Source organism: Nesoenas mayeri (assembly GCF_963082525.1).
Source record: "Nesoenas mayeri genome assembly, chromosome: Z".
In the NCBI taxonomy this organism is placed as follows: domain Eukaryota; kingdom Metazoa; phylum Chordata; class Aves; order Columbiformes; family Columbidae; genus Nesoenas; species Nesoenas mayeri.
The window spans coordinates 17,389,619-17,509,158 of NC_137542.1; the positions used below are offsets into that span (position 1 = coordinate 17,389,619).

General features: G+C 39.7%; 1 protein-coding gene across 1 annotated transcript; it reads left to right on the plus strand.

The window, feature by feature from the left end:
• Positions 1–7,913: 7,913 nt before the first annotated feature.
• On the plus strand, positions 7,914–80,893 carry TTC39B (tetratricopeptide repeat domain 39B; the record flags this gene model as incomplete). The annotated part of the gene is made up of 19 exons (XM_080362638.1): positions 7,914–7,964; positions 34,092–34,126; positions 57,803–57,907; positions 60,325–60,456; positions 62,352–62,428; positions 63,581–63,648; positions 65,590–65,654; positions 65,823–65,928; positions 67,294–67,359; positions 69,007–69,115; positions 70,004–70,071; positions 70,159–70,218; positions 70,526–70,687; positions 71,765–71,856; positions 72,176–72,296; positions 74,455–74,566; positions 77,843–77,960; positions 79,775–79,891; positions 80,797–80,893. 19 exons carry the CDS (start codon positions 7,914–7,916, stop codon positions 80,891–80,893), a joined length of 1,761 nt encoding a protein of 586 aa, XP_080218764.1.
• Between the last annotated feature and the right edge of the window lie 38,647 nt (positions 80,894–119,540).

Sequence of the window (119,540 nt, forward strand, 5' to 3'; positions counted from 1 at the left end):
GGAATTCAGATCATGTTCGGACTTGATATATTTTTACAAGATATTATTAAAGAGCACACTCACATTTCAAGTAACAAACAGGAACGCACTTGTGGAACATGTAAACCACAGCTGTTGTTACCACTTTATGATCTCCAGGACAATAAAATCCTCATGTGCATATCTCTATTCATAAAATACATAGTGCCCGCATCTAACAAAGGTAAACTGGCTCAACATTGTAGGAAGTTCTGTGGCTGTTGCAAAGGTGAAGAAATCCCAGCATATCCTTGCATCATAGAATTGAAGGCTGCCTGCAGCTTCTGAAGCAATGCTGGGATTGTCCTGCCCTTCTAGTCACTGCATAACCACTCCCAGTGCCAGGGGGGCGAGAACATGAATTACTGCTGCCGTGGAAGGAGCCAGGGCATTTGGTGCCAAGGAGCCCGAATGTGTTAGTAACACAGCTCTATGACACGTGTCTGGAAATGCATGCTATGCATGGGGAGCACCACACTGGGCTGACTGCTGTCAGCCCACAATTTCCTTTTTTTTTATGGTGTTGTTTGTGACCTCCAGGCATTGACTGATCTGACTTGTGCGGTCCAGTATATGGGCAGCACTTGGAGTCTGTTGCCTACTTTGCTTCCTGTGTGACTTTCTTAAACCCATATATGTAACCGATTTGCTTGAGCCTTAATTAGTTTCTGTCTGCTAAAAGTGTGTTGAGACTAAAGCTTTATGAACCTAATGAAATATGAGAAATTCTTAGAACTTACCTGAACGGCTTGGTGAAATAAAGCAAATATGCCATAAATTTTGGGCAGATACAAGGGCACAGAAAAAGAAAGAGAGAAAAAGAGAGAGAAAGAAAGAGAGAAAGCGAAAAAGAGAGAGAGAAAGAGAGAGAGAGAAAGAGATAGGGAAAGAGGGAAAGAGAGAAAGAGGGAAAGAGAGAAAGAAAGAGAGAAGGAAAGAGAAGGAAAGAGAAGGAAGGAGAAGGAAAGAGAAGAAAGAAAGAAAGAAAGAAAGAAAGAAAGAAAGAAAGAAAGAAAGAGGAAGGGAAGAAGGAAGAAAAAGAAAAAGAAAAAGAAAGAAAGAAAGAAAGAAAGAAAGAAAGAAAGAAAGAAAGAAAGAAAGAAACAAAAGAAAGAAAGAAAGATGTAGATAAATAGACAGGATAGATAGAAGGACATATCAGACAGAGGAATGTAAGCAAATTATGGTGAAGAAATCTATGACAATTTACAACATTTTAGGTAACAATAACTTGTGCAATGGAGAATAAGTTCCTGATCCTACTGGCCTTCATAGAAAAAGTGCCTTGCAGTTTTCACAAGTGTGAGTACTCGGATGGCTAATCCTGGAGAGTAGCTAACTAGCTGTGCATCCACATCCCATGGTGACTTGCTCATGCACCCACATTCTCAGAATGGAATCTGTGCTTCAGGTGCTGGTGCTGGAAAAGCCTAATCTGGTTTAGTTCCGTGATGCTGAATCTCTGAGTGAGGATGCTGAAGACAATACTGATTTTTAAAAATCCCAAAGTAAAATCAGGACTTTTAAAGTAGGAAACAAGAATGGAATAGTTAATACAAAACCAGAAAATATTCTACACTTGGCCTTCTTAAAACTTTTGAGAGCATAAAGTGAAATAAAAAGTGAAATTGTTTCTTCTTAGTAATGATTGTTATTTTCTTCAGTAAAAAAAAAAGAATTTTAAAATAATTTTTAGCTAATCAATTCAGAAACTAGAAACAGGGAAAATATTTTCTTGTCTATTCACTTATTACATTTTGCTGCATCAAAGAAAAACAAATGTGATTTGTCCTCTCAGAAAATTTCTGTGTTCAATTAAAATTTTGTGTATTTGTATGGACACTGTAAATACTATGAAAATTCTGAGCTACTTGTTAAACAATATGAGCTAAAATTTTCTTAGAAAGGACCTGTTCACTGCACAACTGACAGGAATACCAAATCACCTTGTCCCACAAAGGATCTCATATCCTGGTATGGATTGGACAAGGACATAGTAATCAGGTTTTTTTTGTCAGAATACCTGTGTGCCCCAGGCCATCTGTTTCTCAGATGAAAGCTTCTCCTTGTATCTTTCTGTAAACCAAACTCAGAGCATTTAGAAGACATTTTCTTCATATCTTGTATGCAGTCTGGCAATCCCTGACTAGATGCTCTTCAATATTTTTGGTATTTTGCTTGTGCACAAATAGAAATATTCTTTTGGTTTTATGTGGTCAGTAAAGGAAATGATTACTCAGGAAATATCTACCCTTTATTTGATGTTTTGTCATCTCCTGGACTTGTGCCACGCAGTGCAAAGGATATTAATCAAGGCAGAATCACTTGGGAGAATTTATCTTATATGGGAACAGAAGCACCCATCTGAATTCTGTCCTCCAGGAGAATTTTTACTGGTTTTATGATTGGATCAAGTCAAGGCAAATGCACACCTTTAATACACCAATTTTCCCATCAGGGTCTGCCTGTGGCCTACAGTCAGAATAAGGCTTAAATAAGTATTTTTGCAAAGAGCATACCCATAGGAGAGCTTTCTACAGGATGTAGTTGCTTGTTTCTCAAGGAAGCCCAAAATTAGCTACAAAAAGACTGTGAAAGCGCCAGATGCTTTTCCTGCATAGTCGTCCACAAATCCACTCATCCTCAGATCTCTTTTTGAAGTAGTTATCTTTATTTCTCATTTCATTCAGATGGCCTGCCAAATCATTGGCCAGCGGAGCTGCCACAAAATACTACATGAAGAATTTGATATAGAATGCGTACTTTCAACTCTAATGGAGGAACATTTGAAAATTGCTGTACACCAGTCTGGCATGGAAGCATATTAGTTTTGGCACAGCATCATTTTAGCATGTCTACAAGGCTTTTGATTAAGAGCCAGATCAGCTACAACCAGTGTAAAGCATGGACAAGGCAAGCATGGACCAGGCAAGCTTGGGTGTATCTATAGCTGTCCATGCTCTAAATCTGTTCATTAAATTTTAACTGATAAAGTAAATAAAAACATTTTAAAGAAATTGGTTATCTAAGCCTTGCATTTTTAGGACTTCTTAAAGAACAGGTGGCTTGAATGAACTAATTAAATCATCAATACAGTTAAAATTCGAAGTCAACTCTAAAGATAGAGAGTATTTGAAACTTACAGTACTTGCACTTAAATTATTAATGAACACTTTTCATTATAATAAATCTTAGTAGGAGAGTACAACATCTCACATTATTCTTAATACATGTCATTCTCTCTGTTGGCTAATGTGGAATTTTGGAGCCAGAAGAGTTATACTCAAGCTCTTACTAATATACTGGCCAAATGCCGTGATGTACTGAACACAGTTTATGTCCCCATATGAGACACCTTAGTCTTTTCTCAGCTAAATGTACACATTTAGCTGCAAATCACAGAGACAGTCCCTACCCAACCTGCAATAAAATCAGTGAACAGAGGGACCCGTACCTGCTACTACAGTAAAAGCTTCTGAACATGGCAGCTACATGACAAGAGGAGGTATACACACAAGTCTGTTTTGTTGGTCTTCATTTTTTAGGAAAAGTACCTTTAATATGGATATTACATCAATCAACAGGAGTTAAAATACAAGTAAGTAAGTAAGTAAATAAATAAATAAATATTTTTTCCTACAATGTGAATGGAAGGCCTTTGGGTACAGTTTAGCAATTATAAATTGCTGTCCTATCATTAAGTTACAGGATCCTCGCTCAAAGATACAATTCCTATTTCTTGTGGGAACAAGAACATTGTTATGTATACATGACATTTCAGGTTTGGTTTTGAGTATTTCTTTTTGGTTGGGGTGAGGAAGGAATTGCCTTCAGGCATTGTCATTCCCTCACGACTTGGACACATAACAACCATCTGTTTAGATGGTTCAATCCAGAACATGTTGTTTTCAGAGCAATGAAAGGATAATAAAATGAATAGACAAAAGATAAAAGAGATATTTCCTGGAAAAAAAAAACCAAAAAAACCCAACCAACCAAAAAACCAAACAAACAAAAAAAACTTTGAAAACTTTTGTCAGTAAGGCAAAGATTTCTGTAATGTGAAGTTAGATCTTTTTCTGGTATAAATAGTACAATATGTGAAGAAAAAGCACATGGAAAGGATTCAACTACTTAAATAATATAATTTCAAAGGTGCCATTTGCTCTAGTTACTAGAGGGTTTACAGGTAAACTGCTCCATTTCTTGAAGCTAATGGAAGTACCACATGACAAAACACAGTTCAGACTGGTAATAGGACCAAAGGTTTCAAAGGGAAAAATGAGCTAATGAAAAATGAACACTATTAAAAGGCAGCAATTCACCAACGTCCTTAAGGGTTTATTTAACAAGACATCCTGCAAGAAGAGGTCATCAGTCATTCACAATATACCACGCAAACATCAGGAACCATGCTAGTATCAGAGGGAGTACTTCTGGAACTAGGTGGGACTTGGTTTCTGTTTTGTTCGCTTGCTCTGCCTCCATCAGGCAATCTGCTAATTGTTTAATGATTGTCACCTACAGTTCTTCTGTTTGGGTGAGTCTGAGACAGTCTAATGATACGGGAAAACTAGTGCAGGAGTTGGCACTGCTGGGCACCTCCTTCTACAGTGAGCCTGTTCTCAAGGACTATTTTCTAGTCCTTAAGAAAACTAGATCAGTATCAAGTGTCTATACTGAAGTTGATTTTATTCTTCTGTATTATCAGAGAACGAGGAGCAGAATAGGACTTTTCATCATTGTCTGATCTGTATTTGATTATAGAAGGTCAATAGTTTGTTGGGTTTTTTTCCTCATTGTCCCATTAATTCTTATAATGACCAAATTTCTGGTGAATAGCTATACCATAAAAGAAAACACTAGCAGAACTGTCAAACATCCAGTTAGTGTTAATACAGCAGCACACAGGTGGTGGCTCTGAAGATGGAGGAAAATGTAGGAAGGCTTTTCCTGCATGGGAGTTCTATGTGGGTATGTCAGCCAGAAGGCAATGGTCTCTCAAGGTCTTCCCTCCTCTGTCAGATCTCAGCAAAATCCTTTCAATGTGTCCACTGAAAAGCTCTCTGAAAGACTAGTAATCGGCTCATAATCTTCCTAATTTGCGCTGCACGGACACCTACATTCAGATGGATAGAAACTAGAGCTGGCTGGGAACTGCAGTAGGCTTCTCAGAGGATTAAGATCTATTAATTATTGTCCATATTCATTCAGAAGTTGTGGGTTTTGTGTTGCCTAGTTTTTTACAAATGGGAAACTGTAAGAGGGAGATGAATTTACATGGCTTTTGTTTAATGCTTGAATTTCAAGGGAGAAGAGGAAGAATGATTAAACTGCTTAAAGCCAGTTTGGGGGAGTGGATTTGAGATGCCCTTTTGACTATTATTACTGTGACTTAAATGGGAGTATGCCCTGTGCCAGCCTGTTGAAGACCAAGCAAACATCAGTAATGGCTCTGCCATTTACAGGGCCAGTACTCAAAGTTCAGTGCAATTTTCCTGCCTTAGCTACCTGGCTCAGGAATGATCTTTTGTAGTTATCTTTACCATTATTATTTTAGCACGCATCTTTGTTTTGCCCAGATAAAGTTCTTTGATAAGATACAGTCTTCAATCTCCCACCAAAAGTATAATTGAACTAAATGGCTTAGTGAGGAGGAAATAATATAACAATATAAATCGAATTTATCAAGAGCTTATCATGACAAAGTGGTGTTGAGCTAGACTTTGGTCTTGAACTTGCTGAGTATATTAACTGAACCTCTGACTCACACAGTTATATCTCCTATGCTTAGAGTAGCTACTTGTAACTAAAGGCTCCGCACATGGGTGTGATTTCAGCACTGATGCTGTAGTCCCTTAACAGTTTCTATAAGAATGTAAGGGATCAGGCTAAGTTTTTATTCTTTGTAACTAGAACTGGCAGTGTGTAACTGCCTAGGTGTGTGGCTCCTACAGAATGGTATAACTGCTTTCACCTTTAAGGACCATGTTTCTAGAGCTTGGCAACCTTATGTGTTAGTTATCCTTCTCATATACCCTGTGACCCCATTGTACTCTGTTACGGAATAATACTGGTTAAAAACTGGTTTTGTAATGGGAGGTAGTCTGCTGCTCTAAGCAAAAGTACATTTCAGTTGCCCTTGGAGCTGAAAAATAGAAAGGAAGTCATGTGTTCAGCTTCTATAATTCTCGTGAACAGTATCAAATTCTGATCTAATGGTAACATGAGTTTCAGGTGGAGCTGTGCAGGCAGACGTGACTGCTATGAGTCAAATACAAAGCATGTATGGGCAATATCTGCTGTATCTGCACTAGTGGTATGTTTTGCATGCTTCAGATCAGTCCTGCAGCAGTATATTAATATTCCTGGAGTATATTCCAACAATTTGCCAGTGAAGAAACAAACTCAATAGGAGTGTGGGAGAACGGTGTGTCTGTGGCACCTTAACTGAAAAGAGTACAATCCTGCAGGACAGATGAACATATTCAACTTAGGTTCCCCTCCGCCTTTCACTTAGCTTGGCTGAGTTAAAATAGCAAAGCAGATACAGCAGTACAGTCTATGTTAAGACTGGTGGGGACACTGCTAGCCTGCACTGAAAGCCTGTACTTCTGCCTCTTAGACTGAAGGACCTTGCTTATCTCTAGACTGTAATCCCAAATCTTGCAAAAACCTCTTAGACTGAATCTACCTCCTGGGTAGCTGAATCTTTTCAGTTCACTTTATCTCTTCATGTGTCTCTGATTCTAATCACAGCTAGAGTATCAAAACTATACATATTTTTAACAGGGGCTGTGGCAGAGAAGTAACATGTAGGAAGTGGAGATGAGTGTGACGCCATCTACTTTTTAGTAGAACGTGACCTCAGCTGGCAGAATACAGAAACGTGTAAGTTGGTAGATCTGTAGCAACAAGCATTACAATACTGTGGGTAACAACAGGATAAGGCTGAGTGGGGGAATCTAACAGTCCTTCCCAGATTGCTGGCTGCTTTGCAAACTTTATTCTCAAACGGTAGTCAGCACGGTGATGAAGCAGCGCTTGCACAGAGCCTGGCCACAGGGTGCTGAAGGACTGTAGGTGCAAGTTCCTCCTGGACTTCTGGTGTTGAATACCTGGAACAGACTGAGAACAACAGACTAATGGGGTTGGTTTGCTTGCGTGCACTGCTCAGACAAGGTCCAAAGCAGTCACAGCAGCACAGCCCATGCTTGCTTTCCTATACAACAGCTGGCTGGGCTCCCGAAGGTGGCTGGTAGTGCACCGCACAGGAACAGCAACCCGGCAGCTGCGGTTCAGGTGTGCTGGGCACCGTCCATGGAACTGGGCGGGCTGAAGGGACACTGAGGAACCGCAGGAACGACTGAACGAAGCTCCACCGCACGCCGGCCGGTGCCCCTGGCCGCAGTGCCGTGTGGCCGCAGGAAGGAGGGCGGCACCACGGCGGGAGAGCTCTCGGCATGACTTTGGGACGATGCTCTACTTGGCCCAAAGGCCGAGTCGGCCAACCTCATCCTTCGGCCGCTCCGAGGGGCCGGAACGGTGTCAGGGGCACCTCTCTGCCGCCCGGGGCGTGTTGGAGCCCCAGCGGCCACCCAGGGGCGCCGGGACCGGGCGCGAAGAGGCGAGGGTCCGCCGGGGCACCGTGCGAGCCACAGGCCGCGACGAGCGGGGGCGAGGCCTGCGATGCAAATGAGGGGGCGAGGCCTCCGGAGCCGTGGGGCGGCGGGGAGGTGGCGAGCGCGGCCCCGCACGGACGAGGCGGGAGGCGGCGCGGCCGGGCAGGGTCCTCCGGGAAGTGCGGGGGGCGGGGACCACCCCCGTGCGGTGGGGAGCGGGACGGGGCACGGCGGCCGCAGTCAGCCCGGCGCGGCGGGCAGCGGAGCGGGAACATGGCGAGCGTAGGAAACGGCACGGAGGAGAGCGGCGGTGGCGGCGAGGAGGTAACCGGAGGGAGGTGGTGAGAGGGCAGCGGGCTTGCGGGCAGCGGTCGGTGCTCCTCTGCGGGCGCAGCGGCGGGGAAGGGCGCGGGCGGGCCCCCGCTGCGCCGACATCCCGGTCGCTCACCTGCCCCGCGCCGCCTCCTGCCGCCGCGCTGGGGCCGGCGGGCGGCCAGCCGGGCAGCCGCCTCCTCCCGGGGCCGGCCCGGCCGCCGGGCGACGAGGTGCCGCCGGGAGTTGCGGGAAGTTGTCTCGGTGGCGAGGCCGCGGGCAGCCCCTTCCCGCACCACCCGCCGCCCGCTTTTATTTTCCTCTTTTTCTTCCTTTTTTTTTAAAAAAAAAAAAACCCAAACCAAAAAACAAACCAACTCCGCGTCAGAGCTGCGCTCCTCCGTTGCTTCGTGCGAGTTTGCTGCGCCCTTTCCCCAGTGCGCGGTTCTCCCGGCGGCGACCCCCGCGCAGCCCCGGCCGGGCGCCGCGGGCAGGTGTGCGGGCAGCGCCGCTGGCAGCTGCGCGGTGGAACGTCCGGCTGCGCCCCCGGCTGCGGGTGGGTGTGCGAGCGAGAGGGTGGCGGGGAAAGAAAGACTTGAGCGCCGGGTGGGCTGGGAGGGTGCGGTTTCTCCTTCGTAGGCACCGTGTGCCACAGGTCTTCCGCAGGTTCTGTGTCTGGGAAGTGAGATCAGGCAGAACTGTGGTTGGTGTAAGGAGTGTTATAAACTGGAGTTTGTCATTTTACTGTTGTTTTGGTTTAAGGTCCTTTAAACAGCCCGAACGCAAATCTCTGAAAACGATCACCCGAACTTTTAGACTTTCTTCAGATCTCTCAAGTCCAGAAAAGTGCAATAGCAGAATCATTGGTAACACTCCTCAGGAAGCTGGTGAGAGTAAGGGATCTCCTAGAGTAGCTTTTGAGAAGAGTGCTGCAAAACTGAGACGGTTGTAACTGGAGAGTGCTGTTGAACACTGTAGATCAGAGTCCCAGCAAGCACATCTTGGAATGTTGACTTGATTTCTGACTGTACAGTCTAAACCGAATAATTTCAAGCATTGCCTGCTTTCAGTGGCTTCTTCAAAAAGGTTTATACGGCATACCTCTGGCCAAACCTTGCTGAAGAAAACTTATGAGTCATTTGAGTACACAGTAGTTGTTTAGGGGTTTTTTTTTTGCTTTTTTTAGAACCTTGTTAGGATGAATTTTGCCAGCAGGCCTGTGACCAGTGCCTCATTTCTAAGGTGAGGCAGTGCTTCATACAGCAGGGCAACTGACAAATGTGTGTGTAGGACTTGGTATGCTGTGTCATTTGGATGAATCCTCATGCTTTGTATTTGGCAGTTGCAGAAGCCGTTCGTGGAAGAGATAATAAAAATCATCATCTTCCTTTTATTGGTTGGAAGGGGAGGATATTTACTAGACTATATGTCAGAGCATGCCATAAAAGTTGCTACTTCCCAAGGTTATAGTCTGGAAGCATAATGTGAAGAGGATGTGAAGTGCTTAAATCTCATTGTATACTGCAGTGAATCACTGCAAAATTGTGGAGTGATCTCTGTGAATCTGAGTTTCTGTTTCTAATAGGAGTAGTACCAGGGAGAACAAGTTATTAACCAACGCTTGCTGCTCTCAGTAAGCAAGTGGTTGGAATTCACAGTTGTCAAAACAGGTATTTAGTAACTTAGTTGTAGCCCAGCTGCCCTGTGTGAGCAATAGGGAAGAATATTTTTCACAGAGTTTGCTGTTAAGTGTGAATATTTTATTGGAGGGGAAAAAAGCTGCCATGCAAACAAATGGAAAGGTAGGCATAAAAGCACCTGGCAGAGGGCTGTTTGACCAATAGTCTGCAAAAAGTGCAAAGCTTTCTCCAGATGATCTTGAAAGACCTCATGGTCTTTGCAGAGGCTTATGCGTGATTCTCTGGAGTCTGAAAAAGACCAGAATTGGTAATGGAGTAAGTGCTTGGATTTTTCCTGGTGAGATCCCAGAGTTCAGGAAGAGAGGACAGACAGTGGCTTGATCTTGGGGAAAGTTGCTGTGTCTGTAACAGAAGTTGTCTAGGCCACTGTATGCTGCCTTTCCCTACATGATCTCATTACTAATAAGCTCAGTGTGGTTTCAGCACTTTAGGTATGAGATAGTTGTTTTTAACTGTCTTAGTGAGTTTTGTGTGTATTTTTTTTTTTTTAAGTGTTTGCAACAGTTATGTTAGGAGACTAAAGCTGGGGAATGTTACTATTGGCTTTGTTCTTAAGAGCCGCATGCATCTAAATAGTGTTGTTAACATGGAATGTGGCACATGGGAACTCTACTTCATCATTTGAGTGCACATGCTTAGTCCTATACAAACATAGCTTTTAGCACAGGATTTTGCTTTGCAGGGACTTGCGAATGCTTGCTCATCTCCCAGACTTTGAGGAAGAGTTTTTTACATTAAACCTTGAATTTGGTTCCTGCTTAACAGGACATTGACCACCAAAAACTTCGCTTCTGAAGTCCAAGCTTCAGGTAGCAGGTAGCTGCCCCTCTGCTGTAGTTCCTGATGCATTGAATTTGTAGTTTTCCTTATGCTTCTTGCAGCTCAAGGAAGTGCCAGAAACCATGTTTATCTGTCTCTTTTTTTTTTTAATTTATGCCTGGTTGTACTTCAGCTGTGGCTTTCCAGTGGACATGGTGAGGAAGTGATATGAATTGTAAATGAGTCTTTGGGTTTTTTTCCCCAGCTAATGCAAGTGTAGTAGTCCAGTGTTTCTCTTCTTTAAAAAACGAACAAACTCCAACAGGAACTGGAGACCTAAGCCTAAGAGGCTGTATTAATGACACAGTTCTATGGGTATGCTCATCTGGGAAAACAAATGGGTGTTAAACTTGGAATTTTCATGTGTAGCATTGCTTCCTGGGTGTTAGAGTGCATGTGGTCGTCCTTTGCTAGGAAGTGGTTCCCTGGATGCTACATGATCAAAGTGAAAGTGCCCACCTGTGGTAGGCCCAGCTGTGAACTCACAGGGTGATATGCCATTGGCACTTAAACCACTATGTGACACTGAATTCACCTACTCAAAGTACTTATGCAAGTATTCTTTTGGAACAGGTTGCAAATCTAGGATAGATATGCTTAACTTTAAGGGCAAAATAGCACTCCCAGCCACTGCAGAGTCTTCAGGCAAAACTTTAAGCCCTTTCCACCCCCCCGTCTAAAGATTACTTAAAATAGTGGGTCAGATCTGCTTCCCATTAAGTTCACTCTGTGCTGCCCTGGTTTTTCAAAGTCTTAAAGCCAGCTTAATTGGTTACTTGGGGATTCCCTATCCATTAAAAAAATAAACAACCAACAAACCCAACCTTGGTGTTTGTGCATGTGAGGGTCGTGGTCAGACAGAAAGGATCACGATCAAGAAGTATCTAGAAGCTAAAAAAAAATGCATTATGTGGCCACAGTCAGCCAGGCTAAGGATTATACACAGATCTGAAAGTGATTTGGTGCCCTTGCTGTGGTTAACTCCAAGGCTTGTGTTAAAGACAGCTTGGCCAATTCAGCTAATCTGTGCCTCAGCTCTAAACTAACCTACTAAGGAAAATTTAGGTAATGAAGGTCTGATGATGTACCCTGTACTCTCTTGAACTGCTGAAGCAGGGACAGACACAGTACAGGGTGGCTTTATCAGTCTGGACACTTTATCTTCAGAGCTCATTTCAAAATGAAACCAGCATTGTCTGTAAGTCAAAAGGTGTTTAGTACTGGTTGCTACTCTGTTTAAGAACTCAAGCTTTTCATCCACTGCTGCAGCAGCTGCTGCACTTATGATCAAAGAACTTACTATTGTTGTGCTTCTCTCCATCATTAGCTTAATATAATAATGTACTTCAGAATAAATTATAGAACCCTACATCACCAAGTGTTCTCTCTCTCATGTTTGTGCTGAGGACTCTTCACCACTTTTGTTTGGTAATTCCAGCCTGGAAGAGGAGTCTCGGTGGTGGGAAACAGTGGTAGCTGCACACCTCTAGAGGCTTTCTGAAGCTGGAACTAGCTAGTCTCTGTGGCACCTTTTTCACCTTAAAAAGTGAATAAGGTGTTGGGATTATGGAGTTGGAAAGGGGTAGCGAGGGCACTTTCATGAAGGATGATTGTGCTTAAGACATACTAATCTGATTTGTATGGTTTTGTCTCTGAGAAGTAGATCTTGTTCAACTGAAGAACATAAAATTTGAACTCCTTTTGTCAGCTTATTGCAAAGTGTCAGCTTTGGCACATAGCTTATCTGTTCTCTCTTCTGTTCTGGCCTCTCCTACTGTTAGAGCACATCTACATCTGAGAGGCAAGCTATTCCAGCAGCACAAACGAGAAAAGGACCACAGGAAAATTCAGCATGACCAGTACTTTTTTTTTTTTAAATAAAATTAGGTTGCTGTCTCTGCTTCCAAGCTTCCAAGGTTCTTCATTTCAAATAAAACTTCGTTTTATCTGTGGGGTTACCTGTTGAGAGGTATTATTTTTCCTTTTGACCACCTGTTCAAGGTAAGGAGGTGTACTGTGTACTCCAGTTTTATGTTACCCATAGTGTTATGAGATTTTTATTTTTCACATTTTTCTCTTCTTTTTGGGCTCCCTAGAATTTGCTTCATCCATCCATTTGAGCTCCTTGGTTGACTCTGACCGAATCTGAAAACTGGGTAGATAAAAAAAAGTGTGGCTTAAGTATTTATTGGTTTCCTAGAAGGCAAAAGGAAGCGTATGTAATGTGTTCCAGCTAAACATTCTTATCTAATATTCACTTTGGTTAATCAGCATGCTGTTCCTCCTCAGAGTGAGGGATAAAAGATCCAAGGGATATGGGAAAAGGTGGGGTCACTGTGGAAAGGGCCAGCTGCCTCGTAGGGAAACTAAGCTGACAGATAAATGTCTGTGAGAGCTGAGTACCTGTGAAGTGAATTTGTTTGTTACGGTTTTGGCTTTTCTTTGAATATTGAACTGCGATTCTGTTGTGGAAAGCAGTATCTAATATCTTTTAACAAAGCCTTTACTTTGAGCAGTGGAAGTTACTGTCCTTGCAGGTATAGCTGTCTTGGCAATTGCAGCCAAAAGTATGCCATTCACTGTATGGAAAGACAGTTCTACTTCATACATAAACTTAAAATGAAATAGGTTACTTCTTGTAGTTCCAGTAAATCTGTGTGAGAATATATTCTTCCTGTATGGACACTTCAGTGCCAGTATGCTTGGAAAATCCTCTGGGCCTGATGGACTTGTTGAAACTGCTAGAGGTCAATGACTTGGCTTGGATAAAGGCTCTTGATGGACCCATCTCTTGGCAAAGAGGTTGCGTGCTGAAAGAGAAGAGGAACTTAATTACTTCTCGGTAGTCTGTGTGTTATGTAGCAGCATGGACTAGGATTACTCAACTTATGAGTAGCTGATAAACATTTATGGTCCTATGTCTCCTGTCCTGTTAGGTAAGTCTGCTGCAGCTTACCTAACCAAAGGGACTTGTGGTAGCAAGGGAGTTTCAAATAAGTCATAGGTGTTTCTCTTCCTGTGTGGCACCAGCACAGAAGGTGGAGATAAGGTCCTAGTTGCTGGCAACAGGCTGGCAGGAATACAGCCTGACAAGCCACATCCATCTGGCAGGCAGTAATTTTCACATGTGCCATTTCTTCTGGGTTAATAAAAACAGTATTATACTTGAGGGGGCAGAAATGGTGGGTCACTGCTCTTGCAACCAAAGACGTGAAAATCAGCTTTTAGAGGTGGATCTCGGCTGCTGTGGATGTGTATTCTGGTTAAAGCCTGTACATGTCCAAGACCTTTGTGCCATAGGTGGTGAGGTGTCAGCTTAGATGGTCAGAAATGTGAGTGTGTGAGTGCTAAAAATTGCTGCTTCTGCTTCTCTAAGCCCCCTCATGTTCAAAAAACATTTCAGCTAAGTAAATATTAAGTAGATATAACAGACCTGTGGACTTATGCCCAAACACCAGGTGCTAAAAACAAGAGCTTCTTATCAAGCAAGCGAAGCCTTGCCTGTCATCTTATTCTGGAGTAAGGAAGCAATGCTGTTATCACATAGTAAGGCAAGATAATCTAATAACTCAGACCTTCATAGCAGTGATATTTTTTGTTATGATGTGGTGAATGTGTTGTGTTTTTATTCGACTTCTCTGGTGCCTTCACTGTGCAATAGAGTAGTAGATAAAATTTCCAAGCCAGTGTTTGGGTGTGCAGCACTGGTTCCATATCTTCTCATCCCCAGGAGCAAACATCATGCGCAGTCTTGCTCTCCAGAAATCCTCTTATTGGAGAATGTACAAGGACAGTCTGTCATCAAAACAGGGAGATTTGGAGGAAACTTGTTTCTGAAGACAGTAATTTCTGTGTCTGGCAGCTATTGGATTGGCAGTACTGGTTGTTCTAAGCGTAGTGTTTAGTGAGTAGTAATACTTGGCTGTAACTAGCAGTGGGTGGCCAGAAGAAAGAAGAAATATTCCTATTAACTTTAGTTTAGGAAAGTGTGATTTTAAAGGTAGAATAAGTCATAATGGCTTTAATTTTCATGGAGAAATAATGGCATAGGAAGAAGATGTTTTAACTGGGTTCTCTGCCTTCGAACTGTTGATACCCAATCCAGTGGGGCAACTAGCTGAACTTGCCCTCTGTGTCATGCTTTTTTTTCCTTTCTTTCCCGCCCCCCACCCCCCAACACTTTTCTGCAAACTTAGTAAGCTTCCAGGGCTGGAGCACATTACTTTTTTTCATTTAATATTTTCATTTAAAAAAAAAAGAAGTATGAGTATTAAATCATTGTTAAATGGCTATTCTGAGGTCATGTTGCAGAACCTGAGCTTGCTGCTGAAATACTGTGGAGATGTGGAATTACCAGTTGTGGCTTTGGTGAAGAGGCTTTTTAGGTGAGCTTACGCAGATCTTTAGGATTTGTGTAGTTCACCTAGTTAGAAGGTGCTGAAGAAAAATATCAAAAGCGTAAGTGTTCCATATTCTTTATAAAACTTTCCCACTTTAATTTGGGGAGACCATTTGTCGTGAAAACAGTTGCAAATGATGACTTTGAAAAGTGTCATAGTATGTGATGAGAAGCTTAAGTGCTTCTTGAATTCTTTTTTAATAAACTGTAGCATAACTCATACTTTATGAAGTACAGTTTGTTAGGGCCTTCATAGCAAGAAAAATATTTTGAAAAGTAATCCTATTAAACTATGTTGAGGGAAAATGGAGATGGTGGAGGTATTTGAGCTGTTTTTATCCAATTATTATGTTATTATATCCTTACATCTTTGTAAGAAGTTAATTATGTTAATTGTGATGTTCTCTGTCAAGGGAAGTATGAGCAGCATAAGAATTAAACGTTGGAGACAAAGCAGTTTATCTAAATTTAAGTGTTTGACTTGGACAAGAGGAAGAACTTTTAAGGTAAGAGTTAGTGGCTTAAACATAGTATTAAAGAATATCTAAATCTGTGCCTTGTCCAGATGGAGAATCTTAGCATGAAAAACATGTGCAACTCTGGAAAATCCTGTTAAACGTATCTGCCTGTGTACTGCTACTTGACACCACTGAAGTGGCTGGCTCTGTTAAGCTGCGTTCTACTGAGCTTAAGCAAAGTCCCTTTAAAACCTTGGGAAAGAGAGATTCAGCAGCAGCTCAGTGTCTGTGTCTTTTAATGTAATTTGGATTAAAGAGCTATATATGGCTATAGCTCCCTCTATCAGTGGAAAATACGGGGTAGCTCATGGCCAGGCACTTGTAGAAGATGGAATCACTAGTCTGACACTTTGCTGACATGCTGTGACTTCTGCTAAATGTGAACTATGTAAGTTCAAGTCATGATGGGTAGAAGGCATAGCACAAGTTGTGTAGTTAATTTTAAGAGTTAATGTATTTCTCAGTAAGGAATGTTAAGGTCCAAGTAAAAAAAGAAAAAAAAATATATGTATGTTATGATGAGCTCTTTGAAAGTTTATTTCACTTACTTGAATGGTGGGGTTTTTAATCTTCCATTTGATTTGGTTAAGTGACACGTTTGTAGTGGAAGTGCAAAGTATATGCAAGTTGTCCCAACATTGTATTTTTTTGTGAACTGGAAACTAGGGTATAGAGTATGTCAGTGTCACAAATCAGGTCCAGGCAGGAGGATGCTTCTGCAACTCATATTCTGTATTTATTCTCTTCTACAGTTCAGTGTTCCATGGTGGAAGACTCCTTTTGACTGCTTTCTGAATTAACACTGGTTGTGAGTTGTACCTTGGAGTAGTCAAGAAGTGAGCGTGCAGTTGTAAGCAGCGATGTGCCTGCATGGAGAGGAGAATGTTTGTGTCTCTGAGGGAAAGCAGGCAAGTGGTTACTGGGGAGACTGTACAGCTCTGTGTCCATGGTGCCCTGCTTTTGGGATTTTCTGCTGAGTCAACAGAGGCATTCAGCTTACAGGTGTGTCATCGAAGGTGACTGCGCTGGCACAACTGAAGGAGTAGTGAAAAAAGAGCACAAGGACTAGGACTAGACGTTGGGTAGTAGGAAGGGGCGCGTATGCTTCCTCTGAATAGTTTGAGTTGCAACCATGGGATGTAGCGTATGGTCAGGAGACAGGGCTTGTCTTCTCCGTTGCCCCTGAAGCATACTCCTCCTGTCCTTGGCTGCAGTAAACTACGAAGTTATGTGTTTGTTTCAGCTTTGGTCTGTTCTGTAGGAACAATAGACCATACAGTTTTAACTGGGAAGGTAACTTCATGTGAGTTTTGTGTTTTGTCTCTGTGTAAATCATAGCTTACAGTAGCAGTTGGTCTCTTTAGATTATGTAGGTGAGTTCTGGAAACTGCTGAACTTAGGTTTTAATAGTTGCAGATATTGGCCTAAATTGTATCTTTTTACTTCGAATTCTCAGCCTTTAGAAAGGAATAATAAAAGAGTCACATGAGATTTCAAAAAATTTTGCAACAGCCTTCACAAATTAGTAACAACTTTTTAGTTGTGTAATGACCATGGGCTATAGTGAAAAAGGATATGGATTCCAGCAACGAGCAGAGAGAGTTCATGACATAAATAGATCCTTGGCAGCCTGGAATAATTTTCCAGCTGATACTTCTCCTTCCATAGTTAAAAGACGTACTCTGCCTTTTGTTAATGGGTTCGGCTTTTCTGTTTCTGTGTCCGCGGGTGCTGGCAGGAGGCTGTGTTGTGCAGGGGTTCACTGCTTTAGATTGGACTGTGTGGTCATGTGGGATTTCCTTTTGCACGGTGCGAGGCGTGACCACCTGTTCAGTTCACCGGACAGTTGTGCGGCGGGGGCTCGGTGCAGAGGAATGGCAGTGCTCTGATCGCCTGTAAGTACGCAGTGCAATGCCCCGAAACGGGCCTGTAACCCTTTGCAATGCAAAGCCCCAAAAGAGGCCGGTAACCCTCTGGGGAGGAGGAGGAAGTATGTATACATGAGCAGTTGCCTAGAGGCGTTGACAGACTGCAACCTTGCATTTGTGGTAAGGTGACCCTTCAGGCAGAAGAAATGACGAATCTGGTAACAACTGTTTATTTACTCTTTCCTTGTTATTACACTGCAGCTAGAACCTCTAAAGGCTATAAATTCCTCATGACATCAGTAAGCTGTATGGCGAGTGCGCATGTGGCGGGGGGAGAAACTGCGCTTTCCTGACAAGCTTCAATGCATAAGTAAAAGATATGACTTCTGTATGGGGAAATGCACGCTGCGTTCAGCGCGCCTGTGTGGTCTATTTGGTGTCTCTTTCCTGGATCCTGCAGCTGTCCTGCTGTGCCTGAGAAGAGACTGTGCTCTGCTTGGGATAGACTGGGTGAAGAATTAAAGTAGGGGCAGTCTTGATGGAAGAAGGAAAGCCACAGGCACTTGTCACATTAACAAAACTGAGGGGGACATTAATAACTCTTACATTAATGAAATTTGAAGGTGTGTGTTACTTGTGATTTTTTTTTTGGTAAGAGCCTCATAACTTCAGAGGATAATGTGTTCTGTTTGTGTTTGCCTGTAAGTAGCCTAGGAAGAGCTAACACTTCAGCGTACTGCCTGGTTAGTTCAAGATCTGATTTTGCTCAGTGTAGTTTAATGTGACACTATATTTCTGTGTTAGGTGTTTGTCTGTCTCACGTTATTCTGGTGGGAATACAAAAAACTCTCTAGAACACATGTATAAATCTGCTAATATTATAATTAGTTTATGTTACACTAGTAACGAAGTTAAGTTGCTCTTTCCTTAAGAGGATGCTTTTCTATTAATGACAAAAATCTAATTGTTTCTAGGGGAGATGGAAAGTGGGCTGCACTGAGGAGACAAGATGTGCTCTGGATAAAAGTAATTGCTTCAATACTGTATTACAGACACTTCTAACTGTAGATAAGGTTGACTCCTGAAGCTCTGCTGTTTTGTTATTGCAGTTAGTGCTGCTGGTGGATTAGAATATATCTGCAGGGACTTTCAAGTTCTGTAATGCGAACAACATAATCGTAAATAAAGTTGTTGGAATTACTATTATTGCAGCAAAACCTTCTTTTAAAGGAGATGAACTAGTTAAGAAAAATCACTTAAATTGCTTTTCACTATAAAATAGAACTTCATGGTGCTAAATATGCAGCAATTGCTGTTGCAGTCTGTACAAATGAATAACCAGCTGTGTAGTCAAGAAGATATTTAACCTGAGGGACACAAGGAGAGGTTAATACCCAAGATGCTTGTATTAATGTCCATGTGGTTTTTTTTTTATTAGTTTTAGGCAAAGCTGGCACTGAATCTTCTTTAATGAGGTAAACATGTTTGTTCCCCAGCTTGGGGTCATCTCTGAAAGGTATTAATATCTGCAGTTCCAAGGTGGTGCCTCTCTAATGAGACTTATTTAGAGTTCTTGATTACATTGTAATTGGTAAGTGTTCTGGAACACTGTCAAAATATCCCTCCAGGGGAACTGTAATTTGTAAGAGGTGATGCTTTTGACTGGATAAGTGTGTAGCAAGGGCACCGTGAACCTGTTATATAACTAGGATTTTTCTTGGTAGCTTTAGAAATCCGTGGAAGCAGTGAGCCACCAGCCAGTGACAAACCTTTTATACCCAGAACTGACAGATCTGGATGCTAACTCTTATAATGATGAGAACATAATATTGGTAATTCTGATACAGTTTTAAAATTTTATCTAATGAGAAACTGATGGAGAACACTGGTACTCCTCTTACTTGCACTTTTATAGGTGACTGTCTTCACGGTACATGCACTGTTCGTGTTATACTTCAGAGACCTCATGTTCTGTTCAGATGTGCTGATGGTGTGTCATGACACTAAGATAAAACTGCAAGTTTATTATTGTTATTATTTGAAAATAAATTATTTGAATCTTGTTCTTTACAGCTTCCAGTCGTACCAAACACAAAGCAACGATAACAGAACCTGTCTCTGAAGTACATGAATGCTCTGGCAACAGCACTCCTTTGTGCTGATCACGCAGCCCTCTTTTACAGCAGATTGCAGTATAGCTATGACTGGAGCAGTTCTTATCTTCTTCCTGGTTGAATTAATCTGTGTGTGCTCTTTTTTTTCCCCTTTTATTTTAAACCCATAAAACACATTGTTCTGTGAATGAGATGAGAAAGTCTGGAATCACAACAACCAAAGTTGCATTTAAATGAGATCTTTAGAAAGTGTTCTTGCGTAAGCTATGAAATCCTTCATGGTAGATAAGACAGCAGTTGTCTTGAAAAAGTTTATATTAGAAGAGTTAAAATGCCTGCAGCCATGGCATCAAGTGTTATGCCATCGAAGTATAGCTGATACCCTTTCATCTAGTGAAAGTGAGGGCATTTGTTTCTCTTTGTGCTCTGGAATTGGGAGAAAATCAGTGATTGATTTCTTGTGACAGCTCAGTATTTTGAAAAGATGGTCCTCAGTTCAGGATGACTCTAAAATTGATTAATAGCTTTTACAAAACCAGAGAAAAGTTGTGTGGTTGTTGTTGCTGTTTTTTAAATATGCAATTTAGTCTTCAAGCTTGTTTACTGTGAGATTAAGCCTTACCTTTCAAGAAATATGCATGTTTCCACATTGCTTGAAGGGCAGAACTATTCTTACTTCTCTCTCCTACCATGTTTTGACAAGTGGCTTAAAACCTTTGAAATGGTCTTGATTTATAATCCGTTTCAGCACTAGATATATTTTTTTACTACCTTCACAATGCTTTTTGTTTTACCTCATAGTTCTTCAGCCCCTGTTCTTGAGTATTGGTTGGTTGTAGTTTCTTGCTGTCCCTAATGTTGATCAGCTGGGTTAACAGCTCCGTTCAGTTGCAGGTAAGGAAGGGCACTTCTACTAAAAAGTATGTATTTGGTAGAGGGAGGGATAATTTCTGTGTCTTTGTGTTGTGGTTTAACCTCGACTGGCAACTTAAAACCATGTGCTACTAACACCTCCTCAGCTCTGTTGTGATGGGGAGAAGAATACAGAAACAAAAGATAAAACTCATGCACCCAGGTCCTTGAGCAAAAGCAGCCCCACAGATGGGTTTGCCTTGGCCAAAGCAGAAGTAACCCACACTGTTTTCCCTAATGTATTCATGTGCACTACAGGGACTTTATCCCCTTCTACAGTATATAAAAGTTTTGATTGAGTGGGGCCAGCTCGACTGGTAGATCCCTGATGTTAACTAACCAGGTCGCTTTTGCTAAATGTGAATCCCAATTCCTGAAGGTTCCACCACTCATTGCTCTCAGTGTAGTCTTTAACAGTCCATTGTACCATTTGATTTTTGCTGGTGGCTGGTACATGGTGGGAAAGTGATATAGCCACTCAATGCCATGGTCTTTGGCCCAGGTGTCTATGAAGTTGTTTTGGAAATGAGTCCTGTTGTCTGACTCAGTTCTTTCTGGGCTGCCGTGTCACCACAGGACTTGCTTTTCGAGGCTCAGGATAGTTTTCCCGGTAGTGGCATGGGGCATAGTATATGTTTCCAGCCATCTGGTAGTCGCTTCCACCGTCGTAAGCGCATAGTGCTTGCCTTGGGGGAGGTTTGTGGGAGTGTAATACAGTAAATCTGTCAGGCCTCCCCATACTTATATTTTAGCCATCGCCCCCCAAACCGTACAGGTTTTAACTGTTTGCCTTGCTTGATTGCAGTGTGTGTCTCACATTCAGAAATAACCTGTGCAATAACATCCATAGTTAAGTCTACCCCTCAATCATGAGCCTGTGTATATGTTGCATCTCTTCCTTGGTGACCTGAGGTATCATGGGCCCACTGGATTAGAAATAATTTACCTTTGCCAGTCCAAATCTGCATGGCTGTCCTTTCTTTGCCTGGCTGGAGGCAGGGCCCCTCTAGTAGGCATCGACAAATGGATTTGTGTTATTCAGTTCTTTTAAGTATGAATTAGAAATTTCTACAAAAGGATCAGAAGCCCTTCTACCCCACCTGGGGGACAGCCCACTTGAAACTAGTATGTCATTTTCCTGGCAGAATCCTCTCTTTTGATTGTTTTTCCTTGCAGCTCACATACCCATGCCTTCAGGGTCAAGGTAGGTTTTCTGTCCCACTTCCTCAGGTCTTCTTCATGGTCCTGCAGGAAAAACTACAGGGTGCCCTATTTGATACACTTTCTGGTCTGTACTGGTGGACAGTACAAAATTATCCTTGAATAGCTAGAACTCTCTGGACAGTTTCTCAGCTAGCATGTCTGACGGTTTCTCCACATTTGAGATGCAGGGCTGTAGAGAAGAAGAGAGACTTCCTTCATGTTGCCAGAATTGGCCAGCCAATTAATTCACAGTTTGTCCCTCACCTTTTCTCCAGGACATTATTACCAATCAGTTGGCATATGATGGTGGTGCACTCTGCAGAAACTTCCAGCACATGGGTTGTCTACATTGGACTTACCTGGATCTGTGGGTAGCGGCTCACTAGTCAGATCACTATAAATCACCTCTAAAATCTTCCTTAAAGGAGTACCTTTCCATCACACTTGACAGAAGTTGTCTCCAGAGGCTGAGAGCTTGTGTCTTTTTCCCAATCAATTTGTCAATGGGTCCTTCCCTAGATAGGGATTCCAGCTGCTTGGCTTCCCTACCCTCTAATTCCAAGCTACTGACCTTGTTATCCCAGCATCAGAGCAGCTGGGCAACAATTGTGTTGCTGGGATGGCAGCTGAAATATTTTTGCATATCTCACACCTCACTTGGGGACTGGGATTGTCTCTGGTTCTACCTCTTCCTTCTATTCTTGTTACCACATCATCCTTCACTAAGCAAACTGATTTTTTTTTGGTGTATTTCTTCTTGCATATAGGGGTGACTAATACAGACATGGGTTATTTTTTTGGTTCAGCTGCAGTGCCTGATGGTCTCTTTTCCCTCTATTCCCCCTGGGGTGCTGCATAATGTTGAGCAGTTGTCGAAGTTTAACCCCAGCGAGCAATCAAAATCATGGTAGCTGGTTGTTCACTCCTCCCTCCCCTCCCAATAGAGAGAGAATCAGAAGGACGGGGAATAACTCATGGATTGAGAGAAAAAAGTTTAATAAAATAACAAAATAAAGCTAAGATACTACTACTACTAATATAAATGAAAGGGAAATAAAACATAAAAGATACTCAATGCAATTCCTCATGAGCTTAGTCTGTGCTGAGCAACTAGTCCCGGGAAGAGGGAGAGAGCACCCTGGTCCCGAACAGCTGATCGTGGGGTGAGAGAAAAGACCCAAAAAGCAGAAGAGCTCAGAGGCCAACTGCAAAACATTGGAGTAGCAAAAGGCCAAACTAAAGGAGCCCTTGAACAGAACTCAGCCTGAGCAGAGCTGAACTGAAATGGGTTTCCCCAGCTGGAAACCCCCACTCACATTAGATATGAAGCATGACACTAACGGTATGGAATATTCTCAGCCTGGGTGTCAGTCAAGGCCTGTCTCATCCATGCCCCCTTTGTAGCTGCCTCACACCTGCAGACAGAAAGCCCAGAAAGACCTCGGTCACCAGACAACAGCTAAGATAACAGTAAGTTCGTACATTTTGTTCATTCCAACTCAAAAAAACCTGAAAAGTTACTTGAAGAAAACTATTAATTCTGTCCTGAGGTGCTGTCTTAATTGTTCTCAAACTAAATCCAAACAGTGACCATGCTAACTATGAAAAAGAAGAGTTTCTAACTGCATGAAGAAAATTAACTCTGCTTTGGTCAAAGCAGCACAGCAGTGTTTGGTAGACACTGACCGGAGCCCAGCACAGTGTGTTAAGTTGTGCCTCTTTGGAATAGCTACGGCATTTGCCTTTGAAGTATTCTATCACTTCTTTGGATTCCTGCAGTTGTTCAGGGGTGAAGATTCAAACCATTGGAGGTGGGAAGCTCTCTAGATACCTGCCCATATTCTCTCACGTGCCATGCCACTTGTGACCATCCAGCCTTGCGGCAGATCTCTGGGTGATATTCTTAAAAGATGTTTTTGTAACCCTATGCATGACTTGAGACACATTGAGGAGATATAGCAATAAAAGCATGCTAGCTTGAACATCCCCAGGTGTTCAAAATTCTCAAAAACTGTTGCACCTGGCCTGAAGGAGAAAGGGGAGGTGAAAAAGCAGGGGTACGTTTTCCCCATAGATTGAGTGTGATTAGTAATAAATTCAGAGAGATGGTGTCCGAGGTGTGGACATGACAACAATGCAACGTATGAATACCAGCTTAGCTGTGTGGCCAGTGACTTTATCATATCATAAGTTGATACTACATAGGACAGCAATATGATGATCCTTGTCCTTCTCCTAGAGGTGATAAATGGCACAGCAGGGAAAACGTAGTGTGTGTAAGAATTTAGATAACATGGCCATGTGGGCAAACAAAGCAGCATTGTGACCAGTGATTATTTTATTGTAATAAATGTGTCTAACAAATGTGGTTTAACAAGCTCTTGCCTGATCTTTTGTTTTCGCCACCCTTCTTGCCCCATGTTGGGTGCCAAAAAGCACTGTCGTGGTTTAACCCTGGTCTGCAACGAGAACCATGTGTTGCTCACTCACCCCTCCCCTGCCCTGGTGGGGTGGGGAGGAGAAGTTAGAAAACAAAAGGCAAAACTCATTAATTGGGGTAAAAACAGTTTAGCAGAACAGCAAAAGGGAAAAGATAAACAATAACAATGAATGAATATACAAAGGCAGGGATACATGATGCGATCACTCACTGTGCAGCAACACACATGTGCAGCCCCCTCCTGAGTAGCGATCCCTGTAGCAGCAGTACAAGCACCGGCCCCATTACCACTGATCCCAGAAGAGCAAAAACCTGGACTGCACTTTACACACAAAACATGACTACACTGCCTGTCATGGAGAAAACAAAGAGCACCCCAGACAGCAGTGACTTCTCTCAGCAGCAAGAGTTCCTTCTCTGGCCAGCTCCCCAGTTCCATACTAATGATACCCTCAGATGTATTGAATATCCCTTTGGCTAGTTTGCATCAGCTGTCCCGTTGTGTCCCCTCCCAGCTCCCTGCGAAAATTAACCTTGTACCAGCTGACCCAGCACACGTTCATTCTGAATAAACATGTTCTTGACATCTAAGGATTTCACATTTTTGCAAAGTTGGTTTAATAGCAAATACTTACTAATGAACAAGTTTAGCAGGGCAAAATTAGAAGCTGTGAAATTCAAATAATGAATGAAACAGCAATGTAAAATATTTTTGTTTGCCATAAAATAACTGCTTTTGCAGACAGTTCAGTCAAATGTCATCTTGGCAACATATCTAATGTGGAAGTGGGATGAGGGTAAAATTAACCATATTCTTTTCTTTACAATCCAAGACCATTTGTATGGCACAAGTGATTTAAGGAATTTCTTACTTATTCACTTCTCACTGCTTTTCTGGTTTATGGAGAATAATTTTCAGTCAGCAAACTAAAATTTTTCAGCAGTGGATTAGACACCTTCCTACATTGGCTATTGTTGCTTCCAATTCTACAGTGCTTTTTAAAATTATTTTTTCAAGTGTCCCACTGTAACATAGTGCGTAAGGCAGCCTAGATGAAAACTAGGAGGTTTTGCCTCATCATCCACATCAGGAACACTGAAATATGGAATTGAAGGTGGGAAGGCTAGATGAGGCTACTGAACAGAACTGCTCTCATGAGAGGGAGAGAATTTTAATTCTCCAGCTCCAGAAAGAGCACAGATTTGCTGCAGTCTGGTGTTTGTCAGATGGATCTTCCAGTCCTGTTTTCTTTCCTCTTCATGGTAACTTTTATTTTATTTGGTCAGTTATGTTGACTTGAACTCAAGCAAGGTTCTTACCTGCTTTATGCACTAGGATCACATCTCTTGAAGTGATGCCATTCTGTTAACAACAAACCGTCTAGTGATCCTTTGTCTGGGCTAAGCTGAATTTTCTGTGACGGTTAGATAGTTGTTAGGGAAGTTCCTTTTCCCTAGGTTTTCTGCAGCAGAGACTCAGGCATGGATTCCAGAAATTCTTCCAAAATAAATAATTTATTTGCACAGTGCAGCATTGAGCAGCTTGCCCTGGATGCCTTCTGAAGAGGGACTCTCAGTGGAAAAAACTTAGGACAATTATACCCTATCAGTCCAAGCCCATAGCCCCCAGACATCACTCAGGACCAACTGCAAAATTAGAGTCTGGGGTCTCTCTGTTCTTCACTGGATTTCTTAATTTTTGTCTGGTGGGCTGTCAATTAAAGCTCTGACCTTCAGTTGCTATTTTGCACCTGCAGCTGGAGAAACTAAGTTCTTGTCGACAGCCAAAACATTCTCCGTTAAACACCATTCTCTTCCTTTACTGATCTCCAGGGATGCAGCTCCCCTTATCTTCCAGCCTGAAGACTCTGGGGAATTCTTTACTTAACCAAGCAGAAAGTTCAAAGGTTCACAGCTTGCTGAAGTTATGCTAAGCAACCTTACTTATGCTAAGCAAACTCTATATAAACAGTTTCTAAACAAGTGCTATAAGAAACAGTATGTCCAATAATTCAGTAAGCTAAGACAGTCTATTCCCTAACACCAGTCATGGAAGGTTATACTTGATGAGAGGCCAGTTCTGAACTAGAATGGGTGAAATATCACTAGCTGTGAAATATTAACTTTGCCAGAATTGATAAGACCAAGCTTCTTGGTTTGAGTTGAAGGGAGGCTAGTGACTTTCAAGTTGCTCGCACCTTGGCTGCATACAAGGAAGTCAGGAGGGTAAACTCTCCATCTCTGAATGCTCTACTCTAACATCTTACTTTCAGTTAGTGTCTGAAAATACCGTCTGCTTGTGTCTCTGAAACCTCCCATTGTGTCTTTACCTCTTCTAATGAATGAAACAAATTAACTGAATAGCCTCTTTGGAAGCTGATAGAATTTTGCTAAATGTTTATTGCTAGTCCAGGTAACTGGGAGTAGGAAGGTCATTCAATAGTGGTATCTCATCCATGCTATGTCCAGTGTCCCGGAAAATACATAAGTACCTAATACTTATGGGCTTTGTGTCAGAAGAATTAGGTCTAGAAAGGTGTAACAATTATCTTGCCAACTTCATAGGCACAATAAATAAAATACTAAAGTTCCTTTTGACTTTAATGGGCGTTTATATAATTTCTGTGAAATGATTGAATAATGACACTGAATTTTATGTAAAAACTTTAATGAGCTTGACGCAAAGTTCTTGCAGGACTCAGGGGCGTGTCTTTTGCAAGAATAATGAATGTAATTGAATAGTCTTTCTCATGGCTGGAGAGGAAAACTTTACAGCGTCTTAGCTTGTGTAGTGTCTGTTTTGAGAAGAGTGGTTGTGTATTGCCTCTACCTTCTCAGCCTCCTTATTTGTCTTCACGTTCTTCTCAAATCACTCCTCCTACAGTATGAAAAGGAAGATGTATCCAGCCAAGGTGGACATGTTTGTATTTGCCTTTCAGTTCAGAATTGCTTGGCCATCAGTTTTGTACAATGAAATTGATCAGGAGTAGCAGCATAGGCAATCACTGCAGAGATTTGTTTGTTTTGTTTTTCCTGGTGCTACTCACAAACAAAATAAGCCTACAAGACACTCCTTTGGACTCTGGGTTGTCTGAGGGGCTGTGTGAGGGACAGACAAGAAAGATGGTAACTAACTTGAAGAAAAGCTTTATTGCAGCAATGAAGTTCTATGCTGCTTCCCTATTCCTCTGCCTCTTAGAAGTGCTCTTTGTGCAAAAACAACCGTAGGTCAGGCTAACAAATGCAGGTCAAACAGCAGGAAAGCGGCAGTGTAAACAGTAAGGGAAGCTAGCTTGGGATTCAGCCAACTTTAACTGAAACTGTACTCTTGCTTTTATGTGCAAAATGTTGGATATGAATCTGAACATGAATAACTGTTGACAGCAACCATTTGCACGTCAATTAAAGTGAAGTATATTGTGATAATTTACTTGCTGAGTGTGTAACTGAATCTGCTTATTCCCACTTTTCAGTCATGAGGGAGCAGTGTCATTTAAAACAGCACAAGCTCAGCCAGTTGTGTTCAGAACAAGTGACACTTGATGTTGGTGTCCTAACTTGCCAACTTCATAGGCACAATAAATAAAATACTAAAGTTCCTAAATAAATAAAATACTAAAGTATCACCGCCTTATGCCTTGTCTTCAGAAGCGGGTCCAGAAAAGCCTTAACTGCTGAATGTAGTTCCATCAGCTGATGTCCATTCTCAGTCCTGCCTTGGTTTATACTCTGTGGCTGATAAGCTGTTTGATAATTGTCCGGCTTGCATGCAGCTGAAGGCAGAGCAGGAATTGTCCACTTTTAAAAACATGTTGATTACTTGCACGTAATTATGGCAGGTGCTTTCATTACAAACATCTCTGTAAAATAAAGAGGGTAGAACTTTTAAGGCTCTTTGTTGTATGTCGTCTGATAATTTTGGGGCGACCAGCTGCGTTGGAAGGCCTCTGCTTTCCAGACTGTAATAGAGAAACCTTTGTTCTTTTAGGTACCTACACTTAATTTTTGAGTAAAGTAATACTAAAGTTTGTTTGGATTGCTAACTGTTCAGCAGCTCTTCAGCTAACCAAATTTCTAGTAAAGCTTGGTTGTACCAAGTCGTGTTTTCTTTTTGGGGGTGTGGTGGGGTTTTTTTGTTTCCTTTTTTTTTTGTTATTGTTGTTAAATCATGGTCAAGTCACCCACGTTAGTAAAGGTCATGAATGTGGCATGCTGTTCTACGTGAATGAGGTTGAATAAGTCTGAATTACCAAGTTTGATCTTTGTTTTCTGACAGCTGAGGTTCTTAATCTGAAAACATCTAGCAAAACACAGTTCCTCCAAAATAGCCACCAATCAGTCCTTTCAGCTCTCTGGAAAAACACTGATATTTTATGCAAATATTCTTGAGAACAAATTTTTAAAAGCAGATGTGTTGTATTTATAGTCCAAACCAATAAGTTTGAAATAATAAATCAGCACAAAAATATGTGTATTCTTTTCCTTTAGAGAACTTAATTCATTCTTTAGTTTTCATGTAAAAATTGGTTGTATGAAGTAGAACAGAACTTTTGCATTTCAATTCACTTCTTTCTGGCTCAAGGCTATTCCTGTCTCTTGGAAGGGGAAATAGTTTTCCTCTTTTGTAACAGCTACATTGTCTCCTTCGCCTTTAAACTGCGTTGTTGTCATGTCTTTCTGTTCCTAAGCCATGAATTGTTGATACCAGGATCCAATATCACAGTGGCAAATAAAGCTGGTGTAGATGACAGAGAAGGAGAACTGGGAATGTCTTCTTCTCTCTCCATTCCACCACTCTGCCAAGCCAACGTTGAGATGCCTTTTCTCCAATATGTTTGGGTTATTCTGACACTAAGCATTTTAAGATGTAGTTTAATTCCCAGGTTACTTCTCTGCTAGTTTGTGAAGTGGACTGCTCTTTTCTATAAGAAATTACTACTCCAAGTCTGATGAAGTGGTAACTGAGAAGTTGCGATTTTTGAGCTCTTTATAGTGTGGAGTACTCAGTTCTGAAGACGAATTAGGAAGTGCAAATCATCTGTATTTTTGAAATGAGAAGAAACCTGAGTTTTATTTGTCCCATAAAAATACTAATTCTTTACATCAGTACTTTATGATTAGCTCATGATAACTGACACATTAGCTTCTTGGTCCTGCTGTAGTGCTGGGAATTACTTTGTCTCTTAACATCTGGAAAAATATACAGTCCTGGGTAATTTCCTTAGCTGAATGTATTTATTTTTAACTGAGCAGTATTACAAGTTGGATTTCCGCAACTTTAAACCAGTGAGCTTGCACTGTTGTTCATCTCCGTCATTCTTTTTTGTGAAGCAGTCATTTCTGATATTTGAAGCTTCAGTGGAATGGTTTTGGGGGAGGAGTAGGTGTTCATTAAAGCAACAAGATCAAATCCATGTAATCTGTGAAGAAGGCGTTTTATGCGAGAAAGAGGATACTTTTGCTTGGAAAGAGCACTATTCAGAAACTCCTTAAAAACGAATCTATGCATGCGTTATTGTTATCAATCTATGGAAGGGATTCTAACAGTAAAATTTGATAGCATAAAAGCATCTTGGGCTCAAGTCATAGCCTATGAATAGTTTGAAAAGAAACCTTGTTAGAGTCTTGTCAGAACTACAGATAATTACTCCTTGTGCAACAAAAGCAGTGAGTTCCATGAAACTTGGCTAGATCGAACCTAGTAATTTGTGCTTAGCTGAACTGTAGTGTCGTGTGCTTTTCAGACTCTTAATTTGGAGACATGGAAGACAGTGTCTGTCGTGGTTCTCACTGGTGTGCTCCAGTAGTTACTGCTCTGCCTGAAGAACATAATTTGACACAGTAGAAAAAAAAGGCATGGTGAAAACTAATATTTAAAAGAAACAAAAGAGGTTTTGCCTGGTACTGATTTTATTTCTCTGAGTTTATTTGTATGAGCTAGAAATAGTGAGTACTTCTCACTATGCTGTCCTGCGTTTGGTTAATTAAAAAATGAAATTTTACCTCTTATTCTAAGTCATGTGTTCTACCTCTTGAACTTGGGATCTCTTCTGTTGTCTTATATATTTATTAATGTTCAAGAAGGCTGAACTATAGGAAAGTACAAAGTTTTACAGTTTTCATCCTCTTGATGCTGGATACTAAAGTTTTCTGTTTTCTATTGTTTGCAGACTAATTCAAGGATCACATTAAGAACAGGAATTCATATTGAATTTCTTGTCAAAATTACCTTTCAGTCTTTCTTAGGAGTGTTGCTTTCCCTAATGCAAGCTTACCTTGTGTGTATGATTTCTTTGGTTTTTGCATGTGCATCTCCCCATTTGAAACTGACTTACTCAATGTTCCAAATCACTTAAAGGGAGTGTATTTTTTGTTATTCTGATTTGTATTCCACTAATTCTTTGTGGCCGAACATTTCATTAGCATTATGTTTGTTTCGAGAGTATTGATTTAAAACTGTATTGAACAGAAAGAAGCCTTGTAGAAATTACATTAGAAACATTCTGGTTACAGCCTTTCACTGAGAGCTACTTATCCTGTTGTTTACTTAGCTAATTCTTAAAATAAGGTATGTTTTATTGGATATCTTTTAAAAACTAGAGCAGCATAGAATGTAAAAAAGCCTTGCCAAGTCTGAAGCTTGACATAAAAAATAGCAAACTTAAGACAATAATTTACTACAAGTCACAAGATACAGTCTAAAAGTTGCTTAAAGTTAAATGACTTAGGATGAATGTAAAAGAGAGTTTACTTTTGGTAAATTTCTGTAATAAGGCAAGCAATTGTTTCCACTTTTTAGCAATGTGTTAGAACAAAAGTGCAGTCACTGGCAAATGTCCTGTGGTAGTTTAAGGGTCTCATTTGCACATTGTTTTTCATTAGGCTTTATAGGTGAATTGTAGTAATCTGAAAATGGTTTCTGTACAGAAAGTACAGGAACTCGTCAGTTTTTCTGCATTAATATACTGTGTCCCTTTATGTCTGACTTTGACTTTTTTGGATTTGCAACACACGAGTGTCTCAAAGTTGTGTTAACTTAATTATTTTCAAACCTGTGCGCATCTTGAAAATGATGCATCAAAAAGATGTGAAATAGTACAATAATAAACTAGAAAAAAAATGAAGATCGTGAAATTCAAGAAAAATAATTTTGAAACAGCTTTACTTGGTCAAATCTTGTGCCAGTGTTTTCCCACATCTGTGGAAATGTCTGAATCATTTTTTTTTCATGCCATCTAGTGGCAGTTTTATTTACATTCGTGTTTTTTAAATTCTTGGATTGACATGTTCTCCGGAAAAGGTGCAATAACGCAATAAAAATCTGTGGATCGCAGCATTAGCCGGCATTATGTGCTGACAGATGTGGTTGTTAAACTGTTTTTCTTGGCACTAACTTAAATCTGTTTTTCTGAGTAGAATACCTGAAAAAAAGCTGCATTGCCCTTTTTGTGAATTCAGCTGCAGCTTGTGTTTCCTGAAGATTTTTGCTGAGTGTGTGTAGCTGATAAAACAAGGACATACTGGAGCAGGACCTTTGGGACTTGCTGTAGGATGGACCCAGGTCAGGTGAAGGAAGTTAATGAAGGACTGCATTAACCTCAGTCTTTGTCATGTCTCTTCAGCCATGTAAATAAAGCTAATTGTATTCCTACAGTACTGCTGGTAGAGCAGAGAGGTCACAAATATGGGTGATTTATTTGCACACAGCTTTAGGCTTGAAGGAGCTTGTGTGCAGCCTGTCATCAATGCTGAGTAAAACTGTTTAGTTTGAATTAAGGAATCCGCTTTGCTGTGGACTAAAATAAACAAGCACCTCTGGAAACTGGTTATGGACTTGCAGCTGTTGTCGGCTGAAAATGCAGCGTTGGGTTGAGCAGCTGAAGATGGGATCTTTACCAGCCTTCAATCGAACGTACAAGAATGGGTCTATGTTTTGGGGCTGCTTCGTTACTCTGAGGAATGGATAAACTTTATCAATCTCTTGATTGTTTTTTTTTTTAATTGACATAATTAATATACCTATACAGCTGTGTGTATTATATACAGCTTGAAAGTCTTCTAGATGTTCTGTATTTTCTGTAACACTTCACTTTTAATTTTTTTCTCTTCTTGAACAGGCTTAATTTACAAGTAAGTTTTAATGGACTACTGAAGAAAAGTGAATATGTTCTGAGTACCTCTGAAGCCTTTTGTGTCTTGGTGGAAACATGAATTGCAGAACTTGTTCTGAGAAGAGCTGTTCTGGGTACTTCAGTTGCAGTCTTCTCCCTTACACTTGAGGATGATATAACTCTTTTAGCTGTAGTAGGCATGGAATGGAGTAGAAGATGGCTAGGCTTCTGTTTTAGTGCCTTGAACTTTCTTCTGTATATAGGAAATCTGTGAGAGTCTGTAGAGCCAACGACAAACTTGTGTGAGACAGTTATGGAAATGAGAACAAGATGTCAAGTTGAATGCCTTCTAATACCTGTTTTGCATGCAGTACAAATGGGAGGGCACGGAGCACTTCATAAAAACTAGGGGTTTTTGTTTGTTTGATTCTTAGCATTGAGAAAATCACCTTCAGCAATGTTGTTTTTAGCTCCCTTGAGTGGTGCAGGCCTTTGAGAGGCTGTGATTTTCCCCCATGCTTTGATATGTGGGAAAGAATATCCAGGTTGTACTTTATCTTCTAAATGTTTAGATGTTTATTTGACCAGTCTGAATAGCAGGGAGCAAAATTCAGAAGGAGCCAGGCACAGGAGGCCCATATGGAGACAGAGTGCACATTGTCTCTCCCTTTCTTCTTGGACGTATCTGCTGCTTGAAAGAGCAGGCAAGAGGCTCACGACACAGGTACTTTTACGTCTTGGTGTAAACTTCTGATTGTTACTGTTCTTTAGAAGTACTTGACAGTTAAAAGTACCCCGAATTTTGCTCATCAAGTTTGTTCTCATAGGAAAACTGGAGGTGTGCTCAAAAAGCTGTCAGTGTATTTTGTTTATTTGTTTTATTGAATTTCTCCTCTTGTGTTTAGAAGTGGCTCAAGGAGGCAAACAGTCTTCACAGAATCACTTTATTAGAAGACTGATGACTTAAGTCTGTTTGAGGAGTGACTGAGTAAGGTGGCAGTCCTTAGCTTGGAAAAAGGATTATTTGGATGATACAACAAAGGTTTTCAAAACCCTAAGTGTCAAGGAAAGAGCAAGTAGGAATTGATTCTTCGCCATCTTTCGATTCAAAAGCTAGGAGCTGTTAAATAAAGTTATCAGGAGCCAGGTTCCAGTAGAAATTATTACTTTGTACATAATGGGTGGCAGACTTGTGAAATCACTCACTGACATTATGACTACATGAATAAAAAGAAGTCCACATGGTATCAGGGGAAGGCTAGACTGATACGTGGAACAGAGGTCTACTGAAAACCACCAGATGAACAAAGCACATCCAAGCCTGGAATTCCCTGAGTTCCCAAAGGCTGGAAAGTGTGGGGTGGTGAGAAGGACGCAGCAGGGAGGGCGGTTTGCCTTGTTGTCTCTGCTACACACTCTACAGATCAACTTTGGAAACTAGATACAGAAATAGAAGAGCCTTGAGCTGAACCATTCTGACCACTTTATGTTTATGCGTCTCTTCCTTTATCTGAATTTGAAATTTGAACCTGGGTGGAAAGATGTCTGGATCAAGCTGTTCACACAACTGCTACTAATGCGTGAGCTGGCTGTATATGCACACTATCTATAATGCGTTCTGGACTTAGTGTATGTACTCTGGCCAACCTGTGTATCAGCTATAGGCTTAGAACACTTCATTTTAACTTTTTTTTAATGTGTAGATATGCCAGTCTGCTAGTGCATCCTGGTTATATCAGATGTGCTGCACAACTCCTGAGGCATTAATCTATATTATATTCTGTGATTTACAGGTGGAAGTTTGGGAGTCTGAAAAGGGAGAGGTCTTTGGTTTAACGTAACTGTAATCTGATGCACTAGGCCCATAGGAAATGTATGTGTTTGGGCAATGATTCTCACTGAAAGCATAACAAAAAGCCAGTAGACTCTGAATATTCCAATTCTTACTGTATGTTGCAGAAGTGCTATCTAGTAATGGTAGCTTTCTGCTGTGTTACCAAAAGAGTTTCAAAACCCGCGCACGTTTGATTAAAACAGGTATTTTTATTTTTGCAGGAAAATTTTGAAGATGCCTTTGAAAACATCCCTGTGTAAGTAGAATTTTTAAAAATGTCTATGTTTTTAATAAAACTGTATATATTTTTTATAAAATCTCTGCCATTATTTCAGCTTTTACAATATACAAGTTTTGAAGTTGCTGTAATACCCTGTTGTGTGTTTTGTTTTGTTGTGTTTTGTGAATTTAAATTCTTTCTTCCTCTTTGGGAAAAAAAACTTGGAGCTCCCTTTTAGTGGTTTTGATCTACATTTTGTCCAGATTGAATGACCTGGTTGCAGTCAACTGGCAGAAGATATAAGGCGTGCAAGTTTCAATAGCACCATTCTTCCAAACTGTTACGATTTTTTCAGTTTAGCTTCTTAGAAATCTTTATTCCACTGTTGTACTATGAATGGAAAATGGGATTTGGAGTGTATCTGTATCACAGGCCTATAAAAGCTTCTGATAGGGAAGGGTCTTTGTTACTTTCATGCAGTGTTACTGGCCTTGAGTAGCTTTCATCAAATATTTTCAGGTAGTGAGGTTGTTCTGGTTAGCCAGCTTTATAAAAGGTCTGTAAATTCTTAACCGTCCTGAGTAGCAGAGAAAAATGGAAATTTCTTACCAAGAAAGCTTTGCAAGATTCTGAAAACTTACAAGATCATCTTCTTGTTGTAATTAAATACTTCGATTATTAATGGCTGTGGTAAGTTTTGAATATTTCTGTCAGTACTTTCTTCTGGATTCCCTGTGTGCACTGCAGCTGACAAAAGAATGTGCCATGAGCACTGAACTAATGGAGCTTCATTTCATAGGAGTATTGTCTTACGAACCTATACCTTACCCTCGAGATGACTGAAGCTTTCCCTCCACAGGTCCTCATGACCTCCTTACCTTTCATTTCCCCCAGCTGCACCTGTGTCCTCCTTACTCCTCCCAGTCAACAGGTAGCTTGATTTTTCAGCAGGCCAGCAAGACAGGAAATTGAGTATTATACCGTAGTCTTTCCCTCAGTAAGTACCCCTTCAGGTATTTCTGCACAATCCAGGTACTGATTTTAATTATCTCATGACACCACTGCTTCTGTGTCAAACTTGGCTGACTGAAACTGGCCAATAGGTTAAAATATTAAGAGTGTAGAGACATATGAGTGGACAGATAGCATGATTGTGTATGCTGTTTTCTTTGAAAATGAGATAGACAGAGAGGCTGTTCTGTTTGTATTTGAGCAGTGAGCGTAGGATAATCTCAGCGGGAATACTTGCTGCAGATGACTTGCTCTATGTTCATCAGTTAGCTGCTCTGCAGTTAAAGAAATTACATATGAGTGTATTCTTTTGTATCTGGGCAGGACTCTGCACTTGATTAGACTCTCTACTTTCTCAAATACTTCAGAAACCTGCCTAAGGAACTGAAAAAACGTTGGGACTTTGTGGAAGCTTTCAGTATTGTCTTCCTTGAAACTCTTTGGCTGTAGTTTTCGAGTGATGCTGGTAGTTTGCCTGTGGGGAAGCCTTTCCCAAATCTCATGCTACACTGGTTATTCTTGAACTTTCTCTGTCTAGAATTAATGGTAGGTTTTTTCTATTAATAATGCAGTAGTGGAAATTTGGAAATTTAACTATATTGAAACAATGAATTACTAGAGATTCGACCTTTTTGGAAAGCTGTATCTGTTGTGTTTTATTTTTTTAAATTTTACTATTGATAACATTAATCTTAAAATTTTGCTATGTATCAATGTTTGAATCTCTTTTATCTCGTATAAGAAAGTGACGTTGTTACAGCTCTTTGATGGTATACCTGGCATTAGTTTGAGTGTCTTACTGCAGTTTGGTTATACTCCATTGAATTTAGGTAAAATGGGCCTTTTTTATGGAGAGTTGTGACTGCCAAGGCTGTCGATGTTTATGTTTGAGATCAGAGCTGGTTCAAATTCTGTTGAATCAACTTATTTAGAGAATTTGGAAAGAGTGTGTGGGAACTATGTCTTCATAGTACTTCATATGCCGCTGTGTAATTTTTCATGTGAAATGTGTATATAGTAACACTGCTCTGTATACTGCTCCAGTAAATGCCAGCAAACTATTTTGCTAATCTAACTTGGCTTTAACTGGCATTATTCCCTAAATATGATTGCTTAACTGTGGATACAAGGTTGCGCAGGTTAGATGTTAAAAGGGCAATGAGTTATCCTAAGAGGGTAAAATCCTTCCCTAAATCTCTAGAGCTGGCTGTTGTATCTGAGGACAGGTCCAGGAGGAAATCAGTCTTTGCTCCGATTGTCTAAATGGATTAGATTATTTATCTAAACTCTTTTTTGATCTTCTGCTCATGGTGGCTACTGTAGTTATACACAACAACTCCAAAATGTTTTTTGTAATTACCCCAAAACACTTGTTTTGTAAAAATGCAGGGGGGCTGTTAGATGGACTTCCACCTGTAAATGCAGTTCTCTACTCAGTGGTGCTAAAGCCAAAGATGCGCTCTTACAGTAGGTCAGTTTGCCATTTTGCTTAAAACAAGCAGTAGTATTTCACCTGGAATCTTCTCTACCAAAGAGAGTTACTAAGTTTTCAAAGTACTGGCTTGGCGATAACATTGATATAGCATCTTCAACCTTACAAAGAGGATAGGTGGGATATATGTCAAAGGAAATTTGCCATTATATATTTGTGTTAAGTAAGAACTGGTTAACTCAGATCAGCATATTCTGTTGTAAAAGGAACCAAGTAACTGGAGACAAATGGTTCTGTCTGTTTTGGAAATTCAAGCCTCTGCCAAGAAGTTTTATGGTGGCAAGGTACTTCTTACCAAACTTTTCCCCATGTTTCCACTGGAGTGCCTGCATACTTGTAAGTTTTGGGCAAATCTGTTTCACAAAGTAACCTAATGCTATTACCTGCCAACCAGGTAACGTGTTCAAAATCATACATGAATGGAACTGATTTATGTGTGTTTTGTTCTTTTATTCTTGCTAAAAATACTTCCTGAATCTTATTGTGGAAAACTTATGAATTTTAATTCTGATCACGCTAAACAAGATGATTCTCAACTTTATGACTTTTTAATATATATTTTTCTGCTACGTTAATTTTTCCCCAAATTATTCAGCAGTTATTCCTGTGGAATGCAGAGATCCATGTTTTCTGTTGCTAGAGGATAATTTTGTAAATTATCTCTTCTTTGGTTTTACAATAAGAGGACTAGAAAGGGTCTAAGTTCTTGAGAGCTTTTAACCATCACCATATTATGGCTAGCATCTACTGACCTTGTCACTGCTGTTTTGATTTCTGTATGTATTTTATCCTCTGAAGTTCTCAGTTTGTTAGGAACTCATATGAAATTTTAATTTTACTGGATTTCCTCCTATCTCATTTCACTCACTGCTCCTTACAATGTCATCTCTATCTGACAGGAACAAGTTACCATCAAGTTATTGTGCTTCTCCATGTTACTGATTGGCATGCTGTTTTTTGTTTGAGGTAGAGACAAGACGGTGTTTTCGATGACTGTTGCAAGCACTTTGTATACAGGGGAAGACTTTGTGTTGTGCTATTTGTATAAAATTTCTGACACTAGACCCTGAGTTTTGGCATCAGTGGAAAGATAGTGAGATCTCATTTAAACACGTTTAAAAAACTAAATAGTGAGAAGGTGGGAGCTAGAATTCTGTAGAAATGAGACAAATTATTTTTGATGAATAATGTAATTCTTAGAATTTTCTTGATTTCAGCAGAAAGATGCGTATTTCATTGCTATATTATCATTCCTCTTTTGCATTTCCTTTTCCTACCCAAAGCTGGATATTGTTAATCCTTGATCCTACCAAAGCAGCTCTGTGTGGTATTACTAGGGTGACAGATTAACAGCCAGAAGTGTTTAAGGAAGTTAGAGCAGGTTATCCCTGTAATCTCAGAAGTGTAGTTAAGATTTCAGTTATACCTGCACATGTGTGTGTTTTGTCAGTGAAGGAAACTGAACAGCTGAGGAAATGGCCCTAAATTCAAATTCAGGGAGTCAAAAGCTTTTGACAACAGTGCTTGTCTCCGTAAATTTGAACTCAAATTCTGATATTGTCTTAACATGGTGAGAAACAGCTATGACAATTTAAATGATCAGGGTTTTATTTTGTTAGTTTGGTCCTCAAGGTCAAGGGGAAAAAAAGTCCGGTAAAGGAGATTTTTGCATCCAGGAAATACAACAGGGTGTTTCAGTAAGTGGAACCCAATTTCAAAGCAATATGGCTTTTGATACTGCAGTATTGCTTTGTAATTGAATCCATCTTTTGGAAACACCCTGTGTTTTCACAGCTACATAAATATGACACAGTAGCCATTTTATATTGTCAGTCTCAATATTTGTAGCAGCAGTAGTCTAGACACCAACCAGCCTAATCTCACTAATCCTTCTCTACCCCAAACAGTTCTTGGATTATAAATTGTTTAAGTTTGAGCGGGTTTGAGTGGGCAATAATTATGTATCTTCCATTATTCATTGCAACTACACCTTTTGCCTCTGATGTCAGATTTCACTGCGTGTTTGTATTTGACCAGAAGTCTTCAGGCCTCATTGTGCACGTTTTTATATTGGTATCTTCTGTTGATTTTGAAATTTGCAATTCTACCTGTGTCCTTATCTTCTTAGAAAGCAAGTGGTGAAAAAAACACAGCAGGAGGCGAGGGGTCAACAACCAAACAAAGCAGCTCAGGGACATTCTGCACAGAACTACCCCAAACTTTGCATGTCTTCCACACCATACCTTCCCTGAAAGGCTGGGGTACAGAAATGTAGCACAGCCGGTTTTATTGTGATCCAGTGTTGGCCAAAATAAGTTTGTCTTAATTGAGCCTGAATGTTTAGGTTACTGCTTGTGACTTGCTCATCCATTTAACACCATGGCAGGGAACTCAGATAATATTTTTGCGTGGGGGTTCCTGGAGACTTCTGGTGTCTATTAATTATCACAGTAGAATCTCAATGTAATGGGTGGAATGGGTGATCCAGTGATCACATCTGTGTTTTCTTTCTTTAAATTTCTTTCAGGAAATTAATGTTTATCCTGTACTTTAAAAACAACTGCGTAATGCTATTTGAGGTCATGCAACTCAAGTGTTGCCTTCTCTGAATAACTTCAGAGACTTTGAAAGGGATGTAGACTTTTAATTTGGTGGTGCAATCTTTAAGTCATTAGTGCTTTAGATAACAAAATGAAAAGTCGAGCTCTGACTCATAGATGAAAAAAATAAAAACTTGCAGGCTGTGATTTGCGCAAATATTGAGAAGGAGGATTGTTTTTAGGGAAAAAGGATTGAAAAATGGGTTTGCCACATACTTTATTTTAGACTATCCAAAACCCAAAACCTCTCTGGTCTTATGTTTTGGTTCTTTCTTTTGGTTTGGCATGTTCCCCCCTTCTCTCCCTGATGACTGAAAACTGTCTCAGAGCATTTTGGGAAACAATCTGAGCGGAATGTGGCTTGAGTGTGCATTAGTCGTTTTTTCTTTAAGAAAGTCCAGGGGAAGTCTTTTGAATGTGTTGATATTTGCAGACAGAAATCCTGCTTTCGTCAGTTTTATGGAAATGTGCTGCTGACACTTTATCGGCTTTTACTGGGAAATACTTTCTGAGGCCTCAAGTGTGGACTGCCTGCAACTTACGCTGAGTTAAGGACAGAATATTGTATGTTTCGTGTGTGAACTGAGTCAGTTTTGATCTGGCTGCTCAAGCTTGATTTGAAACAGGTTTACCTTTCGCACACTATCAAGGGGAGAGAAATCCTGGACTATCCCTGCTCCCAAAGCGTTAATACAATAAGTGACAATAAACACTGCTTCCAAGTCACGTGGCAGAGCAGTCAGATGTCTCTGAACTCCTCGGGCTTTAGGGCTATTAGGGAGAATTTCAGTAAAAAAGAGCAAAACATTGTTATTTTAATGGTGGTGTTGTCCAAGAGTTACAGCTGTCCATCTCATCTCTGTCCTGCAAAGCCTGTCTTACCTGATCATAGCCCTTGGTTTCCTCAGGTGTTTTAGGAAATACTATGTAACTCTTTCCTCGCATGTTGCATTCTCACTTGTATTTTCAAAATAGGTTGCAGTATTACTGCTGTTATTAGTTAGCACCCATCTGAAGAGAGTCAATGCAAATCTAGTTTCCTGCATTGTGTTTTAAAGGCTTACTCTGAGGTGTTGTTTTGAGTAAATCTCAGTTCATGGCAGTAAACACAGCTAGGAATAGGTACTGTTAGCCCAGGTGGTACAGCTTTAAAGAATACTTTTCAAAGGCAATGGTGGAGGGCATAGTTTAATTTTCTGCTGCTTAGCTCCCATGTGCTGAGCTGTCCCATATCTCATCTGGAGAGATTAGACCAAGGGGTTGAAACTATCCCTGTTACAGCTGTTTTGCTTCTGATTCCTACTTTCTCCTATTCCTGCTGATATTTGTGAAGATAGCTTTTATACTGGCTGCCTCTCTGTGCTGTTGCTTTATTTTGGTCATAGGACTCTAGCTATTATAAAAATTCAGATTTCTAGGGAAGGAGTATCAAAGGGTTAATAATAATAATAAGAAAGTTGATTTGTTTGAGTACTGCCAAATAGTGAAAATCAAACATGAGCTAGTTTTCTTCAGTTCTGCTTGCCACTAGCTCTTGTATGTTTGATCTATTTTTGCTGCAGTTGCGTTAGTATACTTTCTCTTTTCTGACTCTAATTGTACCATTTTTTTTTTTCTTTGTATGCAGGAAATACTGAGGTAACTCCCTTTTTGCCTTTAAATATAAATCACTTTGCGTTCCTCCTGTCTCCATTTTCTCCTTGCAGTTAGAAGTGATGGATTAGAATTAGGCTGCAGCACAGATTGGGAAAATCTCCCAGCATCCTCTTCCCGCAGAGGCATCAGCTTCCAGCATTGACTGTAGCTGCTGCCACTCTAATTGACATTTCTTTTGAATTCGGCTATGGAGAGTGCCTGTGATGCCAGCTGCTGGCTTGTGAACTTCTATCCGTTTATTATTCCTGCCTGATAACTCATTAAAGAAGCTTCATGGATATTCAGAAATAATCAGTTTTCTCTTTATGCTTTTCTTCTGTGAGGTTTTTTTTTTTTTTTTTTCTGGTGTGTGTGTGTGCGGTGAAAAAAGAACAGAGTGAGAGAAGCAGCACTTATTTTTGCATAAGGACTGTACTTACATACCTGAAGTTAGCTGAATTAACCCTGTAAGTATATTATCTCTGCCGACTAGTCCCTGAAATCCTGAATGTGGTAGTCAGATTTATGGGGTTTTATCTGTGAAAATTTACTTTGGCAGGTATGTTGCACACTTAAATTACAAATATATATATATATTTTTTTTTTTTTTTGGATGGATTTCCTTGAAGGGGCAAGAAAAATGATATATTCACAATGGGTTTGTGAAATAATTGTTTTTCCTCTGCACTTTCCAGTGAACAATGCTTTTAGAGAGCAGAAGCTTCTCTGCTGATGTCAGTGCTTAATCAGCTCGGATGCTGTAGGTTATAGAACACTGCAAGGTGTGTACTTTGGGATGCCATTCTTTAAAATGTTTTAATTTAAGGATAGTATCAGACTTGTAGCTATCTTTTGCGTTTGTAGAGTATATCTTCTACTCTTGGTAGCTGTGCTGATTTAACCATTTAAGATTATGTAATTTTTTACTTAAATATAAATATTTAATGCGATACAGTTCTGTGCTTTCTAAATCCTAAATGTTAAATATAATACAGTGTGCTTTTAGAGATTTTAGTAACTTAAGGTCTACAATGTTAGCAATAAGTTCACTGTGTAATAAATTCCAGTAAATTGGTTTGAAGTTTAGGAAGAATGTCTTGCTGGGATCACACTGTCCTAATTGTCTCTTTGAATTTGAGCCAGTACTTGTGTGACGCAGTGTTAGTGCCATAAACATCTGGCCTGATCTGATGTCCTACTTGCTGCGTGATTTATTTCTTGTTTTTTCCATAAGTGGAATTTTTATTCATTTTGTGTAAAACTGTCAGTAAGCTGTCACTGTTATTTATATATGCTCCCTCTTTCAGGAGGATCTTTTTCAACCTGTTTTCTTATCAGCATGTCTTATTTAGACCTGCTTTCTAAGAGAAACAGTGAAGATCTTACATTTAATTTGGTGGCTATCTGTACCTGCGTATTATATATTAAGTTTTGGCAGTGTCACTCTCTGGCGTATTCAAGTGCTTGTTTTTACATACAGTATTGCCTATATTGGCATCAGCTGGAGTATTAGATATAAACTATTAGTATGATAAGGGGTCTTCAAAGGCAGTAAATTCTCAGTTTACTCACAAAGTTCTCATGATAAAACATACATCTAAAAACACTGTTGAACCACTGAGTTCTATCAATAAATCTGATGGCAGCCTTTTGTAGTGCTGTGCATTTCATTTAGTGTCCAACAAAACAGTGTAAAGCAGGTTCTTCTGCCTGCAAACAGACATGGATATTGCTTTGTTTTTTTCTTGCCCCTCTGTCAAACTGTGGTCAGTTCTAGATACTTGTGATCTGATTGTTTGGTAACAGTTTTTAGAATTACATATATTTTACAATGCTGTGTCAGACCCATGCTGGAGTAGCTTAATATGCTTGAGCAGGATTATTTCACAATCATTTTATTGATCGGATGAACTGTATGTGCATATTCAAGTGGGTCAATAGAACTCAGGTAGTTCTCACATGTCTTGCTCCCACAATATGGCTGATTCATTATGGAAAATGTGTGTCTTGCTTACCGTGCATGGGCAGTGCAATTTGCTGTTGAACTTCAAGAACTTGGTGTCAGATGAAGCTGCTGATGTTTCTTTTCCCCCCTTAAGTGGTAAAAACACAGGCCTTGCAACAAACTGATTATTGGCTTAGGGAATCTGATCCATGGTCAGTCCAAAAGTGAAACATTTCTGACTGTTCATGTCTCTTTCCTTACAAAAAAACAAAAAACAAACAAACAAACAAAAAAACAAAGAAAAGAAAGAAAAATAAAAGGCAGCTAGAAATGTAGTCTGTCTTTTTATGTTTTCAGATGGGTTGACGGTGATCTTGGCTATGGTGGGTGCTGCTCAGCCAGTACAATGGGCTTAGTCTTGATGCTGTTCCTGTGACACCTGAGACTCAAACAGATGATCAACTTTGCCTTGGTTTTCTTCCTTTGTGCTTATTCAGTTGCTTTATTGCGTCTGTAGAATAATAATAATGTGCAAAGATACAGCAAAAACTATTTTCTTGTGATGTTCAGATGCTGCATTGGTATAGATAAGCAAGTTCCATATTGTCAGTAAGAAGGACCATCAGGAAAATTCCTTATCTCATTACCTCTCCGTGCACCCTCACTTAGGGACATAAAGTAAGTGTTTGGAAGCAAAACCTATTAATCACTTTCTTGTGTTACGTTACCACATTCTCATGACACAGCACTGTAGGCGCTGGGCTGCTCTCTAACTAGAACAGAGACAGTCCTGTGCGTGCACCCAAAGTTTTAGATCACAAATAAGACTCACATGCAGAATGTAAAGCAAAGAGATATTATTGGTCTCCTGCCAGATGCTGGCCCACCATTGAAAGTTTAAGGTCAGATGAGGTTTTTAAGAAGGAATTTTTGCTTGTATATAAAGATTTTGGTGTGTTTCAGGGCTTTTAATGCATTTAATTCATAAGGCAGTACTACACATATTTCTACTGCTGAGAGCTGTAATAATTCCTAAAATTTAGAAAAGCTAAATTAGAACTTGCTTTTCTAAAGAGGAAGAGAGGGCAGACACCCCTCCTAAAATGCCAGCAGCTTCCTGCACCCCCTCCCCTGCTTTTTCAGGGGTCTATGAAAAGCTGTCAGTTTGAACTTTTTTGGACAATACTAGGGTAGGGATAAAAACTGTGGAGTCATTCTCCACTTGTTTTCATGCATATTATTTTAATAATTGTAGTTTTGCAGCCGGGACAACTGCCTCTTTTTTTTTTCCTCAGTTACTTCTTCCCTTCTTACTGTCTCTGTTTTTTGGAGCACTGCAACTCCTTTTGTGAAGCTGTTCCTTTTGAAAAACACAGTTTTTGATGCTTTCTCTTTATTATATATACAAATGTATAATATCAGCTCGCTACTGTTTCTTCTTTTTGCTCTACATCATCTTTTCTGCCATAGCTGTAAGAAGAGGTAGAAGAAAGAATTTAATTCAAAAAACCACACAAACAAACTCAAACCCAACAATAAACAAAACCCCAAAAAACAACCACCAAAAACCCCCAGCACTATTGAAGAAAAATAATATGCCCTAGTGATGAGATTGCTTTATCATGCAAAGGATAGTAAAGGCAGATAGATCCCTTGGTATTGTGGCGACAGTCCAGGGGTTCCCTGATGCAGATTTGCAAATAACTGGCTAAATGCTACTATTTTGTGGTCAAGTAGCTTTGGGGATGAAGGTGCAACCTCTCTGACCTGAATTACCTCCTTGTGTGGCATTTCCATCCTCTGCTGCTACAAGTTCTGTGGGTGGATTGGTGTCTCCAAAATTCATTTGAAAGCTAATACCCAGGAGGGGCTTGGGTAGGAACAATGCTGTTTGTCTGCTGTGGAATGTGATTTTAAATGCTCTGTGCAAGAGAGTCCTGAGGGCGAAAAAAGTAAAAATAAGTGTGTTACCTTAGCAGTTTTGCCAAAATACCAGGCTATGTAAACTAATGTAATTTAAAATAAATGACCATTGTTAGGGGATGGCTGTCTGTTGTGTGCTTTTCTGATTATTTTTATTTGTTGTTTTTTATTTTTTTCAAAAAACAGCCTGTTGTTGAATGTGTCATACTATAGTAAGCTTTTAGAGTAATTTCTGCCTGTTTGCAAATTTAGCTAGCACAGCACTGAATAGTTTTACTGCCAGTTGAGTTTCCTTAAATGAATGTTTAGCACACAGACTACAGCATGTGTTGGTGAAGTTCTGAAACAGTGAAGACTCTACGCCCTCGAAGGAATAAAGTCTGTCTTGCATCAGCATGGATTTTTTTTCAATGCTTCCCATAAGCTGATAAGGTCTCCATTGAATATGTAAACTACACAGTTATATTGATCTAAAATTCATTCTTCTCATAAAAAGGGATGTGTGCAAGATGAATGCAGAATTTGCTGCGGAGGTAAACTATGACTAGTGCATTTACTGTATGGGTAAAAAAGGTTAGCATTCGCTATACTGATCAGATAGCTGTAGTTTGTAGACTTTGTATATTAAATATAATAGACTAGGGCAGGAAGTGATTTATGTAAGTTGGAAATAATTTCAAACTTCTAGCCTTATGGCTCAGCATTTTTCTGTTGTGTTCTTGTGAGTGGCGTTGTAGTCCGGGTTGTAGATTAAATATTAAAACAGTTTGCAAAAAGATTTTATGATAGAAAACATTATTGATTACTTGATCTTGTATCTGATTATTTTTAAACCAACACATTGGCTTAAGAATTTTTTTGTTCATAAACTGGAAGTGGTTAGCTTCCATGCTAACATGCTTTAATTTGTTAGCTACAAGAAATATCCAAATGTGAGAAAGGTGAGTCAATTTGGTTCCACCTTTCTGAATTGTGCTCCAGATGGGAGGAATGCAGGGCATGCGTACAGAAGAAAATACAGCTTCATGGAGGCTTGCCTGGTGCACCTTGTGTTTCCAGAGCCTGGGTCCTATCCTTACGGGGTCCAGCAAGATACTGAAAGACCATTGCCAGCACTATTGTAGTGTGGGGTGAGGGGTATGTACGGTTCCTTGGTCAGGTCAGTAGTCCTAGGAGAGAATGGTGCTTGCTCTGCTCTTGTGAGGGTTCCTTAAGGTCAAACTTCATACAAAAATTGTTCCTGGAAGTGGTGCATCTGTTCTTATATTTATTTTAAAACAAAACAAACCCAGGCCAAACGGAGGTCCCACACTTCTGAGTTTTAGGAGTAGTGCCTTGTTAGAAAGCTCTTCTTTTTGCATTTATGAGCAATTCCTGATGTTCACTGTATGTAAGCCTTTGGATTATACTGCCAAGGACAATGTAAGCCTTCAGACACCCTTCACTGAACAATCTTGAACTTAAAATGTAGACCTAACAGAATATCTCAGCAGGATTTGGCAATAAGCTTGTTTTATGTCAGCTTTTGCTTCATGTCGTAGAAGTGTTGGCGGCTGTTTGTAATGAGGAGTGGTGCCACCTGCTTCTCAGTGGTCAGGTAGGTAAGTGGTGCTCCTACAAAGCATCTCACTGTTTATCTGATGACATTTATACTTCTGTTGCAACTTGGTGTCTGTGCAAATGACAGATAAAAATGATAACAAATAGCACTGTCCCTTTGGAAATGACCCAAACTAGATTTTGGCACATCACTGAGCAGAAGAGTGAAGTAGTGCTGTAGGATCATATATGAATGAAGGGTGGGAGGGAAAAGGTGAAAAAGGTTTTTTGTCTCAAATGGCTAACTTAATAGTGAGGAGTAATATACTTTCCAAATATGGAGAAAATTATTTGAAGAGATATTTCCAGATAGCAGAACTAATAGCTGAGTTTTCTATATGCTTGCTCAGATATGGTGGATAGTCATGGGTGTATGTTACTGTTAATGTCAAAGCAATTTCTACTGGAAATTGCAAATCTTTGCAGTTTCTAGCTGTGCATATGAAAAGAAGGCCAAATGCAGTCCTAAAATAGATTTTTCAAGGACATAAACATTGAAAAATGTTCATAAGGAGATGAGCAGTCCTCAAAACATTTCATAGAGATAGGAGACCACCATCTATTCGGAGGAACATTACATCTAAGACATTACTAAGAATCATAGTTCAGTGATGTTTCTGAAAGCAGCCATAGTAGAGATGTTTCTTATATGTTACCCATGGACAGGGATGCTACTTTGCTTTTTCTGCTTCAGGCTTTCTGGGAAAATCTGACAGTATACAGAGGCAAGGTGTTGAATCACGAGAAGAATTGGCATACATTGGTGAAGGATAAAATAATTGAAGAAAATAAGAATTCTGGTTTTTTTATGTTGTTATTGTGTAAATCTGGGTAGAAAATGTCTCTATAACAGTAAAGGACGACTGAGTTTTCCCTTCAGTGACACTGAATAGAGAGGAGGAGGAGTAGTAGACTGCTACAGGACTTCCTAGGCTTGAATAGACAGTGACTGGCAGGGATCAAGAGCTGACAACCTGTTCATTGCCAGTTTCCTCATTCTTAAAGCATGCCTGTTGAATATTACAGAATGAAGAATAGAAGTATCCTTGTTCTAGTGACACACTGCTAATCTAAGGCATAGTTCAAACTTAACAACACAGCACGAGCAGGAACACCAGGAACAGAAAGTCTTCATGTTGCAGTGACACGAAGTGTCTGGGTCATCTGAGTTTAACCAGTGATTGGTGATTTGGAGGTGGCAATTTCTAAATGTTTTGGATCTGTTCTGGAGAGTAAGACCAGCCAAGAGGACACCAAGTATATCTTGGTATGTAGGCCATGCAAGGTGTGAACATGAAGTGATGATTTAATGATATCTCTATGAGCTGTAAACTGTGACCTGTTTGAGTATTGTAGTTTGAGTACAACTTTTTATCTTGGCTGGGAGAAAGTCTTCTAGGGAGACAGTGGGCTCCAGCTCCCACAGAACTCTCTTGAAGGCTTGAGGTTATTTAATGCTAAGTGTGCATGGCAGTGGACATGAGCACAGAGCTCAGTGGCGCGTATGTGGAACAAGCACTATGTCCCTGCACAGCGGTCCCCTCAGTAATGGAAGGAGGAGGAGAGGGATCCTGTCGGCTAAAAAGCATCAGGATCACCACTGTTCTTGGATACTAGGAAGGATCAATACACTTAGAGCAGTGTCCAAAAATACCCTGAGCCTCCTAGCCAGGAAAATGGAGCTATTGAGTAGTTTCTCGTGAGGATCAGCTGCTATTTACGGTCAAGAAGCCATATCTTAGCTGTTTAAGATGCATGACAAGAATGTCTTTTTGACATGGTTGAACATAAACAGTTAAATATTGGGTTTTCTAGCTGAAGGTATTCAGTGCTACAAAGGGGCAGCTCTACTTGAAAGCATAGAAGCATTCTGAATAATGACTGTAGGTATCAGATTCTGAGCATATATTAGGAGTATTTAACTTATCATCTTCCTGCAGAGGACAAGAGCTGCCTGAGAACAATATGTCTTAGTGCTGTTTTGTCACCATTAACTTGGCAGTAAATACTCTAGCAGATGCTTGCATGTATATTACTCAAAAAAAATGCTATAAGGTGGTAGTGTCTTTCTTTCCTACCTGTTAATACTGTGGCTGACACCCAGAATGGTTTTCATTTGGGGCAAGCACCATTAAAAGATTCTTCTTTTAAGGACCTCTAAGAGTTAAGGGTCACTTGTTTGCTAAAGTATTTATTTCCTGTGAAAGTGTTCTTTTAGGTGTATAATGCATCTTCTTTTCTTGATCCTTATCATCAAACTAGCATCCTCTGTTGTCCTGGTTTTGTTAAAAACAAGTTTCTCTTTTAGTGAATTTGCCTGTCAGCTAAAGCCTTCATATTAGCTGCATTCTCCTGGAGAACCAGACACATGTTTTGGTGAACCTAGCAATGGAATGCAAACTTATTGATAAGCATGGATGGACATCTCGCGAGAGGGGCGACGAGAAACAAGTGACCAAGAAACTGACCAACTGTGTATAACATTCCATTCACGTGAATACTTCATATAAAATGGGAGATCACGAGGATCTCGTCCCTTTTTCCCTATGGCCGACATTAGGAGAGGACCTTGCTAGTTGTCCCTGTGAACTGAGGCCTAGTGACAGACTGAGTCCAGCTCCGGTTGGCTGCAGAGTCCAATCCAGGACTTTGGGTGCCAGCTCTGCAGTTGCTGAGACTTTCAAGATTGGTTTTGTATATTTTGTATTATTTTCTCTATTCTTATTATTAGCATTAGTAAAACATCTTTAATTTTTTTCCAACTCTCTTCTCTCTGTCCTTCTTTTCCTCCCGATCACCTGTGGAAAGGGGGGAGAGGGAGAGGGGCAAAAAGGGGGAAGTGGGGGAGAGAGGAGGTTAACAATACATCTGCCAGGGTTTTATTGTCACCCCGCAATCTTAACCCTCGACATCTGTATACACCCTAATTTTTCGAAGACCTTATTTTCACTCCTTTTATTTGTGTCAGATGTGTGTTTTAATGTGGGTATCTTAAAATTAAATTGTTATTGCTAGTTTCACTCCCTGCCCCCCCAAAGAAATTTTGCTTTGCTACTGTTAATAACTTCAGATATTTTCAGTATCTGTAGCCAAGTGAGACTTTGGTTAGCAAGAACAGTAGCTGTATAAAACCAAGTTGCTGGCAACTAAATGTTGTTTATCGGATGAGGCTGACTATTTTGTCTGTGTAGTAAAAGAGCAAACAAATGGTTTTAGAAGTTCAAGAACTGAATTCTGCAATCCCTATTCAGGCAATGTATTGCTTGCACGCTTAAGCCTAGCCTAAGCCATGTTAATAAAGTGGTGTGGAACTCAGTTCTAAATATGTGATTAAAAATGTGTAAAAATATAGTTAGATCAAAGGTAAACTTTACTGCAGTTCTCCTCTTTCTAGCTCCAGAATCCCCTTTCAAGAGAAGAATTGGTAGGTCATTGCAGCAGGGGTGATTGTATTAAAAGCTGATTAAATCTCCTGCAGATACAAAGACAGCAGCATATTCCAAGTTCTTAGGCTATGTACCCGCAATTCAGGAATGCTCTTACACTGAGCCCTGATGTGGACAGATAGGTGTTACTGCCTAACTCATTACATGTTTAAATAACTTTCTTTTAAATACTAGAGCAATTACTTTTAAAATTTGTTTATGCTAGTATTTATGTTCCCATTTTAATCAACCTGTAGGGGAAAAAAGGAAGGAGACTTAAGAAACTGTAAACTGTTAGACATATTAAATTACTAATGCTCTTGCTTTGTGTACATTTTGGGGATTGTCATATTGATAATGAATATTGCAAAATATCTCAGGGTTTTCAAATTGGTATTCTTCTACTTTGTTTCTGTTGCAGCTCCAAGTAGTTGGTTAGAAGAACCTACTTAAAGCTGCTAATAAGTTCCTTATGGACAGTATATCCCCACTGTGTTGGAACAGTTTCATGAGTAGCTCAACGTCAAGCCCAAGATACACAAGTTATTGCCGGAATTTATTTCATAAAACAAGTTTGAAACAGTAGTGAAAAGATAACTTATAAAATGCTGTGTGTTGGAGAAAGGTGTCCTTAAAGTACCTGGGCAGTAACACAGTGGTGTTTTATTCTGCTTGTAATGTGACATTGTTATCTTTGTGCAACACTTGTTTTGTTTGTTTTTGTTTTTGTTTAGAAGTGAACTGTATTCACTGGGTATGAAACAGTAATTTCACTGAAGTAGTGTTAATTTACTCCAGGATATATTAAAGCATATGCTCATCTGAGGTGATAAAATGTGTTAAGTTTCTGTCAATTCTAGGAAACTGTATGTGGAGGTAGGGAAAATAGGAGATTGCCAAAATAAGACTGAATCAGAAGGAGAACATGAGTCAGAAAGAGAATGTGAGTCAGCATTGCTTACTGAACTGTTCATCAATCTGCTAACTTGCTGTACGTTTGTGATGTTTTGGGAGGAGAGGAGGAAATGTGCTTTTTCTGGGCCTCTTCATAAATATGTTCCTTGTCTGCCAGCGAAGATAGCCAAGTTGCTTCTGAGTCAGCGTGGTCTTTTCTTCTGACTGTTCTGGTATCAAGTTGTGAATCAGAGTTGGAGTGATTACTTCTGGTTATGTTCCTGCTGCAAGATGTAGGAAAACAGCAGAAAATATATGTGAAAAGTAATTAAACAGGAGTGAGACTCTTTGGTAGAGGATATGATTCACTTATCAGAAATAAGAATGTGAGAATACTGGCTACCCAAGTTTTGTGGTAGAATAATTTCATAAGCTTGCTTGATGTCAGGAACAGTAGATGTATTGGCACGAGGTACAGAGTTCGCAGTGTCACACGTAAAGGCAGCAGCGCAGGAGCTAGTCTGTAGCAGGGGAAAAGAACCTGACAGCAACGTACTGGAGAGATCTGCTGTTTACCCATCACATGGGAAAAAGTAGTTTTGACAGAGCCCCAGGGCTTTGTTGTTTTAAGGAACCTTGTTTATGGAATCGTTTTGGCAATATTGATAAGGCAGCGCTACAGCACCCTGGTGATACGAGAGCTGGTGGTATTATGGTGTTTGGGAGCCTGAAGGCTAATGGTCCTCTCTGATAACACCTAAAAAGCTGGCATGTCCTTGGCTACATTATACAAAACAGAGATTAGATTTTCCTTCCAAAGGAAGTCCCAGCAGTTGCTGATTGCTGGTGCAGGAAATATTTACAGCATACAAATACAGAAAATGTGTTTCTTTTCATTAAGATGAGGCCTAGTGAAGCAGTGGAAATAGTACATTGCCCTTACATGGTGATGTTTGCATTCAGGAAAATGGTACAGCAGTAGGGTACCCTAATACTTTAATCTATTTGTTTGCTGTTACTTTTCGCGTGAAGTGGTAAGAAACTTTTTAAATCTTTCTAGGCCGAACGTAAATATTTAGCAACTGAGTGAATAAAGTAGCGTCCAGTTGTTAAATTACCTGTGTTGTGAGTGATCTACCTCTCCTCAGATTATTTTATGAACTTTGTGATTATACATCTCTTGCTTGCAGTTCTCTTTCCTACTGCAGATGATGGTGCATAGCTCCTCCATACCCTGTGTGACAGGTCATTGCCTTGTGTTGGGCTGTTCTGTTCCAACAGTTCATGGAGTTCTTGGCCCACCAAGAACCAAATGTGCTCTGAGGGGAGGAGACCAGAAGGTACATCTGTCCTCTGCAATTTTGAAAAATTTTTTAATTCCACTCTTCCCACCCCTCACCATTGATAATCTAGCCAGGCATGGACTGAGTGAAGCAGAGCTTCTTAAAAAGCAAATATGAAACAAGAGTATGGGAACCCAAGGTGGTGGTGATGATATGTTATTGAGGGACTAACTTGAGTCCTTGCTTGTGTACCAGGGGAAAAAAACAGCTTCTAAATCTAGATAAAAATTAGTTATTTGAAAAATATTTGTTAGCAGATGGCATTGATGAAATTAGCTAATAGAATTGACTGTTTTACAAATCTTTCAGTCATTATAAAAGAGGGGTTTTTAATTCTTAATTCTTTAATTCTTAACATTTATCTTTGAAGGGCGACATTTGAAGAGGACATGCAAACATGTACATTTCTTTATTGCTTGTATAAATATTTTAATTTAGACAAGTTTGTTTACATATTTAGAATCATAGAATCAAATAATCATTTCAGTTGGAAGAGACCCTCAGTATCATAGAGTCCAATCATAACCTAACCTAACTCTAGCACTAAACCATGTCCCTGAGAACCTCATCTAAATTCCTTTTAGACACCTCCAGGAATGGTGACTCCACCACTTCCCTGGGCAGCCTGTTCCAATGCCTGACAACTGTTTCCATGAAGAAGTTTTTCCTAATATCCCATCTAAACCTCCCTTGGTGGAACTTGAGGCCATTTTCTCTTGTCCTGTCACTTACTACTTAGCAGAAAAGACCAACACCCTCCATGCAACAACCTCCTTTCAGGTAGTTGCAGATAGCGATAAGGTCTCCCCTCAGCCTCCTTTTCTCCAGGCTAAACAGACCCAGCTCTCTCAGCTGCTCCTCATCGGACTTGCACTCCAGGCCCCTCACCAGCTTCGTTGCCCTCTGCACTCTCTCTAGTACTTAAATGTCCCAAAACTGAACATGGGATTCAAGGTGGGGCCTCAGCAACGCCGAGTACAGTGGCACAATCACTTCTCTAGTCCTGCTGGCCACACTATTCCTGTTACCAGCCGGGATGCTCTTGGCCTTTTTGGCCACCTGGGCACACTGCTGGCTCATGTTCAGTTGGCTGTCAACCAACACCCCCAGGTCCTTTTCCTCCAGGCAGCTTTCAAGCTACTCTTCCCTGAGCCTCTAGTGCTGCCTGTGGTTGTTGTGACCCAAGTGCATGACCAGGCACTTGGCCTTGTTGAACCTCATACAATTGGCCTCAGCCCAATAGTCCCAACTGGTCCAGATTCCTCTGTATGGCCTTCCTACCCTCCAGCAGATCAACACTCCCACACAATTTGGTGTCATCTGCAAACTTATGAAGGGTGCACTCAATCCCCTCATCCACTCAATCCATAAAGAGATTAAACAGAACTGGCCCCAATACTGAGCCCTGGGGAACACCACTCGTGACCAGGCATCAACTGGATTTGGTTCCATCCACCGCAACATTTTGGGCCTGGCCCTCCAGCCAGTTCTTTATGCACCAAGGATTACATCCATCCAGGCCATGAGTTGCCAACTTCTCCAGGAGAATGCTGGGGGATAGGGTGTCAAAGGCTTTACTGAAGTATAAGTACACAACATCCACAGCCTTTTCTCATCTACTAGTTGAGTCACCTTGTCACAGAAGGAGATCATCAGGTTGGTTCAAACAGGACCTGCCTTTCATAAACCCGTGTTGACTGGGCCTGATCACATGGTTTTCTTGCATGTGTTGTGTGATCTTACTCAAGATCATCTGCTCCATGACCTTGCCTTGCACCGAGGTCAGACTGACAGGTCTGTAGATCCTTGGATCATCCTTCTAGCCCTTCTTGTAGGTGCACATTACGTTAGCCAACTTCTAGTCAACTTGGACCTCCCCAGTTAGCCAACACTGCTGGTAGATAATGGAAAGTGGCTGAGTGATCACCTCTGCCAGCTCCCTCAATACCCTTAGGTGTATCCCATCTGGCCCCATAGACTTGTGGGTGTCCAAGTGGTGTAGCAGGTCACTAACCGTTTCCCCTTGGATTATTGGGACTTCATACCACTTCCCATCCCTGAATGCACTGAAGTACAATTGCTTTCTTCAAATTTGTTTTGATAAACATTTTAATTCTGCTTTACTGAGTAGGTAGTGTAGGACCTTGAGCACACTTATTTCTGATGATTGTTTTTAATGGGAAGCCTTTAACCAGTTCAGCAGATGTACTGTGAAGTCCTAAACCCATTATTTTGCCAAATAGATGGGATGCTTTGTAATGTAGTCTGTGGTTCTCTTGATCTAGGCTTTGAAAAGAACTTGACTGGGAGCATGAAGAGGTGATAAGGCTGAGGCTTTGCCAGGTATCCAAACTAAATGCTCAGCCAGGTTGTTTTGTTTTCTGGGTTTAGAAGCTAGAATCTGCAAAATATAAAATGAGTTTATGATTGGCCTTGATCGATTGAGGTTTTTGTGCTAAAGTATAGAAGGTGTGAATTTGTGATATGAGGAGACAGAGATATTCTGTGTGTCTCCTAAGTAGCTTTTTCTTGGTCTATAGGTTCATTTTTCAGGAATGCATGGTGGAAGGTGTCTCTGTGTTAGAATTGTAAGACAATTTGCATTTTGGCCTGTAAATCCATGCAAGACATAAACATGAAGTGATGATTTGCATTTACAACATAATATCTAATGTTCTTATTTTTCAAGGATTGTTCAAGTTAGATCTGAGAAGTGCAAAGTCCCTTGTTGAGTGCAAGTAGCATTGTAAAGATAAAAAGCTGTGTCCACTGAAACATGAAGAAGACTTTTCTTAAACCTACATGACCTACAGCAAGTTGCTGCTTTCTGATAAAAATTAATGTACTTAATCTATGGCCTTCCTTTTCTCCTCATCAAGGAGGAGACAAATGGGAAGAATTAATTGGGGTGTTTGAGAGACAAAGGAGAAAGTAAAAAAAAAAAACAACAAACAAAACCCAAACCGAAACAACACAGAGAGATTAAGCAAACAGGATTAAAAGAGGAGACCAAAAATTGTGCATGATCCTGTTGAATTCATAGTGAAAATGGTGTCTCATTTTGTAACTGTCTTGGCACAATGCTAATATTCTTTTTTTCCCCTCAGTTTTTCATTAAGAAGTATGTTTTAGAAACTTTCTATGTAGTATATGTAGTGTGGGACATTTGAAAAATAAACCTATGGGTTTACTCAGATATACTTCCATCATTGAAAGCCTTGATTGTCAACTGCCTTTTAAAGATGAATCACACAGACTTTCATAACAAACAATTTAGGACTGGGGAAATTAAAAACAAACAAACCACAAACAAAAACAAAACAACAAAAAACCCCACTAAAAACCCCCCACAAACAACGACAACAAAAACCTCTCCACTTTTTTACAGTTCACTTGCAACACTTCAGATGAAGTAGTCTCAAAGCTAAGGTTTCTAATAAAACCAGTGCACTTATATTTAAATACACAATGTAAAGCTTTCTGATAAAAATAGAAGACCATAATATATGCTATAATTAATGGAACTGCCTTGTAAAAAATATCTAGATAACAAGTTAAGTCAGATTAGCCAGTGTAGTCTGAATTATAAATTGTACCTTTATGTGCTGTATTTTCCAGTGCAGTCTAGGCTGTGAAGAGTGGTATGTAAACAGCAACAAAACACTGGGAAAATATATTACTATTGCTTTACCTGAAGGATTTTTATTTGTTATTGAGGCTTGTGTATTTATATGTAGACTTAGGTAAACCTGATGTACAATAACTTCACTGAAACACTGTTAAGAAAATTGGAAGGCAATTTAGATGTCCAGCTTAAGGGTATTTAAGTCAGAGAACATAAACTGATAGCAGCAGTGGAACAGTATGTGATTGGTGGCTTAGGTCAGCAATGAAGAGAACACAAATGAAGTAAATTTGCTTTCCAGTAGACATACAGTACTAATCAGTACAGCCTAATAAAGACTTTGGTACCTATACCTGTATCCTAGACAGTAGGGCAAATGTGGACCATGTTTTAGTGCTCATTCCCTATACACTCACCTAGGACTAGATGTTGGGATGAAACCTGGGGTGTGGTGGGCTGAAAAGGAACCCCCCACACACGGGAAAAGAGGTGACCGCTTTGCTGGTAAAGCTTGTTCTGGTTGATTGGGTGGCCATGGTACCCCCTCTCAGCTGGTGTGACAGTGGTATGGTTGTTGTACAGCTGGAGATCAGGGCTGTAGGTTGCATTGAGACTATGACCTCTCCTGCGGTGTGTGTGCAGCTGAAGGGTGTGAAGGCTTAGCAATTGGTAATGGTGAGTGTTGAAGCAGAGCTGCAAATGCTTCAGCTTTTAAGGGGTGTAGATTTTTGCTACATAAATCAGAGAATCATAGAATATTTTTGTTTGGAAAAGACCTTTACAATCATCAAGTCCAACCGTTAACCTAGCACTGCCAAGTCCACCTCTAAACCATGTCCCTAACAACCTCATTTACACATCTTTTAAACATGTCCAGGGATGATGACTCAACCACTTCCCTGGGTAGCTTGTTGCAATGCCTTTTCAAGTACCTTCAAGTTGAATCCCAGTATGGCAGAAAATAGAGACATTTAAATTGTACTTAAAATCATTGGCAGCAGTCCAATGGTAAAACTGATGGATTTTGACGGTTGGGCAATTCACTTCTTCATTATAAAGGGCAGAATTTGCCTCTTGGTATGTTCAATAATAAATATCTAGTAATTGCAAAGTATTGAGTTAGAGATTTTATTTTTCTACAGAAAGTGAATTTTTCAAGTACTACCACTTAAAAATGACAGAAAATAAAGCTGGAAAAGAGTTTTGGGGTGTCACCTAGCCTTATCCAAATTTTGTGCCCCAGAGGGGTACAAAAACCAGAGCCAATGTTTTTAAACCTTTTGTGTGATGGAGAGAGAAGGATGGTACGTGTAGTTGATGATTCTGTGTAAAAAGCTGTCCAGTCATATTTTTGTGTCTCACTTTATATTTTGTACGTGTGTGTCAGATTTAGAGCAGCTGTACTCCTTTGTTGTTTCTCTTCTTTCTTAAATTCCTCCTTCAGGGTTCTTCTCGTCAGCACTTAAATATTCATCTCATTGACATGATCTGTTGCTTACCACTGCTTAACCTTACTTGGTAAAGCCCATTATAGAGCCTAAACCTGTTGTTTGAAAGCTCTAGGCAGATTATCTTTTCTGGATCCAGCTGTGCACGTTGAAGGCTGCGTAGCTTTTAGCTATTCGTCACTGCCATGAATGTCCAGTTTGTCACCAGTTCTGCCCATGGAGCAATTTGAGAGCTCCCAAGTCTTTCAGACAAAACTGGCCTAGGTAGTGGTTTTGTTAGATGGATTCCTCTTAAGCAAGTGCAAGTGATTTTACTTGAGGTGAATTAGGAAGAACAAGAGCTTTTGGCATACCTGGAGGCTTCTGACAGAACTGTTTATGGCACAGCAGTTTTTAGAGTGAGTGCTTGTTTACTGCTTGCTTGGGCAAAAAGTATTATTTTGTCATCTTACTTGAGATTTAGATCTGAATACGGAGCTTGAAACTGTGTTTGTACTGACAGGTAGAATTGAGACCTTGGATACAGTGATAAGTTTTCAGTATTTGTGTTACAATAATATAAGTAGCACTAAAAATAACCCTATTGCATATTGACTGGTTAAAAAAGGAGGACAAAGCCATAAACATCACTTCAATAAGAAAAGAGGGCACACCCATGTGGCACAGATAAAGTGTTAAGCATCTGACTTGTTTTTGTAAAGCTAGATTTTAGAAATCCTTTAAATTTTGTGTTTGTATTTATAATTTGACCAAATTTAAACTCCTTTTTTAGGGCATCCAAGATGGATCTCAAGTGTGCTCTGGAAGAATGTTCAATGGCACTGAACTTATTTCTGAACAATAAATTCTCTGAAGCGCTGGAACTACTTCGTCCATGGTAAGGCCCTGTTATCTGCTGAAGTTACTATAAACAGATAGTGTAAAATAGGCTATCTGATATCTGAAGATTAATCTAAGGCTTCTGAAGACAGTAGTTTCCATTTATTCCCTTTTGCCCAAAAGCTTTTCTTGGTATCTTCTGAGTTTTAGCAGTGCACTTGTTTCTCCTTAAGGCCATCACAAAACCTGCTAATGAAGCACTGAATTGTTATGTTTGAGTTTATAATTCAAGATGTCTTTCCTTGTGCAGAGGGGAAGAGCAGGGGAGCAAGAGACCTTGTCCCACACCTCTTTGATCAGAGAATTTGTACAATGGGACTGCTTTTGACAAGACAGTTAAGCTGGAGCAAAAATCCAGAATACTCTTTTCTTGTTGCTTTTTATTAATACTTTACATTTGAATCACAGTAGTGTTTACTCTTAAAGCCCACCTTTTGATCTTCTAATTATGCCTATTCCGCTGTTGCCTTTGCTCCACTGAGAAGAAAAGCGTGACAGTGCAAATCTAGGGCACTTAATAATTCCTAAAGATTCCTAGCATAAACTTAGCTTACCTGTGGTTGGGTGGGGGGGCAATCAGGGTGGCCCTTCTTTAGGACTGGGATCTGAATCCCATTCACTGTTCTTCTGTCTGTCTCTCAAAGACGCGTATGAAGTCAAGGGATGTGTCAGTGAGAGGGATCTGTAGCTTGTGTTAGTGCAATGAGGCAAAGTTCTCTCTCTGCAGTTTGGTGATAGTAAGACTGGATTAAGAATTATGAGTTGGTGTTGTTAGGCCCAGTAGTATGGAGAGGTGGAAGTACACTGTTAAATGAAATCTTGGGAGGATGACACAGCTATTGGGTGTTTGTTTTTAGTGGTGTGGAGAGCTCAAGCGTAGAGGAGGTGAGCAGGAACAACACCTTTTCAAATCAGCTGTACTTACATCCATGCTCTCTTCTCTGAGCACTGAACATTGTGCAGTGTTATCTGTAATAGATAGAGAAAGTCCACCTGCATTTGTGTATGCTAAAACTATTTTTGAATACTATTGCAGAATACTAAGGTCAGTCTACATGTAATAATTGTGCATTGTGCATGTGAAGTATTTTAGCTGATGTTTGCTAAGAAGACAGAATATATTCTAAACTCTCTGGTTTTGACACTTTGAGCTTCTGACAGCTAATAGACTCTGAGCTTATTATACAGCGTATTCAGCTAATATACAAAGGAGGACCTAGTCTAACGAGGAAACAAAAAGCCGCCTTTAGAAAAAACAAAATGGAAAAACCTAATCCTTTTCCTGAAAAGTAGCCTTTTACTGGAAGTTAAACTTAACTCCTTAAATAATGTACAAATTTTAGGGAAAGTGTTGATATATTTGAGAAATAAACACTTACTCTGAGGGTCTGTTTTCCTTGACTCTGCTAAAGTTTCGTGTCTTCAAAACTACATTTGGCAGGTGATGCCTTGATTTAGGGGGAAGAAAAGAAGTTGAGAACACTGGAGAGGATCCAACAGAGGGCTAACAGCATGGCTAGAAGACTAGAACATGTGACTGATTAAGACTGTGAGAGCTGGGTTTGGTTTAGTTTAGCAATAAGAAGTTTTGGGCATTAATCTAATAGTGATGTGGAGCTATTGAGGGGAAGTTGCAAAGACAGAGACATCCTTCTCCATAGTGGCAGATGATCAAACAAGAGGCAGTCACTGCAAGCTGAGTCTCAGGAGGTTCAAACTGGACATTAGGAAGAAGTGTATTAATAGTACGGTGCCAGAGGGGCTGCCAGAGAGCTGTGCAGTCTTCATGTTCTTGAACCTCTTGCAACTTGGTTACACAAAACCTGAGTTCCCCTGACATAACGTTGACAATAGTGCTGCTGCAACTGGTAGGTTTGAGTATATGACCTCCTGTAGTCACTTTCAAATAACTTTTTTTTTTTTTTTTTTTAAATTCTGTATTATGTTTTGAAAGCCAGACGGGCTTAATGTAGCCTTTATGAAGATCTGAGCATGAGTGTACTTTCTTTTCTATGATAAAAATGCAGATTTTTGTGTCTTTGGATCAAGCAGTAATGTTAAAGGGATGTCCTCCTTGTGTTAAGTGAAAGCAGATGAACGCATTTTTATGTCAAGGCTTAATTAGCTAAATTAAATAGATGTACTAGCAGACTATAAATGGGATATAATTAAGTACAAATGTTTGTGTAACCCAGTTTGGGTATTTTCTGGAACTTGCTGCAACAGTTATCCTGTAGAGGCAGACATCTAGCACCCAATGGTAGATGATACTTGCTAGGTTTTGTTCTTGTGTCCATTACTTTCCTGCTTTATTCTTCTGTCTTTTCACAAATTAATGCGAGTGTCCTAGCATATAATTTTTTATTGTAATTTCAAGTTTTGCTTAAATACACAAGATTTATATGTTTGCCGTAGGTCTAAAGATAGTATGTACCATGCCCTTGGGTACAGCACTATTTTAGTTATGCAAGCAGCTATGACCTTTGAACAGCAGGATATACAAATGGGAATTTCTACAATGAAAGAAGCTTTGCAAACCTGCCAAAGGTAAGCCCAAGCAATGAACATTTATGAGGTACTTGATTCACTAAGTGTTCTTTGTAAGATATCCCAGCTATCTGTATGCATTAAAATGAGGCTGTTGTCAGTATGATAGTGATCTAAATTTGCAAAGATGGAGTAAATCTCACTATCCAATTATTATTGGTAAGGATATGTTTCCTAGTATTGCAGAAACAACAGACTTCTTGGCCCTGGGCATTTATAGCCTCTAAAGTTAGTTAAATGGCTGGTTGGCTATGTAGACCTACACGTAAACTGATGCTACACGATTGAACTGCCTGAGCTGTTTCAACCCATGACTTTCTCTTTTCCATGGGGATCCACAAATTAAAAGCTCCATATTTTGAATTTTCCCTTTCATCATAAAAATATTATTTTTTGATAAGTTGCTTTCAAAGGTAGACCCAATAGTCTAATAGGATTAAGATTGTACTGAGGTTTCCTCTAAAACCAAAGCATTTTTAAAATTATTGTTACAAATGTGTTTAGCTTACCTGTTATTCTCATCATGAATGATCTGAACCTTTTGGCCTGGTCTTGCTTTGAACAATGAAATAGAATAGAAAACAGAAGTTATTAGCGACCTTTATTTTTTTTAATTAAAAATCCTGAAAAGTAGATTGTCAAAGCTAAAGTGCTTAACAGGCCTCTGAAAGAAAAAAAAAAACCAACCAACCAAACAACAGAAATGGGTGTTTTATTCTGCTATCCTGATTCTTCATCATATTGGTTAAGCCATAATTTATCATGTATGGCCTCCAAAGAAATTACCTCCGGATGTTGTTAGTTTATACATGTAACATCACAATGACAAATTAAAGAAAAGGAAATGGGAGAAAATTATCAGAAACTACCTGAATAAAATAAGGGGTCAGCAGTTTCTGCCTCTTTTTTTCAGGTGTGCTATTGATTCAGAGTTTAATCTGAACTATGTAGTTTAGTATGTCTGAAAATAAGGTGCCTCTTTGTACTGGTAGTTTCAATAAGGTAGTTTCAGTAAGGCCTTTCATCTCTGCATGATACAAACTTCTGTGCTTAACCACTCTGGTCCAGTCTGTCCCAATACTCATAAAAATGCAAGATAAAGGCAAGCAAACACTTAAAGGTGAAGAATTACCTTCTACCTCCTACATGTGCCTTAAATGACTATTTTTTTGGTATTCATTATGTTAGCTTTTCTGCACTTTTCAATGTACAGAATACTGTAAACAAATCTTAAACTAATGCCCAGTATTTATAATTAATGACTTCATGTCTTACAAAGTGCATTCCTTTTCTAGATGTGGAATTGTTTCTTTAGATTCTTCGTAAAGCTGAGTTGTTTGTAAATAGTAACAAATTCATTTTTGAATGCCATACTAAAATAACCTAGCAATTTATAACATGACAGCTGAGATCTGTTGAACATAAAATACAACTGTTTTGGCATCATATCTGGCATAAACCACGATAAAATACTGAAGTATATATGTTTTCGTTTATGTTGAAAACAGAGCTCCTTTTGATTTTTCATTCTAGTGCACATTTAAGAAATGGAAAAAAGTGATTCATAAATCTTTGAAGTCCAGTTCAAGTGGCAGGAAGACCTCTGCAGCTGGTGGGTGGGAGTGAGGTGGAAGCCATTGCGCACTTAAAGCAGGTTAAATGCATGCTTGGAACATCAGTCAAGGTTGGATAGGCTTCTGAGCCTAGATACATACCAGTGGCCATGATTAGATTACTCAACAAATTACAAATGTTGGTGAATCATCACTTCACTAAGAATGTCTATAAATTGTGGTTGGAAATGGTTAACAGTTATAAGTAGTTAAGTTCAAGTTCGTGTTGGATTATTGCTCATGCTGTGTGGGTTTCTTTCTTTCCACATACAACTGATTTAGATTCAGGAAAAGAAGCACAGTGGTGGAATCCTTGTCTAATCTGGTTTCTAAGCAGTCAGTGGATCAGTTGAGTGAAGGTAAGTGCTTCATAATACAATTAAAATAAAAAAGTGAAAAAAAGCTCAGAAACACCTTGTCAGTGTGTATGAATATGCTTAGCTCTGTAAATTGATTAGTGTTTTACAGTAAAAAGCAAGCAAACAAACTGCCTGTATGGTGGGGTTCTTAAAATTTGAATGCAAAGCTTCTCAAAATGGGGGATCCAGCCTATATTTTTTTCAGGCTCTGAGCAAGCATGAATTAAGAACGGAATGCCTTTCACAATGCCTTATAGGACTAAAGAGAGATTTCTTTTTTTTTTTTTTTTTCCCTTAAGACAGCTCCCAGAGGTTTAAGAATCATTGATGCTGTGGAATACATCCTTATCATTAGTTGCATTGGAATCTGAATATATTAACAAGTTTTGTGCTTGTCTGTTTTGCCTTAAGGTATTTTGGGAAATGGTTTCAGTACATTGTTCATGGCTCTGAAAATGCTGATCTCCTATTTCTGATTTGGGCAGAACCAAGTATGCAGTTTTTTTCTAACCTGGCACAAAAGAATCGTCTGTGATACTGGACACATCAAACCCACCATGTGTGCACTGTACATGCAGCAGCCTTGTGCATGTGGCTGGTCTTGCAGCATGGGTGCAGAGTAACTTGTGTCGTGTGTGTTACGTGTACTGTGGTGCAGCATGAGGACAGAAAGTCCTCCCAGGGCTTTCGGTCTGTTGAGCATGACTTGGTGAAAACGTGTTCATAATGTCTTACTGGGCTTGGGAAGAGCCTGAGCCACAGTGAGTGTTGCCATTCGTCTGTAGAAGATTTTTCGAAGACATGGAAGGAGGGCTGTAAGACGTAGTTGCTGTAGGCTGGTGTTTAAACTTAGGATCAATAGGAAGTACAGGAGATCATCCACTGGCATGACAAGTAGCTTTTGCCGGAGGCTGAAGTCAGCTCTGGCAAGATCAAAGTTTTTGTCTGAGGAGAAGTGAAATAGAAGACTTCCATTGGGATTTGTGTGTTACAGCTATTATTCAGCAGTCATTAAAACAGCAACAGCAGAATCTTGTTTCTTTTTTTTTTTTTTTTCTTTTCTTGGCAGCATTATATTTGTTCCATTGACCCCAAGAAGAGAATATTGACAATAACTTTGCTGACAGTAAATAACTTTTCTTTCTTATATAGAGGAAATGCATGCTGAAATCTGTTATGCTGAATGCTTACTGCAGAAAGCAGCTCTCACCTTTGTACAGGTAAAATAAATTGTTTATTTTGTATCTCTTTGTGGCAGTTTAATAGAATGATGTTAGTACTTTTAAAACATTTAAAAAATGTTTCCCACAATAGATGTGATATTTAAAAACCAAACATCTTCCTAGTGATTGAATGTTATTTCATGGCAGTGATTGAAGGTATGGTAAATGCTGTGCTATGCAGCAAAATCCCCTCTTTGTTTATATGAATAACCAGAGATGTTATTGATACCCAGGAACCAAAATGTAAAATATATTGAAGTCTTATACAGAGGGTGTCTTTTAAATGAGTTGCACCACGTGACAGTGTCCAGCACTTGTTTAAAATGGTGTTCAAGTATGAGGAACTGTGTTGTTTGAAAGTGCAAGTCTTTTTCACATGAAAATTATAGAATATTTCCCAACTAACAAAACTTTGGCTGATGTGCACTTGTCTCCAGTATTACTCTCCATGAGCTTTTGACATGGTGTCAGGAACAATATAGTAACGAATGATTATGAGTGTGCCTTAGCCTTGCTGAGGTATTAATTTGGTTCACAGAAAGATCTGCTGTTCAGTAATGTCAGATGCTTCTGGTTTAGCTTGTGGTTCAAGGACTTCGTGCTGCAGTATTTTCAAATTCGATTTGAAATTTGCTTCATGAAAGCAGGAGCTGCTAGTCGTACTTTTTTTATGTATGTGAATCTTTTACAAATGTTTAATAAATGTATTTTAGATAATCCCTTCAGATATAAGGAAGAAGCAAGGCACAACGACACTAAGAACAAATTGACCTAAAAGGTTAATTTGGCAAAGCTTTATGAACTACATCATACGGTACTTTGGCCAGAAGTGTCAGGAAATATTGTTAATGGAATGCCAGTCTTTCCTGTAACTGACTTTCTTCTTTAACAGCCAAATGGAAGCAACTGTCTTTTTTGTTTTGTGGGTGGGTTTTAAGCATGAAGAGAATTTTTAAATAGTTGTTGAAGGAGGTGAGTTTAGACTGTATAAAATGAAAAAAAAACCTTAGGGATGTGCTTCTAAAGTAGCACCTGTCATATCAGAGATCCGTTGCTGTTGACTATAACACCCTGCTCTGCTGGCTGCTGTCAAGCCCCATATTTTTCACCCTTGGCTGACCTTGATTCATCTGAGTATGAAGATAATGAAAATGCAGCCATTTAAAAAGAGGTTGCAAGAATGGTTATACTAAACCACTTTCATTTGGGTGTTCAGTCTTGCAGACAAAAAAATTGAGGTCTTTTGAAATGATGACCCTTTCATGGAAGCCAGAATTTCCTTTGGTTCATGATTATGAGGCTTTTTGTTGGTGCTTTTTCATTTTCCATGTAATTTATGCTGTCTTCAAGTATTCAAATGTGCATTTCTGAAATACCTACACATGTTCCCCTTCTATGGGAATTCTAAGACAAAAATTTCTATCCTGTTGGACTGTTAACCATCTTGCTTTTCAGGAATTTATTTTTGATGGCTAGTACATTGTGTCTTTGCTTCAATTTTTCTAGAGGTTAAAAAGCATGTTGTGTTGTGTAGTACATATGGTTACTGTTGATCAGCAATTGTAATTCGTCTGTTAATAGAATTCTTTGGTTTGCCAAAGAATTCTAGACTTTCTAGAAAGTTCCTACAGCACCACCTGGTGGAGAGCTTTCTTGTTTCATGTATATGCATTGGAAATTCTGTTAAAAGTAACTCTTTGACTTTTTTCACTCCCTTCTTAAGTTTTAAAATTTGTAATGTGAACCAGATGAATGTTTCCCTGACAACTTAAAGCAAGTGTTAACTTCAGTCTTAAAGATGAGTCTAATTACTGGAAAACATTTTAAATATTTCTGATGACCACTAAGTTATAAAAAAAAAAAGTAGCAATACCTGTATGTATGTTACATGTGATAGGTGAACGCACATTTTTGTACAATTCATTTTTTTTCTTCCAGGATGAAAATATGATCAACTTTATCAAAGGTGGCCTAAAAATTAGAACAAGTTACCAAATATACAAGTAAGCCATTAGAAAACACTGAGATTTGATGTTTGTATAAGAAGAAACAGTTGCATTAATACCTCTGAAATAAAAATAAATACTTTTATAGCAATTATAATGGTTATACTTCATCTAATTTCTAACTCATATTTCCCCTTCTCTCCTATTTTTTTTCTGCATCAAAAGAGAATGTCATCAGGTGCTACAGATGACTCAGGGGAACAAAAGCAAAATTGAAACTTATTACCAGTTTGAAGGGGGAGTAAAACTTGGAATCGGAGCATTCAACTTGGTATGACTTTTCCAGACTACAGAAAGACCATTGGCATAATTCTGCAGGATTCTTTCTTTGCAGAGACAATACTGTAATCCTGTTTTTAAAATTATTTACTTATAAAATGAAGATACAGGCTTTGAAGATTCTATGAAATATAAAAAGAGCAGTTGCTTTTTGCATGCAGGCTTTGTAGGATCTTTCTGTTAATTTACTCTGAATTGTGTTTAATTCTCCTGGGCTAATTGATGTAGGTATTCCTTAAGAGGAAAAGCAGCTACATCCACCCATGTGTAGCAGCAATTTTTAAGATGCTGTTGGTTACAGGATACCTGGAGTAACCGCTTTTATTCTAACACTCCAATGTATACCGTTCTTTTGCTTCAGTGCCATACTGTAGATTGGCATAGATAATTACAAATTCAGAAGAATGAGCAGTAGTTTACTAGTTTGTGCAAAAGAAAACTGTGTACATCCACTAGTGGCTTTCTTTGCAATTTACTACAGTTGCCCTTTCACATCTGCCATGGCAATAACAAGAGTTGATTTCTGCTGCTATGTTATTTTTTGTATAATTCCAGACTGTAGCTGACCAGTTCTGAGTGTGGTCAGAGGAACTCAGGTCTGTCTGCACCTGTCAGTCTTTAAAACCCAAGAAACTGTTAGATGTCTGTGTTCATCAGTGCTCTGACCTTTCCTATTCTTCATGAAATCTCCTCAGTGGGAAGCCTGACAGGAAAAGTCTCTGCTGGACAGAATGTGTTGGGGTGAACTGACCTTCAAACAGACCTTCTTGTAACGCTTGTTGAAAAGGTGGTTGTGATCTTGATAAGTTTTCTGTTGAAGGAGAACAAAAAGTGCATATAGTAGAGGGCTAAAGGATAATAACAGTATCTAGTATTTATTAAAGCAAGTATGCTTGCTGGTCTGCTAATTCACTGCTCCCACAGTAGGAGAAATAGAACTTTTGTGATACCATTGTGTCATTTGATTGGCAGTAAAGGAAGACGACAATTTTACATTAGAACTACTACCAAAATACATAATACTTTCATTCCAGATGACCCACAATTTCAAAACAATTCCGATCAGCTGAAGACAGAAAAATCTGTCATTATCTGAAGCAGCACAGCTGGACCCTATCTTAATGTTTCTGTGCTCGATGATCATCAAAGTCTGAGTTTTCCTGAAGCTGCAGACTGATTATATATTGTTGATTATACATGTCTGTTTTCGAGTTCTTTTGTGTTTTACTTTTTCACTAATGTGTAATGGCGTTTGACATAGAAGCTGGCATTTTTGGCTCAAGTTTATAGTGGTGTTACTTTTTTTTAATGTGGATAAATTTTTAATTATCTTATTTTTGTTTGAAATGTGTTTCAGATGCTGTCACTTTTACCAGGAAGGATCATCCGACTTTTAGAATTTATTGGATTTTCTGGCAATAGGGTATTGGATCTGATATTTGTTTTATCAAATTAGTCTTTTTTGAGATAAAGACTGTATGGATTTAAAATCATATCTTTCACAGTAAATGTATAATGATCTACATTGCTTATAAGTATTTTGGTATTGTTAAGAAGAAGATAAATGGACTAGATGATGCAGGTGTAAAAGGGCATATGGTGATATCCTGATCTTGAACTACCATGGGAAATGACCAGTCTCCTTCAGAGAAGGTTTTCCTTTCCTTTTGCTGATGCTTAAGGAGAGGATATCAGCTTACTTTTCTAGCCTATGTAGTCAGAAATTAGTGTTCCTCATACCAGTAACTGAAGGTAGAGTCACAGTTCTATGTTGTGTCACCAACAATCCCAGTCCATTTCTTTGGGAAAAGGAATTTCTGAATATCATGTGTCACTGTGGAATCTCAGCGCCTCTTTTCTCATGGATAAGGAAAGTTATTTGTAACCATAACCTTGTTTTTGTAAACCTTGCTTGTTTTATGAATATTTTACAGCCCTTTAAAACTCTTTTTGGCAGTCATAAGAAAAAAAAAATCAAAAACTAAACAAAACCAACCAACCAAAGCAACCCACAGAATTATACATAACTAAACCTCAAGTTATTAATGAGACAAAGACTCACCATATGGTCTTATTGCTGTTAGTTTGGCCACAAATATGGTTCTACTTATGTAAAATTAGACTTCAGCAGACACCTGTTTATTCTGTTGCTTTCGGTGAAAGACTTGGTTCATGCTGAAGCTCTTCTGTGATACACGTTTTTACCCTGACTTAAAAAGGCATGAAAGCTGAAAGTAAAAGAGCAAACAATTTTGGAGTGTCACCAGATTTTTTCTATGGTGCTTCAATTCTCCCATAACTCACCAAATTACTATACAGTAAAACTCCTGTTATTTGTTTTGAGGCAAAACTGTTGAAATGCGGTATGTTCCTGAAGAGCCACTGCTCTTGCACAGGGAATTTCTGAGCTCGTCTCAACAATCCTCCAAGTAGTCAAGTTGTCGTGTAATGGGTATAAGCTGGAATGGATTGGAAGAAGTTTCATGTGTTAACAAGCTGAATAAGCTTTGATGAATCTGGATTGCTTTTTTTCCACACACACAAATTCTATTGTGGCTTCTGGAAATGGTGTCTAGAGGTTGGTGTGTCAGCAGAGCTAATGGTTTGAACAGAACCTCAAAACAGTGTCTGACTTAAATGAAGAGAATTGAGGATAACCAGGTATTTCTGTGAAGGAAGACTTGCTGACAGGTAGCACTGGAACAGTTCAGAGAGGTTCTCACTGAACATAGATTTAATCACACTATTCTGAAAGGCTCATAGACAGAAAATAGTGGGGAAGGGATGTAGACCTGTGTGTCTGCATGATCTGTGTGGTGTTCCCATTTCACCAGAGCGCTGAAATGCATGGATAATTTTATTTGGCTTTAGCATAATCTTCTTGCTGAGTGCTATCAGCTGTGGCAGAACTGTTTTGGTAGAAGGTTGTGTTGGATCAGAGGTGACAAAGTGCTGAATTATGAAATATTTATATCTGAATGAAAAACTGGATATGGGGGAGCCAAAAACTATTTAAAAGTAACTCTGTATACTGATAGTTAATTCTGCATGTGTTTGTGATGTTTCTTAGGAGTTGGGCCTCTGTCAACTACGGGAAGGCGCATCTGGCAGCAGTTTGAGGGCCATTCTGTGTACTTTCACCCTGTTGGTTTATCATACTTACGTCTCCTTAATCCTTGGTGAGACCCACTGTGTAGCTGTTCAGTCATGCTACACATTATGATAGATATTGTGATTTTTTTGAACTGAATTTTCAAACTCTGGCAAATTATCTTTGTAGCAGGAGATTGCTGTACACTTAATTTGATCTGAAACTAGTATCTCTGACAAAGCTATGTCTGCAGAAACTGTGAGGGTAGATACCATTATACCAAAACCTTGTTCCATTTGCAGGGCTGTCTTAACATGCAACAGCAAAATATCACAAAACACTTTTAAGGTCAAACGAGTCATTATCCATAAATTAGCATCAGATATTGTGAAAACTATCTCCAGAAAGGAGTCTGTACTCTCAAACAATTGACTTGGAAGTTCAAACATGTAAAGAATTAATTGCTTTTGCCACATGGGACTGAAAGTCACCATTAATTCTGTATGCACCTGTGACATATGTTTTCATGTTCTTTAGTTTGGAAATATTTCAGTCCTTGTCCCTCAGGCTCATCAGGAAATTAAGGAGAACTTCATTTCTTTCAGTATCACCTGTACTTCATTATTGAGCTAAAAATTAGGAAAGGAGGCAGCTGACTATTGTTTTCCTAACGTGTTAAAGCAATTAAAGGGATTATAAAAATATAATTAAAGGGATTTAAGAATATACAGGATGTATAATGGAACAGTTTAAAGAATATTCATATATTCTATTCCATTTCTATTTACAGACATTTACTGTCTTAAAAGCACTTAGTACCTTCAGGACGAGAATTTATTTTTATAGAAACACAGTATGATGAAATAATTCTGCTTTTGCATAAAAGCAGTCATCTGTTAATCTCTTAAAGCTGAAATCCTTATCTATGAAACTCAGTTTTTAAAGTACATTGAGGTTGGTTTGTTATATTTTCTAGGTACGGGGGAAACCAACCTTCAGGAAGCAGACAGTCTCCTTGAACCCTACCTCCAGAAATTTCCAAATGTATGTATTCTCAAGAAATTTTGTAACAGCAGTGTGCTTCCTCAAGCTTGAAATAGTAACTGGTTGTTTTTCTCATCTCCTTTCAAGGGTTCAATTATTCTATTTTATGCTGCCAGAATAGATATACTGAAAGGAAATTTTGAAAAGGTAAATAATTTTTTTTCTTTTGAAGGTTTTTATTTGTTCAGAGTTCCACTTTGGGAAGAAATAGCTAATTCATCTAAATAACTTACAGTAGCTGAACCAACAATTAAGCTCTTATCCCTGTTAAAGTTCTGTGTCAATGTTGATTTCATCCCTCTCTGTGAGGCTGAAGGGGAATTTTGTCTCATTTTAATAGTCAGATGTTCTCTACTTAGATGCTAGGGAAGAATTTGTTCTGTAATCACACATGGCTCTAACATGGAGCTGGAATTGAGCCAATTTTCATCATTCTTACTTAAATACATCATAGGCCCAGTTGAAGTTCCAAGAATGCATAGCAGCCCAGCAAGAGTGGAAACAAATTCATCATCTCTGTTACTGGGAGCTGATGTGGTGCTACACTTTCCAGCAGAACTGGCTTCAGGCATATCGGTATGCAGACCTGCTCAGCAAAGAGAGCAGGTGGTCTAAGGTAAATGGGCAGGTGGACGTTCTTATGATATACCAGTAGCCTCTTTGCAGTTAAGTTTGCATTTCAGTTTGCATAATAAGTGCAATTTTTGCTTTCTTCTGAAACTCATAAGGAAATGCACAATGCCCCCAAAATGGTAGTGTAACTGCTTGGGTAAGAAGGAATTTTTACTTCACATTCTGAAGCACCAGAGTGATATGTACCAGTGCTTCAGCCTCTCTAAAATCAGAGGTACTTCCCAGAGTTGTGTGAAAGAGGAGGAAAACTACTGACCTGTATCTCAAGTCACATTCTAACACTTACTAATAAAACCTGGCTGAAGAAACCGTGTTTGTCAGTTAATTATAAACAGATGAGAACACACCTAGTCAGCAGATGGTTTGTGACATGAAATGAGAAGGCTGCTGGCGACAGGGTCTCATGAGAAAAGTTGGGGTATCTACCTTTTCCTTGTAGAAATGTTTCTCAAACTATGAAATAAGCACAATGTGCAAATAATTTTTGATACATAGTTTTTGGTGGTTTCTTTTTAGTTACTCTTTTATTATGCTTAATGGAAAAAAGAGATACATCCCATTCTTGACAAAAAAGGACAAGAATAGTATATTCAACATGAAGTGCAAATGTCTTGAATAGAGTTATGGACTTTTTTTTTCTCTGCAAAGTGCAGTTATTGAACTTTCCTTGAATCAGTACTTGGATATTCTGGTTTTTTCAGGTGTGTCTCTTCGCATAACAGATCATATAATAACATTAATGGACTTTAAAATAGCTTTGTCATTTAACTTCTCTTTATCAGTGGTTTGCATGATAAATGGTACTGTTCTCTGCAGGAGACACCTTTAGCATTCTGAATAACTTATTTAGAAAATGAGTAATAACATTATTAAAGTAAATAAATAAAATAGCATAAATTACGTGACAAAGAAAATGCTAAACTTCTATAGTTCCACCTGCCTGAGAATTACTAGAAACATTTCTCTCCAGCAAGTGGGGTGAGAGATTTGAGTCCTTAGTGTATTGACTGAATCCAGCAAATTATATGTGGTAATATGTTGTTCTTTCTTTTTGAAACAGGCAATATACGTATTCCAGAAGGCAGCAATTCTATGTATGCTTTCAGAGGATGAGTTGAAAAGAACTGATGAGGACGTCGTATCTTTATTCAGGTAAACATTCATAAAGCAAATGGGTGTGCAGTCCTTTTTCCACCCTGTAAAAGTTTTTGACTTGAGTGTCTTTTTTTTTGTGTAACTTACTTCCTACATAGAAGCATCAACTGTTCAATTTTCCTCTTTGCTTTTAGCATCATAATATTTAAAACACTGCTTTTGTCAGCAAACATACGTCTTGCAGCTGCAGTCTAAGTGGTGTGAAATTATTTAAGATGTTATACGTCAGGAGAGAACAGTGAATCCTATTAAATGAATTAAGAGGAATTAGCAATTACATAAAGCAACTTCTGTTTTCCATTTTCCCTCCTTCTAGACAAGTGGATGGTCTAAAACAGAGAATTGCAGGAAAATCTATCCCAACTGAGAAGTTTGCAATAAGGAAAGCTCGACGCTATGGAAGTTCTCCACCAGTGAAGCTGATATTACCTGCCTTGGTATTGATGCTTGTTTTCTTTTTTTTCTTTTCAAATACAAAAGAAATAAGTATAATACATTATCCAGGGAAAGAATATTATCAGGTAGTATGTGGCTGCATTTTTTTTTTTTTTTTTTTTTTAAGAATTATTGCATTCATGCAATAGGATTTTTGTTAAATGTACTAGGGGCTGGATCATGCTACCAACCACTAGCAGGCCAAAACCAGAGCCAGATGTTTTGCATGAAAGTTCAAATACAGAGAGAATGATTGCTGTTGCCACATGAGGCTGAATTCACCTTTCAGCTAGAAAACCTACATAGGTTTCTAGTATATGTGTTCATGTTCTTTAGTTTGGCAGGATTTCAGTCCTTATCCTCCGCACTCATTAGGAAATTAAGGAGTACTACAGCACTTTATGTTCTTCTGGTGAAAATGAAGAGTGGTGGGTTTTACTTCCTTACACTGAGTCTAACTAAAATGTGCAGAAGTTAATGATACTTTACTAATGCTATTCTAATTTCACATGCTTTTAACTTCTGAAGACGTTAGTAGCGCACCGTCTGCTTGTGTCTGTTCACAGCAATACTTGGCATATATGTATGCTAAAATTTTTTTACATGCGTAATTTAGCAACAACTGAAGACAAAAAATGTAATTTGAGAAGAAAATTCTTATGTTAAAGCTCATTGATATCTAAAAAGGGGAGTCCAATGAAAATCTTAGTTTTAAAATTCATTGTCTACTCAATTACATATAAAGACGTAGGTAATAAAGTTGTCCTGGGCTTGTACAGCACAGTGCTATTCAGTCGTGAGTGTATAGCTTTGGTCTTTCTGTCAAATACAGTATATATTAATTTAAGAATTTTTCCATCATGCGTTAAGCAAAAATGAACATAGCGTATGGTGTTACTGCAGTAAATGTAAATTAGACGGGACTACAGAATTGAAACAAATCTAGCATAATGTAGTCGATAGTGTCAATAACACTACTTCAGACTTTGATAAAACCATTATTTCCTCCCTATGGAAACTCACATAGTTACAGCACAAATATAAGCAGGAATGTTTCAACAATGTATTGTGTCAGCTTCAGAATGACATCAGGATTCATACCTCAGAGGTGTAATTACAGTTCGGATACAGTAGAACAAATGATACTCTTGTGTTTGTGATGACTGAGTGAAGACCTCAGCAAAGTTTTGTGTTGGTTAGCATTAACTCTGTGTTTTCTCTTTCTCTTTATGTGTTACAATGTGGTAACCTTTAATGCATTGAAACAAGCATATTGCTTGCTGTTATACTGAAGCATATGGGAAACTTTGTGCCAGGATTTGCCTTGATTTTTTTTTTTAAATAAGATTTTTTAGGGATTGTATTGGAAGTGTGTGTTGGATGTGTGTACTGGAACCACATGTTTATCCAGAATGTTTTGTCTGCTTCCACTGTTGCTCCATAGGGAAGGTAACAACCTATAGATTATAGCATCTATATATAAACAGGTGTACAAATGTGTGTTTGGGTGCACATATATGTGTATACTGTATATACATGCAACACCCACAAATACACACAGAAACTTATCTGTAAGCCTGTAAAAAGTAACTACTTTTAGTTGCTTCTTTAGTTCATATGCAGAGGCCACAAGTTGGACATAAAATACCCAGTTCTGCTGATGTGTTATGTGGGTGATGGTAAACTATCATGTGATAAATATCTATTTAGTTTCATATTTAAAAATACATGGTAGGATCCATTAAAAAGGTGTCTGAACATTCAAAAATTAGAAACACAGTTAACTTTGTCCACGCATGTTCAATGTAATTTTACCTCCCCTATGCATACTCTGATACTGATATTATAATATAATGATACTCTTATGCAACTTTAAATGATTGTTAAGGTAAACGTGGCTGTCCTTGTAAACTTGCATGTGACTGACTGATGTCTGATGTTCATTGTGGGTGGTTTGTTGAAGTTGTGCAGATACTTCTGCTCATGGGCTTCTCAACAGTGAATGTTTGGCTTTGAAACCTTTTGTATTGTTTAAAACAAGTTTTTGTGGCCAGTATTTTTATGTACTCAAAATGTTGCACAACAGCCTTCCAAGGGATACTCTTTAGTTAAATATTTATGCAATTCCGTGAGTTTGTCTTGTTTATTTTCTTTTGTCAGGAAATGATGTATGTCTGGAATGGCTTTGCAATTGTGGGCAAAAGAGCAGACCTCACTGAAAACTTACTGATAACAATTGAAAAAGAAGAAGCTGCTCTAGAAAATGAAACTGGTAAGTGATCAGTTAAGTTGGTAAGAAAAGCTGATGTTTGTCTACTCATGTTCTGTGAGATAAGTGTTGACTCTGGCAATATGCTATTAAACCTGAGTATGGAAATTCTGGAGCCACCTGGAAGTTAGTAGTGGTTCTTCAGTATGTCCTTGATCCAGCTTGATTGGTGCTGCACAATAATACAGAAAATTCAAGGATGTGAGATTATTAGGTACAGAATTTAACTGAATCTTACTAAGACATTCCAGTCTCTGAGAGTGTTCCAGGAGCATAATCTGCTAATTTCTTAAATGTCTGAAAAATACTTTTTCTATACCAATTTACGCCACACTTTATCTGTACTACAGAGGACACGTGTTGAGCAGAATATAACTAGATATAAAGGAATTAATGAAGTGCTATGCATGAGTCTATTCATCTACTTTCTGGCAAAATAAAACAGGTTTGCTTGTTGTAAAAAACCCCACATATTTTTAACAAATAAACTTTGATTGTTGATTTAGTTCTTGATGTCTTGGAAGCATAGATGCTCGGGGTAATGTTTAGAGAATCAGTCCGTAACTTATTCCCAAAGGAATGTAAGTTCCATTATTACAAGAGGTTTACTGCAGAAGTATGTGGCTTTATCATGTTTCATCTGGTGGCTGCTGTCATCTGTCACAGGAACTTCTCAGTAGACATCTCTTTTGAGTTCTTCTAGAATGTATACATATTTTTGCACATGAAACTTTTTAAATGGTAATTCACTAAAAGTAATTAATATTGAACCCATATTTTAACCACATTTATAAAAAAAATAGCAAAAGTTAGTTTTGTCATTTTATTTAAACATGAATTATGAAATATAAAAGTACCTCTAGTTATTATTTACGTATAAACTGATGTAATGCGTCAGAAGTTATACAGTGACGTGCAACAAATGCATAACAGTAAAATCTGAATGGTTTAATAAGCTAGTTACAAGAGTAACTTGCAAGGCCAAGAGTGAATTGCGCACCTTAATCTTTTTTATACTGTTCTTCAGATTTCTGCAGAATCAGTAGTGTGCCTCTTAACACTCAAGTGCTTTTCTGTTTTTTGTTGTCATATTAAAACCAAAATGTAGCACTATGCAAGACATCTGCAAATAAAATAATGTTGCCATGAGTTCTGCGCAGCGGACTCTAGCAGAAGCTGTTGGGAATCCCGTGCTCTATCATGCAGAGGTTTGTGCTCTAAGTGCTAATCGCTTGTAACAGTGAAGTAAACTTCCTGTCAGATTCCTAAGCAGAGATGCACAAGGTATCAAAAGAAAAGGAACAGAAATAAATCAAGTATGTTTTTCTCATGGGAATATGCAGTTTACAAATAGCACATAACTTTGAAGCATATTTGCTTTCTGTATCTTTTTTTAAGCAATATCTGCAGTCAAATGTAGTTTTGTTCTAGACTTTGCATCCGTGAGCCTGATTTACTTTTAAAGACGCAGACTTACACAAGATAAAGACTCCGATTACCAGAATTGCAGCTGAATTGAGACCCAAAGAAAGTGATTAAGGCTATTAGCAGGCTGTGGCAAGGATATAGTATTAAGAGACAGCTGTCAGTACCAGATAGTTTTAAAGGGCTGCTCAGGTGCTGTAAAAAAGTGTGTTAATTATACATAAAGGTCATGTAGGGATTGAGACTAGATAGAGGGAACTGCTTATATTCCATTTGCTTCAAGCGAGCAGGCACAGTAAGAAATCTGTGAAGGATGGAAAGTGGTTTTACATTGCATAGAGCTGAAAATAGAGATGGTAGAAGGAGCAGATGAAAGGCATTAAAATGATTTTTATTTTTTTTTTTTTTTTTTTTTTCCTGAGGATTTCTGGAAATCTTATTTTTCCACAGTTGGGTCATCTCCAAGATACAAAAAGGGAATTTGTAACTTCTAGAAAAACTAGAAGTTTCTGTGGTTGTGGTTTTTGTAGTCCTGATAATGATATTTCCTCTGGTATAGAGGCCTGCAGGAAGATGGTTCTTCCACGTTTATTGCAAGGTTGTCTGTATGAAATTGGCCTATGCATTTACTGTCAGTGTTTTGGCATAAGAGCTTTCTTTCCTGTTAGAAATGCCAGAGACATACTAGGTGAAGTTGCTAAAGACTAGCAAGCTTTTACTGACATCAATGCTTGCCCCCAGTCAAAGGAATCCAGTATCTTAGCCTAGCAAAACAGGCTGGAGGCAATGGAAAATACTCACCCACTGCACTTCTACCTGTCACTAAAAGCACAGTCTGTCAGTTATTATCTATTGAGACTTTCTGGGTTTAAAACCAGACAGAAATAAGCCTGAATGCAATGGCAAAGCACTTCACTGCATCCTAAAATGCTTTAGTCTTGCATGTTTCAGAACTGTTTACGTAGGATTTTTTTTGGCAGACTATCAAGAAAAAAATTAACATGACCTTAGAGAGCTGGTAATTAGTTGTAAACAACATGATCTGAAGGGAGGGTGTTTTGCTTCCTGAACTGTTAATGTATGTGCTGCCATCTGTCTATCCATATGTGTTTTCTTTCCTTCTTTTCCTTCTCTGCACCCAACAAATGCTGTAAACCAAGGCAACGAAAGAGGATTGCACTCGCAAAGATTGTAGTTCAGAATCACTCCAGAAAAGCTCTTGAATCTGATATTTTTAGTCCTGTTGAACCTAAAACTTCTTTGAATTTTCCAAACATTCTACATTGCTAGTGAAGATTCTTTATTGTTAGAGATGATGGGAGTACTAATAAACATGGTTTCTTGAATGTGTACTGCCAAATAATGCTGCCTAAAAGTTCTGCAGGACAGAGTCCTAGTGTGTTCTTGTGCTTTTCACATTACTGGCGCTACTTTTCATGTTACTGCCAGTGCTGTGGAACGTGGGATGCTGTTCAGTTACTGCAGTGCAAAGGAGGTTTCAGCCTCACTGGAGGTTTTGCTTCCTGTTATAGATGTTACAAGCACAGAAGTCTTTAACTCATTCCAGTTTATGCCTGTGTTGTACTGACTTCAGACACAGAAGACTGCAGAATATCTAGATGTTTCATTTTGTTCTTATTTCTTCTTAGCCTGTATCCTTAAAGAGAAAGAGATCGATGTTATGCATGCATCTTCTTTAGTAGGCAGTATTTTAAATGGTGCCTGAAGGCTATGTGTGTTTTGAGAGATAAAATCTGAGACGCAATGTCCAGAGTCTGAGTATGTATTCCCTACCAAAGATCTAATTTTGCTTTTCATGATATCTTCAAATTTTTGGATGTATCTCACTTTTAGATCACAATGAATACTACATGGATGATGTGTGCATGTTGCAGTTACTGAAGGGCCTCTGCCTGAAACACTTGGGAAGACTCCTGCAAGCTGAACTGTGTTTCAGTAAAGTAGTTCAAAGGTAAAAATAACATAACTAGACTTTTTACCTTTATATTTTGTAGCTTTGGGTGAAATTTCTGCCATTCATAGTGACCTGGACAAGCTGGAGAAATGGGCTGGCAGCAGCACATGAAGTTCAGCAGGGGGAGGTGTCAGTTCCTACCCCTGAGGAGAAATAACCTCAGGCACCAGCACAGGCTGCTAGGGGCTGACTGGCTGGAGGGCAGCTTGTCAGAAAATGCCCTGGAGATCCTGAGCATCATGGTCAACCCCAAGTTGACCATGAGCCAGCAATGTGCCTGTGCAACAAAGGTGGCAAACAGTGTTGTGAGTTGTATTAGAATGAGTGTCATCAGCAAGTCAAGGGTGGTGATCCTTTCTGCCCTCTCATCCCTGCTGAAGCCACATCTGGAGTAGTGTGTGTAGTCCTGGACTCACTGGTACAAGTGAGACATGGACATGCTGGAACCAGTCTAGCAAAGGGCCATAAAGATGGTTAAAGGCTTGAAGCATCTGTCACGTAAGAAGAAGCTGAGAGAGCTCAAAGCATTCAGCCTGGAGAAGACCTGAAAGGGTTACCTGAAGGGAGTGCGTTTTTGCAAAAAAATCCCCAAAACGTCCTTTCAGTGATGCCCAGTACCAGAACAAGATGTAATGTGCCCAAACTGAAATACAGAAAATATTGTTTAAACACAAGAGTGATATTTTAAATTTTTTTTTTAATTATTATTTTTATTGTCAAGTTGGTCAAACACTGGGACAGGTTGCCCAGAGAGACTGTGGAGTCTCCATCCTTGGAGATATTTGAAATATAGGTGAACAGAGTCCTGGACAGGTTGCCGCTATTGACCTTGTTTTGATCAGGATATCGGATGAGATGATCTACAGAGGTGCTTTCTAGCCACAATGATTCTGAGAATTTCTTATATTGAGGAAAATGTGAGTTTTCTTACTTCGCTGCTGATTTGTACAGGCAAGCTAGGATCACAGTACCACAGTATCACAGTATGTTTGGGATTGGAAGGGACCTCAAAAGATCATCTAGTCCAATCCCCCTGTTGGAGCAGGAACACCTAGATGAGGTTGCACAGGAACATGTCCAGGTGGGTTTTGAATGTCTCCAGAGAAGGAGACTCCACAACCCCCCTGGGCAGCCTGTTCCAGTGCTCTGTCACCTTCACTGAGAAGTTGTTTCTTCTCAAATTTAAGTGGAACCTCTTATGTTCCAGCTTGATCCCATTACCCCTTGTCCTATCATTGTTTGCCACTGAGAAGAGCCTGGCTCCATCCCCGTGCCACTCACCCTTTATATATTTATAAGCATTAATAAGGTCACCCCTCAGTCTCCTCCAAACTAAAGAGACCAAGCTCCCTCAGCCTTTCTTCATAAGGGAGGTGCTCCACTCCCTTAATCATCATAAGGGGATCTCAGTTCTATGTGTGGGAAAGAAGTGTTTGTATTACACTGCCTAACCTACTGAACGTTGTTTTTATCTTGAGTCATCTTTTTGGATGGCTGGGTATTTTTGAACTGTAAGTCACGCAATAGGATCCCAGTCTTGGAATTGTGTCCATGGTAGCATGGGTGACATACCATGATACAAATAGGAAGTGTGAAAGAATCAATTTTTGCTGCAAGAAGGTTGTGTTGGCAGTATTTTTTCTCCACTCTTTACAGGTATAATTATTATGAACAGAGTTAACCAGTAAAAAAGGGTTCCAGAGTGTTTTCTCTGGCCATATGTTTTTACAGGCAGTGATTGCATTTAAAAGTTAACCGGTCATTTGAGGAAAGGTTGTAATTAACCACTTCTGTATTTTCTGTTTTTCTAGTGAGAAGCAAATCAAATATGATAGTTATTTGGTGCCGTTCACCCTCTATGAGTTGGGTCTTCTGTACAAACAACAAGATGAGAGAGAAAAAGCAATAAGATACATAGAAATTGCAAAGTGAGTGGATTTTTTTTCTTTACTTGTATCAGCCTGTAGATTAAGTATAAATGAATAGCTTTAGCAATGAAGGCATGTGGGGTTTTTTGCTTCCTGTTTGCAAAATACAAGTAATGATAAATCTGTGTTCTTGACTTCGAAAATTTGTCCAGCATAGTTGAATTTTCAGGAAACTGTTCTTCAGACACAGTGGAGTAGATAATATCAAACAAGACAGAGCATGAAGGAAAAATGTCTCAATTTCATTTACACTTCAGAGATGCTGAGGTCCCACTGCGTGTGTGGGTTGGAGCTGGAGAGTCCAGGGAAGGGATCTGTAGCACCAACTGTCCCAAAGAGCAGCGGGGGGGGCTTATATCTGCTGCAGCAAAGGTGTCAATGGGAGTAGGTTAAAAGCCAGTACACTTCTGACCACCTTCGTTTTTTCCTTTCACATCCTGTGACAAAAGAGCTGTAGAGAGCTAGGTTTACTGCAGAGCAGCATCTGTAGATTGATCTGTAGATGCAATTTTTGCGCTCCCCCCCCCCCCCTTTTTTATTTGACTACATAATGCTTGAGTTGTGTCTTGAAGCTAAACATAGACTTTCAGCTAAAGAACCTTTCTTTTTCTATTTTATAGTCTTCTAGCTTGTCTTTTCACAGCATATAATTGAGAAGGCTCTCAAAAGGATCAAAATAAGTGAAAGAGATGCTCAGGCATGGGTTCAGTTTATTTGGACATTTAATAGTTAGTACTGGTATAAGTATCTGCTCAGTTTGTGCATGTAGCTTTAAAATGTCTCATAACTCATCTGTTTCCTGTTGAAGAAATGAAGTCTGTTAACTTTGGTACTTCAGTGCCTGTATGAAATAGAAACAATCACGGCCAAGAATGTTTTTCTTAAAATAACTTTGTTGTTTGCAGAAAAAACTACAAAGAATACTCTATGGAGTCCAGGTTGCACTTCAGGATTCATGCAGCACTTGACAGCTTGAAGGTGTCGCCTGCTTCAACACCTTGAATGACGAGGGATGCTTTTCATGCATACAATAGCCAACACAATCTTTTTGCAGTCTTTTTTTAATCATGGAAAAGAAAAAACTTAATTATTGTTTTCTGTCATCTCTGATTTTATGTATGCCATTCCTTTAGACTGTTTTTTTCTGTATAGTGCATATACTATATCTACTTGATACTTTAAAGAAGACCTTATATTTTGTTTGATTAAAATAATTTAATATTTGACTTGAATGGGGGATATTTAAAAAAAAAAAAGTTGATGGTGCAATAAAGTTTAATGCAAACACTTTATTTTTTTATATGAAAACAGATGCTGGTTATGCAGTGGAACTAATGATAATTTCTACATTTTGTGAAGGTTTAATTTTCTGCAGTATACTTGAGACCTTTCTGCTTCTGGAACAAAAATGCATTGTCTGCAGATAATCTTTACCTGCATTTGGCATATCATATTCTGAAGGTTCTGTTCCAGAGGAAAAAAATTATCACCTTTGACTTAATTTCATTTTGGGAACAAAGTGAACCTGTCTGAAGTGCAATATTTTTACACTGTCAGATAAAATTAAGCAGAGCTACAGCTATAATCTCTTTGTAGATTATTTTTCACTGAAAATAAGTGATTACAGGGGATATTTTTTGGTCATACTGAAGCAGGGCTACAAGGAACATTAAAAGATCCTGTGTTCTGTGTTCTTGCTCTAAAGCAGAATCAACAGTCTCATGTCATTCCTGACAGATACTTGTTTAGCCTGTTTTAAAAAAATAAACAAAAAACCACAACAAACACAAAAGCAACAACAAAAAACTTGCACTGAGAGAGATTTTGTAACTTACACAAGATGTCTTTCCCAGTGGGGAAAAGCCTGGGAAATTTTTCCTGATGTCTACCCCAATTAATTCTTGGCACAACTGAAACTGATTGCTTCCCATCTTTCCTGTCATGGATCTGGAGAAAGGATCATTGTTTTCCTAATAACGGGAATAACTCATAACAATGAAAGCTGATTGTGCATCAGAAAGCGATTCTGCTTTCAAACTTGGAGATAAGAAAATGTGCACATTCTAATGACAGCTTTCTACTTTCTACCAAAAATGTGTAGTAAAATTGAGATACATTTATAAGTGCATATAGTTTTCACATTAGCAGCAATATCAATTTGATTAACAGCAATATCAAATTGAGTTTCCCAATTCATTATATATGCAAATTCTGCTAGCTGTCTATTCTTAAAAATAAGAATAAACTTGATTTTTATTTAAGTATAGACCAAATAACTGTTATTTCAGTAATTATTGCAAAACTTGTCCATTTTCATATTTTATTAATGCCCGTGTAGTTACTTCTGCACAGTAAATGAATAGTAACTATGCTCCTGTATGTAATTCTATGCCCTTAACTCCCACCCAAGAAAAAACAGAACAAAAGAAATAGGTGAAAAATGTGTTTTCTGTAAAAGAGTAACTGAGAGTTTCTAATTAAACAGTCAATATAATGTAAATGCTATAGTTAGTTTTGTGAGGTCACTGAGAGTACAGCTTTCTTCTGTGACTTATTTTATAAATGAGTCGTGTAATTGCATATACATGTGTACTAGAGTGGCATACTTAAGGGCAAAGTAAATGTTTAAAAATATTAGCTAAATACACAAAATGGGTCTTTCAAAGTGGAAGCTTAATCCAAAGTCTGTTATCTTCACTTTTTTGGATTTGTGCCTATTGCAAATGCATAACTAAATTATTTTGTAAAACCATACACATGTAGTTTTGAAGCTTAGATACCTAAGACACTGAATCACTCATAAATTGCAGCATGCTTATTTTAAAATATATTCTATTGACTGTAGCTAAAGTACAAAGATACTTGTCTTTTTGTCAACAGAGATTAGCATATGCTACTGACTTCTCTAATTACATGCCCATGTATACATATGTGATTATAAGCTGTAGGCAGCAAAGATAAAATTCTGTATGTTATATTTTCAGACAATACTTTTAATACCCCTTTGGGTATTTACATCTTCAATTTAGGATTGTTTTGTTTTAATCTGATCATTGGATTGTAGCAATCAAATGGGACCATCTCATTTTCTTGTGAAAGGTGGTGAAAGCAATTGCAGATAAAAGTTTTATAATTTATGTTTCAAATAGTAATCCACTCTTCAGAAGACTTATTAATAAAAATGAGACTACAGATTCTCAGGATGGAGCATGAAGTAGCCTCTGATTTCTTGTTTTTGTGGGAAGCATCTTACATGAATAAATAGTATTTTATAGGTTACTTGGGATAGAAATCAGAATTAACAAGAAGTAAACAGTGAGTTACCCTAGAAGCTGATTGTTTGAAAGTTTAGTCCAAGTGTCATGTAGCAGTGTACTTTTTCAACAGAAATTATGTTGACTGCAGAGAGAGTGAAAGAGAACTTTGTTTTCTTCAGTTCAGCCTTCCAAAACCAATATTAACGCCCTGTGTATGTTACACTTTGTCTCTTTTGGGATCAGCCTTTTTGCACTCCTGCGGAGAGCAGGTATATCAACACAAATTGGCAATACTCTCTGTAGCATTTTGATGCCCTGAGGTCCCCAGTGTAAGCACGATTGACAGTTTGTCTCATTTTTTATACTGTTGTTCCAAACTTGTATCTTAGAGGGCCTGATCGATCACGATTCTTAGCTTTATTCTGGATTTTTTTTCCCTAACTTATTATTAACAGTGGAAATACTTACGTGTGAGAGTGATTTGTAGCCCTTCAGTTAAGATAGGTCTCAGTAGACTGTAGAGATGCTTTGTCTTCCAAATGCTGCAGAGGAAGTGCATGTCTCCCCAACACAATGCGTCATTGACACCGTATCATTTGCTACGTTATGTCTAAGTCAGGTTAAGTGATTTGTGGCTAAGAGTTCAAAAAGTCTATGGCTTTTTATTTTTAACTGTTGTATACTGTACTGGGCCTTAAATACAACTTCGATTTAGTCTTGTTGCTCTTTGTAATCTCCACCTCACTTGCTCGTGTCCCATGGGAATTTTGAATAATGTGCTGAAACTTTGAGCCAAGCTGAGCATTTATCTATGATGCTATAACCTCCGTTGATAATAGTAGATATTATATACAGGAGCAAAGCTAAATGCTTAGTTTAAGCAAGCAGGGTAAAACTTACTTAGTTATTTTATGACAGAAGGTCATTCTGGTACTTTTGATAATAGATGCATTTTTTTAAGGTGAGGAATAATAATGTAGCCTGCTTATAAGACAGAGCTTCTCTTCGATTAAGAGTTGTCTACTTAGAAAATATTACAAAAAACCTTCTCATCTATGCATATCATTCACATGTTTAGTCTTTTGGTGAAAGATCATTGTATTATGGTTTTAAGTCCTAGCTCACCATTTTTTTTAAACAAAAATCGAAAGAAAAGACATGTTAAAAGAAAGCTGCTTGAAGGTTGTTTTATATCTGTTCTAGTACACATGCGTAGCAGCTGTATTTAGCACCTTATGGCCAGAAAAATGTGCAATATTCAGATCCTGTTATGTTTCTAGAACACCTTGCTAACTAGTGTATAAAAGAAGTAATTTCTTGTAACAAATCAAACTTAGACTTTGCAATTATTTTATTACTAATTTTAATGGTTAATGTCCTTTTGTTTCTGTATATTCTTATACTGCATAGTTCAAGAAAGAATGTTTATATTTGCACTGGTGGTGCAGTTTATTTGCTTCTGAACTATTAAGGTTTGCACATAAACTAATCTGGTACTTAAGTAAAACAAAGGTCAGAATAATGGGGGATAAGGGATGATGAAGCACGTTCTGGTTTTAAAAGCATGTAGCAATCAATGTTAATTGTGATGCATTGGAATGGATTCTCACTTCAGAGGAATAAAACACGTTTTATGCTTGTGCTCCCAAGTACTGAATTTGGGACTATATTCTAGCTGTGCATTCAAGAACCTTCACCTGAGATTTATCGAAAGAGTATCAATAAAAAGGTCCTGATCTCAAGTTTAAACATGCCATCCTGGGTATATAGCTCTTGCATACAAGCTATCTAGGCTGAGAAGTTGTACAAAGCTATCAAGGTCTAGGAGAGAATAAAGGGTCTTTTGAAATGTAGATGATAGCAAATATAAAATAAACTACTTTAGTCTTAATTTCTCACTGGGGATCAAATAATACCTTTAAATGGTATAAAATACAGACATGAATAGTAATTAACTCATTCTGTTATCAGTTGTGTCATTAAATTCAGTGAGAACGAGACATAATATGCTCCTAGGATTCTTTTTAAAACCCAACATTAAAAACAGGGACAAAAGTATCTTTTTATATGTGGGCAGAGCTTTGTTTTAGTAACATTTAGAAAAGTAAATGTTCAAAGTTATTTTTTAATGTGTCATGGTTAAGTGTTTCCGTAGTTGCATGGAATTTTACCTGCTGCTTCCCAGCAAATAGGTCAACTTAATTACCATGACTTGGATGGTAAGAAAGGTGTTTATAGTTACAAAGAAGATAGAAACAAGAACAAAGATAGTAGATAACTTTGCTCCCAGAAAGGCAAAATAATGGACATGCTCCTGTATACTTGTTGATGTCTCTAAAATACTAATGTACTCTCAATTATTAGACAGACTGTGGTCCAGAATAGAACCTTTGTAGCTAGATCAGAGTGCTTGTGGAGTATTGAATAAAGGAAGTGCATCGAATAGAAGGAGAATAAGACACACTGAAGAATGGTAGAAGCACAAACATAGGAACTACCTTTGCATTCACGCAGGCATTTGGTGAGAGTTATGTTACATTTTTAAGTCTAAACTATAGTAATCTGATCAGCTCAACACTTGGAGTTCCTATATTCCAGACAGGGCAAGGATATCGGTGATGCTGGCACCTTAACTCAATTTGGCTGTGGATTGTGTTTGTTTATTTTAGTCTTGTCTTGTCATTTACTCATTTTTGAATAAATTCTGTAGGTCACCTTCATAGAGAAATTTAAGCATTATGGCTCTGAACTTGCAGTTTGTAGAAGAGTACCCTCTGGAAAAAATCAGAGCTTATGGTTAGCGTAGCTGTTCCATGCTTAATGAATGCAAAATTAGTCTTTGTAGAAGTGTGAGCATACAATTCCAGTCTATGGGGAAACACTTTTCAGCTAGTAATCACAGCTAGGAATACCTTTGTAGATTTAGTCGTTTGTTTAAAGAGAACAGTTCTTCAAATGCATTAGCAGTAGGAGGTGTCTGTTTGCCATGTCATGCATTTGTGCAATAAAAACACGTAGTCAGAGCATGCACGCTGAGTGTGCCGTACTCAACACCAGCCTCATCTGAAGACATAGAGTGGAGAATATTTGGTGGCAATGGGCTCATTTGTAGAGCTTTAAACTAGACTCAAAGGGGGATGGGGTTGTAGCTAGGCTTGCACTAGTGGGGCAGTGCTCTAGAGTTGATGGAGACTGGCAGGCCTCCCATCCACCTAGGCTGGAATCAGTGTGCTCAGCCCGCTCCCTGAAATGCCTGTACACCAATGCACGCAGCATGGGGAATAAGCAGGAGAGTTAGAAACCTGTGGTCAGTCAGGAGTTTATCATCTGGTGGCAATTGCGGAGACATGGTGGGACAGCTCACATGACTGGAATGTGGTCATGGATGGCTATGTCCTTTTCAGGAAATACAGGCCAGCCACATGAGGTGGTGGAGTTGCTCTGTACATGAGAGAGCAACTACAATGTATTGAGTACTGTCCAGGCATGGATGAGGAGCAAGTTGAGAGTCTGTGGGTGAGAATTAAGGGGCAGGCTGGCAGGGATGATACTGTTGTGGGTGTCTGTTACAGGCCACCAGATCAGGGTGAGGAAGTTGATGTGGCCTTCTACAGGCAGTTGAGAGCAGCCCTGCAGCTACAGGCCCTGGTTGTGGTGGGGTATTTTAACTGCCTCGATGTTTGCTGGAAGGACCATTCAGCCATCCAGCCACAGTCTAGGAGGTTCCTCCAGTGCCTTGACGATAACTTCCTGATGCAAATGGTGGAGGAGACAACTAGAAGAGGAGCACTGCTGGATCTCATCCTCACTAACAAGGAGAGTCTGGTTGAAGCAGTAAAGGTTGAGGGCTGCCTTGGTTGCAGCGACCATGAAATGGTGGAGTTCAGGATCTTGTGCGGCAGGAACAGAACAGCAAGCAGAATTACAACCCTTGCCTTCAGCAGGGCAAACTTTGGCCTTTTCAAACTAGGGGAAATCCTGTGGGCAAGGGTACTTGAAGGTAAAGGGGCCCAAGATAGTTGGTTAGCATTCAGGGGCTGCTTCTACCAAGCTCAAGATCAGAGCATCCCGACACGTAGGAAGTCAAGGAAGGGAACCAGGAGACCTGTGTGGTTAAACAGGGAACTGCTGGGCAAGCTCAAGTGGAAAAGGAGAGTTTACAGATCATGGAAGGAGGAGCTGGACACTTGGGAAAAATATAAGGTTGTTGTCAGAGGGTGTAGGGAGGCAACTAGGAAACCTAAGACCTCCTTAAAATTAAACCTGGCGAGAGGTATCAAGGACAACAGAAAGAGCTTCTTCAAATACATGGCAGATAAAACTAACACCAGAGGCAATGTAGGCCCACTGATGAATGAGGTGGGTGCCCTGGTGACAGAAGATACAGAGAAGGCAGAGGTACTGAACGCCTTCTTCATCTCTGTCTACTCTGCCGGAAGCTGTCCTGGGGAGCCCCGTACACCTGAGGCCCCAGAGGAAGTCAGGACAATGGAGGAGTTCGCCTCAGTTGATGCGGACTGGATTATGGAGCAGGTCATGGCTGAGGTCATTGCTGGACCACCCTCCATCATCTTTGACAAGTCGTGGGAAATGAGAGAGGTGCCTGAGGACTGGAGGAAAGCAAATGTCACTCCAGTCTTCAAAAAGGGCAAGAAGGAGGACCCAGATAACTATAGACCGGTCAGCCTCACCTCCATCCCTGGGAAAGTGGTGGAACAACTTACCCTTGGTGCCAACTCAAGGCATATCAAGGATAAGAGGGTTATTAGGGGCAGTCAACGTGGCTTCACCAAGGGGAAGTCATGCTTGACCAACCTCGTTGACTTTTATGAGGACAGAACTTGGTGGATAGATTATGGCAAAGCAGTGGATGTGGTCTACCTTGACTTCAGTAGGGCATTTGACACCGTCTCCCAAGAGCATCCTTACAGCTAAACTGAGGGAGTGCAGTGTGGAGGATCAGGTAGTGAGGTGGACTGTGAACTGGCTGAAGGAAAGAAGCCAGAGAGTCGTGGTCAATGGGGCAGGGTCTAGTTGGAGGCCATTATCTAGTGAAGAGCCTCAAGGGTCAGTGCTGGGGCCAGTACTGTTCAATATATTAATCAATTATTTGGATGAGGGAATTGAGTGCACTGTCAGCAAGTTTGCTGATGACACCAAGCTGGGAGGAGTGGCTGACACGCCAGAAGGCTGTGCTGCCATCCAGAGAGACCTGGACAGGCTGGAGAGTTGGGTGGGGAAAAATTTAACAAAATGTAACAAGGGTGAGTGTAGAGTCTTGCATCTGGGCAGGAACAACCCCAGGTTCCAGTATAAACTGGGGAACGACCTGTTAGAGAGCAGTGTAGGGGAAAGGGAGCTGGGAGTCCTGGTGGACAACAGGATGACCATGAGCCAGCACTGTGCCCTTTTGGCCAGGAAGGCCAATGGCATCCTGGAATGTATTAGAAGGGGGGTGGTTAGTAGGTCGAGAGAGGTTCTCCTTCCCCTCTACTCCGCCCTGGTGAGACCACATCTGGAATATTGTGTCCAATTCTGGGCCCCTCAGTTCAAGAAGGACAGGGAACTGCTGGAGAGAGTCCAGCGCAGAGCCATGAGGATGATTCAGGGAGTGGAGCATCTCCCTTATGAGGCAAGGCTGAGGGAGCTGGGTCTCTTTAGCTTGGAGAAGAGGAGAAGACTGAGGGGTGACCTTATTAATGTTTACAAATATGTAAAGGGTGAGTGTCATAAGGATGGAGCCAGGATCTTCTCGGTGACAACCAATGATAGGACAAGGGGTAATGGGTTCAAACTGGAACACAAGTGGTTGCACTTAAATATGAGAAGAAACTTCTTCTCAGTGAGGGTAACACAGCACTGGAACAGGCTGCCCAGGGAGGTTGTGGAGTCTCCTCTGGAGACATTAAAAACCCGCCTGGACACATTCCTGTGTAACCTCATCTGGATGTTCCTGCTCCAGCAGGGGGGTTTGACTGGATGATCTTTTGAGGTCCCTTCCAATCCCTAATATTCTGTGATTCTGTGTGACATGCCACTGTGTGGGGAAACTGTTAAGGTTGTACTGAAATACCAGTTGAGAGGTTAATATCCTTATACACTTAAGCATGTAAATGTGGATCTCAAAGCTTAATTTTCTTATTGTAAAATGGGTGTAAGACTGTATTAAGATAATTTTGAGATGCTTAAATGACCTGCTCTTACTTCAGTATCTGAAATCAGGGTGAAGGGTTATGTATAAGCTACTTATATATAGCTTATGTTAGGCTTAACTTGTTTCAGAGCATTAGGAGACCTTCAGAATTAAACTTGGTGTAGAAAAGAGGGCGGTATGAATTTAAGTATGGTTTTATTTTTAATACAGTTTTACTCATGGGGACAGAGCCTATGTCCAGGCAAAACACAATGCCTAAATATGTTGAGGTACAGGTATAAAACTTCCATCCAAAACACCCAACCCACCTTGATTAGGTTATTTAGCTCTCTTTTAAGAGGAGCTCCATATCACATGCATTGATCAACCCACTTACACAATATTCTACAAAGGAATCAGCTGTAGTTTAAAATCTTATATGGTTTAGAATGTGCGTGCTCAAGCTTTACTTTGACAAGATGTTTGCCTTAAATCTCTTTCCAAACTCTACATTCACATTAATATAATTGCTTCAAATCAATTTGCATTAGTTTTTACATAGGAACATTCAAAAGTTCACATCATTTTTGACAATGAGAAAATGTTAGATTTTTTTTCACCTACTATTCATCGTTTTATACAGAAGATGAATTGAAATAAAAGTTCACACTTGTTTTGTATATAATACAAGTAAAGTTTGAGACTGGTTTCTTTTCACAGCCCAAATACAAAGTGCTCCTCCTGTATTTTATATGAATTTTACTAGACTGTCCATGATCTGTGAAAGCAATTTAATTTATCCCAGTCCATAATACAGATGATACTATAATCATTGTGTCTGTTGCATAATGAACCTTTGAAGTGGTAACTGCTTTAAATCAGGTTCTTGTGACCTGACAGAAAAGGAAGAGGGCTGAAAGTGGAATGTATTGTGGGAAGTTCAAGGTCTCTGTAGAAGGTGAATGGTTGAACAGGAGACTAACTAAAGTGCGGTGTAGTCTGGAAGCCAATGACAATCCATATGTTTTAGCATCTAGTGACCATGAAGGAACTTACAGAATATGTCATGGCTGTTTTTCTTCAAACTAAGATTTTAATAGTTTAAGCAGGAGAAAATAAACAAGCCTTGCCTGAAAATTAGAATCTGCAACTGGAATGTTGAGTAATACTCAGTAAACATTCAACTCTGATGTTAAGTAATAACAGTTCTGCTTATTGAACAAGTCACCCTCTTTCAAGGAAATCTGAAGAAGAGCCAAATAAGCCAGCTTCACATTCTGGTTACATGTTGTAGGTGAAAAGCTACTGCATTGATAGCTCTGGGACTTCTGGAGTCATGCAATCTAATGAAGAGAAAAGCATATCTTTTCTTGTCTAAATAGTTCCAGTGGATAGTATTCACTGCCACTTGGTAAACTGTTGGATCTTAGATTATGAATGTTCCATTTTCTATCTTTTTTCAATTAGCTTAAATTAAAACTGCTGTGGTTTTTATTTGATACGCTACTCGAACAGTGTGTTGCAATAGAGATGCCAATTGGTTTTGGGTCCACTGCAGAACTGAATTTAAATTTTACTGACTAGCCCTAACCCATTTCTCATTACTTGCTTAGGACAGGTGGGTTAAAATCTGCCTGACTCTCTGAAACTGGTACTAGTTTTGAAAGAAAAACCTTCTGTCATTAGTGTCTGTGCTCTGTGCTTCCCTGGGATAATGCAGAACTGAGATATACTCTCTTGTCTTTGCTGGCTGTAGCAGTAGCCCCCATTCAGACAGGAAAGAGTAGCCATTAGGAGAGGGTCAAGGGAGAAAAAGCAGGAGAAATTTGTGTGTGAAGGATAAGAGTAGGGTAGAAGTAGGGACATAAGTGATAGGGATTTCCGTAGCACCTGAATGTGACATTGATGTCACGTTAGACTGTGGGACGAAACAGAATGACGTAAAAGAATAAAGAAAATTTTATTGTGATGGAAAGGTGTCAAGTAAGAAAAATTATAGTGCAGAGTAATAATTTCCTGGTTAAAAGCAGGCAATGTGATCCAGAAATAATGTAGAACAAAAGGTTCTTATGCTTAAGAAGAGCTGGTGAAGACAGACCTCCTCTAAAGCTGAATTAGGGAGGAGGAGCTATGTTCCTGGGTGGGTTGTGGAGAGTGAATTCTGCTCATATTCAGGGACTATATTCAAGGAAAAGATGTACAAATTAGAAACAAAAGGTGATAAAAGTAGTTATTTTTTGAGATCCTACCAAATCCTGAAATCAAAAGAGTTGCTGATGTCATGTAGTTGGAGTTCCCTGTTGGCAACGGCAGAGAATGGGTATTTCGTGTTCCCACATGAAGGCTTTCCCTCTGTCATCCGTACAGCCTGAACAGCATTCTGTGCCTGTGTTGAAACCTTGCAGAGCTATGACTGATGGCCATTTCTTAGGATGACAGATGTCTGAAAAAAACCATGTTGTTGTGGAAAAAACAGGGACATTGTGTAATGCCAGATCTTAAACATCTAATGGTTTTAGGCTTTTTCCGAGTTAAATTGAGAAGGTTTGTTTTTTTTTTTTCCCCTCTCCCCTTTTGGAATTGCCACCTGCCTTGGCAAGACTTTATTTAAAATTCATTGTGTTCTTTCTGGGTTAGAACTGGACAGTTATCTACATATAGATGTGAAGTGGGATTCATACATCCATCTGAACTTTGGACGTCTATTGATACATTTCCTCAGATGATCTCCAGAGAGGAAAATTTAGGGCAGGTGTCTCAAATGAGGGTCAATACTGATCAGACTTAATGGCTAAATTAGATTAAATGAAATCAACTAATATGAAAATAACTGTTCTTACATTGTTAATTGTGTTGTCTTCAGTCTAAAATCAGAGCAAGGGGTGTGCACCTGTCCACCCCCTTTTAAGGTGCTTCAGCTTCACTGACATTAAATGTGGTAAGGATTCTAGTATAAATTATTTGCTAGCAGCTGTCGACATTCTTAACAGCCTGAAACACTGCCTGACCAAGGCTAGTTGTATTAGGGACACCAGTCATAACCAGGGCTAATGCACAATTTTCCTAGAATAACCAGATTTCCAAGAGCACTGTTCTTAAAACAGGCTTTATATAGATTTCAGAGCAACTATCTGTTCTCCACAATAGCAGTTAAATACCTGCACTAATTTTGAATGGATTATAAATCACACAGTGAATAAACAGCAGTTAAAATCTGAGCAGAGGACAGAGGGGACAGAGCCTGTCATCCTAATAAAAAAAGCTAGAAATGAGTTGGTATTAGAGTACAGCTCTTTTCAGAATGTAAATAAAATAGTCTTGCAAATTTTTGAACAGCTGTTTAATGTTCTATCCGATGGTCTTGTAAGCTCCTGCTGTTGAATTTCCTGTGAAATCTGTAATGTTTGTGGACATTCACACTTAATTTTGAAGCCATTCTCCTGTAAATTGTGGGGAGTTTAACACAGAACCTAATACAACTACAGCAATTGTATTTTTCTCTACATAATAAATTGTTGCTATCCAAAAAGGTGTACTATATATTTGGACATGATTGTCTGGCACTTTGAGGGAGATGGTTTACCGATACAGTCCAGCCTGGCAGACTGTCCCTTTTTCAGGCTAAGAAGGAGTTTTGATCCCTTGTTGTTTCCTGACTTGGGCAGGTGGTCAAAGTTTTGGGAGACAGATGCTTTCCATAGGCCACTGTGAAAGAGCCTGAAGTCTTCTTATAAAGATGTTTATATTTTATCAGTTGACTTCATGGGAGCTGCTTATGCTAATATGCTCACTTTCACCTGGATGATTTTCAAACTAGGTTCTTTGATTTTAAACAATGAAACATTGTGAGGGGGAACAGCACCTCTAAGCATTTCTGACATTAAAGTCATACAAATACAAGTGGCATAATGGTTATATTACCTGTCCAGCTACCACATAAAGCTAACTGAATTCTTCAGCATTCAAATTCCCCAAATACTTTATGCTGCTGTGCCAAGACAGCAGGTGGCAGAGATGAGTACATCCTTGGGGGATCTGCTGAGTTCCTCTAGATAGGGCATAAGGGGATGGAGAGGAAGGCAGACCACTTTGCCTGAAAAACCTATGTTTGACCAGCATGTGTGTGCTGGGGGAGTAGGGGGTTTGAGGTTTTCCTTTCCAGTTCTATCTGTTCATTAAGTAATTTATTCTTTGCAGGGGGTAATACAGTTATAATGAGTGAAAGGTGTAATCCACGTTACCTATTTTAGTTGTACAAAACCAACCAACCATCATCAAGAACAACAAACAATAATTATATAAAACCAACAGAGAAATAAAAACTCTGATAACTTTGCTTCAGGGACCCTAGAATGAGCAAGAATGTTACACAATTTCAGAAATAACTGGGAAAACTCCATTCTTCATTGGTATCCATGTAGTGAAAACTCATGTATCTTTAGTCATTTGGTAGTATGGAATAATTTAACTGAATTTTGACTTCTGAAATGTATTTTCCAATCCAGTAAATAATTAGCTACATAGTAAAGTACATTCTTCTTTCAAGGAAGAGAGCCTCTTGGATCAATTTATGTAACAACAGTCAGTATAAAAGTGAGGTGTAGGAGTGCAATGGCCATGTGAAAGTCTTATATTGCAAGATCTCTTCAAAGAAAACATTGATAAGGAGCAGAGTAAAAAAATGCTAGTGGAAGTAATTGCCACTTGCTATGCAACATGAAAAATCTTATTAAAATTGTTTTCTATACAATTCCTTTAGTTGTTAGGAGCATACTCCCTGCCCACTCCTGAAAAGTATTATGAAATGCAATGCACTTTTAAAAAGGTATCCCTGAAGAGATACCTCTTGAGAGAGCTATAATACTGACTAGTAATCCTGGCAAGAAAAAATCTGTATGTGTTGCAATAACATACTGTCTTGTGAATTTGAAGGATTTTGTGAAGAAGATGTTATATATAAATTAATCTTGTCCTGTTCTAAGTTATAATAGCAGCTTTCACTATTTTCACAAGAAGTCTATCTCTTTCATCTGAAACTTTTTGAATTACTAGATTGTGTCCGTAGGATGGACCTGACAGCTCTGCCAATAAATGAAATTTTTTAGCAATTATTAAATCCATTAGACTTTCAAGAACTATCTGTTTACATGCACAGTTTTAACTGTCAGAGTTCTCAACTTCTAGTCACAAGATCTGAATAAATACATTACATTAAAAGAGGATTATTTCTGGTTATTGCAAGACATTTATGCAAAAACTTAAGTCTGAGGTTGGATTTCATTTGGAATAGAAAAACATTCTAACATTCTTTTGTCCAGTTCAAAGCATGCAGCTAAAATGTAACACTGAAATAACAGATTGGGGGCAAATTTTTAGCTGGCATGTGTTGCTGTGACACCGTTGAAGGAGCTGATGATTTCTGCTAAAAGAGTGAGGGGTGTTGGACTCTTCTACTTCTAGTCCAGTACTCTTTCTACCAGAGAGAGTCTGCCTTGTCGTATCTGTGCTGAACCAGAAGCAATGCTGAGTGATAGGTGGAAGACGTGATCTACCACCTGAGTGGATTGTGTTAATCCATAAACTGAGCATGTTTCCAACATGCTATTTCCATCATCTTCTTCCCCCAGCACACACACATGCTATATTTGGTAACTTGCATACTGGCCTAAGGTTGTCATAAATGTGTGGTTCAGGCATCTTGGATGAATGGACTAATTAAATAGTGTTAAAGTTAGGGACCGGTCAAATAACATATCTTTTTATGTTTATATGTACAAGTATTTTTAGTGAGTTTACACAAATAAAAATTACAAAAACCAAAACAAACAAACCACATTCCAATACACTTTTGAGTGAGAAGTTAATAGGTTTAGTATTAGGCTTTGTTAATCCCATTTACTGCTGCAATATAGCTAGGCAAGGTAAAAGTTGTAACAGGCTGACTACAAAAGTGCAGGGACTCAGCTGGTATGTCCAGAGAGTTTACAGTAGGCACATGCCTACAGTTCCTGGACATTTATCCATTGTGTTGTTAATTATTATAATTCAAAATATAGTTTCTCAGAAAATAAGTTTCTTGGATAAATCTAGCTGTAGGCTCTAGTCCCAGCTTTTTCTGGGTGAACACTCAAGTAACATTTAAACTGTCTTGTTCTACCTAAATACTGGCAGCTGCTACTCAAACTGCATGGCAGCATCCTGGGGCAGTAGCCTTGCTGGATCTCACGAGAAGGACTTTGCATCATAACTTCAGCTTTAAATGCCAAATAATCCACCATTATCTATCCAGTGTGCCCACACAGATTCCATTGTGCTTGGTGTGACCTGGCTATCTGACCATACTAATTGGTCACCTGTCACCAGCTATGACTATAGCACCGTAAAGCACTTGTATGGTTTACATGACTCAAGAGGCTTTTGAAGTATCTGGCAACATCTTGTGAAGAAATCAGGAGTTTCCACTGCTGCAATGACACTATCAGGAGTTTCATACCAAGCTGCTCTGCCACTTAACAGGGTTTCTTGCAGTGTCTTATTCTTGCCACCATAAGAACCATGCTGACATTTTTGAGAGGCCTCATGTTTGCTGCCACCAGGTACCTCAGGCACTAGTAAACAATATATCATCAGCAAAAACTTGTTTAGAACAGTTTATCTTAAACAATATTGTTTTAAAAATAAATACAAGAAAACCCTGACATGTCTCAAATCTTTCTGGAGAACTTGGCTTCCAAGGGAGCTGACAATCAGTGACATCAGAGGCAGTTTCATCCCAAAAAGGGTGAAATTTCTGGCATAAAAAGCTAGTGGCGGTTCAAATATTTGAAGTATTTTTAAATGATTTTTCAAGAATTTTCTGTCAAAGTCTCCACTTTCTGTAATGTTTCTGTAAGCCATGGAGGACCTATGGACTTTTCTGTTACAGAGCCTGGATAAAGGTGTCTTTTCAGAAGCTCAGAAGGCCTTGTGGGATGATTCCAGTTTAGAAATATGAAGCTACAGTCACCCTGAAATACCAGTTTCTGGATGCTGGAGAATAAACAGGAACACATTTTATGGTACAAAGCCAGCTGACAAACAAACTGATTATCTGAGCTCAAGTTTGTTTATACTTCAGGCTCTTTGAAAGATCTGTTCAGTCTCTCAACTCAGTAAGTGTCTGATTTGTCAAAGGATAAGATTTTGAAGAAAGCCAGGTGGAGGGGCATCAAAGTCTTTATTTTGTTTGAAAGAAAATGGATTGTTATGTTGCAGCATGAGATATTTTTGCTGCTTATGTTCTGGAAACTCACCTAGTTTAAGCTATATTATTTCCTTACAGTTTGTGTTGTTAGTAGCTTGCACTAACTACACTTTGTTAAATTACTATGTTGTTAGAGAGTGTTAGGTGAGGAGAACATGATTACAAAACCAAGAGGCTGTGCCCTGTTCTCATGACGAAAGCTGACATGCGCTTGGCTCTTGCTGCTTTGTCCCATCACAGCAGTGCAGAGCAGTAGGATGAACGGCTAGGAATATGAGCAGCATATCAGTGAATGCAAAATTAAAAGAAAGGTAACACAAAATGCAGCTTTAACTAAGAAAAAATTTTGAGTTAAGAAAAAAAATATACTCTTCCTTCTCCTGATGTCTTTTTTTTTTTTCTTTCACAGAATCATAGATTGTTAGGAATTGGAAGGGACCTCAAAGACTGTCTAGTCCAATCCGCCCACTGGAGCAGGAACACCTAGATGAGGTTACACAGAAATGTGTCCAGGCGGGTTTTGAATGTCTTCAGAGAAGGAGACTCCACAACCTCCCTGGGCAGCCTGTTCCAGTGCTGTGTTACCCTCACTGAGAAGAAGTTTCTTCTCATATTTAAGTGGAACCTCTTGTGTTCCAGCTTGATCCCATTACCCCCTTGTCCTGTCATTGGTTGTCACCGAGAAGAGCCTGGCTCCATCCTTGTGGCACTCACCCTTTATATATTTATAAGCATTAATAAGGTCACCCCTCAGTCTCCTCTTGTCCAAGCTAAAGAGACCCAGCTCCCTCAGCCTTGCCTCGTACGGGAGATGCTCCACTCCCTTAATCATCTTTGTTGCCCTGCACTGGACTCTCTCCAGCAGTTCCCTGTCCTTCTTGAACTGAGGGGCCCAGAACTGGACACAATATTCCAGATGTGGTCTCATCAGGGCAGAGTAGAGGGAAAGGAGACCCCCTCTCGACCTACTAACCACTCCCTCTTCTAATACACCCCAGGATGCCATTGGCCTTCCTGGCCAAAAGGGCACAGTGCTGGCTCATGGTCATCCTGTTGTCCACCAGGACCCCCAGGTCCCTTTCCCCTACACTGCTCTCTAATAGGTCATTCCCCAATTTATACTGGAACCTGGGGTTGTTCCTGCCCAGATGCAAGACTCTACACTCGCCCTTGTTACATTTCATTAACTTTTTCCCCAACCAGCTCTCCAGCCTGTCCCGTTCTCTGGATGGCAGCACAGCCTTCTGGTGTGTCAGCCACTCCTCCCAGCTTGGTGTCATCAGCAAACTTGCTGACAGTACACTCGATTCCCTCATCCAAGTCATTGATGAATATATTGAATAGTACTGGCCCCAGTATTGACCCTTGAGTAATATTCCTGTGAATACTAATAAGACTTTGGTTTAAGAAAATTTACTGAAATATATTTTTGAGTATACTTTATCTTCAATCTGTAACAGACTTACTTAGGGAGGTGTTTGTCCTTTTAGCACCTTAGATATTCCACATATTCTTTTAGACCTGTAATGATATCTAGCATTGCTATAAAAAAGCATTTCTTGTTAACAATCTCACTGATTCCGTCTTCTACTCAATCAGCCTTTTCATGTCACCTCAGATTTGGCGTTTAGTTTTTTAACTGAGATTTCCAACTCCATTAGCCTGCATTTGGTTTCTGTTTTAAGATGGCACCTGTTTGTTATCCAAGGTCTTAAGATTCCAGAGTTTCACTTTTTCTTCCTTTTCCCTATACTTACTTTGTTCTCCAATATTTGTATTTTCTCTTCTTCACATCATAGGATTTGTTTGAGAGCAGATATGGAAACAGCTGTTTGCTAACAGTCATGATACTATGTTTGAGTCTTTCAAGGGCCAAATTCCAGTCTCAGCTATATGCATTTTATTTCCTTCAAAACTAGTGAAATCGGCTGTTTTACACTAAGGATAGGACATCTTTACAAAGTAGGACAAAACACCCAGCAGTGTGGAAGGGTGTTCACTACTTCTTATTTGGTTACAAAGTGAAGACACTTCAGCCACAGCTGACTGGTGACACATGCCACTTAAAATAATTTTCTTTCAGGCTTTGAGGTGGAGGTTTAATCACTGTGCAATTCAACCTGAGCAGAAAGCACAAGAGGCAGAAGTATCTAGCAGGAAAACATTAGTTACAGAACAAAGTTTTGCTTGCTCAGTTTTACTCTTATAGGCACCTTGTCTGACCTCTGTAGCAGACAAGAGGCCCTTCATCGCTAATAGACTTCACCCTCTTTTTCGGACTGGTGCCTTTTGTGGGTTTGGACCACTGCAGGGTTCATATCTGGAAGAAAGAATCTGGGAGGCTTGGTGGGGGTGGTGGTTTTGCTCAATGATAATTTCCAGCCCCTTTCCTCTACATCCTTTGCCCATCCTCTGCAAGACCCAGTTTTCTCTCTTCTCCTGATGTCATGAAGAGTCGAGCCTAAATTAGCTGGTTTCCGCACAGCCCTATTGCTCTGCTAGGTAAATGGAGGGAGCAGATGGTGTACGTACAGTCCAGCAACTTGGAATGCAGGGACAAAGGGCTCTGTGTTGAAGACAGAAGCACCAGGGTGACGTGCACAGCAAGAGGAGCGGCCCACATCCTCGGCACCCGGTTTGCCTGCTGTGGGTTCTCATTCCCTCCAGAGCTGTGTGTTGAAGTGGCCCTGGTTAATGGGAGGGTTACATTGTGAGCATGAGCAGGGACAGGTGAGAAAACAAAGAAGATGCTGAACACTGCAACATGTCCTGTTAAAGAAAAAAAACTGAATCCAAACCCAACCAAACAAAACCCTCAAACTCCAAGAACTTTGTGTTCTCTATGACAGACTTGCTTTTTGCAGCGACATGTTTGCAGTCGATCAGGTAGGGTGCTGCCCACAGGTAGTATGGCATGACACTTCTTGCAGCTGGGCTATCACAGTCACCTCTGCTGGCTGGGGAGCTCACATTGCGAACTGGAAAAGTGGAGGAACTACCAAAGTGGTTTCTCTCGTGAGGGTTTCTCTAAGCAGAGCAACCCAGGCTTATGGTCTTTCCAGGCTTGAACTGCAGCATTTGCACCTGGCTGGACATGAGGTGTTCTGCCAGCAGGGATCTCTCTTGCACTCAGAGCATTTGAGCTGGGACAGCAGTAGCAAAAATTACATTGTGAGCCTGCTGAGTTGCAGAGCAAGAGATATAGGATGGTCAGAACCAGCCAGTGTGCCAGCAGAGAAAGCCAGCTTTTCTGATGAATGTAGGGCAAGCCACCACCAATGAGAATAACCTGCTCACAGTCCCCCACCTCTATGTCCAGGGAAGTGAAACCCAGCAACAGAGCCTGAGGGTGTCCCAATTCCAGAGAGTGGCCAGGGTGAGCAAGGGCACAATATTCCTTCCTACTGTTCCCTGCTGAGTATTTGCAGGTGGAGCTGGTCATGATAAGGAGGTTTACTGTGGTTCATGTAAAAGTAATTAGCGTACTCACTCTGTGTGCAAAAACAGGGCCTCAAGCCTCTTCCATAAATTTCCATACCTCTTAACGTGCTGCAGGTATTGTTCATATAGATGGCATGGATGTCACCCTACACTTACTGAAGAGGGAAATTAAACAGGGTAGATGAAGTAAAGAAAATTACAGCTTTAAACTTTCTTACTTAAAAAATCTGGACAGGGAGTACTATTTTTAACACGTGAGAGGGCATTCCTGGTAGGACTTGTGGGTGATGTGGCACTTTTCTAGTGACAGATGCAAGTGTTGAAATTGGGCTGGCTAGTAACTAGGCTTGATCTTAGTCTTGAAACTGCTCTGTTTTCCAGCCAGTCACCAGAAAGAAATCAAGGGTGAGGGAGGCTGATTTGTCTCCTACTATGGGGGTATGGATGGTTGCATTTTTACCAAACGTTAGGCCTTGCAGGGGAAGGCAACTTGAAAAAGCAGTTAAATAAGTTTTATAAAAGTGGTGTATCATTATTGGTCAGGGGCAGGAAAACATATGAACAATATGTTTCTAAAAGGATGGAAGCATTTTCATCCATAGGGGTTTTAGGACAGTTTTATGATGTCAGAGAAAATCTGAATAAGCTCCCAGAAGAGCCTTCAGCGATGTTCCTGCTGCAGGATGCTGGAGGAGAGGCAGTGCCAGGTGGTACCCACCAGCTGATCCCCTGACAGGGCTGGGAGGCTGCTGTCTGGGCTACCTCACCAATGCCAGAGAAAACACCTCTGTCTCCCTGACCATGGCAGAAGCAAGATTGACATGTGTACAGCAGAAACCACAGACTTATTGTGCTTCCCCAAACTGCAGTGGCCAAGCAGCAGCTCCTGGGCAGGAACAGTGGAACAGAACCATTCATATGATTTGCAGCCTCTCACCTTTGCCTTTTCTTTCCTCTAAGTTCATCCCCTCAACTTTCTTTATCTCATCACAAGTAAATAATCTAAATGACCAGATCAGCACTTTGCAGAGGGGACAGACTCTGCTCCCCAGGGAGACCAGGGGCTGACATGAGCTATCCTCACCCTTATCAACACAAACAACAAAGAAGCACTCCAAAATTGCAGAGAAAAAAAGGGGTTGCTCTTTACAGGAGCTAATTGAAATTGGGAATACAAGATGCTGTGGGAGTTATTTCTCAGGATATGAAAGAAATGTCTGCAGCCCTAATGAGATTAACAGAAGTTGAGAAATGTGTGCAGTGTTATTGAGGACAATGTTCTGATTGTTCGAGAAGCAGTTAGAGAGCTGAATGAAGATAGCTGCAGTTAACAGAGAAATGCCATTCACAGAGGAAACAGCAGTCTCAAAAGCAGAAAGCAAGATCTGGAGATTAAAGACATAATGAAAATCCTATTGGTATTGCCAAGATAAAACACCTTTAAAAACTGCTGTCATGGGTTCATGGTTCCACAGCTGTAAGCTGGTCATTGCCTCATTGGCTGCAGATGCATAAGGGCATGACAGAGGGGACAGTCAAAATACCAGATGAGAGGACACTTTGACATGTGTGGCTGGACAAAGTTCTTCAGACTTTTATGGTGTGAAGGGTAATGATGTATCTGAAATTATATCGGAGTGGCTGACACAGGTGGAGTTTGTTTTCCAGCTTTGCAGACTGCCTTCTGCATTGCTCGTTTGGATCTCATGCAACTCACACTTGGAGTCTGTGCCAATTTTGGAGCAGAGCAGGAGCAGAACTGAGGTGGACACAGACACTGAGCCTGATGCCAGGACTGGGCGTAGGGTCCTTATGCATTGACATCTCACTTCACCCACAGGACAGAAAACAAGTGTTGCAAAACTGAAAATCTGCCATTTTCCTGCCAGGGGATTCCAGATAGGTGCCCAAAATGAGAAAGGAATGTAAAACAGGGATACTGAGAAGATAGCTGTGCATGCTCTGATCACAGAGGGGAGCACAGCAGAACCCAGAGGGGCTACATCTCCTGACTGCCCTGTTGTGCTTGTGATGTTGCACAAGAGCCAAGAGAGTTAACAGAACTGTGTGATGTGGAAGAAACAAAGACGACCTATGAGAAATATTAGCTAATAAAGCACCAGGACCAGATGGGTATGCAGCTGATTTTATGGGACGTTCTGAGACAAATTACTTCCAATTGTAAATGAAGATTGTTAATGCACTTAAGAAACAAAATATTTTCCCCTAACTAAATTGAGCCCACCAGGAAGAAAGCCAAAGAAGAGGAGAGTGTACAAATCTATTTCATTATCTTGCATTTACTATGGTAATTTTAAAAGTCATTGCTATCAGGTTAGGGGCCAATATTATGAGATTTTCTCAGGATGATTTTGCTGGAAGCCACTGCCTTCTTAATGACAACATAAAGTGAGTATATCAGCTTCGCTGTAGCATTGCAGTTTGATTGACCATGAGTGTCTCCACAGTGAATACAGTTTATATCTCATGAAAAAGGTAGCCACTCACTCAGCTGCTCACTCTCTCAACCTGCATATTGGAAGAGCAGCAGTTGCCCTTTTCCAATGTGGCTCTGGAGAGCAGAGCACACTTGCCTTGCATGTGTCAGAGCTGCCTTGCACCTTGCACTGCTGTCCCTGTGAGCTCTGCACAGCTCCAACGAGCACCAGTGTGGGGCTCTGAAAGTGCTGACACAGCAGTTCACAGCACTGGACACCAGCTCAGTGCACGGTGAATTATGCCTTAGTGCAGAGCTAAAAGTATGCTCTGCGTGCAGTAATTCAGGTAGAGTAGTGTAAACCATTCTTGGTGCCTGGCAATAATAATAATAATAATAATAATAATAATAATAATAATAACAATAATTTATCGCCAAGTAGTATTTCTGGTTTTTAGGTTGTGCCAGTCCAACCCATATTTTCTCCCTGTGTAATCTGCATATGTATGTCCATGTAGGTGATAGTCTGCAGTACCATTTCTATCAGAGGTGATGTTTTTGTATGACATTACCCTGTTACCAGAATCTGAGTCATTGTTCAGCATCTTTGTTGTACCTGTATTTATATGGTATCAATTGCTGTGACGTATATATACATTCATGCAGATGCCTACATACATATAAATATATATGCATATATTGTATGCATATGTGGTACGTAAACATTATTTTAAATAAATGAATAATTATGCAGCTTAGGTATAATTTCAAATAACAATGTCAACCTTAGAATTCAGAATTTCTGGCTGCTTAGAGAATGCTTCTTCTCCCCTGTTATTGCTTGCTCTGCAGCTGCAGTGCAGACACTAACACAGAGAGGTTTGTTGCAGGAGGGGAGCACAGCTGACTCTGGAGCCTGAGCATCCCTCCCTTCAGATGGCCACGAGGTCACTGCCATGTGTTAGGGGCACTCATCTGCTACAGATGTCGAGTGATTGCTTTTGGTGCAAGATGTCCTTGGTAACCCTGATGGCCCTTTGGCTTTCCATATTCAAATGGGAGCGCACCTGGGAGCAGCCGGGGCTGATGATTTCTGTTCCAAAGGGAGAGACGTGAGCCCTGCTGTGGAGCTGTTGCTCTCCACTGTGCCAGGCAGCAATCTCATCTGCAGATGGGGAGTATTATTTGGATGAGGATTTATTTGTACCCTGATGACCAGATGCGGAAGAACACCCCAGGTTGGCTCTAAGTCTTCTGAAAATTTTGTGTTCTGATTTGGTTTTTCCCTGTGGTTTTAATTTTAAGAGCATTTTCAGTTTTATACATACGTGAATTTGAGATGAGAACAGCCTTCTTATGGTCAGCAATGTCTCTCTCATCTGTGTAAGAACTGAATGCCTTACTCTGAGGCTGTGTATATGTCATGTGTTTCACACAAAAGCATATTGAGAGGTTTTCTACACCATAACAGATATTCTAAACTTTAACAGTAGTATTTCTCATATGCCTCCAGTTATAAAAACAGACTGCTAGTCTCTTAACACTACTTCTTACAGGTTTTGGAGGTGAAGAAAGGTTGCCAATATAGTTTTAGAAATGGCTACAGTGTGAATATTACTACCTAGCAGCTTAGGACACCTCAACACCTTGGATCTCTAGGAAGTTATACGTTACCTGCAGGAGCTAGAAACCTTTTTTTTTTCAGCCATTTCTAGTTTTTTCTTAGTCAAAATCTAGGACTGATTCAGAATAAAACACTTTCTCTAAGGATTTGTGTATAAAGGAGAAGGAGAATAAGTATTTCTGCTTTTTAATTGATCCATTGTCAGCTGTCCAGAGGTGTCCAGAAGCCTTTATGGCCATAGTCTCCAAGAGTGAATATGCCTATATCATACAACAGCCTCAGTACAATTTTTTATTCCCCCCTGGCCCTTTTTTTTTTCAATAGCGTTGCTGTGCTGTGCTTTCCTCAGTAGGTGGCAAACTTCACAAGCTGTAGCTGGCTGGGTGTTTTTTTCAGGCCTTTATACCTGAAATAAAATAGCACTGGGAAAGCTTTGCTTGGACCTCATCCAAGTAATATTTGCTTTCTTTCACTTGCAAAAAAGGAGCTATTATTGCTCCTAATTCAATCATTTTTTTTTCTGGGATGATCTGTGAAAAGCCTATAGCTGCTGCAATGGGGTATTTGCTTTCTGTGTGTACCTCACATCAACTCCATCCATGAAACAAAGGCCTGGTTTGTTGATACTATAGAACAATCGTTAGTTAAAATAAGAAAAAGTACTGCATTTCGTACTGTATAATAAATACCCTCTGGTGCTACAGGGTTTTTTTAAATATCATTACTAAGTCTAGGGAGAGCACTTGGCATTCTTTGCACTGTAGAAACACGCATCACCTTCAAGAAACTTAAGAGGTCCCTCTAGCATATGACTAAGACTCCTGTGTTTCAACAACTGTATAGTCTAATTTCAAATAGTGATAGAGTCAGTAGCGGAGTGGTACAGAGAGCAGGATCTGCCTTAGGATCCAAGCGGGTTTTCTTTTCACTCATAGGTGGGTTGCATTTCTACTTAGCATTGGTGGACTTTGCAGAAGAACTGATGACTCAGGAGACATTTGGAAGGAAACAAAATGTATGTGTGATACACAAGGGTATTTAGAAAAGACTTTAAAGCATTAGGGGCTGTGACAGGTTGGCCTGACTCTTATCAGAATGCCTAGAAGTATTTGTTATCACATCTACGGTATAAGATGTTGTGCACTTAATTTGCACATTATTTTGTATCGAGGCTTGTTCTGCAGTGCTTCTCACAGTGCTTCTCAGGGAGACTGAAGAAAACTGGAATAAAACATAAGGAGCAACAGAGAGATTTTAATAAAAAATTTGAGAAAAACTGGAGAGCTTCAGTGGTTGGGAGAACAGTTCAGATGAAACTGTTGTTGCAACTGTTAGGCTTACTTTTAACAATACTGAATTTAGACGAAGAACAAAGGCCCTCTATTCCACAGCAAGTCCTCTGTGGGAATGTTTCTGCCTGTGAAGGATTGATTGCTCATTAGCAAAAATAAAGTTCGTTGAGGGGGAAGACTGAAATCGGTTGGACTGGTAAGGTACTGTGGTTTGAACCGAAATTTGCTCTTCTGAGTGGTCATGATGACAAGCTGTGCATCCAAGAGCAGGTTTGTTCATTACTCTGTGCCTCTGTTTGCACTGCTGACAAGAGCAGGTTTGTTCATTACTCTGTGCCTCTGTTTGTTTGCACTGCTGACCATGAGGTCCTGAAACAATAGTAAGTGTTGATCTGACATCTGCTTCCTTGAGCTGCAGGGCCCAATCCTGCAGGGTTCATTTAAACTGAGGAATGCATACTGGCTTTCTGTGGGAGAACCCTCTTCTCATCCTTGGAACAAGTCTTTACTCTCCTTTGCAATCCCTGTCCCCCTTGTATTTTGTCATCCTCCCACCTGCATCATCAGTAAATCTGTTAACATAATCACCTGGTTTGATCATTTTCACAATACAATACTCTGTTTCCTGTCTTCTCATTTCTGTTACACCTCTCTGCTCTTGATTTGCATGTTCCCCATACAACCTATTGAGCCTGTCTGAACTTGTGTTCCTCTTAATCTTGTTATCCCTTAATGTTTAAGGCAAGATTTGCTCACCACACTTTGGCTCTACTGTTTCCTTCTTTTTTTTTTTTTCCTGTTTGCTTTCTGCATGCACGCACCTCCTCATTTTTTCATCTGTACCCCCAGATCATGACGTGGCTGCTAGTTTTCCTGGGGGGAAACTGGGTCCTAACAAAGCAAAACAGTAGGAGCTCATAGCCTTCCTCAGTAGACATAGGCATCTTTGCCTTAGCCACACCAGGGCAAAAATGGGAGAGTCGGACTAATTTCAGTAGGGAAAAACATTACTGTATGTGGGAAGAGAAGTCCAGGGTGCTACTGGGAGGAAAACATACCTCTTCTAATCAATAAGAGAGGCTCAAAGCAAAGCAATAGAGAAAGGTTTTGAAACAGTGTCCCTCAAGGTCTGTGTCTGACTGTCCTTAGAAGACAGAAAGAAAAAGCTTGAACTTTCTAACTTACCTGCTGGGGTAAAAGTGGAGATCAAAGGTGATGCCTGGATATCATGGTTTGTCATGCCTGCAAGCATCTGAGACACCAAGTGAGAGGGAAATCGTGTCCTTCCAAGGTGATGCCTTGCAGCCAGCTATGGAAAGCCATCTTACTCTGATCTGGCTAGTACAGTAAGGTTGTCAGGCAAGACGAAGCAGACACTCAAAGGCACGAGGAAAATGGACATCAAAGCAGGAGGGATGAACAATGTTGTAGGTGAATTTCAGGGGAGGCTGGAAGCAGATTGGAGTGGTGTGTCCAGCTGAGTGCACAGAAGGAACCTGGTAAGGAAGCACACCCATTGTGGAGCTCATGCTGAGGAGAATCATGTCCCTTGGGAAGCCAAGTGGTGGGTGTCTTGGGAAATATAATATGATTTATAGGGTTGAAGGAGATGCTGGGAACAGAAGGAGGGAGAGAAACTGAACATAGCTTAAAATATTTTCTTGGGGGTTTAGCTGAAATACAGTTAACTGGCCACTGATGTTTAACCAAAAGTGCTTGGCTTCTTTTCCTCTCCACTCCTTGCTGGCACCATCCAAGGCCTGGCCCAGGGTCGCTCGGAGAGGGCTGAGCCAAGGACCATGCTAACCAGCAGCACAGAGGGCTACCCAAGCTCAGCCACCATCACCATGTGTGCTGCGCACATACTTATTGCGGGAGTGAGAGGTGGTGCAGAGGCTGCAGCCTCAGCCGCTTGCCATGTAGCACCATAGCTGCAGGAGACATCAGCCCGCCAAGGCTGCACCAGCTCCAAGTGTCTAGGTCTGCCTTCTGTCACATTAGAGCTTCTTGAGGAACCCTGAAGGTCTGAAAAAGGGAGAGAAAATAAAAATCCTCTTGGATTATGATTTTTGGTAAAAGTATTGTATTTTCTTCTTGCCTTTGCTGTAGATGGGATGAGTTTTTCTCCATCTGCCATCTCACAACAGGCAAATGTCTGGTCCGAGTCCAGCTTGAATGTCTTTGCATGGCTACACAGCCCGGACACCTGTGATCTCTAGCAACAAACATACCCTGTGCTTTTAGGAATTAGCTGTTTAATGAGTACTTCTTCAGGCAAAGACTTTCACATATTCCTAAAGGTGAAACATGAGGTCAAAAATATCTCATGAGGAAAATAATTACTTTTCTCCTTGTTTCATTTTAACTACGTAACAAAAACTAAAACCAAACCAAAACAAACAGCTTGGCTAAATATTTAGGCAAATTGCAAAGTCCCATTGAGGGACACGTCACAGTGATATACCATACCAATGAAAATGAAAAGCAGAAAGACTGTGATCTGCACTGCTGGCCAAAACAACCCGTAATTCACAAGGGGCTGACTCAGCTGGGCCTCCCATCCTCTGTTGCACAGGCTTTGGGTTGGCTTTTACAGCTAATGTCAATAGTGCGGTTCCCCCACCTTCCCAGACCTTGCCTGCTGGTGGAACAAATTGAAGCAATCTGCACTGCCCTCATGGGTCAGGGCCTCCTTCCTTCGCATCCCATCTTGGCTAAGCCAGCTTGTTTACTGAATGGAAGAAAGTTTCTGAGAAACAGATGAGTGTTTACCAGTGTCCTGTGCAATCTGATGGACAGTCCACTTGAGAAAGGAAAAGCTTTGCCTGGCCTTTACGGGGGCTGAAGACAAAAATTGCAAGTAGCAGTGCAGTGGAGACTTACTCTGTCTCTTTGTGGCCATGTGGTTTGCAGTTCATAATATCACACGCAGTTGAAAAATATGCTAATCCACACTGAGGCGGTGTGATCTTTCTGGATTTTGGCACACACACATTTTTTAAAAACAGGTGGTGAGGTTAAAAGTACATGTTATGTTTGAATTATGTGGCTCAGCCTGTGTGGGGAAAATGTGAAGTCTACCAAACCCCCTCTCCTTTGTGCCTTTCTTAAAGCTGCATACCAAATTGTCATATGTGATTTTCATTATGTGTAACTCTTCATAGTCCACGGTTACTGTGACCATCTTTTCTGGTCTGTATGCTTGGAAATGTTAGAAATAAAAGTTGTTAAAAGTAATGACTGTCCTTTTCAGTGGAATTATGACAAATTGAATTGTTTACAAATTTGTGTTTTGGCACAAAAAGGGAAAGTGTTTGTAAAACTTGTAACACATCTTCCTTGTTTCACTGTCTGCTTGGCTTCATGTTATCATTTGCTACACCATTTTATCAGTATAGCTTTACATAAGAAAGAGGCTCATAGGCAGATGCAATACAAAACTAGGCTTTGTCTTTGCTTTTAACTGTCATTTTATTAAACAGTTTGTTTACTTATCCAGTTAATTGGGCTTCAAATTGTTCAAAAATGTCTGGGATTTGCAGTTCCTCCTGAGGATGAGTGATCTGTATGGATCAAAAGAACTTCTGGAACAAGACCCTACTTTGCTGCCAGAATGGCCATATGAATTTCCCACTGACCGGGATCTTTGCAGGAAACAACAGTTAAGCAACGTTGACAAGGATCTCTTTTGACAGCAGATGTGAAACCTCCCTGGCCCCTAGCCCCCATTTTCAGCTATTGCCTTTCCTTGGGATGGCCTGCGTGTAGCAGCTGCTTTGCTGCAGAGGATGCCACCTTTGAGTTGAAGTTGAGTGACAGTGGGAGGAAATATGGCCGTTACCATAAAAGGATTATTCATTGTTAATTGTGACAAAGTAAAAAAGAAACATTAAGATCTAATGCCAACTATAATTTTAGAACAATTAGGGTGTCACAGCACCAGTGAACTAGACAAAATAAAAGTCAAGCTAGGAATAGAAATAGAAATAATGAAGGTTGCTTAGCCAAAGAGAGTGCATTTCACTTTTCTAGTTTTCTGTCAGGAGAACCTGATTATTTGTTTTTTAAAAGCATTGTTTTAGAAGCAGTGGATATCCTGGCTGTCCATCTATCCCCTCACCTTCTTCCTGATGTGCAGCATGAAGGGAATGAAATTGAAAAGATGAAAATCAAAGGCAAAACACTAGTTCCTCCTGCAGTCTAACAAGAAATGAGAGAGAAAACTCAGCTTGCTAAGGTCATTCTTGCCAAGGCTTCTTTTCACAAAAACAACCTACCCTGCTAGATAGATGGATCAGGTCCCTCTAGTTCTTCTCTACAACACAGCTGAGACAGAAACTTAGCTGAAGGAGTTTGTTGCTTTTTGTGCAGAATCATGAATTTTCCAGGAGCTGCCTTCAAGGAATGCCTTTGAAGACTGTGGACAAATTGTGAGTTTGCAGTGCCCATGAGGAGACACCTTTCACACCACTGTGAAAAGTGCAATGGAAATTGCATGAAGCTTTGCTCTGAAAGACTCTGAAATCCCAGTGCCAGGCATGGAAGTCTACTGCTAGTTAATGCCTATCTATGAGATGAAGGCAAACTGTTGATAACTTGTGATGTTTAGCTCATTAGTTTTACCAATCAATATGTGCAGGCATGGCAGGATCAGCAAATCCTGCATGAAAACAAGTGAAAAGACAGAAAAAGATCTTGGTTCTGATCTGTCTGAAGCGCAGAGAAGATTAAAATTAGAAGTTACACAGCTCGATGTGGCTTATTCCATCACAAAGACATTCCCATGAGGGTTGTTTTCATAATTGTACCTTCTCTGCCTCCTCATGGAGTTACGCCTTGGGTGGATTCAACCTGTCGACTATTTTTGGATTATTTCCCTTGGTTATTCTGATGCAAAGAGCTGTGACAGCTCTTTCCCTGGATAATCTGCATAGTTTTATGTCAGTCCTCAGGAAGTGAGGCAGAGGATGCTGGAACATACAATCTCATTTCTGCAATGAAAGCCAGCTTCTGGCAAGAACCGCTGAAACTTTTTTTCCAGAGATCAAAAGTGGTTCATTGATATTTTTAGATATTGTCCATCTAATGCATAGGTCTTGCCTACTGATTTTGTCCATCTTGCTGTTTCACAGGTGCAAGGGTTAAGGTTCAGTAAAGTGCAGAGATTGTAAGGACTGGAATAAAACCCCTAGATACAGAAGGATTGGGAAGTTAGAAAACACATGGTTGGAGATAGAAGTCTTCTACCTCTCTGTACTGACTATTTGAACTTGTGCAAGTCAGTGATCATGTTTCCACTCCCGTGTGTCTCTGAATAAGGATAAATGTAATCTATCTGTTGTATTACTTGTTGAAATATTTTACACAGACTAAAGAGATATTTTCTTGGTTTAGGTCAACCATACTCACATTGAGAGATCTATTCCTGTTCTAAACTTTCATGACTAAAATCAGAGTGAACTACTATATTATTCAAAGTGACTGATTCCTCTCAAAGAAAGATAATGTGCTCCTTCTTCTCATGGTGTAAATCCTTAATAAAAAGTTGCTCAATATAGAAGACAGACAAGCCCTTGTGCTGTGAAGTAGTTCTTTTCAGATGGGCCAGTTTCCAATTTGCACTATGGTAATAATGAGCATGATCTCCTTAACAAAATCCTTCTAAGAACTTGGGATTTCACCCTTTAACTCATCACATTTCCCCCTGTTGTATCTCCAGAATTAATCTTTTTTTCTAATAATGTCTTTCTTGCTTCAGCGCACTAGAAAGGGAATCTGTAGAAAATGACCTGGACTGTTCACATACTTAGATGCCTCCCCAGGTTCCTGAAATTATTATTGATTTGATCAGTATTTTCGCCACATAAATCTTCCGTCCCTGTGGTAACAATGAGTGGGTGTTTTACCCCTTCTGATCACATCTCTGACTCTTGGCGTCAGTGAGGCGGAAAGCTCATGCTTACTCTGCTTTGCTGAGAACTCCCCTTTAAACTGCTGAATTGTACTTCTGAAAAATTGCCCACTCTTCCCATCTAATTGCTCCCTTTGACAACTATCTTACAGCCATTGTCTGCTCTGTTTGATCTTCTGGTATCTATTTCTGACCCTAAAATTGAACTAGTGTGTACAAATCATAGCTCTGCCTTGTTCCCCCTGGAGCTTGTAGCTGTGTAAAAGAGCCAGACTCAAATGCAGGGAGAACAGCCACCAGTTCTGCCCTTTCCAAAGCCATGCTTCTTGGCATGCCTGTGGCTTGCTGGTCAGTGAAAAGAGACATGTAAATACAATAGTATTTATTGTGGGCTCTACTTGCTCTGTCAGATCAGTTTTGCTCCCAGAAATGCAACATCTACCATAATTTGTCTTGCTAGATTAGGGAAGGCTTCTGGCTTCATCCTCTTTTGTCCTTTCCACTCTTTTTTCGCTCAAGAGCATATCAAAGTACTGACTTGGACGTCAAACATCATTCATGACTCCTTCATCACCATCTTGATCACTCTAGCTTTGTCTTTGGTTGTGCTGGCATCTGCAAATGTTGTCTTCTTATTCCCTCTCACCCTAATCATATTGCCGTACTTTTTTGTTATATCTCCCATGGTCACCAGTTTTCCATTTCACTGCATTGAATTTAACCATGTCCCTCGATTTTAAGGATCTCCAGCAGTGCTATTGGCTTTCTCTTAGTGCCATCAGTTCCTGAGCATAGCCTACAGTACCTCTTTTGTATGCTTTCTCACACAATTGTGTCTGCATGCTTGATAATGCCCATCTTATGCACAGAACACCTCCCTACTTTAATTTTTATTTATTTCTTCATTCTCCAAAAGCTCATTGATGAATACCATCACATATCATTGCTTTTCTCAGCTAAAAAACAAACTGAAATGTGGTAAAAAATATTAAGGGAACCCCAGTTGTCTTCCTCTGCTTTGACTACTGCATTGCTATGTGCTTTCTCAGCTTTCATTTGTCCCTCTTCTAATCCTTGCACCTGGGCCATTATGTTCCAGCTTTTGGGGACTGTAAAATATCTGATAACAGAAGTGATGTGTCTGCTCTGTAAGAGGATGCTAGTCTCAGGAGTAGAAAAAAGCTTAAATATCTTCTTTGCAGAGCTCGTTGAAAACTGTCTGATGAGTTTTTGTTGAGTATTTTGTCTGGAATGTCTGAGCAGTACTTCTCAGCTTCAGACATTTTAAAATGTTTTGCTCTATTCTTTTGTACATCATTGTGATTTTAACTTTGTGTAATTCCTGGGGCTTCACTCCTACAAGGTACTGATCATTCTGATTCCTTTTCAAAAAGTGTTTTCTTCTTGAGTATAGCTTTTTCTTTTCACTACGAATGAGCTACATCACTACATTCCTCTTTAAATCCTTGTCTTTTAATGTGCACATGAAATTAATAGCTTTTTTACTAATAAAACCAGATTATGCTCCTTTAATTTTGTAATATGTGAATTTATATGCAATACCTTATTTCCCTACTTTTAATGTGTCTTAAATTATTGATGTTAGTGCAAAAGAAAAAAAAACTTTGTACTTGAGTGCATCAAACCCTTGCAGTCTTTCAGCGGAAATAACTGTGTGGACTAAATGCTCTAATGTACTTTGAGTGTGTTTAAAGGCTTGGGCCTGCAAAAACCTTTCCTCACTTCAGAGACAGTCATGGGCATGGAGCAGCTTTCAGGTTGGTGCACCAGCCAGTGTGCCCATTTCATGGACTGTTAACCCACATTCCTGTGATGTTGACATTTGCTTCTGTATGGTGATCCTAGATGTGCACTACCCACTCTCAGACTTGGATACTTCCCCTTCATCTAGAAATGTCTCAAATACCTTCTCATCCCCAAACCTTTCAAGAAAGTCTTTAAGGGTCTGCAAAATTGAACCTAATTGCTGCTATACTGAAGCACATTTTTGTTCACCCCTTTCATGAGACTGATTCTGCTGCTATTCCTAATGGCTAAAAATGTGGAAACTTTGGTGTTCTGAGTTGTGAAAACACAGCTGTTCAAAGCTTGGTGTGGGAGTCCAAGGCAGCTAACTTTACCTTTTTATTTCCTCAATAAATATTTTAGACTAAAAGGGAAGACAACGGGCAGGAATGTGCCATATGAAAGGATGTGGGCAATGAGAAACACTCTTATTTTCTAAAAAGTGCCTTTCTTTTAATTACTACATCTCACTAACTTGCAGAAACTACTTGCAAGGCACCAGGCCAGTCATTTGTGAGCTGAAAGTGCTGCAAAGAACGACTTTAGCTTTGTAAGCAAATTTATTGGCCCACAAAGTAAGAATGAACTGCTGATTCATCTGGTGTCCTTTCTCCTGTGACCTCAGTTTTAATAAATGCATTCCAGTTAGTTTTGAATGAATGAATACACAAGTATTTACAAGATGACCACTGAGCTTTGCAAGAACCTGTGCTGATAGCTAGGTCCTAGTCTTCACGCCTTGCTCTTTCTTCTGTAGATAGTGAAGTACTGCAGTGAAAAATATCAGTCTTCCCATTTCAGCACAGTATAAGTGCAAATTCATTAAAAATATGGAAAATTCTGTCCTTTATCACTTTAAATCTTACAGAAAAGGTTGCAAAGTCTTATTCTGTGTGTTCCCCGATATGTTCCACAGCTTTTGTGAACTGAATTCTACTTTACAAAGGCAAGTTCTTTAGCAGTTAATTCTGGCCATGTTTTTTTAATCAAGCATCTAGCAAAAGACCACACAGAGAGCTGAGTAATGTAATTTAAGGGGCAAGCTCTTAGTGATCGGGGTCCTCCAAAAGCCAGCAAGACCTCAGGAATTAAAGCTGGCTTGAAAATGGTCTTAACAGTCCCTGATAGACCTCAGGTCTAATTCCTGTCTGTGTTCAGATGTAAAATTTGAGCTTATGTGAGCTCATCTTGCTAACCCAAGTGTCTCAGTATTGAGGAAAAGCCTGGGGCAGCAGTAGGATTAGAAACCCACAACCAGGGTGGAGGTGGTCCATGGTGGTCATGATGACTTGCTCTGGTATGACCCCATCTGTTATCTGGATGTTGACTGTGATGCAAGTATGGAGTATTTTCATGCATGTCTTTGAGATATCCCAGGTATTTGAGTCTCATCTTCCTCAGTATGTTACTGTTTGAGAGAATCAGCTGAAGTAAATAGCCTTATAAACCTTGGCCTGTGACTGCCTTTCACCAGCTATGCTGTTGGTTTGCATATATGCAAAAGCAATATTCTTGTTGTAGATATCTTTCAGAAGCTCTGATGTTTTGTTCAACTTATTGTGGTTTCTTTCTTGTCCTTTTTCTTTTCTTTTTTTTTTTTTTTTTAAATGGCTAATCCTCATCCTTCAGTCTCTGTATTAGTGATACAATCTCTGCAAATTCAGAGTAGCAATCAACTGATTGCCAGCTTTCTTTGTGAAAATTTACTATGCCTCCTGTCCTTAGTTGTGGCATTCCTGGGATTTCATGATCCTTTTTCCTCTCTGAGTTGGATATCTGATCTTGCTATGTTATTGGAATATTAAAGCACAAAAGCACAACTACAAGCAACTTATTGTGAGTCTGGTTGTAGTTTTTCTTGTGATTTGTTGTTATTATTTGTGACTCAGAGAAGTATCTTTCAGGTAAAGAAACTATTCACAAGGCACCTGGTCAGTCATGTATAAGATGGAAGGCTGGCAAGCAACATTTTTGGCTGCCTGAGGGATTTGGTTATTGAATTTTCTCCTCCAAAGACCAGAAAAAGCCTCTTTCCAGAAAATCTTAGAGAAATCAGGAATCCTAAATGGGTTTAGAAGAAATGTCACTAAATAGGTTCATATTCCCAGGAATTCTAATAATTTCTCTATCAGAAAGAGGTGTTCTAACAACTGTTTCTAGTTTATCTGGAATTACTATCATTAATTAAATATAAACTAAGCACTCTGTTTCTAAACAATGTGTCACTTAGTCTTCTGTCTTCTTCATCATGCAGAAGGATCTAAAACTTGAAAAATATCCCCTCATTTTGCAGGGGGTCAGAAAGCATTTATCATGTCAATTGGTTGATGATGGGTATGTCTTTTGTAACTTAATCATAGTATATGTTAATTGGACAGCTTCTCTTCACCTGCAGCTCCCACTGTGTGGAGGTCTTACTGGTTACCTACTAAAATGTCTTCTGATCTGCAGAGTGGGGGAGGAGGTCTCATTGGTATTGTTCTTTTATTAGAGCTTGTAGATGTAATTCTCACACATTTTCCCAGTTCCAGTGCAAGGTGGGAATTACTGCCCTTTCTGTGGGACTTCTTGCTTTGCTCATTGCATGTGTACCAAGCACTGCCCCTGCATGCAATCTTGCTTGGATTTGTTCCTCATCTGATGAAGTCCACACTGTACAGTGCAGCTGAGCTTTCCAACGGAGATACTTTTGCAAATATTGTTATTTGACCTATCAAAATTTGTAGTATCTATAAGCCAGGTAAAACACATCTGCTCCAAGGTCTGTCACAAAAGCATGCCCTTTTTATGGCAGACACTTTTACTATGCACTAATGACCTAGGAAGATAACATGACAACTGGAGTTTTCATGCAGAAATTTTCAGGAGAAGAAGATTTCCAGTGGTAATTTCTTGGTTGTCTCTGAGCAAGCCCAGAATTGGACTTCTGGAGGTTTTCCACACTACCTGTTATTCACAGACTGGCTTTTGTAATATCTAGCTGGAAAAGTTTAGAAATATTTAAGGCAATATAATTTCCTCTTATTACAAAAATGGATGTTGTACAAATCTAATATAGGAAAAATATCACCCTTAACTCATTCTGAGCTCTATTTTCAGCTGAATCTGGACCTGCCCACAAAACACAGAACGAAAGTGGGGTAGGGCTGACATTCCATAAATATCTTGCAGTTGCTTCCTGCAACCTTCATGTTTGGGAGAATTGTTGGTACGGTGTCCATAGCTCCAGCAGATGTACATATGCTCAGAGAGGTCATGTGATGGGCAAAGAAAAGACATGGTACTCTGGTTGGTATGCAAAAGCTTAGCTTTCTGCAGTTATTTTTTAGCTGTGCTTTTTGTCTATCAGTTTGTTTTCAATTATTATCTTTAATGAATATCTTTTGAAACTAAATAGAACTTGGAGGATGAAGACAAGTAGATTAACAGAAATGGAGAAAGAAACTGTTGTTTCTTTCTAAAAGAAACTTGAAAGTGGAGGTTATCAGATGAACACTGCCAAAAGCAGCTACGTTTTCTGTTTTAAGTAATCCAGCTGCAATTTATTTGTTTTTCTTTGCTTGTTTGCTTTTTTAATCTTTTAATTTCAGAGTGGAGAGAAGGTTCGTAAGTGTTGTGATGGAAATTTACTGCAACTGGACAATTACATGTTTATATGACTTTGGTGGGTTTTTTTCACTATCTCCAGATGTAAAATATTCACATAAAAATTGAAATATTTATTCAGAAAAAGCATTGGCTAAAGCTACTCTTTCTACAACGAAGTAAACGTTGACACTAATTAAAAAAAAGGAACTAAACCTGTATTATTAATGACCTTATGGGGAGCTACTTTTTCTTCTCTTTTTCATCTTAAAGTTATATTTCCCAAAATACTACAAAAATACAATGGATCTGCTCTACATCTGTGTGGGGTTTTCATCCCCCTCCCTGCCTCTCACTATGTCAAAAGTGAATGCTGAGTAAGGAGGATAGAAACAGTGAGACAACTATACAACATTTCAGCCTTTTTTCCCCCCCTTCCTGTTCTCCTTGCTGTCCCAACCTGTCCCATTCACATCCTGCTGAGACAGAAGTGGTTTCTATGTGCTTTGTAGCTTAGTGGATTTCTTCTCCACTAAACTGTCCAGACTCCTCTTCAATGTACATAAAACATTATGATCCATATTGCCCTGTGGTGAGGAGTTCCACAGCATAACTAACTGGGCTTGCTGCAAACCCCTCACCTGGCAGCTTTGCTTGCTGATCCCTGATTCTTCCTGAAGCTGATAGGGGCTGACCTTTCTTCTCAAATGTACATCTAGAAAAACACTGGTTTAATTAGGGTTTGCATTAACATGTGAATCATTGTTTCACTGTGCAAGCCACCGTTGACCAAACGGTATTTTTTGTTTGTATGGAGGGGTATGTGTATATGATGGAGATATCTGCTAGCAATACTTGCTGAATGGAAAGCCCAGAAGACACCCTTGTTATCTTTTGCTGAAAACTTTGTCAGATTTTAGCTGCTGAGTTTGAAATGACCAACAAATGTTACCTAAGCTGGACTTAAGTTTTGTTAGGGTGGTGAGCTCTGTCCATTGTATCTTAGCCATTTCTGGTAATGGCTTTAGGTCAACTGCATTGCTTTAGCAATGATCCTTGCTTTGAGAAGCTCCAGTTGATCTGTTTCTTCGAGAAGAAACACTAAAGAGGGGAATTTTCAGTAAGTTCAGACACTGGTTATGGAGTTACATTGCAGTGGTGTGTTTTCTTAGGGTTGAATCTTGCATTTGAACTAGAAGTCCCTCATTGCCTATGCTGCTTCTCTCTTTAATATCAGATAGGAGGGGGAGACTGGTTCCTACCTGAGTCTGTTTGCAGGCTGTACATGGACAATGAAGCTGGTGAGGGGCCTGGAGCACAGGTCTTATGAGAAGTGATTGAGGGAACTGGGGCTGTTTAGCCTGGAGAAAAGGAGGCTGAGGGGAGACCTTGTCACTCTCTACAACTACCTGAAAGGAGGTTGTAGCATGGAGGGTGTTGGTGTCTTCTCCCAAGTAGCAAGTGATAGGACGAGAGGAAAGTGCCTCAAGTTGCACCAGGGGAGGTTTAGATCGAATATTAGGAAAATTTTTTTCACAGAAAGGTTTGTGAAGCACTGGAGCAGGCTGCCCAGGGAAGTGGTGGAATCTCTGGAGGTGTTTAAAAGACATGTAGATGAGGTTCTTAGGGACATGGTTCAGTGTAGAGATAGGTTATGGTTGGACTCGATCTTAAGGGTCTCTTCCAACTGAAATGATTCTATGCCAATTGACAACCACAAATGCAAGCTTATATCTAGTAGCTCCTAAGGGCAATGTGCCCATTTATTGCTTCTAAGCAGACAACCGTTTTATGCCCTGGAGTCCTTTTCTTCCAGATTCCAGAGATTATGGAGGTATGAGGTTATGGAAGTGTGGAAACCCATCAAAGACTGTTTTTTGGGGAGTGGAGATGTTTCTTTCTGCCAGCTCTGGGAGAATTTCTCCATGGATGGGAGTGTATGGGCTACTACAGTAAGTTAGTTGCTTGGGTTTTTTTTCCCCATTAATTGTAATTTTCAGTTTTCAGATCCAGTAAGAACTCTCTGGGTTGTTTTAGTGCTTGCCACGTAAGATATTAACTTTCCCTTCCTTTGCCCTTTATCAAATGAAGGTGTCTGAGGTTTAATAGTCCCTTCTCTGATATGCTTTTTCAAGAACTTTTTAACCGTGGAAGCCATGTGTTCATTGTCACGCAGAAGACCATTAGCCAAGCCAAGCTGACTGCCGAGTGCCCTGGAGCCTGTGAAGTGCTGTGTGGCTGGAGACGTTTTCCTTTCTCATCTTTTCAGTTTCTCGCTGCCTATTGCAGGGATCTGGCTGTAACCTACAGCTGGTTTAAGCAAAGAGATGTAACACAGCTGGAGTTTCATCTTCAGCTGCTCTAGGAATAAATCACCTCCTAGGTCCCCCTATCAGCACAGCTCCATGAATGTTGTTACTGACACAGAACAAATTGCTTTACCGCTGCACCAGACAAGCTGTGGGCAGCAATGTGAACCCGATATGCCCTTGCTCAGTCCATGCTTGAAATTTTTTGAGTGTGTATATACGTTCATCTGAATGGGGATGAAAAGACAGCCCTTTAAGACAATTTACTCCTACTAGGTTGGGTTCACTCTGTGGTGTTCTGAATGACCTGTTTGTTCTAATTTTGGGAAAAAGCAGAGTGAAATGTATCAGTCCACAGGATTTGTTTAACTACCTTTATAATCATTAAGTGCAGAATGTAGTAGGGTGCTTACTCAGGATTTTTTTGCTATTAATGAGAAGCCTGTGTCAATTTTAATGGTGATGGTTTTTGGTTTTTGAAGGGGTAGTATTTGTTACCACTCACTTCAGAGGAAGGTAATTCTGAGTCAGAATGAACTGGATTACTAAAACGCTCTGGCAATATCCTGATTATTTTGTTTCAAGAAAAATTGCATTTCTGTGCAAGCAGA